This window comes from Perognathus longimembris, chromosome 2 (assembly GCF_023159225.1).
Source record: "Perognathus longimembris pacificus isolate PPM17 chromosome 2, ASM2315922v1, whole genome shotgun sequence".
NCBI classification, from domain to species: domain Eukaryota; kingdom Metazoa; phylum Chordata; class Mammalia; order Rodentia; family Heteromyidae; genus Perognathus; species Perognathus longimembris.
In genome coordinates, this window is record NC_063162.1 from 21,756,782 (window position 1) to 21,878,677 (window position 121,896).

The 121,896-nt window shown below is 45.7% G+C and overlaps 3 protein-coding genes across 8 annotated transcripts; 2 read left to right on the forward strand and 1 right to left on the reverse strand.

Moving 5' to 3' along the window:
• The first annotated feature begins 5,204 nt into the window (after positions 1-5,204).
• On the forward strand, positions 5,205-84,400 carry Fbxw4 (F-box and WD repeat domain containing 4). Its single transcript, XM_048338403.1, has 9 exons — positions 5,205-6,767; positions 25,392-25,487; positions 29,330-29,515; positions 29,913-30,045; positions 34,474-34,568; positions 72,602-72,667; positions 82,882-83,022; positions 83,445-83,586; positions 83,779-84,400. The coding sequence occupies exons 1-9, from the start codon at positions 5,977-5,979 to the stop codon at positions 83,896-83,898; spliced, it is 1,770 nt and encodes a 589-aa protein (XP_048194360.1). The 5' UTR covers positions 5,205-5,976; the 3' UTR covers positions 83,899-84,400.
• Positions 84,401-85,054: 654 nt separating this feature from the next.
• Positions 85,055-108,610, reverse strand: Dpcd (deleted in primary ciliary dyskinesia homolog (mouse)). Of its 4 annotated transcripts, XM_048338404.1 has the most exons (6): positions 108,488-108,610; positions 100,847-100,927; positions 93,798-93,922; positions 93,401-93,534; positions 85,918-86,020; positions 85,055-85,338 (listed from the first exon to the last, which is right to left on the reverse strand). In XM_048338404.1, exons 1-6 carry the CDS (start codon positions 108,549-108,551, stop codon positions 85,234-85,236), a joined length of 612 nt encoding a protein of 203 aa, XP_048194361.1. In that variant the 5' UTR covers positions 108,552-108,610; the 3' UTR covers positions 85,055-85,233. The 4 variants fall into 4 exon arrangements, with proteins under 4 accessions (XP_048194361.1, XP_048194362.1, XP_048194363.1 ...); XM_048338405.1 differs by lacking the exon at positions 100,847-100,927 and having other exon boundaries at positions 108,488-108,588; XM_048338406.1 differs by lacking the exon at positions 93,798-93,922 and having other exon boundaries at positions 93,401-93,575; positions 108,488-108,585.
• A 44-nt stretch (positions 108,611-108,654) lies between these two features.
• Poll (DNA polymerase lambda) lies at positions 108,655-119,669 on the forward strand. Of its 3 annotated transcripts, none has more exons than XM_048338408.1 (9): positions 108,655-108,693; positions 109,505-109,645; positions 111,069-111,363; positions 112,128-112,290; positions 112,638-112,955; positions 114,352-114,525; positions 115,333-115,461; positions 117,545-117,713; positions 118,064-119,669. In XM_048338408.1, the coding sequence occupies exons 2-9, from the start codon at positions 109,531-109,533 to the stop codon at positions 118,423-118,425; spliced, it is 1,725 nt and encodes a 574-aa protein (XP_048194365.1). In that variant the 5' UTR covers positions 108,655-108,693; positions 109,505-109,530; the 3' UTR covers positions 118,426-119,669. The 3 variants fall into 3 exon arrangements, with proteins under 3 accessions (XP_048194365.1, XP_048194366.1, XP_048194367.1); XM_048338409.1 differs by lacking the exon at positions 108,655-108,693 and adding an exon at positions 108,739-109,065; XM_048338410.1 differs by lacking the exon at positions 108,655-108,693 and adding an exon at positions 108,739-109,046.
• Positions 119,670-121,896: the final 2,227 nt, after the last annotated feature.

Consider the following 121,896-nt stretch of genomic DNA (forward strand, 5'->3'; position numbering starts at 1 on the left):
TCAGCAATTATACAAATTTCTAGTTTTTGTAGTTCTCTTCAAGTTTTATATCTTTTATCATTGTTGCCCAGTGACTCAGTTTTGTGATTGGTAGGGAGCAGAAAAGTCATAAAATTTGATGCCAGACAGCAATGCAAGAATTTATCTTAGAGCCTCATTCTTATTGCCCTTTATTTTATTCAAAACTTCTTTGGCCCAAAGGAGATTACTGAAGGCTGATTAGTGATAACATTATTTATCTATAAATCGGCTGGAATCTTGGCTTTTTTACTTCACAAAATTACACTTTCTATTTCCTGTCCTCTCCCTTACTTGCTTTTCTGTTCATTACAGAAAAGCTTAACTTTTGTATACATATTTACATATACAGCTATGCACTGTGTATTTGTGTAATGTATTTGTATAATACATATCTAGATATAACTAATAATTTAAAAATTAGCAATTAGAAATGTGCGCTTTCTTAGTTACAAAGTCAAGAGAGTGTCTTAGAATGAGTTTATGACCCACTGGACAAAGGATCTTTCTAGTACAACTGCTGATCCAGATGTGACTAGGCAACCCTTCTCTCTTCCTGGAGACAGAATCCAAGGACTTTGTATTCTCTAAGCAAGTGCTCCAATACTGTGCTATTCCCTTTGACCTAGATAATTAGGAAAAATATGTATATGCATGTGTATTTTTTTCTTTTTGAGAAGGGTCATGCGATGTCATATATAGTCAGCCCAAGGCTGGTCTTGAAATCCTAATCCTCCTATCCCAGCCATCTGAGGAATAACAGGCAGATGCCACTATGTCTGGCTGAAAATCTTAAGTAGAGGTTCACATTTTGATAGAGATGATTATTTTAAAATAATTTTTCTTTGTTTTTTCATCTGGGGCAGTAGGATAGGGTTTCATACCATCATGAATCTGTATGGCTTATGAGACACATCACTTCCATGGGCATGAAACTGATGTCACAAAGGGCTTAAAGAAACTTCATCAATACTTTTTTAGGGCAGTTTTAGATTTACAGAAAAATCATTAAGATAGTTATGGAGATTTCCCATAGATTCCCACTAACACAGCTTGCTGATCATGCTGACTTACGATATATTCATTACAAGTAATAAATGATCAAATGTCCTATATTGTGCCTTATAGCCTCCTCCTTTTCTCTACCACAATCCAGACTAGCGTACATTACATTTAGTGTTGTGTCCCCTTTGGCTCTTCTTGGCAGTGACAGTTCATCAGATTTTCCCTGGTTTTGATAAACTTGAAGAATACTGCTCAGATATTTTGCAGAATGTTTCTCAATTGGGATTTATGTCATTTTTTTTTTCATAATGAATTCCAGAGAGCAAGAGAACAAAGTTGAAGCATACTTTCTGTTACATTATACAAAGGGTATCTGTGTCTTATTTTATTCTTTTGCAGTGCTGGGGATAGAACCCAGGACCTCTATTACTGAGCTACATCCCAGCTGATGGTGCTTACAGATTTATCTCTGAGGATGCTCACCTGGATCACGTGGCTAAAGTAGTAGCCTTCAGGCTTCTCCACTGTCAAGCTGCCCCTCCCCCTTCCACACTGCACCCTTTGTTTTTTTTTTTGGCCAGTCCTGGGGCTTGGACTCAGGGCCTGAGCACTGTCCCTGGCTTCTTTTTGCTCAAAGCTAGCACTCTGCCACCTGAGCCACAGCGCCACTTCTGGCCTTTTTCTATATTATGTGGTGCTGGGAATCAAACCCAGGGCTTCATGTATACGAGGCAGGCACTCTTGCCACTAGGCCATATCCCCAGCCCCACTGCACCCTTTGGGAGGAAGTTACCTTGTAGTTAATCCTTCCTAAGGAGTGGGGAGTTAAGTTCTACCTGAGAGTCTAAGAGTCTTATAGACTGTTTTACCTGGGCTGGCTTGGAACCACAATCCTAAAATGTCAGCCTGCTCAGTAGCTAGGATTACAGGTGTAAGCCACTAGCCCCTGACTACATTCAGATTCCTTAAAAAAACAAAAAAAAAACAAAAAAATTCTGGGTGCCAATGGCTCATGCCTGTATTCTTAGCTATGCAGGAAGGAGGCTGAGATCTGAGGATCATGGTTTGAAGCCAGCCTAGGCAGAAAAGTCCCCGTGAGACTCTTATCTCCAACTAACTACTCAAAAACTGGGAGTGGTAGAGAGCTAGCCTTGAACACAAAGAGGCTCAGGGACAGTGCCCAGGCCCTAAGGTTAAAGCCCCAGAGGATATGGCCTAGTGGCAAGAGCGCTTGCCTTGTGTACTTGAAGTCCTGGGTTCGATTCCCCAGCACCACATACACAGAAAATGGCCAGAAGTGGTGCTGTGACTCAAGTGGCAGAGTGCTAGCCTTGAGCAAAGAGAAGCCAGGGACAGTGCTCAGGCCCTGAGTCCAAGGCCCAGGACTGGCCAAAAAAAAAAAAAAAAAAAGCCCCAGAACCAACCAAAAAAAAATAAAATAAAGATTACTGATGTTCATACATGCTTACTGCCCCAAGTTCAGAAATATAAAGCACCAGCAAATACAAGTGCCCATAAGTACCTCACACAGGCAACCATTTCTAGCATTTGTCATATTTTATTCTAGTCTTTCCTGCATAAAGTAACTATTTTAAATAAACATTTGTATGAAATTATTTCATATGAAATAAAAATGTTTTGTCTTTGAATATAGAAAATATATAGATTCATATAAAAATAGATCTTGAAGAGGGAACAGATTATACTAAGCAAAAGGAAAGAAATGTACATATCACCCGACCTGGAAGAAATTGTTTTATTGTTAATATTCATAGAGTTCATAAGCATTGTAGACTAGAATGATGATGTCCATCATTGAGGTTTAAAATGACAAAAGCGGGGGGGGGGGGTTGGCAATGAGAAGGTGGGAGAAAAATGAGGAAGGGATAACAAGTATGACAAGAAATACTATCTTAAGTATGTAACTGTAACCCTCTATAGCCCCTATGTACATCATTTTGACAATTAAAAAAAAAAGAAACTCCATCTTAATAAAATGCTGGATGTGGTAGCAAAGAAACAAAACCAAAAAACCCACACACAAAAAAATTTAGATTTTGGTGGCATTCCTAACCCAATTTCTGAAAATAACATTGTAGGCTTTATTTCTCTATTTATGTGAAGCACAAATACTTATAGTCACTGCAAGGCCTCATTTTCCCTCCTTTCTAATACTATCTTGTTCTTTATTTTACTATTATGATACACATTTTAAATATAATGAATAAGGTTTGAAGAGACTTCCATAGCTAGCTAAAAACTCTGGCAATGAAGCCATAGTTGATTGAATGAGCTGGTGGCTCATGTCTATAATCTTAGCTACTCAAGAGGCTGAGATCTGAGGATTGCTGTTTGAAGACAGCTCAAGCAGGATAGTCTGTGGGAAATTTTTTTTTTTTTTGCCCATTCTAGGGATTGAACTCAGGGTTTGTGTGTTATCCCAGAGCTTCTATTGATCAAAGCTAGTGCTCTACCACTTGAGCCACGGTTCTACTTCTGGCTTTCTGGCTTTTAGTGGAAATAAGAGTTTCACAGACTTTCCTGCCTGAGCTGGCTTTGAACTGTGATCCTCAGATTTCAGCCTCTGGAGTGGCTAGGATTACAGGCGTGAGCTACTAGCAGCCAGCTTCTATGAGATTCTTATCGACAATTAACCAGCAAAAAGCCAAAAGTGGAGCTGAGGCTCAAGTAGTGGAGCACCAACCTTGAATGGAAAAAGATAATAGATAGTACCCAGGCTCTGAGTTCAAGCCCTACCCAGTACACTGCCCCCCACCCCACACACACACACAAAGGAGGAAAAACAAAGGAGGTCAGGAACAAGAAGTTTCTCTATTAGATCAGCAAGTGCCTTTCTATCAGAGGTCAGGTCTTGGGCTACATGGAACAATGATGACAAGTTCTATCTCCTGACTGTATTTAGTTAGCCTAGTTAGGCTAGTTTTATTTTTGTTTGTTTTTTTAATTATTAAGAATTTGGAAATATACATCACCCACAAATAATACAGTATTTGCTAATTTTCTGCTTAGCTTTGTCTTTCTTCCTGATATAGAATATTTTGGCTTTGGGAGAAATCATTAAACCATAAATTCTAGCCTAAGCAGTTTCACTTGATTTGTATGTAACAGAGTGATTTGATATTTAATTTGACTTGTTAAATTTTTATCTATCTTATATTCATAGCAAGGCCTTTTTATGTAGCCTAGACTGTCCTCAAACAGGCAATTCTCCTGCCTTAGTCTTCCAACTGCTAGGATTAGATGTTACCACTGGCCTAGAATTTAATATTTTTAGGTGATGGTTTCTTATCAAGGCAATATGACACAAGCAAGTTGTACGTATTTGATTGTGGACTTTATTCCTGATTAGTTATTGGGTTAATAAAAGTTATTTTTGTGCCTTCAAGTTCCCCAACTAAACACTGTATACAAAATCAACCCAAGTTTCTATGTGTAAACAAAGGATAAAACAAAAATTAACATGTCTATACAAACAATATACTATATTCATTTCTTTCCTTCTTCCAGAGTAGCTTATAGTACAAAAATATAGGAAGATCAATGATCATTGAACTGATGACATTACTCAATAGTCTCCTAATAGTAAGATTCCTGGGAATAAAACTTCTTAATCTAAATTCCTGAGTTGTGCTGAAATATATCAACTATTTCTCTTAATAAACCATGGTCTGAAAGTAGTTTTCTGCATAAAGCCTGTGTGTGTGTGTGTGTGTGTGTGTGTGTGTGTGTGTGTGTAGTGTGTTTTCTAACAGGATTTGACCTGTAACTATTACTGAGAATTTTCTTAGAGAGTTCAAAGCATTTTACAGGGATCATCTCATTTATCCCTCGAAAGTAAGGCAAAGGCATTAGCTCCACTGCAGATTGAGAACACTAAAAGGCCAAGATAGGTAGGTGGTTTTTTTTTTTTTTGTTATTGTTTTGTTAAGATCAAAAAGTAATTCCAGGGGCTGGGGATATGGCCTAGTGGCAAGAGTGCCTGCCTCGGATACACGAGGCCCTAGGTTCGATTCCCCAGCACCACATATACAGAAAACGGCCAGAAGCGGCGCTGTGGCTCAAGTGGCAGAGTGCTAGCCTTGAGTGGGAAGAAGCCAGGGACGGTGCTCAGGCCCTGAGTCCAAGGCCCAGGACTGGCCAAAAAAAAAAAAAAAAAAAAGTAATTCCAGGGCAAAGCCAGACTCCGGTCTGACCTTGTTTCACGATGCTTCTGTAGCATCTGCACATTGTAATACAACGAGGTGGCTTCCCCTTCCTCACTCTTTGGCTCTGCTAGGCATTGTGTAATTTTCGGGATTTATTTCTCATTCATTCCTGCTCCCCGAAAATGGGTGTGAAAGGTGTCGAGTTCAGTACTCTCAAGACTGGGTACTGTGGTTCTAATGGGTGGTTTGGAAAAGCAATCCGTGGTGATCTTCAGAGAATTAACTTGCACTCGGTGGTGACTAGTGACAAGTCCTAGCTCGACCAGTTGGTTCTTGATAGGTGACTGTTGGGGGAAGAGTTACGGACTCGGGATCTAGCAGATTGAAACCTCCCAAAAGGATAGAACTTCGGATCATATTCCAAGTGAGAACACGGGCACTAGAACCTGCCAACTTCTAGGGCTGCACTTTCAAGGGACTCTACGTGGTTTGTGGAAAGCAGGCACGGCCTGGGCCAGCGGGAACAGCCGCCCGGCTAGACGCTGCCTGAGGGCAGGGGCTCCAACTCGAGGGTTCCGAAGGTGGAGGCTTCCGCGGCCTTCTGCTCGGCCTTGTGGCGAGCCTCGCACTAGGTGAAGGAAGTCATGTACTTCCGCCAAAGTGTTCCCGGAGATGAGAGGTGTCTACGCCCCGGGGCCGGGCCGTACCCAGACGTGGCTCCAGCGCCGCAGGTGTGAGGGGCGGGCCCAGGCCTCGGCCCGCTCCGCCCCATGTGACCCGGTCCGGCATGGTGTCGCCTCCTCCCGGGACGGCGGCGGCGGCAGCGGCGGCGGCGGCAGCAGCGGCGGCTCGGGCCTGGCTTCGTGTCGGGCCGGCCCCGGGGCCCCTCATGGGCAGCCAGGGCCACTCGGGTCCCCCCGGGAACCGCGGGCCCGGCGAGGGCGAGGGCGGGGAGGCGAGGAAGGTGCAGGAAGCGAGGGTCGCGCAGGGGAAGCGAAGGAAGGGAAAGGGGAAGGGCAGAGTGGGCTCAGGCGGAAGAGGAAGCGGGGCGGAAGGGAAGCCAGTGCCGCCACCCGCGAAGGAGGCTGCGGGGCCAGGGGCTGAGGCGAGAGTCGGGGCAGGCCCGGGGCAGGAGGGAGAGGGAAGCGGGAGAGTGGAGGAAGGGACGAGCAGCGTCGGAGAGCGAGCTAAGGGGAGCGCAGGGACCGGGAAGGAGGAGGAACGGAGAGTCAGGAGCCGGCGGCGGGAGGATGGCAGGCCCGGGAGAGCACCGGGACGAGGAGGTCGGGCGTGGGGCGGCATCGCAGGGACCCGGGCGGCCATGGCGGCTGCGGCCGAGGCGGCGGCTGTGGAGGCGGCGGCCGTGGAGCCGGCTGTGCGCCCCGCTGCGGGGCCAGCGCTCTGGCGCTTGCCCGAGGAGCTGCTGCTGCTCATCTGCTCCTACCTGGACATGCGGGCCCTCGGCCGCCTGGCCCAGGTGTGCCGCTGGCTGCGCCGCTTCACCAGCTGCGACCTGCTCTGGCGCCGGATAGCCCGGGCCTCGCTCAACACCGGCTTCACGCGGCTCGGCACCGACCTGTAAGCGCCCACTCCGCCGCCCGCTCTCCGCCTCGGGCCGGCCAGCATCCTGGGAAAGGGCGGGGCGCTGCGGCCTGCTTGGCCTGGGGTCCGTGTCACACCCCAAATTCCAACGTCCACACCAGACCTCGGCTGAGACACCTCCCCCGAACACCTTCGGGGTTCTCAGTGCTTCGGCTCTCCAAGAGGATCCCCCCCAGTCCGTACCCCGCCCCCACCCCCACACACCCGGGGTGTAGCCTCAAAACTAGCCATTTTAAGCACTCCCCTTCAACTTTTAATTGTGGCTTCCTCCCTCTCTCTCACCCCCGACGTTTGACTACCCCCGTTCCTCAGCCCAGAGTTGTGAGGCTCTGGCCTGTGGTCATCCGTCATGCTTGGACCAGTCTTCCAGCTCAGATCTGAGACCTAGGGCAACTAAGTGACCTAACAGTGTGCCTTTGTGGACGTTCATCCTACTCTCCTGGAAAGGTGGTTAAGCTTCAGGACTCAGATAAAATCAGATATAGAGAAAAGGGCTCAGATCCCAAAAGAAAGCCATTAGACCCAGAGTCAACATAGTTCATGCCTTGAGGTGAGGCAGGAGGACCTGAAAGAGATCCAAGCCCGAGACCTCCGTGTCTAACCTGTTACTTTGACCTGTTTTGAGATGAGACCTGTGAATAAACTTTCCCCAACTACTTAAGCCTTTAAATAAGAAGGGGGGAAATGTGTGGAATTGGGGAAATAAAAGATTTTAGATTACACCTTACTGTACCTGACTATAATAGAGTAGAATAAAAGGAAGTCTTTTTTAAAACATAAAAATTCATACAGTCACCTTTACCCAACTATTTCCATTGAGACTTTTTTTCAGTTGCAAGCCTTCCCCCCACCCCCATTGTAATCTTACCAGCCCTTACAGAATAGGTGCATAATGAATAATACAATACATTTTAGAGGAACAGAATTGATATTTAAGTCACATGCCACAATGTACACTTATCTTTTGGAATTAGTGTCTTAGGATAAAGTCTCAAGATACACATTAGATTAAAGATTATGGCTTGCAAAGCTATTGGACCACATTACAGTATATCAGCAAGGAATTATCAAACAAACTGCATGTGCAAATTTAAAATGTTTTTGTTACTTTAGTAATAGTATACTGTTTAATGTATAATGATATAATGGTATATCATAGTTGTATTCTTTTGCATCTCTTTTACCATTGGCCAGAATAAATATTTTCCCATGTGTTTATTTACACTTTTTTCAGGTTATTCTTTCCTACTCATTGTCCATTTACTATTGAGGTCTTTATGTTTTAATTAAAAATCTGAAATTTGTGAGACATAGCTACTAGACTAGTCTGCCATCTTTGCTGTATTTTTTAACATTCAATTCTTTTTAACATTCAGTTCTGTTCTTATCTATTAGAAGTTTATACTCGAGTCTGCCAGCCTTGTGATTTTTTTTGTCTCCAAAGTCAAGAAATTATGTCTTCCACAGACTTCATACATTTTCTCTTTGATTTCCAACTAGTTTTTTTTTATAGGTTGTTTATAAGTTGCTAACACTTTCATCAATATCACTTTTCATGCCAAAAAGTGAGTTTATCCTACTCTTTTTTTTAAACCTTAAATAGTTTTTTAGTTTCTACTTCAACTTTTGTTAAATAATTCTTTCCTTTTGTTTTGGAAAATGTATTTTGACATATATTAAGTTTATATATGTACACATACATGTACATGCACATATATTCGATCTATATCTGAACTCTGAATTGTGTTCTAATGATACATCTTCCCATTTCCATACTATTTTATGTAGTTTTGCTTTTTGGTAGTGTAATATGCGTTAGGCTTAGATAATGCTTGTTTGATTTAATATGTGTGTGTTGTGCCTCCAGTTCTCAGTTTCCCACTGAAAAAGTTCTGTGCCTTTTCAAGGACTTTAGTGGTTTTTAACTCTAAAGTTCTCACATGTCTTGTTATACTTATTCTTACGTATTTTAAGCATCTTATCATTTTGCTTCTATTGCAGTACAATCTCTTGTTTTAGTCTGTTTTCTGCAGAGTATGATTGATATACAGGACTACTAATATTCTTGTATGTTTTGAACCTGATTATTTGGCTTAATGCTTACTGTTTTTGTATGAGTTTGTTGATGATAATTATCGTTATGGATTTAAAAAAATCACCTGAACTTTTTTTTTGGGGGGGGAGAATGCAGTCTTTCTCCTTGCTAAATATAAATAAATAGTATTTTTTCTCTTTACTTTCTTACCAGAATAACTGAAAGAATATTATTACTGGGCCTATACAAGAAGTTAGCTAACTAAGATGACTGGAATCCAGGCTATGATGAAATTTGGCTTTCTCTGGTGCTTAAATAAATGTTTATTTGGCTTTCTCTTTCAAGTACCCTAAAAAAGATGAAATGAAAATAAGTTTATAATGTAAAGTGCTTTTCTTTAAAATTTATTTATTTATTAAACAAAATTTTTTTTGACAAGGTGTTGTGCAAAAGGGGTACAGTTACATAGTAGGGCAATATGTACATTTCTTGTGTTATCTTACACCGTGTTTTTCATTCCCTTCCCTAGGTCAGGTAGACATATATACAATACACAATGTACTAAGAACATATACAGTAGCCACGTGGCCTACGCCAAAGAAAATTCGCCTAGGTCTTTAAATGTAATGTCTACAATAGACAGTATGTCGACAATAGTCTTATATGAACGTACATACATGTGAAGTGCTTTGAGACTGCCAAATGATATTATGGCTTTACTATTATTTGAAGTGTGTTTTGGTTTCGTACCAGTGTCTTATCATGAGGTATCCCTGACCTTCCAGGGAAGTAGGTTTGCCACAGCACTTGATAAGGAACAGGGTGACTTCTCGGTTTTCACCCTCGGTTGAAGGTAGGAGTTCTGCATGTTATAGCAGGTGTAAAGAATGTTCAGCAGTATTGCCTGCTTCTGCACAGATTGAGAAACTTAATAAACCATAAAGAGATGTGGTTGTCATCCTTGGGGAGAGAAGGCATACACCCCAGTTCTCTTACGGCCTCAGGAGGTTGGGCCCAAAATGCAGCAAGTTTGGCTTCTTAGGTAATACATGGCTGTTGTCCATTCCTTGGTTTCATTTCACTGCAGAATGGGTCAGTGGGTTATGTTTTTATAAGCATGGCACAAAACTTGATTTCTTTTTTAGAAGCCTCATAACTTTCCCAGCTCTGAGTTTTATCATCTGTAAAGACTGGGCATAATATTGGCCAGTAAAATGAGGCTTAAATGTGGAGTACTAGCTAGGACAGTGTTCAGTTTTAGTAGGCATTTGATAAATTGCTGTCAAGCAGATTTTTTTTTTTTTTTTTTTTTTGCCAGTCTTGGGGCTTGAACCTCAGGGTCTGAGTACTGTCCTTGGCTTCTTTTTGCTTACTCTGCCACTTGTTTTTTGCTCACCACTTCTTTTTGCTCACTCTACCATTTGAGCCACAGAGACACTTCTGGCTTTTTCTGTTTATGTGGTGCTGAGGGATCGAACCCAAGGCCTCATGTATGCAAGCACTCTACCACTAAGCCACATTCCCAGCCCTCAAATGGAACTTTTTTTATTTCTTGGCTTCTCCTTCAGTCTATGTATGCCAAAAGTGAGGAGGATAGATAACATACACACATCTTAGTTTCTGTCACTTGTCCTGGAATGTTTTTTTTACAGATACAACAGCTGAACCTGTAGGCTTAAGGCCTGCACTTGCTGCTTAAGAGCCTCCTGATTTCTCAGAATGCAAACTGCCAAGGTTTATTGACCTTCTGGCCCAGGGCAAGCCTGTTCAGTTTGGCTCTTCCTAACTGATCATAGCTTTGTTGAGTAAGATGAACTGCTTTGATTCCTTGTGATTGGTTAATGGTCTTATACTCGTGCTTGAAGGCATTTGAGCCACTTTAAAACCACAAACAAATAATTTGCTCCCCTTTAGGCCTCTTGCCCAAACAGTGAACACTAATAGATATCCTGAGCTTTTTTTTTTTTTTTTAAAGGGGACACAAAGTTTGACTCAGTCAACTGATTAGTCAGTTTTGTTTGAAGGCTTTATGAAGCCTGCAGGAATGGAAATATCTTGAGTATAGTAACAAAGATGAAGACAGTCTTTCATTCAGAAGTCTTTTTAGTTTTTTCCTCAAGTGTGTGAGTGTGGGTGGGAGCTAACCTAGTTGAGTGAACAGAGAGAAAAATGGTAGAATTTAGCTCTGCTGATGTATAATACAGGCTGCATGAAAGAACTGAGACTGTGGAAAGAGGACCACAGACACTAATCTGCACTTTGTGATACTGAAAATTAATGAGAACAAAGAATGGAAAGAAAAATATATTTGTGCATATAAGCCTTTAAAAAAAACCATCATAAACTTCCATTTCTGTGTTAAAGAAAGCTTACTTGATCCCCCTCCTCCCTGTTTAAGTGCTACATATTTTCAAACAGGAATTTCATCTTAAAGATTCTGTGTATAGTACCTGGTTCTCTTGCATTTGCCTGTGATAGATTTGCCTGGAATTAACAATGGGGTTTTCAGGAGTGGGGATCCTGAGGTGTTTGCCCTGGCATGCACACTCATTCCTCTGGCAGGACCTGCAGCCTTAGAGCTCTTTGAGGCTGGGGGACGGGGTATCCATTTCAGTGACGATTAAAGTCCAGAGTGGTAAGATAGACACAGATAAGCAGAGTGTGTTTGTTTGTTTTAAAATGATTGCACCTAACAGCTCCCCCTACACCCCTGGCCCAGAAAGCATAAAGTTTCTTTTCCTAATTCTGAATTGAGAAGGCATTGCTAACTGGTCACATTTAAAGTCTAAACTGCCATTTTCAGAAAACAATTAGCAACCCAAAGTAGCTTAGGCATTGTCTTTCCCCTTTCTGTGTTAGCTAGCGAAGTCACTCACTTGTTGTCTAGTTCACTGAAAGATTTCAGCATAGACATGCTGTCTTCAGCCATTTTAGAAAGGCTATTTATTTTTGTGCTGGTCCTGGGGATTGAACTCAGGACTTGGATGCTGTCCCTGAATTTTTTTGCTCAAGGCTAGCTCTCTAACCACGTCAGCCACAGCTCCATTTCTCTTCTTGCTTTTTGCTTGTTAACTGGAGATCAGAATCTCATGGACCTATTTTCTCAGGCTGGCTTTGAACCACAGTCTTCAGATCTCAGCCTCCTGAGTAGCTAGGATTACAGGTGTGAGCCACTGTGCCCAGCTAATGCCTTCTTTTGCGGCTTCTGTGCGTTTATAAAAATCCGGTTCAATTTTCATGGTCATTGTAAATAAAACAATACACTTGTGGAAGCAGGAAGTAACAGTTTCATACTTCCTTCAAATGCAGAGTAGAAGGATGGAAGGTCCTAAGCTGCAGAAGTGATGGAAGGTCCTTTTAACAGTCTAGTAACATGAATGCTTGGGGATAAATTTCTTACTTTCAGGACAGAAATACAAACCCAAAGTCTTTACCAAATGGGAATTTACATCAGAATGAGATCTCTGAAAAGTCTTTCAATACTTCATACTTTCAGGTTTGTGTGTGTAGAACATTCATCTTAATTGGAGCTTATGCTTGAGTTACTGAAATCCAGGTGGCTGTGAGGTTACTGAAGACACATATAGTTGGTTTTTTTTCAGGGGGAAGGGAGGGAAGTCCTAAGGTTTTAACTCACACTTGGTACACAGGTGCTTTTCCTGCTGAGCCATGCTTCCAACCTTGTTTTTTGCTGGTTAATTTTTAGATAAAGTCCCTATGTGTATCTGTGTTTTGCTTCCTGTTGTAGCTAGGATAACGGGTATATGCTACCATGTCTAGCTTTGCACTAAAAAGGGAGCCTTTCAGACTTTTCTGGCTAGGCTCGCCTTGAATCTTGATCCTTCTAATCTCAGCCTCTGGAGTAGCTAGAATTATAGGTGTGAGTAACTAGCACCTGTCGTTTTAGAAATTAATTGATTAATTAGTTTTTGAGTGTTTGACATAGAAAAGAATTACTTTGTGTAACAACTTGAACTCTGGGTTGATCCAGAGTATTAAGGATTGAACTCTGTCTTACAAGGCAAGTTTTCTAACACTTGAGTCACACCTCCTGTACCTTCTTATATTGGTTATTTTCAATGCATGGTCTTAATTTATGCTGGAGCCATCCTAGACTGCAGTCTTCTTACTTGTGCTTTCCCTTGTCACTGGGAATGACAGGCAGATACTACTTGGCCCAGCTATGGGGATTTTTTTCCCCATAGCTGAAATAACAGATGTATCCACTGCCTAGATTGAAATGGAGTTTCATAAATTTCTTTTTTGCCCAGGCTGTGCTTGAACCACAACCCCCCAATCTCCACTACTCATGTAGCTAGAATTATAAGCTTGAGCCCCTATGCTAAAAAAGTTAACTTTTTAAAAATTAATTTTGAGTGTTTGACATAGAAAAGAATTACCGTTTTGTAATAACTTAACCTGAACTCTGTGTTGACTCTCACATTGTATTAATTTCAGATCCTCACTTCTAACCCAGGAATAGGAGAAATTTAGGTAGTTTCTTCTTGAGGCCAGGTTCTGGTTAAATGCTGTAACATTTAAGATGAAGAAAATAGGAGGAAGTTGGGTTTTGAGTTTTCAGTGAAAATTGACACACTCCTTCCTCCTCTGTCCCTCATCTATAGGAACTGATTTCGTAGGATTCTTCTCAGGTGTATCAACCATCAGACAAGGTTGAAAAACAAATATTTGGTTTACTCCTGAGGCAAGTTCTTTCTGTTCTGCAGTCTTGCTCAGATTTGAATGGTAAATCAGTTGGAACTCAATTGTAATCAACAGAAGCCAGATGATTGTGACAATTAAGTATGTGTGAATCCTACTTATAAATGAACATTCAAACTGCATGGAAAACTGAATGTGAGTCCATCTGGAGAGAGAATGAACCTCTGTTAGAGGCTAGCTGCACACTCTCAACTTGAGTCAGTTCTTCATTTTTGCCAGACTGTCCACATTGCCTTCCCTGGAAGTCTGGGCCACCCAATGGGCCCTGTGCCTGCCGCTCTTTAGCCCACAATTAATTGCCAGCACATTCTTTCTTTTTTGGTATTTGACATGAGCTCAAATTGCTGAGAAAGGTGACAACTGTGAAATGAAGTCAGGGCTTGGAGACACCTTAAAAAATACACGGAAAGGCCACTAAATGACAAGAGCAGACTGCCAGGCTCTTTCAAAACATCACCACGTCTGTTGACTTTCCATTCCTTGTCCACAGCACAAAATTGGAGGTCAAAGAATCATAGGAGTTAGAGATGGAAAAGACATTTGGGGTCAGCCAGTTCATCCCTCCACCTTCTCTTGCCCCTGATTCTGAATCATTCCTTACATTATATTTTCTCCCTGGGCTCTTGTACAGTTTTCACGGTCTTCACTCAACCCTAGCGTCACCTTTGGGGAATGATGCTGGAGGTTCTGTCCAGTTTCTCAGCAAAGAGATATTGCCTCTGTCCCCCTCCCCCATTGACATTAGTGAACTTCTTTGTTGGTGGTCTCAGCTGAGAGGCTGAAGGCCCACTGGATGTCTATCTGTTGCTTGGTGATAGAGCTTTTCTCAATGGAGTTGAAGAACATTAATGTATGTTGATAGCAGGCGAGGGGTAAAGGGTTAGGATAAAAGAAGCCAAGTCCAAGACTTTTGTTTTCCAGCCTCTCAGCTTGAAGGGGATTTGGGTGTGCAGAGATGTGTGGTATGGAGACAGGTGGACAGAGACATAGACATTACATCAAACGGGAGTTCGAAAGGAAGCCTACCTTGAATATTAGTGGATTAAATGAACCAAAAGTATTCCTTATATGAAGTAGTAGAGGACTGTTTAATCCTGAGTGGGGAAGAAATAGTGTGGTGACAAACTATAGCAGAGCTTTAAAGCTTCCAATCAAACTGAGGTGAGCAGATTGGGTTGGAGAGAGGAATTTGGGGCTAGTGACACCAGCTTTTGTGGTCCCCCTTGCTTTAAGAAAGTCAAGGAAGAGGAATCTTATGTTCACTGGCTGCGTGGTTTGGAACGAGGAACAGTTACTTTTCAAAGCAGCTTTGGAGGGATACCTCCGACTCCCCCTCTTGTTCCAGCAGCTGTTGGGAGCAGTCCGAAGGGGATATTATATTTCTTCTGGTTACTCTGCCAAGAATGAGAGGAAATCCACAATCTGTGGGGTTTGGGGGGAGGGATGAGGATGGGGTGGCAGGTGATGGGACAGGGAAATTAAATTGTTTTATAGTAAATATGTTGAGATACTTTTCCTGGAAAGCTGTTTCACTGAAAGGAATAGTATTTCTCTGCTCACTAACTATAATGAGTTTCTCTCTTGAAAAAAAAAATAGAAATAGTTGTTGGTACTTATTTTCCTTTCTTCTCTGTAGTTACAGCTTTGACCTCCCATTTCTTTGAATTTCCCATATTGAAAGGTGAATGAAGTTTCAGATGTGGTAGTAGCTCAAGGCTGGGGGGTGGGGAGGGATCCCTCCACTCCCTCCAGAAGTGAGGTGTTGGAGAAGCTCACATTCATCCCTTAGCTTGGCTGCATTTTTCCCCCCTTTTTTAATCACAGTGACCTAGAAACTACATGTGACAACTGGCTGGTGGCTTCTGGCTCATGTTCTTTCCATCCCTTCATCTAGTCTTGGAGGAGACCAGGGATTTGGGAGTCTGGCCACTTGGGCTCACTTTTTTTTTGGTGATTAATATAGAACAGCTTTAAGATTAAAAAAAGAAAAAACAAAAACCTGGGAAGCAGCGCAGCGTAATTATTCCTCACATTTCAGATGGAGAGTCCAGGGAAAAGTCATTTTGAAGGTAAGAGAATAAAGTCTACCTCTGAGTTGATTTGTACCTAATTCATGACTCAGAGGGGGGCCTGTTCTCTCTCTCTCTCTCTCTCTCACACACACACACACACACACACACACACACACACACACACACACACAAATGTAGTGGCTTCTTTCATGAGGTTGAAGTTGTAGGTCAGCCTGAAAGTTGAGATTCTTTTAAAAAATGAATTCTGTAATTAAATGAATATGTTGTGTACTCCATCCTTTCTCTTGGGGATCATACTGCCTGTTGGTAAATTAAAGGTACTGAGAAGTCCTAAAATAGAGGGAACTGTTTAATTTTGTTTCAGCTAACATTGTCTAAAATGTTGGGGTTTGAACTCAGGGCCTTAAGCTTACTTGGCTAGAATTCTGGCACTTTGCCACACCTCCCTTTTTGATAGTCAATTGGAGGTGGAGTCTTGTGTCTTGCACACTCATGCTGCCTTTGAACTACAGTCCTCTGGATCTGGGTCTCCTAAGTGGCTAGGAGTATAAGAATGAGCAACTGGTGCTCAGCTTCCAAAATGTTTTTATTTTGTTATTTTAATTTTTATTGTCAAGGTGATATATGGAGGGGTTACAATTTCCAAAATGTTTTAAGCATAATTTTTCTCAGAACATAACATTGGCCAGGTGCCTTGCAAATTACAAAACCTGACAATGGCAGGAGAAAGTAGGTGTGGACTTGGCCAGCTCTGGGTCCCAAGCTCACAAACAGAAAGGCTAGGGTTGTTACTAATGCTTCTGAAACTCCTTTGAATAGTTTTGGCAGGTGGCTGTCTTGTTGATATACTTTATCTGCCTGGATACCAGGAGGACTCTGGCGAAAGAGGCAAGAGTATTGCGAGTTGAGGCCAGAGTAAACAGTTAGTGAAGCCCTATCTCAACAACAAAAATTTTAAAAATCAAAAAGGGTAGAGGCAAGACTTAAATAGTAGAGTGCCAGCTGATTGAACAAGCCAAGGCCAAGCCAAGGCCCTGAATTCAAGCCTCAGTACTGCCAGAGGAAAAAAAGAAAAAAGGAATTTGGAGGCTCAGGTTGAATTCTTAAAAACGTGATATATTAGAGTTTGCATTTTCAGGACAAGCCTTTGGAACCACAGAAATGTGTCTGAGGACTCTTGCGTATACATTTCTTTGTGTGTAGGGGTGTGGGTGTGGGGTGTGTTTGTGTGTTAGTGCCTATGTGCCTGTCCTGGGGCTTGAACTCAGGGTCTGGGTGCTGTCCCTGAGCTTTTTTGCTAGTCTAGTGCTCTACCACTTGAGCTGTTAGCTCCATTTCTGGATATTTTGGTGGTTAATTGGAGATGGGCTTTCTTGAATGGTGATCCTCAGATTTCAGCCCTCCAGAGTACCTAGGTTTACAGGTGGCAGCCACTGGTCTGTTAGGACCGTCATTTTCACTTTTTGTATCTAAGACTTTTTCCTTTTGTCAGTCATGGGGCTTAAGCACATGGCATGGGCACTGTCCTTGAGCCTCTTTGTGCTCAAGATTAGCAATCTACCACTTGATCACTTTTGGTTTTTGAGTGGTTAATTGGAGATAAGAGTCTCATGGGGATTTTTCCTTCAAATCAAGATCCTCAGATCTCAGTCTCCTAATTACAGGCATGAGCCATGGTGCCTGGCTAAAACATACTTTTTTTGGCCAGTCCTGGGCCTTGGACTCAGGGCCTGAGCACTGTCCCTGGCTTCCTTTTGCTCAAGGCTAGCACTCTGCCACTTGAGCCATAGCGCCACTTCTGGCCGTTTTCTGTATATGTGGTGCTGGTGAATCGAACCCAGGGCCTCATGTATACGAGGCAAGCTCTCTTGCCACTAGGCCATATCCCCAGCCCCTAAAACATACTTTTTAAAAAGATTTTTTATGTTCTTTTAAGAAAATTAGCATACATTAGTTGTGTGTTTGTGGGGTCATTGTAACATTTCCATACCTGCACAGAATGTAATCCAATCAAACAACTCTTCTGTTACTTTCCCTTTCTCTAATTTCTGTTTCTTAAAACTATTTTAGCAGGTTTCATTGTTTTACTTTCCTACATGCAAATATATTACTATGACTATATTCCTCATTTACCCTCTTTGTTAGCCTGTACCCCTTCTACTAGTATCCCTACTCACCTCCCCCCACCTCCCACCTCCACTGGAGAGGGAAACTCTATTCACTTTCCTTTAAAATATACATTCTTGTTTTTGTGTGCTGGTACTGAGGCTTGAACTCTGGGCTCCTGCTTGCCTTTTTTGCTTAACAGTGGTGCACTGCTGCCATGCACTGGTGGCTTGCTATGTTATCTTAGCTATTCAGGAGGCTGAGATCTGAGGATCACAGTTCAAAGCCAGCCCAGGCAGGCAAGTCCCTGAGAGTCTCATCTCCAGTTAACCATCAAAAAACCAAAAGTGGCACTGTGGCTCCAAGAGATAGAGCACTAGCCTTGAACAAAAAGAGCTCAGGGACAGGCCCTGATTCAAACCCCATGACTGACAAAAAAAGAAAAAAGAAAGAAAACAAAAAAGAGTGATGTGCTTCCACTTTAGTCACATCTCTACTTCTGGCAGTTTACTGGTTAGTTGGAGGTAAGAGTCTTGGATTTGATTGCCCCCACCCTTCAAACTTTGATCCTCATTTCTCGGCCTCCTGTGCAGTGAGGGTTATAGGAATGAGCTAATGGCACCTGGCTGGAGAAAAGTCCTTTTTTTATAAAAAGTTTCAGAAAATTGAACATCTGTCCACAGTTAGTAATATTCTTTATTTTTTCTTCCTTTCCTATGTTTTCTGCTATCCCCTTATTTTCTTACTTTGAAGTAGTTTGTACATGCTCCTCTGAACTTGAAATATTCTTCTTTTTTGCAGCAAATTGTATCATGAGTCACACTGTGTCTTAGTGTTTGTCAGAGGTCCTTGTAAATGTGTGGATCGTTGAATGAAAAATTGATTCTATAAATTGTTTAAAAGCTGAGGCCTGGGAATACGGTAGTGGTAAAGTGCTTGCCTCATATACATGAGAAGCCCTGGGTTTGATTCCTCAGCACCACATAAACAGAAAAGCCCGAAGTGGCACTGTGGCTCAAGTGGTAGAGCCCTAGCCTTGAGCAAAAAGAAGCCAGGGACAGTGCTCAGGCTCCGAGTCCAAGCCCCAGGACTGACAAAAAAAAAAAAAAATCTGATGGCACACTTATTCTGGATTTTTGGTATACCATTAGTTTGCAAAGTGCTGATTCAGAGTCACTTTTAGAATCAGTGAGAGGCTTAAGATTTGATCAGGTAAATTTCATGACCAGATTGGATAAACAAATGCATAGCTGTGAGAAGCCTAGGTTTATGGTGGGCTCAGTCTGAGTTCAGGTATCATGGAGGAGAATGTTTGGAGAAGTCAAAATTAGAGACTTCAGCTGGATCTTGAAGAGTAAATGAGGTTTCCACTTTGTCAGGGACAGAGGTGGGTTGGTGCTGGTAAATATAGAAGGTTGGATACAGGAGTAAACGTGAAGGGGAGTTGGCTGCAGTCCAGTTGCATAGTGTAGGGCATGAAAGGTGAGGTTGTAGATAAAGTAGGTTAACATTTGTAGGCCTTTCAAGGGAGGTAAGGGTCATCCTAGTAAGCACCATACCATTCATTGTGTGGTCCTGTCTTCAGGCTTGCATGTTTCTGACAGTTTCAATTCTCCCTGTGTTTAGGACTCTTGCCTGCTCCTTAGAATAATGGCTAGAAATTTAACATGATTTTGGGTGTGTGTGTGTGTGTGTGTGTGTGTGTGTGTGTGTGTGTGTGTGTGTACCCTTCCTGGGGCTTGAACTCACTGACCCTGAACTTTCGTGCTCCCAGCTAGTACTCTACCACTCTCACAGCTAGTGTTCTACCACTCTGAGCCACAGCTCCACTTCTGGCTTTTTTTCTGGTTAATTGGAGATAAGAGTCTCATGGCTTTTCCTGTCTGGACTGGCTTTGAACTGTGATACTCAAATCTCAGCCTCCTGAGTAGGTAGTATAGCCATAAGCCACCGGCACTCAGCTTTTTCTTTGATTTTTAAAGAATCTTATTATGGACTTCTGCTCTGAGGCTGTTGGTGGCTTTAGTGTTATGAAAGTATAAATGAAGAGTAGAAGTTTCTCATCTTGGGTTGCTTAAACATTTGTACACTAAAGCCCAGTTCCTAGTGTGTTGGTAGAATTGCTGAGTACAGGGAGTAGAAGGAAAAGTCTGCTTCCTAGAGAGGGAGAAGATTTGCAAGTCTGGAGATGGTGTTAATTTTGAATCCCAAGCCTCTAAACATAGTTTTACATAGTCCTTGTTCCCTATCTTGGCCCAGTGTCCCTTGGTATGGTCGCATTCTAGACGTGTGCCCTCCTTCCCTAAGTTCCATGTTGGCATGCAGTTAGGCTTAAGGCAGTCAGGCCCAACTAGTGCCATTAGGCAGCGCTGGTGGCATTAAGGGGAGTGGAGCTTCAAGAAGGGGTAGGGAGGGAAATTGACTTGTATTCTAGTTTTCTGATCTCAGAGATTAGGTAGATTTAAGATCTCTCTGATATACCCACACTTCTCGCTTCCCCCAGCCATTATTCTTCAGACTAGGTTTATTTATTTGCTTTTTGTTTTGGGGTGTGAGTGAAGAGAGGGGAAATGAAAGGGCATTGTAGATAACTGCCTGGATTGATTTCTGTCCCTCTGGACTCACTTGCCAAGATTTTAAGGGACCTGATCGCTTACTGTGGGTGCATGTTATATTGTTTTTGTTTAAAATAGGTCATGCACCCAGGAATGCAGTCAAACTCTAATGGTGACTAAGTGCCGGAAAGCTGAGAGGGAGGGGGCCAAGTAGAAAAATGAGCCTGGGGCAAGAGGAGGAGGGCTGGGAAAATGGCAGTTCAGCCAGGCCCACGGGCCAGGTTAGAGATTCTTCTGTGCATTAACAGCAACAGGGAGATTTATTTACAGGGCACGAATCATTTTTTTAGGGGAGCACCCTCACTTTACATCAGTAACTGTGTGGGAGAATTGACTGGCCAGAGGCCATGTCAAGGTTGGGGAGTAAGGTCCTTATTGAATTATAAGGAGCACCTGATCATGTCCTCTTGTGAACTTTTGTTGCCTGGTTCTGTCAACTTCCTTTGATGGTGCAGTGACAGGTCTCTACTGGGGAGGTGATACCTGTTTCAGACAAAGCAAGTTTTGTTTTATACCTTCCATATTTCAGGTCCCGAAGCCAATAGAAGTATAGGTACAGTTTGGCTACCAGTTAGGGAAACTAACCATCAAAGGGGATTGGATGAAAGGGATGAAAAGTCTGAGTTGTTACATTGCTTTTAACAAAGTCACTTTCTCAAGTCAAAGCCAAATGGAATGATTTTTTTTTTAAGTCAAAAATTGATTTGAGGGATTGCAACCAAGTTGACTCTGGTGTTCAGCCTGAAGAGGATGCTTGCACCTGCTATTGGGTAGCAGCTTCTAAAGTTCAACTTTGGAAGTTCTTTCTGCTTGTGATCAAGCCCCCCAGGGGAGTTCTTTGACCCTTAGTAAAGTGTCACCAAATGGCCGTTAAGTGACCAAGGAGATGAGAGGAATGTTGTCCTTATCCTAATTCAGGAAATATGTCAGTTCTTGTTGTTTTTTTTCTGCTATGTTCCAGAACATTCCACTTTTACTTTCACCTCCACTTGTTAATATAGACCTAATTCAAGAAGAGAGTTATATCAATAAACTGTTTCACCTTTCATATCTGGGAAAGATTTGAAGAGAAAAGTTGGCAGGACAGTAAATGCTTTCTCAGTTTGAGGTTAGTTCATTTAATTGTCTTTTCCTGCCCATAGTTCTCTCTCCATTGGGGAGTGTAGGTTGCCCCCTGGTAATGTGAAACCAGGGCTCATATTCACCTAAAGAGATAATTCAGTAAAAGTGATTTTAACTTTAACATAAAATGTTGAATACCAGAAGAACCAATTCTAAAAGTTGTAACTAAATAAGTTAGAATAAAATATGATATAGATGATTATTAGCAGCTTTAGTGATGACACCATTGATGGAGATTAACTACTACATATATTTGTACTTTTGTAAAAAAAATCACCTTCTTGTAGTGATTTACAATTTGTACTTTGCTTTAAGGTATCATCTTTAAAACATCACAAGAAATGGACAATTAGTGAATTTCGTTACCTAGAGTTGTGGAATAGACAGGTGGAATACAGATTCCAGTTTCCTGAGTCTGCCTTTGTGCTTACTTTATTTCATCTGTTTAGTTAAAGATATAACTTCCAACAATTGTGTGATACATTAAAAGATTGCTTACTTCCAACAGCACCATCTATTTACTTACATTATCTAATTTATTTATGAAAACATAATCTTATATTGTATCCCCCACCTCTACCTTTGTAAGGATTTGACTTTGTTTAAAAATTATCAGTGCTTGCTATAAAGTAGTTATTTTCAAAATGTTTTGCGGCCCTCACGTTTTTTCGTTTCTAGTAGCAGTGTGTGCCATTGCATTAGTTTACTGTTCTCTCCACAGATAGACAGTTTGACATAAATTATATCTATATAATATGTTATATATAGTTATATAATAGAATTATATGTAAACTATATACATAATATGTATTTTTAAATTATCCTTTGTGATATAGTATTCAATATGGGGGTGATAGATTGGAACCTAATATTTAATGATTTTTGTATTGGGAGAGAATTCCTTTCTCAAAGACTGCCAAGTTAAGCATGCTACCAGCAATGTATATAAAAAGCCAACCCACACCCTTTCTAAAATTGAAAGCTAGTTGAGTTTCCCTACTAACTAGTCATGAGATGACAATAATATTTTTTTTCAGGTGCATATATGTAAACTAGTGTTGTGGGTTATTTTCCTCAGTGCTTCACTATATGAACTCTGTTCTTACCCTTTGTTGGACACAAATGGCTCCACATTGAAGACAGTGTTACCTTGATAGACTTTCATCAGCTTCCTAAAGATGAAACTTGTTTCTATATGTTTCTTTCAATACAACTGTGTGCATGCCATTTTTCCTTATTCTGTTGCTTCATTTTATTTTTCCCTTGCATTACACTTGATGTATTTTTATTGCTTGTATAATCAGGAGCTGATCTCTACTCTTCATTGGAATATGTACATATTTCCTTCTAGCTAAGCTATTTTATTTTATTTATTTATTTATTTTTTTTGGCCAGTCCTGGGCCTTGGACTCAGGGCCTGAGCACTGTCCCTGGCTTCTTCACGCTCAAGGCTAGCACTCTGCCACTTGAGCCACAGCGCCGCTTCTGGCCGTTTTCTGTATATGTGGTGCTGGGGAATCGAACCTAGGGCCTCGTGTATCCGAGGCAGGCACTCTTGCCACTAGGCTATATCCCCAGCCCCGCTAAGCTATTTTAAATTAACATTAAATAAATTATTACATTTGAATGTGTGATGGCAGTCTGTGTGTGTGTGTGTGTGTGTGTGTGTGTGTGTGTGTTCATTACTGAGGTTTGAACTTAGGATCTCTTGCTATTACTTGAGCAATATTCCCAACCTTTTTTGCTTTAGTTATTTCTGAGTTAAGAGTCTTGCTTTGGAACATGATCCTTCTACCACATTCCCTTGTATAGTTAGGACCACAGGTTTGTGGTACTATGCCCATTTTTGTTGGCTCAGATGAGGTCTTCCTAACTTCTTATCTAGCTGGCCAAAACAAAGATTTTTCCCATTTTTGCTTCCTGGCATAGCTGGGATGACAGGCATTCACCATTACACTCAGCTTTTTATTTTTTTTTTATTTTTATTTATTTATTTTGGCCAGTCCTGGGCCTTGGACTCAGGGCCTGAGCACTGTCCCTGGCTTCTTCCCGCTCAAGGCTAGCACTCTGCCACTTGAGCCACAGCGCCGCTTCTGGCCGTTTTCTGTATATGTGGTGCTGGAGAATTGAACCTAGGGCCTCGTGTATCCGAGGCAGGCACTCTTGCCACTAGGCTATATCCCCAGCCCCAGCTTTTTATTTTTGGTGGTTAATTGGAGATAGGAGTCTCACAGACCTTCCTGCCTGGACTGGTTTTGAACCACAATCCTCAAATCTCAGCCTCCTGAATAGCTAGGATTACAGGTGTATGAACCACCAGCACCTGACATTCACCCAGCCTTTTTTTGGGGGGTGAGGGGAGCGGTCTCGGGGCTTGAACTCTGGGCTTGGGCGCTGCCCCTGAGCTCTTCAGCTCAAGGCTAGCACTTACCACCTTGAACTACACTGCCACTTCTGGCTTTCTGGTGGTTAATTGGAGATAAGAGTCTCATGGATGATTTTTCCCCAGGCTGACTTTGACCCATGCTCCTCAGATCTCAGCCTCCTGAGTAGCTAGGATTATAGCTGTGAGCCACTGGTGCCAGCTTACTCAGCTTTTAAAAATTGGTTTAGGGGCTGGGGATATAGCCTAGTGGCAAGAGTGCCTGCCTCGGATACACGAGGCCCTAGGTTCGATTCCCCAGCACCACATATACAGAAAACGGCCAGAAGCGGCGCTGTGGCTCAAGTGGCAGAGTGCTAGCCTTGAGCGGGAAGAAGCCAGGGACAGTGCTCAGGCCCTGAGTCCAAGGCCCAGGACTGGCCAAAAAAAAAAAAAAATTGGTTTAAATAGGGGAGTCTCTGAAGTTTTTGCGTGGTCTGGCCTTGATTATGATCCTCCTAATTTCAACTTCCTGAGTATGTAGGATTATAGGTGTCACTCACTGTACCTGTCTGCTTTACTTACTATTAAATATTGAAAAATTAGGAAACATGCAAAAGCACAAAGATGAAACTGAAAACACCAGAAGTTGGTTTATCTATTACTATTGTAGAGTATATTCTTCAGTGTTCTTTCTAGGACACTCTGAGCCTTGAACAAAAAATAAAAGAAAGATAAAAGGGCCAGAGATCTAGTTCAAGTGGAGTCTCTAGGTTTCTCTGAAAACAAAAATTATCTGTCTATCTATCTTATCTCCCTGAGCAGAGGTTAGGCATGTCTGTAATTCCAGTACTTGGGAGGATAGAATCAATATATAGTTATATATAATATATTAATATATATTACATATGTTCATATGTGTAATACATATTATACATATACATACATACTCATATAAACATATACAGAGAAAATTTCTTCATCTGTATACAAGCCCTTTGTCCATTTTGTGTCATTAAAGAACACAGACTACAGTCCAATATCTATGACCCACATAAGTCCAAATTTCTTCCAAGCTATAGCTTGTTTATTTAAAATATTTTAGTGAGTATGAGTTTTAAATTTTGATAAATTCTAGTTTATTGTATTTTTGATGTTAATGCTTTCTGTGTCCAAATAAACTTTTATTATGCCTCTAATGTAGAGAAAGATTTTTATGTATTTCTTCTAGTAGTACTGCAGTATTAGAATTTATGCTTAGGTTATGATCTATTTTGAATTAGTTGGTGTGAGGTATGGATCAGGGTTTATTTTTTTTCCATATGGCCACGTGTTTCAGAACTCTTTGTCGTCTGTTCTCCTCTAGATTGCTTTGGCATCGCTATAGATACTTGTGGTGGTTTAAAGAACATGTTTTTCTCCTTGGCTTTCTTATTTGTCCAGGTATGGAGAGAGGAAGCTTACTCTTTACTGGTCTCTAGTCTTTTTAATTACACTTAGTTATATTCTGGATGTTTCTGAGTATTGACTCAGGAAGCCCACAGAAGTTTTTTTGTGCTGATGGTGAGTTCTAGTCACTGAGTTCTCTGTTCTTTTTGGCTATAGGATGACCAGCATCCCGGTGAAGGATCGAGTGAAAGTGTCTCAGAACTGGAGGCTCGGGCGCTGCCGAGAAGGCATTCTGCTCAAGTGGAGATGCAGGCAAGTAGCTTCGGTTTTGATTTGATGGTTTTACTCATCGATGCACCAACTGATCCACGCTTCCAACTGCAAGTAGCTTCTTGATTCAAAGATTCCTGGGGCAGAAGTACATAATGGAAAATGAGGAATTGGATCCTAGTATATAGGAACCATCTGGCTGGGGTGGCACTGGTGAACTTCCAAACACCACAAGGGTCCAGCAAAGGAAAAAAAGGGTTATGAGAAATGTACTTTGTTTTAATGACTTTCATATTTTTATTTCATTTGTTTGTTTTGGTGTTATTAGGGTTTGAACACACTTAGGGTCTTGTGCTTGCTAGGCAGGTTCTCTACTACTTGAACTATGCCCTCAGTGCAAATATGTGTGTGTGTGTGTGTGTGTGTGTGTGTGTGTGTGTTTTATTTTTTGCCAGTCCTGGGTCTTGAACTCAGGGCCTGAGCACTGTCCCTGAGCTTTTTGCTCAAGGCTGATGCTCTGCCACTTGAGCCACAGCACCTCTTCTGGCCTTTTCTGTTTATGTGGTGCTGAGGAACCCAGGGCTTCATGCATGCAAGGCAGGCACTCTACTGCTAAGCTATATTCCCACACCCAAATTCTATATTTTTATGATTACAAAAAAAGGTATTGTATAAATTTGAAACAAAATTAGAAAAACACAAAGAAGAAAACAAAACTTAGCTATAATTCTATCACTAATAGATAACCTCTCTTAATTTCCCCCCCTTTCCTTCCCTTCCCCCTCCCTCCCTCCCTCCCTCCCCCTCCCTCCCTCCCTCCTTCTCTCCTTTCTTTCTTTCTTTCTTTCTTTCTTTCTTTCTTTCTTTCTTTCTTTCTTATCTTTGTTGTAAAGGTGATGAGCTGGGGGGGGGAGTGAGGTAATGAGTACATTTCTTTTTAAACACAGTTATCCCCTACTCCCTCATTTTTCCCACTTACTCCCCTCGCCCCAAGTTGTATAGTTCATTTCCAACATAGTGTCAAGTGAGTATCATTGTTGCATTAGTTCATCCTTTGTCTTGCTTTTTAATTTATTTCAAAGGACATAGTTGAAGCCAGTATTCTAGTCTATTTGTTTTACTTTTTTTTTTCAAGTCTTCTACTCTAGGAAGTTATTTCTCCTTTTTGGTTTCTTTAGACTTGTTTTCTACCTTTTTTTGTGTGTGGTGCTGGGAATCAAACTCAGAGCCCTGCACATGCTAGGCAAATAATCTACCATTAAGCTATTACCTCCAGCTCCATCTTATTTGAAAGGAAGCCAGGCACTGGTGGCTCATGCCTGTAATCCTAGCTATTCAGGAGGCTGAGACATTAGAATCATGGTTCAAAGTCAGCCCTGGCAGAAAGATCCCATGAGATTCTTATCTCCAGCTAACTACCAAAAACTCAAATGTGGAGCCACAGCTCTTACTTTGAGCACAAAAGCTCAGGGATAGTACCCAGGCCCTGAGTTCAAACCCCAGGACAGGCACAAAAAGCAAAAGAAATGCCACAAAATTTAGATGATGGCTATGGCACTGCTAATGCCACAGATTTATTCTTTATCTGTGCTAAATTATTTTAGTTTGGAATGTAGTATATACATGTGTAGAGTTATAACAATTAATTCCCCCTTGTATAACTGATATAAGCTAATTAAAAATAAATTTATAGTTATTATTTTGACTCAGAAAAAGTGCTTCTTCTTGGTTGATTTCAGTGGATAGGGAGCTTCATGACTCCTCATTTTGGTTGACCTTCCCTGTGCTGTGTTGATAGGTATAGGCAGATCTCTGCTGACCCTTTCTCTCTTGCTTGTGTCCAATTTCTACTAGTTAACTAAAAGCACTTCTATAAACATGCTGTAGCTGTGGGAGCGGAAGATAGATTTTTATAAAATGAAGAACTTTATCTTCTGCTGCGTGTGTGTGTGTGTGTGTGTGTGTGTGTGTGTATGTGTCTGTTTTGAAACAAGGTCTTGCTATGTATTTTGGGATCCTCCTTTTGCAGCCTCTCAAGTGTTGAAAATTACAGGTGCATACTACCACACCCAGCCACTTGTGCTTTTTACACTAGACTTCTTTTTCTATCAAGGTTTTGTTTCTGATGTTGTCTTTCTGTGCACAAGTTTCAAGCAGTTTGGCAAATAAACACGTAGCAGTTACCAGGCTGCCCCGGGATTCTCCACTGTTCACCTAACATGAACCTGGTTTCATGTCCTGGGCAAATGGCTGTTTACCAGATGTCTGGAAACACATGTATTCCAACTCCCTCTGTTTGCTGCCTAGTTGAGTGTGCCAGACACTCACACATGGATGTTGGAGAAGACTGTGCACAATGACTGAGAATGCATCTATACATACTCTACACAGTACATGTAATATATGCACACACTTGTAAAAATCTCTTGAGCAGAGACTCAGTTACTACAAAGTTCAAGCTGCATTTAATGGCCCGTCAAGTCAATTTGCAGAACTTTTCCACATTCCCATGACGCTTGTTTTAAGGAGCCTGGGGAAGAAAAAGCCCAATTTGCTCAGGCAGGCTTGGCAATAGGAGATGGTGTCTGTATGTGGGGATGAGTCAGCTATCCGTGGGTTTGCTTGGGACCTGGTAGCTCCAGGACCCCTAGATAGGGTAGGTTCGGTGGGATGTCTGACTTGGGAAAGGGACGTCTTAAGGTTGACTTTGTACCATGGGACTGATTGGCCTTTGAACTTTTCTTCCTGCAGCCTGGAGAGGGAATCTTTTAAATATTTTTGGAATTCTCTTAGCAATAACTTTGAGAGCTGACTTCTCTGTAGACCCCGAACAGTAGCAGACTGCCATGGATCTATTTTTCCATTGCCACATGTATCCTGAAGTTCAGAACTATAGATACCCTCTGAAGAATGTAGGTATCTAATCTGCACATTAGTATTATTTCCTAAATGGCTTTATTTCTTTCATTTATAAATGACCCCTTTGCTCTAGTAACAGGGGACTGGGACATTCCACAGCTCAGTCTTCTCTTTTCGCCATCACACTTTAACTGATCTATTGGGAAAAGGGCATATATTGAAGCCTTCATAACGAGATTTACCAGATACATTCAACAAGGATGCAGAATCAAAGAAGGTTACTTCATTTAACTGGAAGATTTCCTTTTGATCTTCCCACTTAGCAATCATATTTTGTAAGGTCTGTCTACCCCTGAGAAAACTAGGGAACCAGTAATTGAAATATTAAGCATTTTCCAATGAAAAGAGATATTTAGCTAGGTACAGTGGTACATCCCTATAATTCCAGGACTAAAGAGAGGCACAAAGATCAGAGTTTGAGAAATTCCTGGGATATATAGTGAGATCCTGTCAGAAGAAAAAGGAAAGAAGGAGAGAGGAGGGAAAAGAGCCCATAGGGAGAGATATGGAAAGAGAAGGGAGAGAGAGGGAAAGAAAGTAAGTGAATAAGGAAAAAGAGAAGAGGAAGGTTGATTTAGTTGGTCCCGTAATATTGACTTTAGAAGTCTAAAGATTAGGGGCTGGGATTTAGCTCTGTGAAGCTCTGGGTTTGATTCTTAGTCCTAAAAAAGAAAATAAACAAAAATTTTTTTAAAAAGAAAGAAAGAAAAGTCCAAAGATTAGGCCACTAACTCTAGTTGTCTAAGGGTAGCCAAAGGATAGGCAATTTTGAAGACCCAGACTTAAGTACAGCCTGTAAGCTTTGCAGGCTATCCTTGCTATGCTGAGGTTTGGATGGCCTTTTCAAAGATGAGTGTCAGATTTTGTGTTGCATCTTCGTTTGTCAGTGTTGGTGAATAAATTTGCATCCCAGCTGTTTGTGCTGCAACTTGAAGAACTTTCCATTTCTTTTTCCATTTCTGTAGTCAGATGCCCTGGATGCAGCTAGAGGATGATTTTCTGTACATATCCCAGGCTAATTTCATTCTAGCCTACCAGTTCCGCCCAGATGGTGCCAGCTTGAACCGTCGGCCCCTGGGAGTCTTTGCTGGGCATGATGAGGATGTTTGTCACTTTGTGCTGGCCAACTCACATATTATCAGTGCAGGAGGGTAAGTATTGCAGGATTTCCCTTTCATCTCTTCCTTAGTTTTCTTCAGGGACCTGTATCTGCCTCTGACTTTCCTGTCTCAACTTCAAAATGATGAGGAGGAAGACTAGAACAGGGGATGGCATTTTCTTTTCCATTCAAAGCAAAGAGTAATAGAGTTATATAGAGTAGAAAAACAGAAAGAACCTATTCACATTAAGCAAAATGAAGCTGGTTTTGATACTCGGCTCAGTTCTACCCAGTCCTGAGTGTACTGAAGAAGTCAGCATATCTAGCACCTTTTGGTACTAACTGCCTAATGCTTCAGTTTGGATGTCACTGGGAAATTGGGAGGTTTTAGTAGATTTGTTCTCTGAGAATAATTGCCTCTTGGGATTGGGCTCCTTTTTCTCTTCTAGAGATGGGAAGATTGCCATTCATAAGACTCGTAGTACCTTCACTGTCAAGTACTCGGCTCACCAACAGGAGGTGAACTGTGTGGACTGCAAAGGGGGCATCATTGTGAGTGGCTCCAGGGACAGGACAGCCAAGGTAGGGTGGTCTCCCTCTTCCTCACTGTAATTCCCTCCTGTCTATAGGGGCTTGAGTGGGTAAAGCCTTGAGTCCCAGGTTGGCTGGGAGTATTTCATGGGGGCAGGGAAGAAATGACACAATAAAGGATTCACTTATGTGCCCCTGGCATGCAGTTTACCATGCCAGGCTGTGTCCCTGCCAGCTCTGCCAGCTGGACTCGAAAGGGGTGGATGGTGGCTGGGAAGCTTGCCACTCACTTGAAATGTGGCATGAACTCAAAAACAGAGGGCCTGGCCAGCTTTTCCTCCCTGAGCTGAGTTTCCTCAAGTTTGTGGGTTGAGATCTGACCCCAATATTTTTTTTTTTTTTTGCCAGCCCTGGGGCTTGAACTCAGGGCCTGGGCACTGTCCTTGAGCTCTTTTTGCTCCTTAAGGCTAGCGCTCTACCACTTGAGCCACAGCGCCACTTCTGGCTTTTCCTGTTTATGTGGTACGGAGGAACCGAACCCAGGGCTTTGTGCATGCTAGGCAAGCACTCTACCACTAGTCCAAACTCCTGGCCCTGATCCCAATATTTATTTTAAAGTTTCTTTCCTTTTGCTTGCTCTCTGTTTAGGGAAGTTTTTTCCTCCCTCCCTCCCTCCCTCTCTCCCTCCCTTCCTTCCTTCCTTCCCTCCTCTGCTTCCTTTTCCTCCTTCTTCCTCCTCCTCCTTTTCCTTCTCATTTAAAAGCAACCAAGCCAATAATTAAAATGTGTTTTTTTACTGCTCCTATGTGGTCAGTAAGCAAAAAGGAAAAGGAGAAAAGGATGTTGTTTGTGGCGTCATTGCCAAATTTCCCAGTCTACAGACATCCACCAAGGCATAAAGGAATGGGGCTGATAAAGAGTATGACCTTTGCTTTGTGGACTCAGCTCATCAGTGTCTGGGCCAAGAAGGCTCTCCGCCCCTAAGGCATAGAATAAATTCTTTCTTCAAACCTGTGTCCAGCATCCCTATCCAGGACACAGGGCCTGGTCCTTTGGGGCTGCTGTGGGAACTTTGCTGACAGTTCACTTGGTAGTGTAGGAGGCCATGTAGTGTCTTGCTTGTGTATTTCTCAGCATCTAGAGGCTCCATTGTGCTAACTGAGGCAAAATGCTTGTTGGTGTCAGCACATGGACCTCTATGACACATAGGGAGAGAGATCAGGAAAGGGAAGTTGCAGTCTTTACTCACTAACCTTCCTTACTCTTAATTTACCTGTAGCAGTTACTCTTGATGTTTTGCCTTGGATTATGTATTTAGCCAGAGAGAATGTACATTATCCTAGGAAGCCTAAAGGAAAAACCCAGTACATGTTTTAACCAACATGAAAGTGACTTTCTTGTCAACTTGTTTCTTCTTCCTCTGTCTTGTACTCATGGTTCTGATTGGTCACTGTTTATGTAGCATTCCTTGCAAAGGCACTGGCCTTAACCTGCCATACTTCTCAAAAACAAATTTATATAGGAACTTTTTATGCCATTTATGATCTAGGTACCCATCTTTATGGCATTTTCCTGTTTTGGCTTATGATTTTACCCATTTCATTCTTTTTTTAAGTAAAAGCTCTTTCTTCTGTCCTGTTGTCTGTGGAGGAGTAAACTAAGCTTTGTGATTATATAAAGGGTATGTACTGCTTATAGTTGAAGAACGACTTTATGTGGGATGTGGGGCTTATTTCACACACAAATACGTATTTGCCCTATTTAGTGGCTAAGGTTTTGTTTTAGGTTTAAGATAGGATTCAAAAAAATAATAAATACAGCTAGGCATAGGTGATTCAGGCATGCAATCCTAGCCACTCAGTTATGAAATATCCCTAAGCAAAGATAATAAGTAATAACTAGACTTCATATCTACATTGGTCAGATTCTAAAGCTCAGTCATGATTTTTCTACAACCACAGGATTCGGGGTATGTTTTGCCATTTAGGGAGAAATTAGAAAATCTAGAGGTTTTTTGTTTCACTTTTTGTAATTTTTTTCTTTTGTCTTGTTTTTTTCCCCTTTTGTCGCTGTTTTTGATTTCTGTATGTTTTGTCTTGTATGTAAGTTTACTGTTTGGGGGACAGTAAGGAGAAGCACAGAAATAATGGGACAAAGGGTGAACTAATTCAGCAGTGGCACTCACAAGACACAATTTTGAGATTGTATCTTTTACCAGTCCTGGGGCTTAAACTCAGAGCCTAGGCACTGTCTCTGAGCTTTTATTTCTCAAGCTAGCACTCTACCATTGCAGCCACAGCATCATTTGTGGCCTTTCTGTTTATGTGGTACTGAGGAATCGAACCTGGGGTTTCATGCATGCTGAGCAAGCACTCTACCACTGAGCCACATTCCCAGCCCCACTAGGCACTATTTTGAAAATGAATCATACAACTTGGTTCGAGGGGGTTTGGGAGGGGAAAAATTGGGAGAAAACGAGGGAAGAGGTGACACTGGTCAAAAAGAAATGTATTCATTACCTGACCTATGTAACTCTAACCCCTTTGTACATCACCTTTACAATAAAAATAGATTTTTAAAAAATTAAATAAAATGAACATCTGGAAATTTAAAGAAAGAAATTAGAAAATTGAATTCAAATTATTTTCTTAAGTAGAGTCTCAGCATTAGAATTCCTGAATCAAAGGCTTTTTTGGTCATTTCAAGGGTCTTGCTACCCACAGTCTGCTTTGTAAAAGGATTATATAAATGTCTGCTCCCACTGAGTCTTCCAGGATGGGTCTGTTTTGAATTTGACCATAGAAGTAAAGATATGGCAGCATGCTATGTCAACTCCTGTACCTCAGGAATATATTCCTGCCAGTATATTCCTTTTGCTGGGGTGGGCTGGGAGGACTACTTTCCCACTCATGCTTGGAACTGACAATGTGCTTTCAGAGCCACACTTGGAGACCAGAAACCTTGTTCCAGTTGGTTTGCAGAACCTAGAGATTTACCAGCCCTCTTCATGTGTGGGTCACTAGTGAATCCAGGCCCAGGCTATCCTGTAGAATTTTGTAAACCAGAGTCCCTAGTGTTCCATCCCCCCAAAGCAAGAGCCCATCTCCCAGGGAGTTTGGATCAGAAAAAAAGACAAAACTAGCTCTCTTCCTTGCTGGAGTAGTTTACAAAGGGAAGTCAGAAGTACTACCAAAAGGGATGACTATTAGTCCCAAAGAATAGGTCTGAATCCTGGCATTCCAAAGAAAATTGTGGTATTTACCTTTGATTTCTGTCCTTCCTCATTTAGGAGCTCCTTCTTAAATTATTTTCCTTTCCCAGAAAAGAAAAATTACTCCCTTAATCACCCCATCCCCCACCCCATCAAATACAGAACTCTAAGAAACACTTTCTCCTTTTATAGGATAGAGATACCATGTGACCCTGAGAAGGCAGGACCACCCCCACTGCATCACTTACCCCTTACACTGAAGGAATGTTTCCTTAAAGTTCTTCCATCTAAGGGCCTGCTTGTGTTTCATGTGTTCCTCTTATAGCACTGTAGGACCTTGAGAGGTCATTGATCCATCTGGCTGCCTCAGGACCCCTCTATAGCTGCTGTCTGGGGACAGTCCTGTGCATTGGAGGTTTCCTTACTGTTTGGTTAGAGGCTTATGTTCCTGTGTGTGTCATCTGAGGTAGGGTGAGGTGAGGGGAACCCTGTGCTTAATGGGAGATTTCTAAATGCACTGACTGCTGAGAGGGTTCAGGGAGTGTTGATTAGAGTTAAGCCTAGAGTGGCTGCTAATGTACATTCCTGACTGATAGGGACCAGATAGTATGCTCTGAGCAATATTTTTAACCTGTGGAGATATGGAAGCTTAAAAGAGTTAAGCTTTTCTGCTACTTTTGGTGACACTAGGTGCTAAATTCCCTGCTGACATGAATAGCATTGGGTCCTGGGCATTCTGAACAAACAAACAATAACAATACCACCTTCTTTGAGGTTTTCCCTTCATTCTCTCTTCCTCTTCGCAACTTTCTTTTTACTCTTCTGACTCTATCTATACCCTGTACTGTACTTTAATCTTCCTACCTCTCCCTACTTGCCTATAATAAACTCTTGGTGAGCAATAGAAAGGAAGATCCATAAACATGGGGAAGAGAACTTGCTGAGAGAGGCAAGCCCCATTTATTCCCCTTCTTAGTCGAATCTCAGCCAAGGAATGTGGAACTTTTGATTTCCTGGCATGAAATTGGCTAGTAAGTGAGGGCTCTCACATGGGAGTAAAAGGATGCTTAGCACTGGAAACGAGAGTCTATCTCCAAGTCAGGCAAGCTAGAAGCTGGAGAGGCCCTTCTGCTGACACCCTTAGCTCTCTGTACAGAACAGAAAGGATTCTCATTTCCTCACCTCCCTAGTCATACCCTACCTATGAACCTTTCCTCCTTCCTAATCTTAGGCAATGCCAACAAGAATGTCTCCTCTCCTGTTTCTAGGTATGGGCACTGGCCTCAGGCCGGCTGGGACAATGCTTACATACCATTCAGACAGAAGATCGGGTTTGGTCTATTGCTATCAGCCCATTACTAAGGTAAGGGAGGTACTTTTGGTTGTGATTTTTCCCATATAATATTGCTTTTATTTTATTAGGTAGGACAGAGCTAGAAAATCTTCAACCTGTGTATTTTAGATTGCTTCGAGCCATATTCTTACAGATTAAAATTTGTCCAGAGACTTGAAGTATTAGATCTTGTTACATACTCATGGGGTTAAGATTATCTTCTAGAACTAATCTCCTAAGCACCCAACCTCAGAACTGTTAAGGAAAAAAACAAACCAGATTGGAATGCAACCAAGAACTCAATTGTTGCCAGAGTATCCTTTCCAGAGCATATGCCTCTGGGGTTGTTCCAAACCAGAGGCCTGTCAGTGTCCCTAGGAAATGATTAGGTGACTAGCTTGCTGTCCTGACTCACATCTCTGCCTTGCTCCTCTGGAAAATGTCCTCTTGAAGATCTCCTGTGGGTACCATTCTTCATAAGAGGTGTAGAGCCTGTGTCCACCTGTACCCTTATCCACAGACCTGTAGAGGAACAGAAACATTGACAATTATAATGGAAGTCAAACTTTACTTATTTTTAAGACAAGGTCCCACTGTGTAGGCCTGGAACCCACTGGCCTGGAACTCACATTCCTCCTGCCTATAAATGCTGGGCATTTGCTATTATGCCTGGCTACAAGTACAACATTTTTGATGATGGCTTTACCCTATCCTTTTGTCTGACTAACATTTCTTTAGCTTTAACTAAAGAGATAAGAACACGTAATCTCTTGAGCCAATGCAAGGCCTCTTTGCTTCCCAACATGGTTTTATGGACACTTTCTCCTCTACTTGTTCCAGAGTTAGTAGAAAGCTGAATGCCAGTGGCTCACGCCTGTAATTCTAGCTACTCAGAAGGCTGAGATCTGAGGATCACAGTTTGAAGCCAGCCTAGGCAGGAAAGTTGATAAGACTCTTATCTCCAATTAACCACCAGAAAACTGGAAGTGGCATTGTGACTGAAAGTGGTAGAGTGCTAGCCTTGAGAGAAAAAACTTAGGGACAGGGCCCAGGCCCTGAGTTCAAGCCCTATGACTGGCAGAGAGAGAGAGAGAGAGAGAGAGAGAGAGAGAGAGAGAGAGAGAGAGAGCATGCAGAGGCTTCCCTTACTTTCTGTAGCCTTTACTTCCCACCTGAATGCAATGGGGAAAGCTGTAGGGTTGCCATCTTCCAACACTGGGTTAAATCAATCACTTGTTTTATGAGTGAGTTGGTGCCCTCTTTGCTCAGTCCCCTTCAGCTTCTTTCCCCTCACTGTGTGGAGCCTGTACCCCTCCTTCTACTCTCTTCTACTACTCCCTTTCAGATTTTTTTCTTCCTAAGAATTAGAGCCGATTAGCCACGTCATTAATTCTTCAATTTGACGGCTGATATAGCAGGACCTGAAACACATTGCTGACCCCAGAGAATGGAGATCCCGTTCCTTAGCATATTGACGATGGGAGAAGTTAATTAAAATTCCACAGAGCAGAGGTGTCGGCTAACCTATAAACCTGTCGCTGTTCAGAACAAATCATTCTAGCAATCCTAGGAAAGAGGAAAGGAAAGACCAGCAGGGAGTAGAGAGGCTAAGTGTGTGGGAGCAGAGGGTAGAAAATGGAGTCTTTGAGGTTTGTCTTCTCCTCAGTTTCTCCCTGATGCTGCCCTAGCTCATTAGCCAGGCTTGGGTGTCAGTGGGCTAGATATGTGTAAGGATTGAAGGGAGGTCAGAAGGGTATGGGAGGTGACAGGTGTGCTGATGACTGTCTTAGTGGTTGCCTGTGGAGTTATGCTGCTTTCAGAAGACTGGGAGTGGGATTGGTGATAAAGGGAACTTCAGGTTGAAGATGATCCACATACTTCTTTATTACAGATAGAGTTCAAAAAGCAAAGACTGGGGGCTGGGGATATGGCCTAGTGGCAAGAGTGCCTGCCTCGGATACACGAGGCCCTAGGTTCGATTCCCCAGCACCACATATAGAGAAAACCGCCAGAAGCGGTGCTGTGGCTCAAGCGGCAGAGTGCTAGCCTTGAGCGAAGAAGCCAGGGACAGTGCTCAGGCCCTGAGTCCAAGGCCCAGTACTGGCAAAAAAAAAAAAAAAAAAAAAAAAAAAAAAAAAAAAGCAAAGACTGATTTGTACCTCTAGCCTCAGAGTCCTCTACGTTAGCCACCTCCTCTGGATTGTATTAGGCTCTTCTACCAGAAGAGAGCACAGCATCTTTTGCAAATGGTGTCAGTAAGAGAGGTAGAGGACGGAATCTGCCCTCTTTATTCAGAACCACTTGAGATCTTATTTTTTGATGATAACTTGGATTGGCTGTAGAAAATTAGTTAGCTTTTTTCTTTCTTTTGTGCTGTTCCTGGGGCTTGAACTCAGAGCCTAAGTGCTGTCTCTGAGCTTTTTTGTTCAAGACTATTGTTCTACCAGTTGATTTATGGCTCCATTTCTGGCTTTTTTTTGGTAGTTAATTGGAGAGCTGGGTATCAGTGGCTCACACTTGTAATCCTAGCTACTCAAGAGGCTGAGATCTGAGGATCGCAGTTCAAAGCCTGCCCAGGCAAGAAAGTCCATGAGATTCTTATCTCCAATTAACAACTGAAAACTAGAAGAGGCACTGTAGCTCAAGTGGTAGAGCGCTAGCCTTAAGCTGAAGAGCTCAAGGACATCAGCCCAGACTTCAAGCCCCAGGACTGGTTTTGTGTGAGTGTGTGTGTGTGTGTGTGTGTGTGTGTGTGTGTGTGTGTGTGTGTGTGTGTTGTTACTACTTGCTGTTGCTATATGACTGCCATAGTTACTAGTCAGTGCTGCTCTCTGTGCAGATCCTCTGCTAAGACTTTCTTATGTGTCTTATGGTTGGTGAAGACCTCGACCTTGAGTTTTTCACATACTGCTTCAGTCTTGTCATCTTCTTGGTGTATTTTCATAGCCTAGATGATTCTTTCATTCATATTTATCTGACTATTCCGCTTCTGACAAACGGTTATATGAAATGGCTTTTTCCCTAACTCCACAGATGATGTCTTAGACTTTTAAAATAGCTTGTGTTTGGGATTTTGACTTTATACTAGGTAATCAAGGCATGAACTTATGTTGTCTCTGTCCATTTTTCTCTTATCTAAAGAATATTCTGGGCTAAGACCTTCATTCTTTATCATTGGGTCCATTTCTTTTCACTGTATCCATGACTTTGAACCTTTTAACAAACTCATCCATTTTTTTCAACCCTGGAACTTCTGCATAACCTCAGGGTATGTTTAGAACAGTATGGGAGATGATCTGTGCTTTGTCCACTACCAGCATTATGACTGAAGATGAATCATTCCCTCTTCTAGCCTTAGCTTCCTTATATGTTATATGTGAATATCCTTTTCTTTTTCTTTTTTTTGCCAGTCCTGGAGCTTGAACTCAGAGCCGGGGAAACTGTCTCTGAGCTTCTTTTGCTAAAAGTTAGCACTCTACACTTGAGCACCACTTTTGCCTTTTTCTGTTTGTGTGGTCCTGAGGAATCAAACCCAGGGCTTCGTGCATATAAGGAAAGCATGAATATCCTTTTCTTTATAGAATTACTAGATTACCATGGAGATGACTTAAAAAGATGTACATGAAGATTCTGAAAAGCTAAGAGGGGACCTGTGACTCACATCTGTAATCCTAGTTACCCAGGAATCTGAGATCTGAGGATTATAGTTCAAAGCCAACTAGGCCAGGAAAGTCTGTGATTAACCACCAGAAGAAAAAAAAAAAAATTAAGCCAGAAGTAAAACTAGCTGTTTAAGCCTCATTATCAACACACACACACACACACACACACACACACACACACACACGCTAAAAGGGGTTTATGTCATCCAGAATCTTCTCTGGTCTATTATTTATTTATTGGCTTTTGTTGTTCTCAATTCTATTTCATGGGCTGCCCTGAGCTTCAACCAGCCCCATGGAGTTACAGTGTTCTTGAGGTAGAGACTCAGTGGGTGTCTCTCTTCCTTCCCCCGCCTTCCTTCGTAATGACCCTGTGCTCAATGATTGACTTTTGTTTTCATAGCTATCCTATCACAAATGTATTGTTGCCTTGGACCCCTCATGAAGAACATGGTAGGATGTAGAGGATGTAGGCATACTTATCTTCTAGGACAGACACTCCCAGTTTCTCTGACAATTTCTAAGCCCCTTGCTGCTCCCTTGTATACTTGCAAGAGATCTGGACAGCTAGGAGAGCTAGCATAGCTCTTTCTTCTGTTGAAAATAATTCATTTAACTTATGCATCTTGTTTATTTTTTCTGATGGGCTGCTTCTGCCTTCTTCCTCTCTCTCCCTCTCCCCCCGCCCGTTCTCTCTCTCTCTCTCTCTCTCTCTCTCTCTCTCTCTCTCTCTTTTGTGGGGCTTGAACTCAGGGCCTGGGCACTGTCCCTGAGCTCTGTTGCTCAAGGCTAGCAGTCTACCACTTGGAGCCATAGCTCCACTTCTGGTTTTCAGTGGTTAATTGGAGATAAGATTCTCCTGGGGACTTTTCTTCCCAGGCTGGCTTCAAACCATGATCCTCAGATCTCAGCCTTCTGAGTAGCTAGGATTACAGGCATGAGCCACCAGCACCCACTCTGCCTTCTTTTCTTATGTGTGTACTAAGGCACTTATAACATAAAACATGGAAGCTCAAACCCCAGGCTTACTATGAGGTGCTCTTGACCAGGAGAAAGCAGAAATTCTATCCTGTGTTCATATGTCCCTTTTCCTGCCTTCTATGCTCTTGAGTTCTGATTTATAAACAGTCATTATAAATGGTCAGAGCTGTGTTAGAGCTCTTTTTTTTTTTTGCCAGTCCTGGGCCTTAAACTCAGGGCCTGAGCACTGTCCCTGGCTTCTACCACTTGAGCCACAGCACCACTTCTGGCCATTTTCTATATATGTGGTGCTGAGGAATTGAACCCAGGGTTTCATGTATACGAGGCAAGCACTCTTGCCACTAGGCCATATTCCCAGCCCCTCAGAGCTGTGTTAGATATTAAAAAAATGTTGAAGGAAAACAGTAGGCTCCATAGGAAGGTGGCACATGCCTGTGTACTAACCTTCTTGTCCTGACCTGGATAATCCTGTTTTCAAAATTCATGACATGTCCATGAAACTCTCTTCTATAGTAGAGGTCCCATCTGTCACTGTTAGATGAGAAGAGAAGGACAGGCTGGGAAGGCATGGAACATGCTTGGGGTGGAAGAGCTTGGGTCTGGTGCAGTTGCAGGGCAGGATTCAGACCAACTGGTTTCAGATACAATCTCCTGAGAGCACATTGAATTTTAAGTACTTTCCCATGAGTAACATAGAAAAACAGATGTAAAAAAACTGCATACCAGGTCTTATTACCGTTTCAAAGTCATTTCCAGCCAAATAAAGTTAGTAAATACTAAAGATCAAGAAAATTCAAAATGGTTGGAAATTTAACTGTTAAATCTCACTTCTTCCTTTCTTATTCTTTATCAGTTTGCTTTTCTAAGTGTTTTACTGAGTGCTTTCTGTGTGGCAGCTCCCCATAGCTCCCAGAGTCACGGGGATAAGATGGATATATTACTGATGGGTTTTGAGGATTGCCAGACTAGATTAAATGCCTCAGACTAGGTTGCCTCTGGTTGGGGCGAAGGGGGAATGTTATTCTTTTTTGGACAAAGGTAGAAATTGAGGCCCAGGGAAGATCAGTACAGGGCCACATGTGGGCTGGGGCACAAAGGATGCAGTCTGTGCTTGTCTCCAGTCAGTTGCTATATCCTGGGTCATTACTGTGCCTTGCTCACCAGCGTCATGCCTGGTACCATGAAAGACTGTGGAGATCTGGGAACATTCTCTCTTCTTGGAGGGGTGGGAGAAAGCAGTGTGTGAGAGGGACCATATTTCTCACCCTATAAGAAAAAGGAGGTGGTTGGTGGAGCCCTTCCCCTTTTCTGAACAGTGCTGCTGTCCTGTGGGTAAGTGTGGTCAGGAAGGCTTCCCCAAACTCTTGGGCTTAATCCCTCTCACCCGCTTCTGTCATCAGGGAAATATATGAGTGGTATAGGTGTAGAAACTTGACTTAGCTGTGTTAAATATACAATGTAATTTTGTGTAACTTTGCTCACTGTGGTGGCCTGTTTATTTTGGGGGATTAGTCCAAGTCGGCATGAAAAGTACTGATTCAAATTTGTAAAATGAGTTGTGGCCTCCGGGGAGGTGGAGAGGTCGATGGAGTAGTTGCTTCTTCTTGCTTCATTTCTCCCAGAGGTGAGGGTGAGTCTGGAAGCAAAGTCACCACTGTGCGCTGTTTGGCAAGGGGCAAGGGGGTATGGGAGAGCAGGATGTTTGTTCCAGCACTTTCAGGCTTTACTGTGTGCTGTGTGTGGTAGACGCCATCTACCAGTCTGTTGAAATGCATCTTTCTTTACTGAAAGGTAATTGCATGTGGAGTATGCTCTGACAGAGAGGTTTGAAGGTTGGAAAAAGAAGCAGCCAGCTTTGAGTGTGGGTTCTGTTAATTCCCAGTGATGCTGCAATTTTCTGGCCCTGGACTTTATAACTTTACTCAGTATTTTTAGGAGAAGAAGAATAAAAAATAAACAGCATGTCTCCTAAGTTTTTCTTTCTCTGGTTGGTGATGAATAGCTGGTGTGAAGGAGATCCCTAGCTTTGATAAGCTGAAGAACAACTCTGATAGGTAACTTACAGCAAGTTTTCCTGATGGCTTATGTGAACCTTGAGTGTCTTTGGATTTCTCATGTTGGGGCAGGGGGAAAGCCTCCTCAAAATCTCTTTGGTATAAGGAGACCCAAAGAGCTAGGCAAGGAGTGGCTTGGTATCCCCCTTTGCGACAGTAGGTAGAGCACAGGAGGGAGCATCCTGCACCTGGTATCCCGGGCTGAAAAAAATCAAAGGCACAAAGGCACTGTGGAGGAGCCAGTGTCTGGCATGGCTGAAAGAAGTACCAAGGCACCTGGAGAAAGATAGAAGCACCGAATAATGCTAGGTGGGCCTACTGGCCCAAGCCTAAAATGCACTAAAACTAGAACAGCAGCAATTTGAGGTGCCATTACATTGAAATCAAGTTCTATGAAATTTCAGTGCATTGTCTTCCACCCAAACAAATCCAAGCCTCTCAAGTGGTTGTATCCATCAGGAACAAGGACCAAATACCACAGGGGTGGGTTTCAGTTCCTCAAGACCTGGATTGTAGCCATTTCTCAGAGAGGATAGGCACAGAGAGGCTCATGAGTTGCTGGCCCAAGAAGAGCACCCTCCCAGCCCTGACTTCCACAGAACACATTTGTGGGAGCAGCGCCTTTCCTGGCTAGCGCAGTTGTCTCACTTGTAAGAGCTGCCTTAAATACTAAAAATAGAAACAGAAGCTATTATAGAGAGTTGGGTATTGTGGGTATAGAGTTGATGCATTGAGACTCTGGTCATACTAGCAGGAATCCATTTCCATCCCTCAGCCTCAGTGCTAGAGTTCTTTCTCCTCTCTCTCTCTCTCTCTCTCTCTCACTCGCTCGCTTGCTCGCTCTCGCTCTCTCTCCTCATCCTTTCTTCCTCTCCCACTTATCTTCACATTCTCTCTTCAGCTGCTGTTAAGCATTGTTCCCTATTGACACTGAACCCTAATAAATGATATAGATCATATAGTATGATGAAGAATCAAGACAAATAAAGTAGTACAGTATAGAAAGTTCTCAGATGGGGGCTCAAAAGAGCTGGAGGGACACAGAGAGATAGGAGGAATTAATCTTGTATTTTGTAGCACTGTGGGAGAACTAAGGTATACAAGGATTTATGATACATTTCAAAATAACTAGAAGTTTGAATTTTTCTAACACGTAGAAATGGTAATGATTGAGGAGGCAGAAACATTAATTACTCAGGTATGATCACTACAACATGCTATACATCAAATTATTTACTGTACCCTATGGATATGTACAATTCTGATGTGTCAATGAGAAAAATAAATAAAAGAGATGCCAGGTACCAATGGTGCACACCTGAATCCTAGCTTCTCAGGAAGCTGGAGCCTTGAGGATGGACATTTGAAGGCAGTCCAGGCAAAAAAGTCTGAGGGACTCCATTTCCAATTAACCAGCAAAATGTTGGATTGGAGACATGGTGGTAGAATACCAGCTATGAGCAAGAAAGTTGAGTGAGCGTGTGAGGCCCTGAGTTCAAGTCCCAGTAGTAACATTACACACACACACACACACACACACACATTTAAGAGAGCGTTGTAGACAGATGAGACTTCTCCCTTACTGCTGGCTGCAGTCCTCACCTGCACTGTGTGTCTACTCCACTCATCACTCATCTCCTTAGGAAGAGAAGGGGATTTTCTTTCCATAGCTGCTGCTGACTTTCCTAGATTGTATGTGCAGTGTGCCTGTGTTTTTCCACCTTTGATCACTGTTCTGCTGATAGATAATTTGGCAGTCACATCCCAAGGTGGAAGTGTGGAGTTAATGTTAAAGTTAGGGTTTTTTTTTTTTTTCTTTTCAGTTTTTACCCTTTAAACTTCAGTGGGTGATGAAGCAGATAGGGGGGCAGGACTCGTGGAGCCATAAATTCTGGGTACTGGTGTAGCTGTTCTCTCAGCAGCCGGGAAGCCTCTGAAGTTACCTCAGCACTTTCATTAACATTTAAATTAAGGGTTTGTTTTCCAGGCTGTTTTATAGGCAGGGACCTTTCATGGCCTGTCACATGCGGCACCCACCCCCTTCCCCAACTAAATGTGTAATTGTAGCCACTGCTCTGTCCTAACTCTGGGTTGTAGAGGAGGTTCAAAGGGAGTTCCTGGGGATGGAGCTGTGGAGGCACAAGCTGTGACAGTCAGGATGAGATGTCATTCCTCAGATGAAGGTGCACCCAGGGTTCCTTCTCCCCTCTCTGACCTGTGTGCTTTTCTCTGCCTTTCAAGGGACACACTTCAATCCCATTCTGACCCCTCCCACCTTTCCTACCCCCAGGCCCTGGGCAGGTGGGACTGGTGCCCTCTGTCACAGTGCTTTTTCCTGGCAGCAGAAGTCAGGGCTGGTGACCCCTCATTGTAGTCATTGTAAGATGTAGGTCTCCATTCTTACCTTCCTCCTTTTTATTTTATTTTCTTTGGAGGGAGAAGGGGATTCATGAGTATTTTTACTATATTTCCTCTTAGGGAAGTAACAAAATAAAAGTGATTACTATCTGCAAATAATTTATAATGTAATAGGTCCTTTGGTCTTAAAAGTGCCTTCTTCCTTAGATAGATGGATATACTTTCCACACTTAGTCACTAACTCCATTGGTGCTGAAAATAATTTACTGATGTTAATTGTTTGAGGAAACTACAACCCCAGATCTTGGCATTCAAAACAGGCTAATTTAGACACTCAAGGAGTGAATTTGTTTCCAAGCTTCCTCTAAATGTGGAATACCTGGCAACATTAGGATATGTTTGGAAGACACCTCTTAAATTGTCAGCATTCTGTTGATCTGTAGATGATAACGTGCACCACACACATGCAGAAGACAGCTTATGAGTCTAACTTCAGAGCCATCATTCCCTGTTGCTGGTCTCTAGACAGATTTCTTCTGTGGGTAATGATGAGAGGGATGTTGAGACTTTGAGAATTTTCTCTCTTGGAGCCTTTACTTGATTGCCTGAGTTACTAAACATTTCTTCCTTCACTAAGCTACTCAAACCATCCATGACTTTTCTGTTGGACTGAAGGTAGCTGAGTGTCTTAGCCTCCTGTCTAGGTAACCTTGTTAACAGGTGGACACCCTCATACCCTAGGGTCCTGCCCAAAGGGAGTGAGGGAGGTGCCGGGGCAGCCCCTATGCAGGTGCTGGTCAGGCTCAGATTGCAGGCTGGTGTCCAGGCCCCTCCTGCTGGTGATTAATCTGGGACACGGGCCGGCAGAGGCCCAGCCAGGGCAGCTTTGGTCCCTCACTGTGAAGACCTTTGGCTCAGAGACTGAACTGATCTCTGTAGCTTGCTTCGGCTTGGGGTTTGATCTGTCAAGGCTAAAGAGGAACCTGATGGTGGAGCGGAAGCTTCTAGCCTTGCCTGACTTATGGCACTGATCCGTTCCAGTGGCCTTGTCATGATAATACTCATATATTTAAGGAGATTTCCCCACCTGTTAGCTGTAACACTCAAATCATTCAAAAGAGGAACACAAATGAAAAGATCCATGCTTTTAGTTTTTTGAGTCAATGATGCTCACTCTTAGAAGTAAACTAGGGGATGAAGTAGGGTTTTTTTGTTTTTGCTGTGGTACCAGGGTTTGAACTCAGGACCTGGCACTCTCCTTTAATTGTTTTTGCTCAAGGCTAGTGCCCCACCACTTAAGCCATACGTCTTCACTTCCAACTGTTTTGCTGGTTAATTGGAGATAAACATCTCACAGATTTTCCTACCTGGCTTGGCTTCAAACCTTGATTCTAGATCTCAGCTTCTTGAGTAGGTAGGCATATAGGCTTGAGCCACTGGTACTATCACCTGGGGGAGGGGTTTGTAGTGAGAATGAGAGGAAAAGAAAATAACAGGACTGTGACTGGATCAGTAGAGAATGTATATTTGTGGTAGAAGTCATGTCAGAGGCAGAAAGATAACTTCCATACTGCAGTTGGGTGACTCTTGGGCCATTTGGGGGCAGATTTTAGTATTTCTATTTGGAATCAAGTCTTGGGTTTCTTATTTTCCTTTTCATTTCAAATCACATATCCTTTTGAAAAGGTACCTCTACTACCACCACCACTTTTCATCTTCAGAGCTCTAGCTCTTGGGACCACCAGATGGCAGTCCATGGTACCAGTTATATTTCTTCCCTTCTCTGAGTTCTTTTAGATAAGTATTCCTCTGCTTGGTTGAAGGCTTAAAGTCCAAGAATAGTAATTCTGCTGCCTATGACCGTGTTCATGAGCCTTCAGTTTCATTATCATGTAGTTTCATATTTGACACTTTGGCCTTGTAACCTAAGAATCTGGACATTTCTCTCACACCATCAAGAAGGAGCATGGGCACTGGGCACCAGGGGCTCACACCTGTAATCCTAGCTACTCAGGAGGCTGAGATCTGAGGATCACAGTTCAAAGCTAGCCCAGACAGGAAAGTCTATGAGACTCTTATTTACAGTGAACTGCCAGAAAACAAAAAGTGGTGCTGTGCCTCAAAGTGGTAGAGCACTAGCCTTAAGCAAAAGAGCTAAGGGACAGCACCCAGGCCCCCAGTTCAAGCCTTATGACTGACAAAATAAAAAAAGGGGGGGCATGGAGCCAGGTGCCAATGTCACACCTGTAATCCTAGCTACTCAGAGACTGAGATCTGAGGATCACTGTCTGAAGCCAGCTTGGTCAGGAAAAAAGCCAGAAGTGGAGTTGTGGCTCAAGTGATAGAGCAAAAGAAGCTTAGGAACAGGACAGTGCCTAGGCCCTGAGTTCAAGCCCCAAGACCAGCCCCCCCCCCAAAAAAAAGAGCATGGAGTCCAGGCATCAATGGCTTATCCCTGTAATCTTAGGTACTTGAGAGGATGAGAACAAGAACATCATGATTTGAGGTCAGCCCAGGCAGAAAAGCTGGGCATGACAAGCCTATCATCCAAGTTATGTCAGAAAGCCTAACTAGGCAGATTGTCCAAGAGGGTGTTTGAGCAGAAAACAAAACCCTATCTCAGAACTATTCAGTGCAATGGGGCGCCAGTGGCTCACACCATAATCCTAGCTACTCAGGAGGCTGAGATCTGAGGATCATCATTCGAAGCAGCTTGCACAGAAAAGACCCCGAGACTCTCTTATTTCCAATTAACTACCTAAAAACCTGAAGTGGAGCTGTGGCTCAAAGTGATAACCTTGGGCAAAAATCTCAGGGACAGTGTCCAGGCCCTGAGTTCAGGCTCTATGATGAACAACAACAACAACAAAAACAGCCAAAAAACAAAATTCAGTGTAAAATAGGGCTACAGGCTGGGTACTGGTGACTCATGCCTATGATCCTAGCTACTCAGGAGGCTGAGATCTGAGGATCAAAGTTCAAAGGTAGTGCAGGCAGATAAATCTGAGAGAATTTTATCTCCAATTAATCAGTAAATAGCTGACACTGGAGTTGTACAACATGTGGTAGAGTACCAGCCATGAACAAAAAGGCTTAAGACTCCAAATTCAAGCCATAGTTCTGCCACAAAAAAGAGCTGCAGGAATGGCTATAATAGAGCACCTTCCTTGCAAATGTGAGGCCCAGAATTCAAATGCCAGTTATGGGTAAAAGAAAAATAGGGAGGGAACCAGCTGTAAACATCCCATGATGTCTCAGAAGTTTGTATTGATTCTGAATTTTACAGTAGTTACTTGGATTTTCTTACAAGATGACCAAAAAGAAAACCAGTGGACATATTTGGCTCTTCCTTCAGACTCATGCTTCTAGCTTAGTGTATTGGATGTTGTAAACGAGACTTTCTAGAAGTTTCAGATTATAAGTTTTTTAGGAGGAGATGTTTTCCTTCTTTGTGAGAATTACATTCCTATATGTGGCAGATGCAGTTCCTCTGCTTTGGGGTGCCCTATTAAGACAGATTACCCAAGGACCTTGCCTCTTTTTTAAACTTGCTTTTTCTACTCTTTCTGGCCAAGAAATTTTCTTAGGCGATAAGTGTATGACCTGACTTTGGCACCCTGTCACAGAGGTCTGGCTCTGGCCTCTTTGAGAGGCTAACAAGAACAGAGGAGTAGACGGTGGAGAGATGTAAGTATGTACAAGCAGAAGCTCTGATACTTGCAAAGGGAGCCCAGAAGTTGCTGGTTCAGGAGATTGCTTTCTGTAGAAGCTTTCCTTTTTCATATTTTGCAAGGCAAATTAAAAACTCAAATTGAGCCCTGTGCTGGTGGCTCATATCTGTAATCCTAGCTATTCAGGATGCTGAGATCTGAGGATTGCTGTTCAAAGCCAACCCAGAAAAGTCCATGGGACTCTTATCTCCCGTTAACCACCACCAGAAAACTGGAAGTGATGCTGTGGCTCAAAGTGATAGAGCACTAGCCTTGAGCAAAAGAGCTCAGGGACAACATCCAGCCCCAAGTTCAAGCCCATGACTGGCCAAAAAAACACAAAAAAACCAAACAACAAAAAACATGAATTGAGTCTGCTGTGGTAGCTTATTCCTCTAGCTACTCAGGAGGCTGAGATCTGAGGATGAAGGTTTGAAGCCAACCTGGGCAGGAAAGTTTATGAGACTCTTATTTGCATAGATATGTAAATGTGATTTATGTACCACCAAAAAGCTGGAAATGGAGGTGTGGCTCAAGTGAGGCCACACCTTGAGCAGAAAAAGCTAAAGGACAAGCTGGGTACCTATGGCTCACACCTGTAATCCTAGCTACTCAGGAGGCTGAGATCTGAGGATCACAGTTTGAAGCCAGCTTGGACAGGAAAGTCTATGAGACTCTTACTTCTAATTAACCACCAAAAAACCAAAAATAGGGCTGGGAATATAGCCTACTGGTAGAGTGCTTGCCTCACATACGTGAAGCCCTGGGTTTGATTTCTCAGCACCACATACACAGAAGAAGCCAGAAGTGGCGCTGTGTCTCAAGAAGTAGAGTGGTAGCCTTAAGCAAAAAGGATCCAGGGACATTGCTCAGGCCCTATGTTCAAGCCCTAGGACTGGCAAAAACAAATAAACCAACAAACCAGAAATAGAGCTGTGACTCAAGTGGTAAGAACTCAGGGACAGCACCCAAGTCTTGAGTTCAAGTCCCAGGACCAGAACAAATAAGCAACCAAAAGTAGAATAAAGTTAGAAAATGTTCTCCTTTGTAGCATCTCTCTCAGAGAACCTCTCTTACAAATATCCTGAATGCTGCCATGCACCAGGGAACAGGGAGAATGATGCCCCCAAAGCAGTTCTCACCATCTAGGAGCTCATAGTACAATTGGGTGATAGCGCATGCACACAACATGTTCCAATGTATATATGGAACAAGTGCCACTGATGGCTGGAGAACTGACAGGAAATCAGATGAAAGCAGTAGCCCTGTTTAATTCAGGGCAATGTCATGTGTGACATGCAGTATGAAGGGGACTTGCATGGCACCTGTTTATATTGTGGAAGGAACTCCAGGCAAGGGGACTGGCATATGAAAGGCTTGGAGAGAGATGAGAAAGTTCAGAGTGGTCAAGTTTTGGAGGGTTTTGAAAAGCTGAATTTGGCTTTAGCCTGAGGAAAATAAGGAACCACGAAATGGTTTCTGATCAGATTGAAGCAGCTAAATGATTCATGTATATCCAATATATAGGATTCTTTGGAGAGAAGAGAGAATACTTTTCCAAGGTATATACTTTGCATTTAGGGACTTGACCCCTAAGGACAGTATAGCCTTGGATTCAGAGGATGACAAGTAGTCAGGCCTGATTACATGGAGAGAGAGGAGGAACCATTAAAGATTTCTTTGAATCTGGGAATGGATGAGTCCTGTTTTGAGCAAACTCAGTTCTGGTTTATAGGACTATTGGTGACAATGGCCAGAGACAGTCCAAAATGGTAGTCTGTGGCTCAGACATGAAGTGGAAATATAAAAGGCCTCAGTGGAGAGATCACAGTAAAAATAATGTGCAGAATCAACACAGATACAGACAATAAGACAAGAAGAATCAGAGGCAAAAGGAGCAACCAGAGAGCAAGAGGAAACCTGGGGCTGGGAAGTAGAGCACCTGCCAGAGGAGCTGGTTGGCAAATGAGTTATTTTTCTAGGCAATTTTCATAAATCAGTGCACCACTCCCTTGCTTGTTATGCATTAATACCAAGGGTAAAAAGGCAGAGTCATTATATGGATGCGTGGCAATAGGAAAGAATTTAATTTTCTATGTGTGATTTCAGCATTTTGTTTCCAAACTGTAATATTGCCCTTTTCTCACTTTTTCCCTCTGGCTCTTGTTCTGTTCGCTGTTCTATGATAGGCTATTTTTTTTTTTTAATCTCAAGGGTTGCCTGTCTTGCATTTAGCAGTTTTCCTTTCCACAAAGCCACTCAGTCAGGCTCAGGAGTCAGTGTTTGAGCTAGAGATGCTCATTGACAAAGTGAGGGAGTGTTGTAAGTCTTGTGCATTTCCTCTAGGTGTTCTGTTGTTGGGGCAAGCAAGGGAGGCTGTTAGGAGCCAGGAAAGTCACAGACTATTTTGCCATTTGGAGAGATTCTGGGCTTCCTTGGGCATCTATCTGAAAACCATTTTATTTTTAAGAGAATTAAATAAAAACTTCCAAGTCCTCCTTGGATTCTTTAGGGTAATAATTCCACAGGGTTTGTCATTTGTGTTGGAAGCTAGTGGTGAGGAGGGCGGAGTGAGGAGAAGTGAGAGGGTGGAGATAGGAAGCAAAGAAAGAATCAGAGAGAGAAATTTTATTGAGGGAGAGTTTGCTGGGTTTATGGGAGGGCATCTCTCCCCTCCTCCCTATTCGGATTTAAAAGAGCCGGTGAATCTTTGATTAGGTGCAGGTCAAAAGAATTTACACATTGTGACCTTAATAACTAGAGGTGATTGGCAGGCAGGCTGTGGGGAGGGGGCCGCGGGCCCCTTTCATCTCACTTAGCACTGAGGAGAGACAATGGGCCAGCCGATTTTCCTTGTTGTCCCTTGTTTGAAAAGGTCTGGTGTCTCTACTAGGTACCTGTGACATGGGGGTCTTGATTGGGGTCTCATAAAGGCCCCTGTCAGTATGTCCAAAGGCCAAGAATACAAAAGCAAGCAGTGGGTGGGGGTCTCAGCTGACCACTGAAGAAGGGAGGGGAGGGCCCGGGAGGCAGTGGAGGGAGAAGCAACCCCCGATGGGAGCCCTTACAGAGGGAGGAGAGGCGGGGGCCAAGAAGGGCCATTTTTGTCCCTAACTCATCAAGCACATCTGCAGAATTGTCCAAGCTGCTGCCTCCCAGTTTCAAAAGAAAAAAATGATCGTTTGATAAACCGTCCTGATTCACCACTTTCTCACAAGGGTGGGAGACCCAGCCCTGACCTCTGTATGATTTCACATCAGGACTGAGCTTTCTTGTCCCACCTCCAAATTGCTAGAGAAACTTTGAAATGTATCCTGTGGCTTTCTCTCTCCCTTCTTATACTCCCTCCCCACACACACATCAGTTTCCCACCCTCTCCACCCCACTGGCCTCTGTTTTTTCCCTGGGCGCTCCAGAGTATAGGCAAGTAATTAGTCCCCTCTTTCTGGGGCACAATGAAGCCAGGGTGTTTGGCATGCCCCTTCCCACCACTCACAGGGCTGGAGGCCTGGGGTTAGGACCAGGTGGCATGTGCAGTATGTTCAGGCCTGTGCAATTGCTGGGGGACAGGGGGAAGGGGGCCCAGGGACTGGTATGCTTCTTGAAGGAATGTGCAGAGGCGCATGCATTAATGGTCCCCACACAATGCCTGCATTTTTTTTCTAGGCAGAGGCATCTTCTGTGAAAGGCTACTGAACCCCCAGCCCAGGCGGGGGCTCTTACCACCACAGTGGCGTTATTTCCCACTCTGCGCTTAGTCACTTGGAGCTAACATGGGAGACCAACAGGCCGCGTCTCTTGAGAGCCCGATCTTTGTATCTGATGTGTGCTCCCCCTCTGCCCTGTCAGTTTTGTGTGTTCACGGAGTGTTGATTTTAATGCGGGCCTGTGTTGGTCTGGGAGGCCAGGCTAGGGGGGCCTCAGGTCTTTGTCTTGTAAGGCCTCTTCTTCTTGGAGGGTCTTTGGCCCTAGAGGCCTGTGGTTGATTTGAGGGGTAGGTTGGGATGCCAACTCTGGCTGGCAAAGGATCCCCCCATCCATGCATCTATCACAGACCTCTGTAGGGTGCCTAGGAAACAAGAGCCCCTTGGGATGTTCCAGAACATGCTTGCCTAGCACCCCACCACCCCTGAGGGAGACAGTTAGTTCTACCCTGTAGGCTGCCAGCTTGAAAGGAGTTAAATCCTCCATATGACTGAGTTCGGATGGAGCAGATTGTGAACTGCAGAGAGTCAGGGTAGGGTCTTGTCCACACCGGTTAAGGGAGGCAGAGACAGTCAGGAAGGTGCTGGGAGAGCACAAGGCAGCTGCAGGAACCATAGGAGTGGTACGGGGCAGGAGCCATACATAGGCCTAGGCAGGAAGGAGGCTATGTCAGGGTAGCCTCTGGAAATTACAAATGTCTGTGTCCTATAATCAAGAGGTAGAGACCCCAGAGCTGAGTAGGAAGACATTTTCTCCTATGATGAGAACTGGTCACAGTCACAGACAGAACCACTATGGAGAGACCAGGTCTGTACCCTGTGTGAGCCCCAAAGCCCACTGAGAGAAAACATGCAAATATGTGACTGGAGGCCAGTAACATTCTGGGGAGCCTCTGCATGGGTGTGACCTGCTCCTCCCCTGGAAAGAGTGAAGCCTCCAAGAAGGACCTGGGCCTCTGGGAGCAAGTGAGTGGATAGAGCCTGCCCTCCAGCAGTGACCAGCATGCTTCTCTGATCTGCTGTAGTCCTGGGACTGTGGGCCCTCTTCTGAAGGGTCAGGCTTTCAGAGCTGGGCTGTGCTTTCTTTTTTCATTGGGATCATAAGGGAGAGATGAGGTGGCTCTTGGGAGGCAGCCCTACCAGAGTTCACTGAACACAGCAGCTTTGCTATGCTGCTCTTGGCACATCTCAGACTGCCTCAGGCATTGGTGCCAGTCACAGCACCAGGCCCGTCAAAGGGGAAAGAAGCTGCAACTCCAAGGCCTTCAAAGGCCCAAGTCCCAAAGGTGATGAAGCAGCTTTTTCTTTGGGTCACTGTTTGTTTCTGGGGATATTTCTTTCGCTGAGAAATAGACACTTCCAGCAATACCCACTCCCTCATTTTCTTCATTTTACTGTTCTTTTTCCTTCATCTTTCCAAGTGTTGTTTCTCTTACCTTTCTATTCGATTTGACAGCCTAAGAGAGACAGAAAGCCTAGGTGGCAGTGTCAGAGATAGACAGCCTGGAGCTCTAAGATTAGAGGCAGCAATTATTCCCCACTAAGTTGTCTTCCCAGCTAGGAGGACACTGACATATCCCAACCTGTAAGTGCAGATTGGATGCAGAGAGAGATACAAACATGGAAGCAAATTAGATATATCTATGGGGGGTGTTCAGCTGTAGAAAACAAGCATTTCTTACTAATTGGAGTGCAGGGTATTTCATTATTAAGCTTCATTACAAGAAGAAGTGTGCAGCAGGCCTCTTTGGGAATTCCCTGAGCTTTTTTTTTTTTTCTTTTAAAAGTATAATTGTATTTAGGATGGAGAATGGAGCAAGAATTGATCTTGATAACTCTGCAGAACATGCAGGGATTTAAAAGCAGTTTGGAACAAGGTAGGAAAGGAGAGGTGGACCTGCAGGAAGATGTTTAGGGGCTCCACTCTGGGACAAGAAAAGCAGACGGGAAGGGCTCTGGTGGGATGTGTTCCTTGTTTCTGAAATCAGGATTGAGGAATTTGGAGTCTTAGTAACCCAACTTCCTAGAAGACATCATATTTGGGGAGGAGTGTGTGTGAGGTGTTGAACCCTGGGATCTGCACATACTAGGCAAGCACTCTATTGCTGAGCTATACCCCCTAGCCCATATTTGACTATTTTAACTTCTGTATTTAATAGGATAAAATGGCATGCAGATACAGCATGGTGACAAAGCCATGCTTTCTCAGCATATAAAGACCTTCTGCTTGTGGGCCAGAGGAAGGGCTGGAGTGGGATGGCATTTCCCTGCATGGACACATGTTAACCTGTGTCCTGACAGGGTAGCCCCGGCTGCCCGTGAAAGATTATCTGACTTAGATAGTGATCTCTTGCTTTACAGCGCTGATTCCTTTTACTTTGGCTGATACCAGACTGTCTAAAAATATAATGAGTCCACCTGACAAACCCTGATCCAGGGTGCTTGCTCAAAAGAGTAACTGAGGGAGGAGGTTCTTTTAGTGAGTTTGATTATCTGGTGTTCGGTTTCGTTAGGCAAGCTGAGGAAAGATAGTATCCTGGCAGAGTTTGTACTCTTGAGCAGGGGTCAGGGGTACACAATCTCAAGGATTTCATCTTAGCTTGTGACTTTCAAAGGCCTATAGTCTTGGCTTTCCCCCCACCCAAATCATCCTTTTTACATTTATCTCCAATCTATATTTAGTTCAACTGCCTTGAGATTATTGGGACTTTAAACACACAAGGCATCTATAATAGTGGTGGGCCTTTTCTCTAAAGGAAGTCCAATCCCTTTTTTCATGGACAGGACCCTACCAAATGAACCTAGAATCTAAGACTCACTGCAGGAGGTAGCTTGTTTCTGTCTTCCTCTTTCTCATCCTCCCATGGACAGGGCAAGTTATCCCCTGTACAGCTTCTACTTCCTCATAGCAAAGGGCAAAGATCAGAGGAAGCACTTAGCACCTCATGAGAGTTAACTGAGTGCTGCCATTTCACTTGCCGGCATAGGTCCTATACCATTCTCCTACCAGCTCTATGAGCATGCGTCTGTCACTGGTCTCTTAGCCTGTTTGCCTGTGTGTTATGGTGGTTGGTAGTCCCTTGTCTCTAATGCCCCCTATCAAACTAGAAGAGCCTCATGCCATCTTTGGCTTTCACCTTTTATCCGGATCAGTGGTTCTTCCAGAAGATACCATGAAGTGAGTTGTTTCTATACGTGTATCTCATTATTTCATTTTCTATGGGACTGCGTGAGAAGTTAGGAACCTCCTCAATCCGTTTTGGGCAATTGCTTCATTTCCATAGGGATTTTTACCACTAGGTTTCCTATTGCCCATTATTCCTCTTGTGCCCCTTCCTTACACATTTTCATCAGATTGGAAGATGTGTTGCTCAAGTCAGTCATGTTAGGCATGTGAGTGGACAGAAAAATGTAGAACAAGTGCTAGGGAACTGGCAGAGGGCCCGGGCTCTGGTGGCAGCCTATCTACAGATTTCAAGCAGCATCTAAACGCTGAAAAAGCTTAAGTGTAAAATGAAAAGGCTTGGCTTTTTCAGATAGGGCTAGCTGAATATTGTACAGAGATGGGAAGTTCATAGAAATCTTAGATTCAATCTTATCTCAAGCCAGAAGTCAGCAGTATTCATGTGCAGTACAGAAATGAAAGCCTGAAGTGAGGGGGGTCACTCAGGTAGTAAATCAGGAACCCACTTGCTACCAACTATGCTTGCAAATTTGTGTCATTTCATTCTTCTGAAAAGTTGATACCCTGTCTAAGAGGCTTACTAGTGAAGAAGAAGCTTCCGATCAAATGATCTTTTTGGTTTCTTGATGTTTTTTCAAATATAAAAACCCATAGTTTTATAGTTTGTAATTTTAGAAGATGAACAACAAAAAAGAGATCTATTTCAAGGCAAATGTTGGTGTGTTGTGAGTGGGTTTAGTTAAACTGGAGTTGTGTGGGATGGCAGGTAGCTGCTTGGTTCCCAGGCCTAGCAACTCCTGAAACTGCCAAGTGAAAACCATTCCTTCTTCAGAGACCCAGTGAGGATGGTCCTTCTCTCATCCTTCAAGGCAATTGTCACCTAAAGAGGGCATGCTGCCTGCACTCTGGGGCCTAGTGGAGTGGAGAAAGGCAGAAATGAGGGGAGAATATACTCAAGGTCCCCACTGGAATGTCTTCCTTACACTGTAGGAGTCCTACCCAGGTGGTGGGACAGGAAGACAGGATTCTGGGAATAAGTGGGCTTTGGCAACCCTGCCTCCATGTGAAAAGCCATACATGGCTGTGCCTTGTGATGCTGTACGAGTATGTGTGGGCTTGGGAAGCTTGAGGTTCCAGGGTTTGTGGTGAAGTAGACTGAAGCTATTCTTGAGACACACTTAAGCATTAACCCTATTCCTGCCAGAAGAGAGAACCTCCCTTCAGTCCTCTTGGCATCATGCAACTCTGGCCAGAATGGCACTCTGAACCTCCCAAGAGAGATAACAAATACTAGTTGCTGTGTGATCACTGTTGACTGTTTATGATCTAAATCCTAGGTTTTAAATTAATTTGATTACAGAAACAACTTCCTTTAATTATTTTTTTCAAACCAACTAAATACTCCCAAACTGAATTTTAAAACCCCCAAACCTTTCATCTGTCTCCTTCTCCCTGTGGCTGTATTTGCTAGGTAGTGAAAAGTACTTTCCCAAACCTCCTTGGGGTTGCATGCTGAACAAAGTGAGAAACCCAGAGGAGGAGGAAGCAGGTGCCAAGAGGCTGACTGCAGCTCCTCCCAGCTCTGCGTGTCTCCCTGCCCGGCTGCCTGCCGCACTCTGGGCTAAAGCCTGAGCAAGCAAAGGCATCGTGACTAGCAACAAGCCCCAGCTTTGTTATGCCTGTGGGGGAGATGCTTTCTGGAGCCCAGGGATCTCCTCTGAGAACCACCTGTACCTCAAGGCCTCCTGCTGGCCAGGGCTTTTTGGCACTTGAGCCCTGCCTTCTAGCCAGCAGTCTGGTAGTCAGGAGCATGGGACAGGAGAAGGCTAAAGGGGCTGTGGTCAGCTTGAGGGGGCTCAAATGTCAGCCTTTTCCTTAAGGCCCTTACTTGGCTCCGAAGGCCCTGGCCAGGCTAAATTGGTCCTGTCTGTCACCAGCATCTACAGTGGCTTTGTGAAGTAGCCTACAGGATCCCTATCCAGGGTTTCACTTCTCACCCTGTTATTGTTGCTTCAAGATGGGTACAGTGTAGGTTCTCTCTACTAATTCCTTGATCAGGAATTCTGAAGCGACACTCTATTGCTTAGGCAACGATGATGGTAATGATGAGAATGACTGAGCACTTAGGGAGCACCAACTAAATGCCAAGCATATAGGTAAAGCATTTAAAAGTAAGGAAATTGAGGCCTGAGAGGAGTTAATGTGTCCATAATCACATCTCTTAAAACTAGTATACCCAGAATTTGAGCCCTGACATCTGACTCTGGGGTACGTGATGTGCTATGCCACGCTGAACTTTCTCCTTTGGGATTAGAATTTGTTGATTGCCTTGAATTGTTTACAAGTTCATGCTTTAAAAAAAATGAATTCAACACTTGCTTTTCTGGCTGCATGTTGCGCAACTAAAGGCAAGCCTATGTAAATTTTGTTTTTCTTGAATATCCCAGCACTCCCACCAGACTGGCATAGAGAGCTTTCAGGTCCTTGCTGAAGCAATGAAGGTCCTGTGTGCTTGCCTCCAGTTCAGGAACTGCTCAGGCAAGGCCTTGTTCGGGGAGAAGAGCTCCTGAGTAGGATGTTCTGTTGTTCTGGGCAGGTGCCTGCATGTAGCTGAGAAAGAGAAAGAGGCTATACGGGCAGAACATAGAACATGCAAGGGCAGCAGGGAGAATGGAAGGCAAAGTCCAGGCCAGATGTGACTGGGTCCAGCTACTTGTTCTGAGCAGCCACTTCATGACTGTTGATGGTCCTGCCAAGCCTGCTTGTATCCAGCAGGTTGTTGGATTAGACTATTTTCACTTCTCCAGACTGTGAGTGCTAGGGCCAGCCATCCTTCCCTTTGTAGATTCTTCTATAGAAAAACCCATTTGACAGGATGTGTGGAGGGGTGAGTGTAGGAACTATATTTCCTACCAGCTGGCCCAGGGAAGGATCAGAGCAGGGGTACCTCACCTCGTAGTGCAGCTGTTTTCATGACTGGGGCTTTTTTTTTCTTCTTTTTTTTCCTGGTCCTGGGGCTTGAACTTGGCATGAGTGCTGTACCTGAGCCTCGTTGTGCTCAATACTAGCTCTCTACCACTTGAGCCACAACACCACTTGGGCTTTTTCTGAGTAGTTTATTGGAGATAATACATGGACTTTTCTGCCTGAACTGGCTTCAAATCCTCAGATCTCAGCCTCCTAAGTAGCTAGAATTACATGCATGAGCCATCAGCACCCAGCTAGGGTCTTCTTTATCTTGGCTAAACAGGCCAACAATGGGCTTAGTGGTTCACTCCTCTAATCACAGGCTAATGGGAGGCTAAACTAGAAGGATTGTGAGTTCCAAGCTAGTCTGGGCTACACAGAGCCCCAGTCATAAAACCAAGCAAATACCCCCAAACGCAACCAGACAAAATGACTTTATCATCACCTATGAACCATGTATCAAACTGTTCCAGCTGCCTGCAGCTATTGCTACCTTGAGTAGAACTTACTACCCTAGTTCTCAGAGACTCCACGTGTGTGGTGGTTTTCTTAATGGCAAATGCAGAGAAAGAGAGAAAGAGAGAGAGAGAGAGAGAGAGAGAGAGAGAGAGAGAGAGAGAGAGAGAGAGAGAGAGAGAATATGAGTATTTGTTCTTGGGATTTCCAACTGTCATTGAAGGGTTGGGGGTCACAAGGCCAAGGCCTGTCCCACTCACCTCCAATCTCGATGTTGAAAAACATTATTCTCATGTAATTGGTTTCCATTTTATAGACAAGAAATGCCCTAGGAGATTAAGACAGGCCAGAGCTGGCCCAGCTCAGCCTTGCCAGTGTGCCACAATCCTGCTTGCCCAAGTTGTTCTGTCCCTGTCTCTTCTCTGTCTGTCTCTTTCTGTCTCCCCTCCCTTCCCTTTCTTCCTCTCTCTCTATCTCTTTCTTTCTCTCTCTCTCTATCACACACACACACACACACACACACACACACACACACACACACACACACACAGAGCTTAATGTTAACCAGGCCTTCCATTGGTGTTTTGCAGTTTTTGCAGTTTTGCAGTTTGGGAAGAACTACTTCTCTCCCCTGGTCTGGGCCAGGGCTCCTCAGGGCTAGTTATGAGCTGGCAACTTGCATTGCATGCTATGGCCTCTGGAGCCTGCAATCCAGTCTTTGCACAAACCACAGCTCTGACCCCAGATAAGCTCCATGCAGCTGTACCTTGTGCATCCCTTGACCTTGCCTCCCCTGCTCAGCAGAGGGCTGTTTCCTCATCTCATTGCTGGGCAGGGGCACTGTGATGGCAACAACAGGAAAGTTTGGGGTCACAGAGTCCCTGGATTTATATGCCTATGACAGGCTCCTTCTGAAGCTTCCCAACTCAGGGGTGCTTATGAAGAGTGCATTCTAGCCCCAGGCCTGCTGGGAGAGCCAAGCAAACTCAGCCCCGTGACCGCCTTGCCACACGGCCACCTTCCCCTTCTCAGCCTGGCCCAGCCTCAATGGCTATCATTTTTGTCTGCCTCCCAGAGAGCCATCTGGGATCCTAACTCTGACCGAAGACAAAGCACATGGGTGACCATGGAGGTAGTGGATGGCAGCACCTTTCTTCCCTCGTCTAGAACACAGACCCACTGCCCCCACCAGCCCTGGTCCGGCTCACCACGGGGCCCAATTCAGAGACTTCTTTTGTTTGGCCTGCACAGAGCAGTCCCCAGCTCACCGTTCCCACATGCCGCAGTCTCCCTACCATTCACTGGAAAGGCTGAAAAGCCCTGGGCTAATTGCGTTGGGCTGAAAATTACCACTTCCCTGGGTTCCCCTGCTGCTGAGGACATTTGTGTCACTGCTGTATTTAGAGGGAACAAAGGCCCCCTGCAGGGAGAGCCCAGGTACGAATATGGGATGGGGGGAATAATTGCCATCTCTCCAGGTGAAAGCCCCTGTTAAACTTCAGTAAGTCAATTAGGCTTGGAGGGGGAGGGCACAGACCCCCACAATAAACTGTTCCCACTAAGCAATTAAAGAAAATCATTTTAGCTTTGAGGACAGAAACTGCTTATTAGAAATTTTGTGGGCCCCCCTCCATCCCCCCCCCTTAGGGATGAAACAACAAAACACCTTCCTCAATAGAAATGTTTCTCCTCCTTCACTCATTGTGTGGCCTGAAAGCATTTGCTGTGGGAGGGCAGATGGAGGGACAGAGACAGGCCAGAGGGGCAGAAGGAGCGAGGGGCTTAACACCTGGGCTGGTGCAAGATCACAACTGTCCGGTGAATTGGGTGGACTCCCATGGGCTCAGATCGTATGTGGATTATGCTTGTGTGGGACAGAGGTGGCCCACAGACAACTGTCCCCTGCTCAGCACAGAGGGCACTAGGTAGCACCTGCATCTGGGTGCCTCCTCCTTACTGAGGGAGTAAACAACAGGTTCTGTGTGCAAGCATGCATGCTTACATGTGCGTTCTCAGCAAAGGGTGACAAGGTCAAGACAACCCAGCTTGCCAGGCAGCTCTTCCCAAGCCTGTGACTGAGCCCATGTTCTGTCTCTCTCCTCGCAGTCGCCAAATACCAGTGCCTGGGAGTTGAGCCACAGAATAGCTTTCCACCTCAGACAGTTGACAACCATCGGCTGAATGCCAGCAGCCACCTACGGGGGCCCAGCCCCAGCTAGCTAGAAATGGTTTGTGGGGAGTGAAGGGTGGGGGTGCTAATCTCCAGAGTGTTGTTCCCCCATTGCTGGGGTGGAAGTAAGTCATAGGGACTCAGCAGCCGAGTCAGAGGCCTGGCTGGCAAATTTTCTTGGTACCTAGCTTGGCTGATAGAACTTATGGAAAGCTTGTTTGTAGAACCCTGCCCTCCACAAATTCTGGGAATTCAGACTAGGAAGATTAGGGGGGTCTTTATCTTCTCTGGGTAGGATAGCAGGAGGGACTATAGTACCTTGTGCATATGTATGTGTGCACCACAGATCACAGGTGGTAAAAGCCCACACCCTACCTTGCCCTACATCTTGACGCTTTCAGGGAGGGCTGGTGGCGCTGATGGTGGCATGGCATTGAGTCAGGCCTCAGTGCTTCCCTGGGGTTCATGATGTGCTTGGCCTCCATTCCAATGTTCCAAAGAGGTGAAATTAAACATCGAGGGGGTAGAACTTTCCCAGAAACCAAATATGCCAAGCTATTAACCTACCAAGGGGCTGTAGGCAGTAGGATTTGGTGCCTCCAAGCTGGCGGTAGGAACGCAAGGCTGTTGGCAAAGTCTTAGCAGGAGTGTGAAGGTGAGGCTTTATGAAGAGCAACGGGATTTGGAAGTCTTTAGAGGTGTGGCCTAAATAGGGAGGAACAAGTGGGCTGGCCACTTATGAGGAGATGCGTCTCCCAAACAACCTGAATCTCAAATACTTGTCATGGTTAACTTTAACATTTTTAGTATATCTACGCACATAATACATACATGTACTTAAACACATATATGTTTATTTTTATGCCTCATAATGATATATTTCTAGAGCTTTTATATGATATTTGACTTATATCATTAATTGTTTTTATATTCTAGAGTGGGACTTTTCATGGATAGGGTTTGGTTTCCTTTTATCTAACTTCTGACTTTTTTGTGTGTGCTAGTCCTGGGGCTTGAACTCAAGGCCTAGGCTCTGTCCCTGAGCTTTTTGACTCAAGACTAACTCTACCACTTGAGCCGCAGCTCCACTTTTAGCTTTTTTGTGGTTAATTGGAGATAAGAGTCTCACAGACTTTCTTGCCCAAGCTGGTTTTGAACTGCTATTCTTTGATCTCAGCCTCCTGAGTAGCTACGATTAAAAATGTGAGCCACTGGCACCCACCAAGAGAAGTTTTTGTTTTTTTAAGAAAAACTAGGTAGTGGAGCACCATTTGCTCCTGCCTGTAATCCCAGCTATTCAGGAGGATAAGATGTGAGGATTGCCGTTTAAAGCCAGCCTGGGCAGGAAAGTCTTCAATAAACTACACAGAAAAAGCCATAAGTGGCACTGTGGCTCAAGTGGTAGAGTGCTAGCCTTGAGCACAGTGAGGCTCATGGACAACACTGAGGCCCTGAATTTAAGCCCCAGTCCTGGCAGAAAACAAAAACAAAACAAAAAACCCTATGTAACACAAAGGTGTAATTTGAAATACTGTCCATTAAAACAAACTCCAGAAAACTTTTTTTTTTCCAGTCCTAGGGCTTGAACTCGGCCTGAGCACTGCCCCTGGCTTCTTTTTGCTCAAGACTAACACTCTACCTCTTGAGCCGCAGAACCACTTCTGATTTTCTGGTAATTAATTGGAAATAAGAATCTCATGGTCTGGAAGTGTAGAACCCTTTCCTAGCAAGCAGGAGGCCTTGAGTTCAAACCTTAGTATTGAAAAAAAAAAAAAGTTGGAAAGCATTTGGAAATAGTGTGTGGCTCAAAGTGAAAGAGCACTAGCCTTGAGCTAAAAGAGCTCAGGAACAGCACCCAGGCTCTGAGTTTAATAAGCCCCAAAACTGACAAAAAAAAAAAAAAAGAGTCTCATGGACTTTTCTACCTGGGCTGACTTTGAACTGTGATCCTCGGATCACAGCCTCCTGAGTAGCTAAGATTACAAGTGCGAGCCACAATGCCTGGCTAATAATACAATTTGGCTTTTAAAAAGAAAGTGAGATTTTGGTACACTGGGTATTGTATATATGCCTACCTGATCTAGGGAAGGGAAAGAAAAACAAGGGTGTAAGATATCACAAGAAATGTACTCACTGCCCTATTATGTAACCGTACCCCTTTTGCACAACACCTTGTCAACAAAATTTAATTAATAAAAAACAAACAGAGTGAGAAAGTTTGGGGAGCCTGCGTAGGCAAGTGTATGTTTGCTTTTTAGGGAAGGAATTGTATATGTTGCATGAGCTTCTTACTTGGTCCTCTTGTACTGTGTGAAAGAGAAAGAGAGACAGAGACAAAAAGACATGCAGATTTGGGGATTCAGAAGTAGAATATTTGAGTTTGCTTGTTTAGTTAGGTTTACTTTTCCCTTGGGAAGTAACAAGGGAGTTGCTTAGGATTACCAACAGAAATTACAGTCAACTGCCTTCAGTTGTATACATGTTTTAATAAACTTTTAATGCCAAAAAAATTCAAACATGCAAAGAGAAAAACAGCAAAATCAACCCATGCTTCCTCTCACCATCTTAATTATTTTGTGTATGGCTTTCATTTAAGTCAAAAGAATACCTGGGAGGTATTTATCTTTTAGATGCCTGGCCCAGTAGTGAGAGTGGAAACTAAATTATTCCATCGTTGAGCCTTGTGATTTCCAACACTTTCAGTCTAATCAATCCATTAAAATAATGGGTCCAGAGAAGGGACCAAATCTTTGACCAGAGCTTTGTCACTGGAAAACTATGCTTCTATTCCTCAAGCATCACCCTTGATGTCTGCCACTATTTAGAGTGGAAGAGAGATTCCGCCCCCCTCCACCCCTGATTTTGGCAACTCTGCGTTTAAGTCATAGAGATTGTCTTGTTTCCAAAATTCCCAGGCAAAGATTGTGACTCAGCACAGGCCAGCTGACTGCTCCTTGATCAATTAAGAGTAATCGGGGAGGCTGGGAATATGGCTTAGTGGCAGAGTGCTTGCCTACTATATATGAACCCTGGGTTTGATTCCTCAGCACCACATAAACAGAAAAAGCCAGAAGTGGTGCTGTGGCTCCAGGGGTAGAGTGCTAGCCTTGAGCAAAAAGAAGCCAAGGACAGTGCTCAGACCCTGAATCCCAAGCTCCGGGACTGGCCAAAAATTAAAACAAAAGAGTAATCATGGAAGAACAATGAAGAAGCATGGTAGATCTCTCAGAAGTCACATGTATAGAGGGAGAAAGTAAGTCAAAATAGTAGGTGTCTACAGTTTTCATGAAGGCCACATTAATCCCTGACATCCAATCCTATCTGTGTGATTGAGTGGCTGAGCACAGAGACTTTGGCTAACTAGCTCTCAAAGCCAGAGTCTGGAAGGAATGAACACACGACAGACTTTAGCCTCTTTCTCCTAATCAGCTGATTGGGGATTCCTCCTTTGTATGCTGTTGATGGTGTCCTTAGGAAGAATGCCCTTCCACCTTCCTAATGTGATGTGCACAAACATGGTTGGATGAATGAGCAATAGCCTAGCACCATCCAGGATTGGGTACACAGAAATGGGGGCCAAAGCCTGGGATGGCAAGGACCTAACCTGGCCTAGTAGGGTTGGAATTAGCTGCCAGAAATACAGTTTACCACCCAGAACAAGGTGCAAGGCAGAATCTTGCCTCTTCCTTTTTAGTGCCATTCAGGAATTAGGAATATCTTTGGGAGGAACAAAATTTAAGGTAAAAAGCTGGGCACCTGTGGCTTATGTCTAAAGCAAGCCCAGGCAGAAAAGTCTTCATGAGACTCTTATCTCCAACTAATCCCTCCAAAACTGTAAGTGGAACTGGGACTCAGAATGGTAGTGCTAGCCTTTAACAAATATTGCTCAGGGACAGAGCCCAGGCCCCAATTCAAGCCAAGAAAAAAAAAATCAAGATTCCTGGTGCTACTAATCAGGAAAGGAGGAGGTTCTTAGAGCTTTACTTCTGCTATCTTCAGCCTGGTGAGTTTTCTCACCAGCCTCAGTTGATATAGTCAACACAGTGTCCCTGGGAGCCTTTTGGTCTCCCAGACCCGAGGAGCTAACACATGCATACTGCTTCATTCTACAAATGGAGCACTCCCCTACAAATGAAGACTGCTAAAAACACACACTCCTCTACAAATGAAACACCTACAGGTGAACTCTGCCTCACAAAAGAACACTCCTCTACAAATAGGCCTTCTCCTACAAATGAATATTCCCCTACACTGGAGTCCTCCTCTACAAATGAGATCCCTACAGAGGAAGTGCTGCCCTACAAATGAGAACTCTACAAATTAGCACACTCCTACAACCGAGCCCTCAACTAGAAATGGAGCATTCCTATACATGGCATTCCACTGCAAATGGAGCACTTCCCTACAAATGAACATTCCCTTACAGGGTATTTCCTTATGAGTATTTTTTTTTCTTTTCATAGCCTAGGCTAGCTCCAAATTTATGGTGCTCCTGCCTCAATGTGAAAGTGGTAGGATTCTATATGGGTGCTACCACACCTGTCTCCAATGAGCATTTCTTGCACATGGTACTCTTCGTCATATAGAGGAATAGGCTTTTACCTACTGTGTACATGGATAAGTAGGGCTTGCTGTCATGGATCCTACTTCTATATCCTTACTCAGAACAGGGTTATGAACATACTAAGGCCCTGCTGGCCTACTGACCTCCATGATAACTCCCACCCCCACCAAAGCCTTCTGAGTAATGGGGGGAAATGCTGAAGCAATCAGACCAACTGACTGTGTTTCAGAGCCATGCAAAATGGAAAATATAGTTCAAAACTTCAATTTCTGGCACATTACATTAAATTTAGTAGATTGAATGAACACATGCCATTCCACTGTACTACATTTTATTTTATTTTTATTTTTATTTTTTTGGCCAGTCCTAGGCCGTGAACTCAGGGCTTGAGCACTGTCCCTGGCTTCTTTTTTGCTCAAGGCTAGTACTCTGCCACTTGAGCCACAGCACCACTTCTGGCCATTTTCTGTATATGTGGTGCTGAGGAATCGAACCCAGGGCCTCATGTATACGAGGCAAGCACTCTTGCCACTAGGCCATATTCCCAGCCCCACTACATTTGATTTTTAATTCTTTATTGTTTCTCTGTCCATTAATTCTTCTCTTCGGTTGGTCAAGTTTCTTATTATTGAGTAGAATGACCTCATTTGGGCCAGGATCTTACATTCTTTTACCATTGGTTAAATTGAGAGTCATTTTATGTTTCTTTGTAGACAGTTCCCAGCTGTAGGACTACACTCCTTTGTGGGGCCTTTGTTGGACTTGCCCTGTTGTCAGGGGGTAAAGCAGGAGCAGGATCTCTAGCTCCTAGCCACTCTATTCAGGCCTTGAATCCTGAGAGAGGTTCAGGAGAGAGAGAGAGAGAGAGAGAGAGAGAGAGAGAGAGAGAGAGAGAGAGAGAGAGAATAAGTAAATTGAACAGGTGTTCCAGACCTCTGCAGCTATGGGAGTCAAGAGTCAGTCTTGCTAGGCCCTGGTGGCATATGCCTGTAACCATAGCTACTCAGGAGACTGAGATCTGACTGAGGATCATTAAGCTTTGAAGCCAGCCCAGGCAGGAAAGTCTGTGAGACTCTTCATTTAATCACACACACACAAAAAAAGCCAGAAGTGCAACTGTGGCTTAAATGATATGAGCACTAGCCTTAAGTGGAAAAAGCTAAAGACAGTGCCCAGGCCCAGAGTTCAAACCCCATTACTGCTCCCTCGCCCCCCCCGCCCAAAAAAAAAATCAGTCTTGTCTCCTAGTATATGGTGCCAAGTCAGGAGAAGAGTCTAGTGAAGCACCTCCCTTCTGATCTGGGACTTCCTGGCCTTATCTTGTGTACCGATTAATTCTAGTACTTCAGCCCAAGGTGTGCAGAGGCCCCTATTGTTGACACTGGCTTTAACAGGCAAATCATTGTCTGGTTTACCTAATCTTCACCATGAATCATGGACAGAAGTGTCTAGTCATCTCATGGTTTATCATATAAAATATAAATAATGTGTTTTTCTTTTTAAAAAGTAGCACTTGGGCTGGGAATATGGCCTAGTGGTAGAGTACTCGCCTTGTATACATGAAGCCTTGGGTTCAATTCCTCAGTACCACATATATAGAAAAAGCCGGAAATGGGCACTGTGGTTCAAGTGGTAGAGTGCTAGCCTTGAGCAAGAAGAAGCCAGGGACCGTGCTCAGGCCCTGAGTTCAAGCCCCAGGACTGGGAAAAAAAAAAAAAAGTAGCACTCATAGGCACATGCCAGTGGCTCACACCTATAAGTCCTAGCTATTCAGGAGGCTGAGATCTGCCAGCTTAGGCAGACAAATCCTTGGCTCTTATCTCTGATTAACTAGCAAAAAAAAAACTGTAAACAACAGAAGTGGAGGTATGGCTCAGTGGTAGAGTGCCAGTCACAAGGGAAAAAGGCCCATTCAAGAGTGTGTGGCCCTGTATTCAAGCCCCAGTACCAACAACAAAAATACACTTTTCATTAAAGGAGATTGGAAAAATTTTAAAAAGACATTGTTATTACTTTATTGGCCAGACACAAGCACTTTTAGCATCTTAGTATGTTTTTTTCTCATATTAATTTTTGTGTGTGTGTATGCTGGTCATAGGGCTTGAACTCAGGGCCTGAGCACTGTCCCTAAGCTTTCTTGCTCAAAGCTAGTGCTCTGCCACTTGAGCCACAGCTCCACTTCTGGAGTTTTGGTAGTTAATTAAAGATAAGAGCCTCACTGCTGGGTGCCCATGGCTCACGCCTGTAATCTTTTTTTTTTTTTTGGCCAGTCCTGGGCCTTGGACTCAGGGCCTGAGCACTGTCCCTGGCTTCTTCCCGCTCAAGGCTAGCACTCTGCCACTTGAGCCACAGCGCCGCTTCTGGCCGTTTTCTGTATATGTGGTGCTGGGGAATTGAACCTAGGGCCTCGTGTATCCGAGGCAGGCACTCTTGCCACTAGGCTATATCCCCAGCCCCAAATGTAATCTTGCTACTCAACAGTCTGAGATCTGAGGATCAGGGTTCAAAGCCAGCATGGGCAGGAAAGTCTGTGAGACTCTTATCTCCAGTTAATCACCAGAAAACTGGAAGTGGTGCTGTGGCTCAAAGTGGTAGAATGCTAGACTTGAGCTGAAAAGCTCAGGGACAGCGCCCAGGCCCAGACTTTAGGCCCCATAACTGACAAAAAGGAAAAAACAAAACATGAACTACAACTAGTACCTGGCTCATACTAAATTTTTTTATACACGTTATTAAAAATTGCAATAGTGATGTTTATACCTGCTTTTGTGACAATATATCATAAGCATCCTGCTTTTATTCTTTGGAAACATCATTTTGAATGACCACAAACTATGAGTAACAGACTATTGATTGTCCCATGTATTTGATCTTGAGTCCTTAAAGACAAGGCATATTGTTCTTGACCAATCAATGCACTGTGGTCTAGTCATCTATGAAGTTTGCTGAACTTAATAATGTGTATTTTCTGTGTACTCTCTTATAAGTAGTGTTATATGCTAGTTTCTATATTTATTTGCCTTAGACTTTAGTCATTCAAACTTCCAATAGGCTTTTTGGTCTTATTATGTCTTACTTTGGTGAAAAGAGCTGTATTTAGTACTTAGTTCTTGGAACTCACCACCCCTGACCTTCTTCCTAGACATGCTGTGCTTAGCAGGCCCTATGAACACACTCCCATCCCTCATGGACTGACTCAGAAACCCTGTTGTCTCTACATACAGTATTTGGGGTGGAGGCTTCCCCAACTATAAGTTGTGTGTTTTCTGTTTTCTTTGTCTCTGTTTTGTCCTTTTCCAAGAATACCTGTTTCCTCACCTCTCTGGTGATCAGGGTGCCGTTAGCTGGATGAGGCACTAGCAGCCTTACACATTTCCACCAGCCTGTCTTCCCCTTGCTGACTTCTGTTGACCTCCTGAGCCCACTCTCCTGGTCCCTCCCTCGTGGTGTTGTCACTGCACTACTATTCCTGGCTTCTTCTCACCGAGTGAGTTTGTGTGACCTTCGCACTGTATTCATGCTTCGGGACTTAGCTGCTATAATGATGTCAGTGGCAGAGGCTAGCAGATGGCAGTGGTAGCAATGAGACCTGACATGTTCTAATGACTCCCTCCTTCCCACCCTTGCTGGCCAAGCCAATGGAGGGGCAGGAGTTTTCCTTGAGGTATTTAAGGAGGGGGCCAAGGGAAATAGGGGAGCCCCAGGTGCCGATGAGGCCTGTGACCTTTGCTGCTATAATATCAGTGTTTCACAAGCAGGGCGGGTTGGGAGCCCACTTGCAGCCCATCAAAAATTGATTTAATTGCAATTTTTCCTCCAATTAGGAGCACTGGAGCCTGACTAATTGGAGTAATAGAGAGTAATAAGGCTCAGATAAAAAGCCTTCCTCGGCTGCCTTTGTATCTCGTGTCAGTGCCTGTCAGAGGTCAGAGAGCTTGCATATTCTATTAGGCAGCCTGGCCTTCATTTGTACAAATTAGTTTACCCAACAGTAATTAAAATGCCAATGCGGGTTGAAGAGAACTGAATACACTTGATGGGCATGTTGGTGAATGATGTGACAGCTCTGGTGGCCTCCATTGCCAAAGTGTGTCAGTCCAGGCTCAGAGGCTGCTGGGGCCTTGGCCAGCTGGGCGGCTCTGGACCAGCCACGGGGCACAGCTGCTACGCCCACCACTTCTGTCACCCGTCTCAGAGCCAGGCTCTTCTTTCTCCTTCCGGGTAGAGTCATTTGTTCACTTGTTGATTCATTCCTTCATTCAAGAAGCATTTGAGTTTTCAGAATGACCAGGCAGTATACTAGGTGCTAGGGACCCAAACATTTGGGCTATCCAAATGTAGCTCAGATAAGAGTTTACAGTGTGAGGGATAATATTGATAACTTGAGCTCTGGAGTCAAAAGTGACTAGCATCCAATTCCAGTCTGACTAATTGCTACTTGTGTGGTCTTCAGCAAGTTAGTTACCCTCTGGGCCTCAGTTTTCTCATCTATAGATTAGGGCAGATGATACCTACTGTAGAGGGTTATAAGAAATAAGTGGGATCATGCTGTTGAAATACTTGCTTGACACCTGATGCATAGAAAGTACTTAGTACAGATGCCAAGCATAGTGTCTTATACCAATTCTAGCACTCAGGATAATGAAGCAGGAGGATAGAGAATCTAAGGCCAGCCTGGGCTACATAGTGAGACCCTTTAAATCAATAAGAACAGTCATCCCTCCATATCTATGGTTTTGTTCTGGGATTTCCCCAACTCCTAATCAATACCAAAATCTGCAGATTCTCAAGTTCCTTATAAAAAGTGACATAGAGCCAGGTGCTAGTGGCTCATGCCTATAATCCTGACTGCTCAGGAGGCGGAGATATGAGGAAGCTGAGGGATGGTATCAGGCCCAGAGTTCAAGCTCCAGAACTTGCGCCAAAACAAACAAACAAACAAAAAAGACATAGAATTTGCCTGTAACCTACAAGTGCTTCCAAACCATATTCTTTAAATTGGCTCTAGATAACTTCCTAATACAAGGTAAGTGTTGTGCAAGTCATTGTGAGGTCTGGTAGAGCAAAGTAAAGTTATATTTGGTACAGGTGCAGGTGTCGACATAATGAAACACTGGTCATCAGTCAGAGTCTCACTATGTAGCCCAGGTTGAGTTTGAATTTGTGATCCTCCTGCCTCTAATTCCCTCAGGAACTTGGATTATAGATATGGGTCACCAATACCTGGTGGATGCAATGTGTTTTTATTTTCCACATTTTTTTTTTTATCTATGTGTGGTTGAATCTACAAAGGTAGAACCCACAGATACAGAAAGATGACTGTGGATTCTACATGCTTTGGGCAATGGAGGAGTCGCTCAGGTCAGTTTCATTGGTCTGTGTTTACTGATCTCTATTGGGCCAGGTTTGGTGCTGGCACTGGGGGTTGCACAAGCAGGTCCTTAGGAATAGCCTGAGAAGGAATGAAACATGTTTCCATGTAATTGAGCTCTTGAGAACCTTTGGTTTGCTTAGCACAGTGAGGACTTTGTATCATGTAGATGCTAGACTAATGCCAAAGGGGTAAGGAGACCAAAGCAGACATTATGTTCCATGCAAGAGCCTTGGAGCTTGGAGAGTTGGAGGTGAGGCTGCCTGTGAGATATAGCTCTCACCCCATCCCACTTTCCCTTCCAAGGGTACCAAGTATGGGCAGCAGACCTTACATGCAGCCCCAGAATCTATACACTTAGTGAGGCTGAACTTCTATTGCTCCTTTTCATGTGATAGGAATAGGAATAGGGACTTCTATCTCATGGACTTGCTGTGGGATAGGAAGCATCCTTTAGAGGTGCTACAGTCATGGATTTCTACCTTCGTTTGCCCTGCCCACTCTGGGAGACTGTACTTGGGTTCATCCTCCCATCTGTCTTCAAATACCTTTCTTTGGATTTAATAAAAGAAAGAAATAAAAGATTTTCTTTGGTTTTTGCCCCATTCTTCCTAATGACCAAGGAAATTGTGGCATGGGGCAGGGGGCAAATATGGCCATAAGCAATGGGGAAAAGTTCAACATATGCAAAAGTGCGTCAGCTACTCTCCGGTATCTCAGACAGGCCCCCTATTTTGGGTGTTCCTCAGTAGGATCCAGCTCAAAGTGTACCTGTTGCTCAGATGACTTCTTGCTGAGTGTTAAAGTTTCATTAAACTCATAGGTGCCGGAAGACTGTTTCCTTTGCCTCCTTCTCTACCTTTTTGTTTCATAGTGCTAAGACAGGGGAAAGGGCAGCTTTTGGAAAGGAACACTCATGGGTGTCATGTCCAAGCAATGAAGAACATCTTTAATAGGATGTGAAGATGAGGGCTTGGGGATGGTTGGGCCAAGTCGAGGAAGATAGGAATGAGTTCCTAAAAGGAGTATTTACATATATCTTCCCACTTTACCACCCCCCACCCCACCTATTGAGATGTCAGAGCTTTGGCAGTGACAGGAATTAAAAGTTTCAGGTTCCTCCCCTCTCTCCATTGACCCACCTTGATATGAATTCAGGCCTGTGGCCAGTCAGGGGCTTGCCATCAACCTCCCTAAGAAATGTCTCTGGCCTACCTACACCCTTCATCTAGCCCAGATTCCTCAAAAGTCTGGACAGTCCAGTTGCCTGCTCCAGTGATTTCCAAGTGGTTATTATGTTTCCAATCCAAGGTAATTGGCTTTACCAGTTATTAATGGATTACCCTAAAGAGAAAAATGTTGGGAGGAGGGAGGTGAGAGCAATACCTCCTGACTTTGTAGTTTGATTCTTCAGTGTTCAGTGGCTGCTTCTAAGGTTGGAAGTCTCTGCAGTGGAATGGCTGGTGGCAGTCCTGTGGGGGAAGGAAGATACAGGTACCTATACCTGGAAGAAGTCTTGGCTTTATGCATAGGGGCCCCAAGGTGTCTCATATGGCCTTGGTATCAACTTGAGGATGACACTAGCCCTACAGTTTTGATGGTAAACCAGCAGCTTGGCCCTAACATCTTGCTCATTGGCCACCGGCTTCTTCAGAGCCTGTCCTGTGGGAGTTTTATCTCACTTGGGGAGCACAGGTGCTGGGCAAAGCAGGTAGACAGCTGTATTCACATTGCTAACATGTCATTAGTATGTCCAGTCTCTCTTCCGCCAGGCCAGACATGTAGGAACAATACCCATTGCTGCCCCAGGGCTCCTGAATGACAACTGCTTTCAAAGTTCCTGCTTGCCATTAGGTTTCCCAAAGGCTTCCCCTCCCAGCCCTGCCAAATCCTTTAACAAAGGACTGGTCTGGCTCAGAGGTTCAAGTTCTAGTCCTAGTACTCTGGCTAAGCTGCTTCATTGTACTGATCCTTCATAACAGTAGTGCCTCCTCTTAATATGGACTTGCAGATTGTCTTATTTTGAATGTTTAGGGTGTGTAAGAGACACTAGAAAACACTGCTGGCAACGGTCTTCTCACTTGCCTCTTGGTGGAATTTGGCAGTGTCTTTGGATTCTTCCTAACGCCTATCACCCAGAAGTTACTCACCTTTCCTATTCATCCTGTTCTCACCTTGGAGCATTTACACTTGCCCTGTGCTGGCACCACAGTTCCAGATTCTCCTAGCTCTTAAGCCTTTCAGGAATAGCCTCAGTCACCCCTGTCACTGAGGGGAGTCACATCTATCAAATTCCAAGTGATTATTCCCAAGAGGCCTTGCATTTTACCCTCAGGGTTTATACAACCACAGCCTGACAGGCTTATGACCATACTGGGCTTGAACTCAGCTTTTCTGACAAGTCCAAGGGGGCACTCTACCACTTGAGTCACATCTTCACTTCTGGCTTTTTGTTGGTTAATTGAAGAGTCTCAGACTTTTCTGCTCAGGCTGGCTTCAAACCAAGATCCTCAGACCTCATCCTTCTTGACTTGTTAGGATTGTAAGCACAAGCCACCAGAGCCCAACTGACAGGCTCACTCTTTTGGCCTCAGAGGTACCATCCAAAGGTCTTTTTAAAATTTTTTAAGAAGAGGCTGCACCACCCAATTTGCTTAGCTATCACTGAACTGAAGGTTTTCTGGTAGGCCACAGCCCATACAGCATGTCAGGTTGTCTTCCCAAAACTGCTTCACAGCTAGAGCACTCTCTCAGCCGCTTTCCTTGCTCAGGCTTAGTCCCATGATTCCCAAGGAAAGAGTTCTGTGTTTCTAATTGTGTAGCCATTTCCACCACAAGTGCCGACAAGCCTGGTCTAACTCTGCTCTCCTTTTGTTTGGCAGCTCTTTTGTGACAGGGACAGCTTGTTGTGGGCACTTCTCACCGCTAAGAATCTGGGACCTCAACAGGTAAGAGATTCCTGAGCCTACCATGGCAAACCGTAGGCATGGGGCTAGTGTAGTCAGGGAGGTAAAGAATTCGTTGACCAGCTCTTGCCTTCATTGTCCCAGAGGTGCAGGAGGAGACTGAGGAGGACCTCTGGCCTGGAAGCTCTCTGATAGCTGTGATGCCTTTGGGGTTAGCTTGTTGACCCTGTTGAAATATTTTGTTGATTTTTGAAGCACTAGCAATAGAACTCAACACTTCTGAAGTCATTTAGAATAGTTGAATAATTTCATGTAGAATTTATGACAACTATTTGGATTTACGATACCCTTTCTCTGAAGAATATCTGGCTATGTGGCTCCATAAAATCCCCTCTAGCCAGTCACTACTGGCTCACGCCTGTAATCCTAGCTTCTCAGGAGACTGAGATCTGAGGATTGTGGTTTAAAGACAGCCTGGGCCTGAAAGTCCACTCTAACCTCCAGCTAAACACCCAAAAGCCAGAAATGTAGCCACAGCTCACGGGGTAGAGCCCCAGCCTTGAGCAAAAAAGCTCAGGGACAGTGCCCAGGCCCCTAAGTTCAAGCCCAGTAACAGCACAAAAAAAAAAAAAAAAAGATAAAAATCCCCTCTGTCCTTAGAGATGACTTTTATAAAATAATGACATTTATAAAAACCTATTAAAATTACACAGAATAATTAAAACACATCCAAGTTATATTCATAGTTCTCTGACCTGGCAGGTTTGATACAATCCCATCTGATTATTTGCCATTCTGTTAAAAACTTTATTTGTCAATTTTTTTTTTACTTTCAAGTAATTGTTGATTCATAGGAAGTTACAAAATAGTATAGAAGAGTATTTGTGTAACATCTTATGTAGTATGTAATATCAAAACCAGGAAATTAACATCAGTACAATCCTCAGACCTTTATTCAGATCATGTTTATTTTATGTACATCTTATTCTATGTAATTTTACCATGTGTAGAATCCTGTTCCAGCCATGATTGGGAACTATTCATTTCATGCTTAGCATAAAGATCCCTTTATGTGCCTCTTTATAGTTACACTCACCCTCTACTCCCCTCTTCTACTTACTCTTTATTCCTAACTCCTGGCAATCATTTATGAATACTCTTAATTTTATCATTTTGAAGATTTCATATATGTGTTGCCATAGAGCATATCACCTTTGTGTGTGTGTGTGTGTGTGTGTGTGAGAGAGAGAGAGAGAGAGAGAGAGAGAGAGACAGAGAGACAGAGAGAGAGAGACAGAGAGAGAAAGATTTAAACTCTGGGCCTTGCACTTGCAAAGCAGGTACTTTTCTACCTTGAGCCATAATCATAGCCCTTCTTTGCTTTAGTTATTTTTCAGTAGGGACTCATATTTTGGCCTGGGGTAGCCTTGAACAACAATCCTCCTAATCTCTGCCTCTTGGTAGCTGAGATTACAGGCGTGAGCCACATTTCCAAGCTCTAGTCTATCATCTTTTGAAACTGGCTGTTTCAAAAACTCAGCTTTGGGCTGGGAATATGGCCTAGTGGTAAAGTGCTTGCCTTGTATACATGAGAAGCCCTGGGTTCGATTCCTTAGCACCACATATACAGAAAAAGCCAGAAGTGGCGCTATGGCTCAAGTGGAAGAGTGCTAGCCTTGAGCAAAAAGAAGCCAGGGACAGTGTTCAGGCCTTGAGTTCAAGCCCCAGGACTGGCAGAAAAAACAAACAAACAAAACCTCAGCTTTAAAAACAATTTGTAGTAGCAGGGAAAGTATCCTTCCTGCCTGTCTCCTCTCTTAAATTGCTTTAGTTTTGTCTTCTCTTTCCTCTCTAGGGAAGTGTTCATCATATCTTCTTTCTGAAAAGTCCATTCTAGATTCAGTCTCTACAAAGGAAGCAAACACAACCTCTCCCTGCAAGACAGGCTCTTTCATGTCTGAAAACTACTTCTGTACCTCCAGGCCTCTCTTTGCCAGGCACAAAGTTCTAGGTTCTTCCATTGTTTCTTATAAACAGATCAGTTAGCCACAGCTTTCCATTATAAGTAATGAAGACCTAATTCATAATGGCTCAAATAGTAATAGAATTTCTTGGATTTTAGATGACAAGGAGCCCAGAAGTTGGATCAAGACCCAGAAGTCTGGGTCAATGGGTTTAGTAACTAAAGACCACAAGGGCCCCATATTCACTCAGCTCTGCTTTGCTACCCTAGCCACAGTTCCTTTTACTCCAGCTTTCGTGCTTGTTTAGAGCAGTGCTACCAACTTGTAGGGCAAGACAGATAGGAAAGGAGAGGGGAGGGGAGGGGAGGGGAGGAGAGGAGAGGAGAGGAGAGAGAGAGAGGGAGAGGAGGGAAGGGGAGGGGAGAAACAGGTCCCCTGCCTTAGACCTATTTTAAGATGAAGACACCTTTCCTAGGAGCCCTGAGCAGAGCAGACTTCTCACCCTCCTAGCTAAAACCAGGTCTCCATCCTTAAGCCTCTAGAATGCTGGCTAGCATTCTGCAGACCATGAAACTTGTTCCCATGAGTTCATCTTTCCAAACTTCTTCCATGGGTCCTTCTCCCTTCTGAAAGGGGCTGAAGCTGGAGGAGCCTTCTCTGGTGAAGAACCATGTGGGGCTGTGTGTGGGGAAGCAGCACTGGCCGTGTAGCTGTGTAACTGACAGGCGTCCAGAACTACTCTACCATGCACTAGCATGATCTGGGGATTTTCTGGACTTGTTTCCACAGTGAGAACTAAACATTGGAAAACCGTCAGCCTCCTTCAGAGTTAGTGAGAATGAATTATGAAAAAGTGCCCTGCTCATTGCCTGTTGCCTTGGGGGCATTTAGACAGCACAGGCTGTGTCCTTATGCTGCCTCCTGCTCTCACCACAATTGTTTTCACACTAGTCCCTGGAAGTTGGTGGAGGCCTAGCCTTTCAGTCCTTAATGTACCTGTGACCTCTGGCCAATGGAGGGAAGAGGCAGCTGCTGACCTCATAGAACAGAGAAGCCTCTTGACAGTAAGGTTGTGGGTCACAAGTGAGGATTTCTGCTCATGTAGCATAATCTTGTGCTTGACATCATACCCGACCTGGGCAGGGTGGCATATATCTGGCTGTACCATCAGAGCCAGCATCACCTTGAAGGCTGGGTGATCTTTGTTAGAGCTGCATGTGGTTGCAACTTCTTGAGTGATATTCTCTTATGAAATCCCAAGACTTCATTGACCTCCAAACTCTTGTTACTGAACTCAAAATAAACTCAAATGAGAGTGGACACAAAATAGTTGTGCCCTGGATTTTTAATGGGGCCAGAGGAGACATAGTCATGGTTTCCACTAACCAGCCTGTGGGCTCTGTGTGTGGCAGGGCCACCCCGGGCATCCCTTGGCACTACCTCCTCTCTAGCCCCCAGATTCCCCTCTTCACCCATGGGAGGAGTAGGGTCTTGTGCAAACATCTGACCTGCCCCCAAGGCTGTTCATAGCCTGGAGGACTGACGGGCAGGGAGTGAGGGGAGAGCCCACAGTGGAGGCACCTGCTCGGGATGGGAGGAAATGGATGGACAGGATGACTTCTCTGGAGCTGTCTTTCCCAGAGAAGCCCGAGCAGATAATAAAGCCATGTAGAAAACAGGATTAAGGTAATGAACAGGCAGGACCAAGTTTGATCTTTCAATAACACCAAAGCCTGACTGACAGGCAATCTGCAAGGTGGAGCAGCTTCGCCAGCAGGACTCTGGCTGGGCGGCGTTTGGTGCTGGCTAGATTCTTTGCTTTTAACCTGTCACTGCTGAAACCTGAGCAGTGCCTGGATTTTCTTTCATGTGTGTGCTGTGACTTGGATTGGGGGAGGGCTAAGGAGGGCAGTTAGGCTCTGAGTTTCTGGGCTGCCCTCAGGTGATGTGGGGGTTGGGACAAGGTAAAGGCACCGCACTGGGCACCAGCACCCACATCAGATGCCCATTCCTAGGCAGCCTATGCTACTCTCAAAATGCCTAGAGACTGCTTTCAGGGTGTCCCTGGCTCTCTCCACCCCTCAGCACAACCTCTGGGGACTAATATGCAGGGCGGAGAGGAGAGTGAGGTGCTAGCTGGAGCACATAGGCCAGAAGAAGCCTTCAACTCCCAGCTGTTGTCTTGGTGGCTACCTCCCCCACACTTTTTCTTTCCCTTGGAACTAGGAGTTTTGCCTTTTCTGCCAAAGGGCATTTGAAAAATATCTGGCATTGGTGTTCTAAGACCAGAACACAGTTGGCTTCTCTGTGGCTCTGGGCAAGTGGGCTTCGAGATGGAGAAGCTTCAAGATGGAGACTTGAGGTTGTCACCATGGGTCTAGCCATAGCTTTAAGCCATCCTGGGAACCTGTGATGTGGGGAAGGGGGACAGGGAACCTTTGGTGATCTGGATGCTTCTAGGGTAGCCTCCTTGGCATTGAGTCCTAGGGCACTGCCTGCCTCCCCGTGGGTGACAGTGTGCCTGCCTGCAGGCTCCCCCATCTGAAAGCTGTAGTCATTCTTCTTTCACCCTTGGCTGTCATTTCCATCTTAAATCTCTTCTCAGCAAGGGCAGGAGTAGCACAGGCTTCCCACCCATTCTGACAGGTCCCTTATATTTCCCTTTGAGTCCAGTCTTGGAGCCCCCTTCTCTGCCTAAGGAAACCTGCTCCCATGTCAGCATGGAGCCCTCTCTGATCTGACTCCAGGCTGGCGTGGCCAGCCTTTTCCACGGAGCAAGGGTAAGGACCACCTGGTCAGCCACAGGTGTGGCCTGGTTTAGTTTGCCCTGAGCTGAGGATCCAGCTTGCACCAGATCCTCCACACTGTACTCCTTGCTACACTGAGCCCGGGCTGAGTTAGGCTTCTAAGGGCATTTGGAATGGCAGAGGGCATGCAGCTGGAGATGGAAACAGTGGTCTTAGCATAGGCTGGCTGCTCTGAGGGCACCATTGGTGCCCATCCTGCCCAGCTATGGCTTTGGCTCTGCCTCTGGTCCCCTGTCCCCCTGCCCCCACCCTGCGTAGGGGCCTGGCCTTCAGTCAGGGTGATTATGGGAATTGCCCCTCTTTAAAGTACCTGCCTTCTCCTTTGAAAGTATTACTGACAGCTTTTTTTTCCTTCTCTTTTTTCTTTATCTCTTTAAGGAACCCTGTAATTTCTTTCTCTTTTCTCTCCCCCCTTTCCTTTTTCTTTCTTGTCCCTTGTCCCCCTGAACTCTTTGAAATTGGCTCTCTGCCTGCTGACACCAAACTGATACTTTGCGTTTCACTTCTCCTTATCCCTTTATGGCAACAGATGTTGAAATTTTGTATCCTTTTATCTGCCCGGCTTGCCCCTTCCTGTAATTATGGTCCCCTTGTTAGCAGTACAAAGTGGGCTGCCGGGCTGCCTGGCCTTTGAGCCATTGTGTCTGAACACGTGTGCGCAGGTGGGTGCTAGGGGTGCGCACGCGCGCGCACACACACACATACACACACGCATGTGAGCAGCCGTGTGCTTCTTTCTCACCTGATGGCATTTTCAGGACATTCTCATCTCTACTCTTCCCCATACATTTGAGGTCTGTCCCCAGGCTTCCTTCCCTCTGCACCTGGGCCAGCACAGGCAAGGGCTGGCAGGTGCCCTGGCTTTCTACAGGGGCAAGTCAGATTGTGGAAATGGACTGGTGTCCAAGGGGCTGTGGCCAGGTGCTTGCATGTGTGTGATGGTTGGGGGTGCAAGAGGAGCACACAGGCCTGACTTTACTGCTTGCTTTTTTTTTTTTTTACTTTTGTATCTTAGTTTGTGCATCTAGAAAATGGGGTTAAGGCATTTCATAGACCTCTTGTAAGGATCACATAATCCCGCAGGACCTCTAAGAGAACAGGCCTTCTGACTTCCCCTGTTCCTGTCACCCGGCTGCCAGATGGAGGTCCCAAGAGCTCTGCCCTTTCTTGCTGGATGACTTGAAGAGACATCTCTTCTGTGGCCTCTGGCTTCCACGTCTGCAGTCACAGTGGCTTCTGCCAGGTGGAGGTGAGGCCAGATCCTGTGGCATGTCCCTCACACTATTGAGGGACTGCTGGCTTCTGCCAAAACAGCCAGGTGCCCTTGCAATTACTTATGCTGGGGCCATTTGCCCGTCACTGCCTGCCACGGTCCCATCACTCCCTAAAGAATGGATGTTCCTTTCGACCGGACTTTTTTTAAGGGCTGGAACTCAGGGCATAGGCGCTGTCCTTGAGCTCTTCTGCTCAAGGCTAGCATTGCACCACTTTGAACCACAGCTCCACTTCTGGTTTTCTGGTAGTTAACTGGAGATAAGAGTCTCACAGACTTTTCTGCCCAGCTGGCTTTGAACTGCAATCTTCAGAGCTCAGCCTCCCGAGTAGCTAGGATTACAGGTGTGAACCACCAGTGCCTGGCTCATTCTCCTTTTCAGTCTCTCTTCAAAGGACTTCCTTTACTTTCTTAGCATTACCTACCAAGTCATATCTTGTATTAGCAGGTCAATACCTGTTTTAAACTTCTCTTCTTCACTGGACTGAAATGCCCCAAAGACAGACAATGACACCTTCAGAGGCACAACTCACATTTTTACCTTTCTGTTGCTGGCACTGGGGCAAGAACTCAGGGCCTCACCCTCTCACTTGACTTTTTCACCCAAGGTTGGCACTCTGCCACGTGAGCCACACCTCTGCTTCTGACTGTCTGTTGATTAACTGGAAATAAGAGTCTCTTGGAGTGGGCTGGGGATATGGCCTAGTGGCAAGAGTGCTTGCCTCCTATACATGAAGCCCTGGGTTCGATTCCCTAGTACCACATATACAGAAAACGGCCAGAAGTGGCGCTGTGGCTCAAGTGGCAGAGTGCTAGGCTTGAGCAAAAAGAAGCCAGGGACAGTGCTCAGGCTCCAAGGCCCAGGACTGGCAAAAAAAAAATAATAAAAGTGTCTCTTGGACTTTTCTGCCTAGGCTGGCTTTGAACCACGACCCTCAGATCTTAGCCTCCTAAGTAGCTCACATTACAGGCATAAGCCACTGGGGTATGGCATAGCTAACATCTTATAAACAGTGCTTAATTAATGGTTGTTAAAAGAGTGAGGGAAAGAAGAAGATAGAAAGAAGGTAGAATAAAATCTCCTATCCCCTCAGTGATGGAAAAATCTACAGCATGCCCATCTCCAAAACATGCAGCAAAAAGCCAGCCTGGAGTAGCTCAAGTGGTAGATGGTGAGCCTAGTAAGCAAGGACATGGCCCTGGTACCAGAATGAGGCAGACTAGAGGGGGAGTGGGCTCCCTCTTTCCCTGACTCTGACATGCCACTCAGTATCTCTTCCTGAGAAGTTTCAGTGCTGCATTTTCGTTTCCTTCCTCTCCTCTCCAACTGAGGGCAGCAGGTTTTTCTCTCTCTCCCTCCAGTTGAATATCACTGCCTGGGCGGCAGGGGGAGTAGAACCAGGGACACAGTTCTTTTCAAGATCCCCTCGGAGATGCTACTGCATATGGCTTGCAGGTACTGGACTCCAGAATCCATGCACCCCAGGCCTGGAACAGCTCTCCAACAGGTTCCTCTCACCATTCCCCTTACCCCATTCTCTGGGCACACCAGGAAGGCTGTCTTTATCTTTCTCTGAGTACAGAGAAATGTTGGAGTCAGGCTGAGGAGGCTGGGGTGTAGAGGCCCCCAGCCCACAGCAGCTCCTGGAGGCCTGGGCTTTGTCTGCAAGAGTTAGAAGGGAAAGGACTTTTTGTCTGGGCCTCTATAGCGACAGGCCTGGCTCTTGCTCCCATCTTAGCCGGGGCTTGGAGCAACAGCCCCCGTTCCCACACAAGTTGTGCAACAGCCAAGGCTCTGCCCCCCTTCTCGCCCCCCACAGTGAGAGGCCGAGAAGCATTCTTAACATTCTTTCCAGAGAAAAGGGGTGAAATGTCTGAATTTGGGGGTCACTACGTAATACAAATTGCAATCTAATCGTTTTTACAAGAACACACTTGCAGTGAGAAAAGCAACCCAGGAGGAGGGGATGAGGAGACAGACAGCTTGTTTTGTTCCTCTTCCCCCCAAAGTTTGGGGCTATTGTTGGCCAGTCCCCCCTTTCACCACAGCAGTTGGACTGGAGTTTTCTAGTTAAATTGGGCCTGAGGTGGGGGCTCACAATGCCATTTCTGTTTGTTTTCCCAAATCAAAGCCCCAGCAGGGCTCCTATGGCACTGCTGAGCCACTATTAGAAGAGCCAGGCCATTCCCAGACCTGGTGTGTCAGTTTATGCTCTGAACTTAACCTCACCAGCGCTGCACAACAGAGCCTTGAGGGTCCTGTGTCCAGAGGCAAAAGAAATTGTATCTTTTTATTGGGGTTTAAAGTGTGTGTGGCCATTTGAGAAAGGCAGAGAAGGCACGACAGAGACTCCTCAGCCCCTGGCCAGGCCTGGCTGGCAGACACTGGGCTGCTGGGAATGGTTCTGTCCCCCCACCCCCACCCCCAGGGACTGCTGCTCACTGGGCCCTTGGGCTTTCCCAGAGAGGCCCTTGGGCTAATCTGATTCCATAACAGGTGGCTGAGATGCTGGGCAGGGCCCAGGCTGGGAGTTGAATATGGGTATGCAATGCCTCATAAAACTGCTGACCCTGCCAGCCCCATGGGTACCCCTCTCTCAGAACCCCAGGACTGGGCAGGTAGGGCCATGCTGGGCTCTACTCCCCATCCCCAATGCCTTTCATCTTCTATTTCAAACAAACATGAAATTACTTCTACAGATTAAAGGGGAGAGCTCCTCAGTCATTCCTTACGGCCTCACTAATGGAGGGGGCAGGGCCCCCAAATCTGGACGGAGAGGGAGAATTGTGAAGTGCAGCATCCCCCGTCCAGTGCTCAGCTGTGTGTGTACCCGTGTCCACAAGAAGAGGGGGCGCAGTCCCATGAGTGGTCCTGACTGGAAGGGCTTCTTGGGGAGCAATGTCAGTGACCTCCAGGGGACATGGATCTGGGGAGGCCTTTGCCCTCTTCGCTCAGGAGCTCCCAGCATAGAACTACTGAGGAAGAGAACTTTCTTGGGGAGTTCCCTTCCATCCTGTGGAGGCGGCGAGGCACAGGAATGCCAACCTGGGGTCTAACCCTGCACCAGACAGCTGCTGTGCTCACTGCGCCCGTTAGCGCCTCTAGAGAAGATGGCAGCTTACCTGGGGGGAGGGAGGTTGGAGGTCAGTCTGAGTGTGAGGCCAGTGGCCTTGTCTGCCTCAAGCCTCAAGCTAGGCCCAGCTTGTGCCATGGAGTCCTCCATCCCATGCCAGGCCGCTTACCTGAGCGTCCCTGGGAAGTCCATGGCCTGTTTCTCCTGTCATGCCATGGAAGAGGACCCAGCATCTCATGGGTGAAGACAGCTGAGGCACTGCCCTTTCTCCTTCATTTCCCCTGAACATTCTGTAGAAACTCACTAAGTCCACCCATCCCCTAGCCATAGGGATTAGCGGGTGCACTTGATGTTGAGGGGCAGTTGCTAGGGCCAAGAGGCCCCCCTACATGGTTGCTAGGGGACTGGCATGGGGCAAGGGGTCTGCCCACTGCCGCGGTCACGGAGGGAATTACACAGTCACAAAGAAATTGTTCTTCTCAGTAATCTGCTCTTGGCCACCGGGTGGGGTACGGGTGGGGGTGCAGGCTGGAGCACAGCGGGCTGGGGGCTGTGATCACAGAGGCGTGCTAGCCCCGGGCTGGAGGCCAGAGGCCAGGAACACCAGGGACCAGCTTGTTAAGCTGCTTTCTCAGCAATTTCTCTCCCTGGACACAAAGGTGTTTACTTGCTTTAACATCTCCTGGGACTCCCCTTCTCCCTTTGTGTGGTCTTTATCCCCAACGAGGTTTGAGCCCCAGATTACAGGCACGAATTAAGGCATTGGACTAAGGCAGCTCAGAACTGCATGACCTGCAGGATCAAGTAGTTTAAAGTAACTTAGTATGTATATGTGAGGGCGCCAACACCTTTCAGCAAGGCCCATCCACTATCCTCATGCGGCTGGTGTGCCCAGCTAAGGCTTTGCTAGGGTGACGAGGGAGGAGTTAGGGGTAAGCCTTGGTGCCAGGTGGAGACTGGGTAGAGGCCTCTTCTGGGGTGAGGATGGGACACTGGCCTCTCCCTTGGGCTCCCTTCCTCAGGAGTCTTCCAGCTAAGGAAGTAGAGCTGCCTGTCCCCAAGGCCTGCTGCCATCTGCAGAGTGAAAGTGTGCGTGGCCGACGTGGGCGGCCTCTCACCCACAGCCCTTCCTCCTCAGTGGGCAGCTGATGACACACCTGGGCAGTGACTTTCCTCCAGGGGCCGGGGTGCTGGATGTCATGTATGAGTCCCCATCTACACTGCTTTCCTGTGGTTATGACACCTATGTGCGCTACTGGGACCTCCGCACCAGTGTCCGGTGAGTGTGCTGGGTGGAGGGCAGGTGGGCAGAGCTTGGTGCCCGTCCCGGTCCTCTTTCCAGCTCTAGGGTGGCCCATGGGGCAGCACAGAGATGCAGCATTGGAGGCCAGCAAAGAAGGGGCCAGACTGGCCAAGCAGGCTTGGACCCTGTGCAGCCTCATGGGTCCTATGCCAAGTAACCCAGCATTGGAAAGCACAAAGGAGGGCGCATCTGCTCCATGGCCCAGGGGTTGGGAAGGTCCTTCACAGAAGAATCCTTCTCCTGTAACATTTGGCTATTAAAACAGTATGGAAGTTCAGGTTTCTCTGCCCAGCCAAGAACAGCTCACTAGCCCCCTCCCTCCAGCGCCTCTAGACCAGGGGAGGCTGGGCTGGAAACAGGGTACCGGATCTTCCCCTTGACTTTCTTTTCCTGGACAGGAAATGTGTCATGGAATGGGAGGAGCCTCATGACAGCACCCTATACTGCCTGCAGACAGATGGCAACCACCTCCTGGCTACAGGTTCCTCTTACTATGGGGTTGTGCGGCTATGGGACCGGCGCCAGAGGGCCTGCCTGCACGTAAGTGCCCTGCCTGCTTCATTCCTCCTGGGGACCAGGACTCATGGCTCCATCTGAGAGGGAACACCATGGCCAAGGATAAACTTGAAGCCGGCTAGAGGCCTATAATGGCACGCAGTCCTGTTTCCTGGGTGAAGGCACTGCCATCTTCCATTTGGAAAGCTCTTACCAGCTCTGTGCCTTCCCTTTCAGGCTTTCCCGCTGACGTCAACCCCTCTCAGCAGTCCTGTATACTGCCTGCGCTTCACCACCAAGCATCTCTACGCAGCACTGTCTTACAACCTCCACGTCCTGGACTTTCAAAACCCGTGACAAGCAACCCCTTCCTGCAGGCCAGGGGAGCCAGCTACTCAGGGACCTCTCTTTCCACCCCTGCCCTGTACCTAGACCTGTGACCTCAGTGCTCAGACATTAAAGGCACTGGTGCTCACCCAGCAATGCAGGCCCTCCCAGGATGTACGGAAATGGGACCTGCTACCTTGGGCAAATGCAGCTGAACTCAGGCCTAAGTCTGTCACCCTTATTTAGCCAGAGGAAAGGCCTGGCCTGGAAAAGCTAATCCTGCCCCTGCGGCTCTGCAGAGCCATGGTGTCCTACAGAGCGGGGTGGGCCTCTGGTCTGACGTTACCTTTCACCAGCCTCTTGGAATTGGGGGCTCATTCCTGGAGCACCGACCTGGTTTCACTTTGAAACAGTAAAGGATGAAGGAACCTAGCAGTTGTGGTGAGCTCTGAGCTAGCCTTACTTTGGGTTAGCTCTGTGAAGACATACTACAATTTTCATTTTTGTAAAAATAAACTTTGATTTGTTCACAGATCTGGTTCTTTACTGGCTAGGCTGCTCTAGAAGGCCTTGGGGGAGATGGGATATCAAATTAAAACTCAGGGTACTCATGCCAAGGTCGGGACAAAACCAGCATCAAGGCTCTGAGCCCCAAAGAACAAAGGTTTCGTTAGGAAGTCCTATAATGACCCGCCACCCTTTTTAGCTCTTCTTTTTTTTTTTTTTGAGACAGGAGTGTCACCTGTGGCATGGTATGGAATGGGGACTACAGTAGAGCTCCAAGCTGCTAGGGTGCTAAGCTTCTGTGGGTGATGCTTATTCACTTGCCCTTGGCAACACTGTAACCCTTATTCTGGCTTATTACAGTGCTTTAAAGTGCTCCATGCAGTTTCTAAAGTGCTTGTCTTTTTTTTACTTCCCCTAACCCACACCTACCTTAAGGAGTTTCTCCTTAGGCACCCACAAAAGCCCAGTAGCATAGGGCACCTCCACCCCAGATTTCCTGAGGATAGGTTGGTACCCTGCCTTGCTCTCTTCCTTTTAGGTAGAAGGTTTTGTGTTGAAGGTCCCCAGGATGGGAGAGAAAGCACCATACCAGCAGCCTCCTGAAGAAAGCCAGCAAGGCCCAGGCCCAGGCCCAGGGCCAGGTGAAACATACCCAGGTGAAACAAAAAAGCAGTCCATCTGCAATGACTTAGAATGACTTTACTCAGGAAGTGTGCCCACAAGCAGGGGCTAGGAGTGTCCCATGCCACTGTGATGTATTCTGCTTAGCTCCTAGGAGGCAGCTGCCCTGTTTCAGAAAGGCGCAAGCCTAGAGGTTTTACAACATCCTCCACACTAGAGGCACAAGTTCAGGGCCAGCTACTGGGTCTTACAGTCCCCTTCACTGCTGTGGGCAGTCTTTACCTTCTTCAGCTCCTTGTGTAGCTCTGATTCGGCCACCATGACCTCCTTTGGCTTCTGATACTGTGGACGGAACCAGGAAGAAGATATAATTCAGTACTCCCCCGCCCCCACCTCTTCCATGCACCCTAGAGTTCCTTCTTTTCCCGTATTACATATTGGGAAACTGGCTGAATGATTTACTTAGGTGATAGGGCAGGATAGGACCAGAACCCAAATCCTGGGATTCCTACCACTCGTCTGTCTTCTTTTTTCTTTTTTTGCCAGTCCTGGGGCTTGGACTCAGGGCCTGAGCACTGTCCCTGGCTTCTTTTTGCTCAAGGATAGCACTCTACCACTTGAGCCACAGCGCCATTTACGGCTGTTTTCTGTATATGTGGTGCTGAGGAACTGAACCTGGGGCTTCATGTATAGGAGGCAAGCACTCTTGCCACTAGGCCATATGCCCAGCCCTCCTCTCTTCTTGCAGCTTTGACTTGTGTAACTTGGCTCTTCCCTGACCCACCCTGTTCTTCCTCAGCAGACTGGGAGATTGTTCTCCAGCACGTACTCCAGGGGATGGGGATGTCTGGGAGATGTTGTGGATGGAGAAAGAAGAACCTCTCCCCAGGGCAGAGGCCAGGAAGTCTGTGTAAATCTTACAGAGATGATCAGGGTGCAGTTGGCATGAGCAAAGCTCAGCAAGGAATCATCCAGAGGTAGCTGGAATCTGTCTAAGTCAGGAATGGAGAACTTCTTGTAGTACCTGTGGGGATACCAAAGGGCTACTGGGGCACCCGGCAAGCTGACCCAGGTGACCCCAACAGTTGGTTGGCTGCTAGGCTCTTGGCCAACAAGCTTTTACGGAGTCCCACACTCACACTTTTCACATGGACAGAAACTAGTTAAAACAGCAGTGTTTTATTAAAATACCAATTTTAGAGCTCAGTGGCCCTGGAAAAAGAAGGCCAGCCTTTCAGCCAGTTTAACAGAAGGAAAGCAGAGCCAGGTATAATTCTGTGATACAGCAGGGGCACAAGGGCTCACACTGCAAGGCTGGGGATTCCCTAGGCAGGGAGACTTCCTGGAACACACAAAGAACTCAGGTAGCTTGGGCCTCCTCTGTACCTCAAGCCTCATTAAGGTCACTGGGAAATGAAATAGGTGCCTAAAGAGGGACAGGACAAAAAGACCTTTGTTTGGCCTTGCCCAAAGCTGGGGATGAGACTTCCTCCGAAGGCTGTATCTACCTTTTCCTTTCAAGGCTCTGTTAGTATGACTCTGCTTTCTAAGCTAGAGAAAAACACACCCACAAGGAAAAATATCCCTGGGAGAAGAAAGCATGTGATTTGTCACAGAAGCTGGGTTTCAGGCTCCAGACCCCCTTCACTGGCCTGGGGGACCCACCACTCCACTTTCACACACCTGCACTCGCTTCTTGTAATGTAGGGTTTTTTTTTGGAGGGGCGGGGGGTTCTCTTTAACTAAAAACCAGATAGTAATACCAAGCCCATAATATACATAACTGGATTTTTCAGCGAATCTGACCCTTTGCCAAGAGGGAACACAGGCTCAGAGGGGCAAAATGTCCTATATGTTTTCTCTGAAGTTGTCAGTGAGGTGTGAGGAAGGGTCAGAGCACACAAAGGAAGCCCCCTCTCTGCTCTAACAATAGGCCCATTTGGCATTGTCCTAGGTGGAAGTGTGGCCCGGGCCCTGGCCAGGGCCTGCCAGACCTGTCACTTGGGCAAAGCCATCACTTTCTGCTCCAGAGGTTGTGTGGGCTGCAAAGGGAAACGCCTCCGGCAGGTACAAACAAACTCAAGTGAGGGCCCTGGAGAGGATGGGCTTTTAATACTTCAGAGGGGCCTGGCCCTTGTGGTGACAGCTACCTCAAGTCCACTTCAAAAGCCCCTGATGCCCTGGGGACTCAGAGATGACATCAATGCAGTACTTCTGCCCCAGTCCTCCCAGCCCAAATCCCTAGGTTCAGCAGAGACTCTGGGGCCCCTCTCCTCCCAGGTTCCCCACTCCCCACCAAGGTGTTGGGACCCTAGGCAGGAAAAGAATGTTTACTTAAAGGCTGACAGTTCAAAAGGAGTGGGGGCTGGGAGAACCTAATGGCATCGCAAGTTGCTTTCTTTTCCAAAGCTCTGCCCCAGGGAAAGGCGATCCATCTGCCTGCAACCCAGAGGAATGCCTGCCACATCCTCTTCCTAGCCAGCCACTGAGGGCTCTTCCTGGGGCCCTTGGTCTAGCTAGCAAAGGTGGCAGACACTGATAATAGGGGGAGTCAAAGGTTAAACAGCAGAGATTAGGTGAACACAAAGGCTTGTTAGGAAGTGTTAACATCTTCCTGGCAAATATACACAAAAAGCAAAACCAGGAGAGGAACACTCCACCCACTCCCCTGGCTGGGCCAGTTCAGGAGGAGGGGGAAAAAAAAAATCTCAAGGCTTGGCCTCAAAGGCAACATCAGGATCTGAGAAAGAAAGCCTGAGGTGCCTGCTTGCTAGACTCCACATCCTCCACCTACCACCAGCCTAGGGAACCCCAGCATCAAAAAAAACAGAGGGTCAGCTTTGTTTGGACTCTATTGTGATGGATTTAGTTTATTGGGTGAGGTTAAACAACCTCTCCTTAGAGGCTTCTGACAGCGAAGGCTCAAAGGAGGCAAGGGGCAGCCAACCCACTCCTCAGCTCTATTCCCCCAGCCTAGGGGGTTACCACCACCACAATCTGCACTTGACTTTCTCACCGACACATGCACAAGGGAAGAACCTGTTTCCTGAAAAATTGGAATGCTCAATGTTAGTCCTTAATGATGTCCTAGGGCTTGAAATGGGTGTACTTTGTTGGTTTTTGTTTTTGAGAAAGGGTCTCACTAGGTAACCCAGGCTGGTCTCAAAACTCCCAATCCTCCAGCCTCAGCCTCCTCAGTACTGGGATTGTAAGCACCTCCATGTCCAGATGTGTGAGTTGGGAATCTAAAGATGAAGAAACAAAAACTTACCCTTGTCTACACAGGCACTGTTTTGGTTAATGCTAAAAGATAAACCTTACAGCAGAGTAATTCCCAGGCTTTTGCAGGTGTTCAAGGGAGGGAAGATCTGACTTTCTCCATCCTGTTAGTTGCAGCCACACATTGAAAGATGACTTTTTTTTCCTGATGCTGAAGATTGAAACCCAGGACCTCACACATGTTAAACACATGCTTTACCACTTAGCTACATCCCAGTTCTCAGTTGGCCTTGACCTCAATATCCTCCTGCCTTTCTTCCCAAATACTGGCATTATAGACATGGACCACATCCATCTGACCTTTCTTTTGTAATGCTTGTTTGGTGCAAAGTACTACTCTAGACACATTTAACCATCAAAATAACCTTCTCATGCTGCTACTTGCATTATACCTTTACAGAAGAAGAAACTGAGGCAAAGGAGAGATGATAGGTTGCCCCAGCCACAAAACTAGTACATGGAGAAGCCTTACTAAAAAGGAAGTTCCTCAAATCTCCTCACTTGTCCACTTCTGTGTTCTTGGTTTAGACTTCCTGCATCTGTCCATGTAGGGGCAGATACCAATGAGGGGAGGTTGGATCCCTAGGGTCTTACCACTCAGCAGCTCCCCGGGACACTATCTAACAAGCACTAGAGCCATGTTTTTTTGAATGGCCAAAGTCCTCAAAAGGCTCACACCTATAATCCTAGCTACTCAGGATGCTGAGCTCTGAGGATCAAGGTTCAAACAAGGGACATCTGCAAGATTTTTATCTCCAATTAACTACCAAAAAACCCAAGTTTTTCTGTGGCTCAAGTGTCAAAGTGCTAGTCTTGAGCAGAGAAAAAGCTCAAGGACAGCACCCAGGCCCTGAGCTCAAGCCCCGGTACTGGCATACACACAGAGACACAAAAGTGAATGCCTGCAAGGACTCCTGGCCCTGCCCCTCTGTGGTCCCAGGGCAGGCTGTTTAACTTCTGGGCCTCAGTTTCTCCAAATTCTCTTCTCTTATGGAAGGCAGTGGAAGGGCTGCTGTGGACAGTCATATGGGCCCCACCCTACAACTCTACCTTGCTTATCCAGAGAAGTTTCTAGCTTTGAGATCAGCAGGAGGAAAATCTTAATGCTCAAGCTCTGGGCAAACAAGTCACTTTTACCCCCATAGCCCTTGACAGAGTCACAGTGTACATATACATACTCAGGGCTCTCAGTTTAATAAAGGGAATCAATCCTGTGAAGTCCAACTATCCTAAACTTATCTAGCCACAGAATCCTTTTTTCTAGTGATTCCTATTAACACCTGCCATGGTGACAGTATCATCCATGTCAAAATCAGCCAAGCTCTTCAGATTCCATTTTCTAAAGAAACATTAAAGACCTGGGAATATGGCCTAGTAGTTGCCTCGAATAAATGAAACCCTGGGTTCGATTCCTCAGCACCACATATATAGAAAAAGCCAGAAGTGGCGCTGTGGCTCAAGTGGTTACAGTGCTAGCCTTGAGCAAAAAGAAGCCAGGGACAGTGCTCAGGCCCTGAGTTCAAGCCCCAGGACTGGCAAAAACAAAACAAAACAAAACAAAACAAAAACATTGAAGATCTGCTTTCAGCTGGCTATTTCATGGGATGAGTGTATCTACCTGATGTCACCAAACAATCTGTGAGGTAGCTATAAGCATGTTCCCAACATAGATGAGGAAATCCAAGTACTACAGATGATACATGGAGGAGGCCAGACTTAAGCCAACATCTCCCCACTCCCTTCTTCCTACATATTCTTTGTCAGAACCAGATGGTGCCACAACAGAATCCTGGAAAGTACATTCTTCCTTCCCTAATATCTGAGGACATATCACACTAGAATCAATTCCTTCAAGCAAAGTGGCCAACCCAGTTCTTCGGTGACAAGACCAGCTTGGAAAAAGCAACTTGGTTTGGCTTTGGTCAGGACCCTTCAGGTGAGGAAAAGTTGGTCATGGACCCTTCAGGTGAGGAAAAGTTGAAACCAGAGAAAAGTGCAACAGTACAGCAAACACTGCAGATATCTGAGTGTTGAGAGAGAAGGTACTTATCTCCTTTAGAGAGGTCAGTTCACCATGCTTACTTTCTTCATACAGTTATACAACCATTAATATATAACACCAAAATAAAAACATAGAGCCCAGTGCCAGTGGCTCATGCCTGTAATCCTAGCTACTCAAAAGGTTTACAAGTGGGCTGGGAATATGGCTGAGCGGTAGAGTGCTTGCCTTGCATGCACAAAGCCCTGCGTTTGATTCCACAGCCCCACATAGAAAAACCTCGAGTGGCGCTGTGACTCAAGAGGGTAGTGTGCTAGCCTTGAGCAAAAAGAAGCCAGGGATTATGCTCAGGCCCTGAGTCCAAACTGGGGGGGGGGGGGGGGGGGAGAAGAGGCTTAGAAGTAAAGTTTGAAGCCAGCTGAGGCAGTTAAATATAAAAGACTCCTATATCCAACCAACCAGCAAAAGGCCTGAACTGGAGTATGGCTCTAGTGGTAGGGTCAGCCATGAGTGAAAAAGCCAAGCAGGGTCTGGGAATGTGGCTGAGCAGTAGAGTGCTTGCCTAGCATGCATGAAGCCCTGGTCTATTCTGCAGCACCACATACATAGAAAAATCCGGAAGTGGCACTGTGAGTGGTAGAGTGCTAGCCTTGAGCAAAAGCAGCTCAGGGACAGTGCCCAGGCCCCTGAGTTCAAGCTCTAGGACTGAGGGGGGAAAAAAAAGCCAAGCAGGAACTCAAGGCTCTAAGTTCAAGTCCCAGTACCAACACAAGTGTATGCGTGTGCACACACACATACACACACAAAAGAATAAAAATATGGATCCTTCCCACCTCTGGATGATGTGGTAATCAGGAAACAAATTTTTTAAGGTATTCTGAAAAAGCTAACCACTGCCCAAAAGAATAGTAGTCAAAGGCAGAAGGTGAAAATGCCACCAGACTCAGGAAAGAGCTTCTCAAAGGTCTTGGTTGGCCTCTCAGGCTTACCTCTTAACAGAGGGACCTGCAGGGGCAGAAATAAGCCAGGCTGGGACACTAGAACAGAGATTGGCTCAGTGTAGGTTCCAATGTGGGTACTAAAATATTCCCTTTAGGGCTGGGGACATGGCCTAGTGGCAAGAGTGCTTGCCTTGTATACATGAAGCCCTGGGTTCGATTCCCCAGCACCACGTATACAGAAAATGGCCAGAAGTGGCACTGTGGCTCAAGTGATAGAGTGCTAGCCTTGGGGCACTAAGAGGTGCGGGGGCAGGGATAGCAAAAAGAAGCCAGGGACAGTGCTTAGGCCCTGAGTTTAAGCCCCAGGACTGGCAACAAAACAAAACAAAACAAAACAAAACAAACTCCCTTCATAGCTGGGTGCCAGTGGCTCATGCCTACCTACTCAGGAGGCTAAGATATGAGGTTCGTAGTTCAAAGCCAGCCTGGGGAAGCAAAGTCCCTGGGAGACTCGTATCTCCAATTAACCACTGAAAAGCTGAAGTGGTGCTATGGTTCAAGTGGTAGAGTGCTAGCCTTGGGGCACTAAGAGGTGCGGGGGCAGGGATAGCGCCCAGGCCTTGCGTTCAAGCCCCATAACCAACAAATAAATAGATTAAATATTCCTTTTCCCTCTGGAAAACTTTGTCCTCCAGGGCATCACTCCCATCTTGGCATTAAAAAGAAAAAGAAAAGACACCTCCCCCTCTCCCTTGGGTATGGGAACGGGCTTCTAGACATGGAGCCTCAGGCTAACAGCGCCACCTATGGCTGGTAGCATCCAGGAGATGGGGCCCAGAGGATCTGCCCGCAGATGAATTTTTTGGTGAGCTAGCTAGCCTTTCTTTTTTCAGTCCCTGGTAATCACATTTCTGCCTGATATCTGTATTCCACAGTGACCTCTGGGGGACAAACAGTAGGCAGCAGCCAGATCCACAAAGTGCTAAGCTGCAGATTCAAGTGCTATCAGAAGCACTTTTGTTCCCAGTTTGGACCCAGGGCCTCTTCCGCCAGGGAATGCTTGCTGAAGTATGGAGTTTGTTTTCCTACAGGCAATTTCTCTGTTGTCTGAAATTGCTAAATTCCACTTTAGGCACTGACTCCTGTTAATGATGAGAACAATAACAGGGATAAACTGCCTTTTATCTGAGGGCTTCAATGTGCTTTACAAACGCAAACTCTTATTATTATGACTTTATATTTATAGACAAGGCACACTGCAGGGGCTGCTGGTTGTATGTACAGCAATAACCCTGAAATTAATTCATTCATCTCCGCCCTTTTCCCTGTCCCCTAAACCCTGCCAAAGTGATGGGGTATGGGGGTCATGAAAGGAGGGCAGAACCCAGGGCTGCACTGAAGAGGCTAGGAGTGGCCCTGATTCCCTGTGAGCCTCATGGACCTGAGAAAAGAGGGGAGGGGGGACTAGAACACACAGACTGAGGAGGACAGGAACTGGGTCCTTCTGTCTCCTATCTCCAACCAATGGGCTTAGTACCCCATGAGACAGGCTGGGTAAGCTTCACAGCTGTGACTGGGTAACTTGGAAAAACCCATCTCAATGCCCCAATCTGGAGTTGACTTGATCTGTAATCCTTCTGGCCTAGGCTGAAATGGACTCATTTCTTCTCAGCCCCCACAAGCTGCCATTCCACTAGCAGACAGAAAAGAGTAGTTGAGTGGCCCTTCTGAAATAGACTGCAAAGACTTCCATAGCACCTGCCCACTTTCCTTTAGTCCAGGCAGGGATCAGAGTTACTGCTGCCCACCCAGTGCTGTAAAACCCCCTAACTCCCACCTCCAGTAGGTGTGCTTCCACGCCAGCTCTGACAGTGCTGTCAACAGGCCAAGAGGAAGCCACAGTCTCAATTCCCTTAGGACAGAATATCTGAGGTCAAAGTTAATGTCCACGTGATTCCCTCATGCCCTCATTCATTCTACCAAGTTGTGAAGCTGACTGCTTTATGCAAAGGACTGCAGCACGGAGGAAGCGCTTCCACTCTCAGGTGCCCCTGGGGTTTAGGTCAGCTGGCCTTCCTTGCTCACACTAGGGGAAGGAGGCGGCTCTGACTTCTGGGGTAAGGAGCAATCTAGAACCTGACCCCCCCCCACCATTCATGCACAAGCAGACTACAGTGCTACTCACTTTTTGTTGGTGGTTTTGACAATGATGCAGCGCTCCTTGGGGGCCACGCAGACACTATACACATCTTTCGGGTAGGGGAGATTGCGAATCCGCCACTGAAAACTCATCTTGGTATCCTTGCGCATGAAGATAGGCTGCAGAAGGCAACTCCAACTCATGACTGGTCCTGAGGAAGTTGTGGGAAGGGATGACTCCCACCCTCAAAGTTCCACCTCAGGCCAGATGGTGACCCTGAGCTCTTCTCCGAAACTCCCCTCTGAGGCTCACCCTTAAGGCATTCCAACAGAGTGTGGCCAGGTGGGCACTCTGGAGGAGGAAGGAACAAGTAATCCTCCCTGCCCTGAGAGGCCAGACATCTCTCCCAGCCCCCACAAGACACCAGGACAGATGGACATACATTGGCATTGCTTTCCTTGATAAGCTCGGGCCCCAGGCTTCCTGCTCCTGGAGGCGCTGGCTCTCCCACTTCAAGCTGCCACTGGCCCAAGGCTCCCAGGGTACTTTTCATACGCCACTTTCTCACTGGGGAGAGAAGCAAGCAATGGGATTATGGTGAAGAAAGGATCTCTGCTGTTTTCTGCTGAGGCTCCAGCATGCCATCAGGTCATTGAAATGGGATACAGAGCTTTGGTCTGTGCCCTGAGCCTGTTCATTTGCAGGAACCATACAACCTGTGAAATCCTCCTAGAGCATTTCAGTATCTGACAACCTGCAAAGCCCATCTCATGGATGTCCAGACAAAAGGAATCGAAAGGAAGCTTTCAGAGGAGTGAAGGGGAACCCAAAACCTCTAAGGTATGGCAGGAAACGATGATGGGTTGACAAATACAATTTCACATAATGGGAAAGTCTGGATTCCCAAAATGAAATTTAGATGCATTTTCCCCTCTAAAAATGTGTAAAAAATGAAGTATGAAAGCTGTTCAGCAGTTTTGTGTCATGATTTAGAAATTTGAAATATAAAATTCAAGCCAGGTGCCAGTGGCTCACATCTGTAATCCTAAACTACTCAAGAGGCTGAGATACAAGGATCACAGTTCAAAGCCAGCCCAGATAGGAAAGCCATGAAACTCTTATCTCCAATTAACCACCAGAAAACCAGAAGTGGTACTATGGCTCAAAGTGGTAGAGAATTAGCCTTGAGAGAAAAAGCTCAAAGACAGTGTCAAGCCCCATAACCAACCAGAAGAAGAAAGAAAGAAATATAAACTTCACTCATTTCAGGTATACTTGGCTTAAAAAAAATACCTGAAAAGATTATTTATATGAAATCATGGCCTAGAGGTATAGTTAAATAGCAGAGTTCTTGTCTAGCATGCATAAGACCAGGGATCAATCTCCAGCACTGACACAAAGAAAGCAAACAAATCTCAGGTGATATATATATATATATATATATATATATATATATATATATATATGTATATATACATACATATATATGTACATATATATTTGTTTATTTATCTTTTTGCCAGTCCTGGGGCTTGGACTTAGGGCCTGAGCACTGTCCCTGGCTTCTTTTTGCTCAAGGCTAGCACTCTGCCACTTGAGCCACAGCACCACTTCCAGCTTTTTTCCATATATGTGGTGCTGAGGAATCAAAAACAGGGCTTCATGCATGCTAGGCAAGCACTCTACCACTAAGCCACATTCCCATCCCCTAAAGATTGTATTTTAAATTCACTATTTATGGAACATCCAATGTTTTGTAAAATGGAAATCATTTGCATTTGCAACTTTATAATGCAAGTAACTAGTGGCTCATCCAAGGAATCCCCACAGGATTTTCCTCAGCGTGGCTCAGCCCTATCCAAATGACAGCTGTCATGCAGTCCATCAGGGCGGAGGACCTCTCGAGGCACCTTCAGTCCTTCCTGTCCTGATGCATCTGGAACCCCTGAAACTGACATCTTAGGGTATCCTTCAGCAAACACCAACCTTGCTGAAGACCACTAGCCTCCAGGAGCCATCTCAAGAAGCTGACCAGCTCAGGAAGTTCCTCATGTGCTATAGTGGGTGCTCCCAAGTGTGTCCTCATTTTAGGGGGGATGGGGTAGGCATGGTGGCTCCAGTGAGATATTCAGTGGCAGGCCAGCAGACCGTCTGCTTCTAGCCCTGAGCGCATGTGCCAACCCTGCACACCCTCACTGCTGTATGGAAAGCATACAAGCCAAGCACAAAGTGTGCAGTAAAATTAGAATTTTCCCTTGAATATGTGCTTTTATAAGGTCTGCTGCATTCTGCAGTGTGATTTTATTACATCTTAGGGCCAAAAATTCTCCTGAGAAACACATTTCCAAGTTTATAATGAAAATTAATAAGGAAGAGTAAAACTTGGAAATGTGCTTTATAGGCAACTTTCACCCCCACAAATACTTTCTTAAGCGAATGATCTGTGACCAGAAGTACATTCAAGTCTTTTTACTATAATACCTCACTTAACTAGAAGACAGTCTTCTGGGGGCCTGTCATAGTCACAAACTTAGAAGTGACAAATATCTCTGAGCAGCAGCTTACTGCAACAAGATCATGTACTCAGCTCCCGTACTGTAAGAACAGCTCTCTTCCCTGTTCCTCATCAATCCATACATAAAATGCTGTATGTACCGAGGATGTAGCTCAGTGGTAGAGCCCATATCTAGCATTGTGAGGCCCTGGTTAGATACCAGGTCCCACAGGGGAGAAAAAAAAAGTTATGTGTTCAATAAATAAGGCAGGAAATTACTGTTTCCCTGGGCATACTGACAATAGGATCCGGACCGTCCACATGGAAGGGCAGAACTACAAAAGCACTTGGGACCACTTAGTGCAAGGGCAAGCAAATACCCCTCATCCCATGTCACTGCTATAATTAAAGCACACATTTTAAGGGTGGAGTTCGTTTAGAAAATGTCTAGTCCAATGCCTATATCTTAAAATAAAAGACAGCATTTTCCTCCTGTGTTTTTGTCATTAACCATTACTAATACTTACTAGGGGACAGAAATTAATTTGCAAAAGCCACAGTTAAAATCCAGGTCTCTTTTGCCAAGTACTGGGCATGCCCAACACTTGGGAGGCAGAGGCAGGAGGATCACTGAGTTCAAGGCCAGACTGGCCTATACAGTAAGACTCTGTCTCAAAACAAACAAGCCAGAAGCTAGTAGCTCATGCCTGTCTGTAATCATAGCTAATCAGGAGGATAAAATCTGAGGATTGTGATTTGAAGCCAGCCAAGTCAAAAATGTCTGCGTGACTCTTACCTCCAATTAACCAGAAAAGGCCAGTATACAGGTATACCTTAAGTAGAGTGCCTTCAATGAAAAGGCTAGGGGAGAGTGTGAGGCCCTGAGTTCAAGTCCCAGTACTGATACCAAAAAAAGGAAAAGAAAAAATAGACAATAAAATTAAAGTATTCTAACCCCAAATCCAGTCAGTGAATCAGCGATAAAAGGCTAAACTATAATCTAAAGTAGCAATTAAGTATATATAATATTTAGAAAGGCTGGGCACCAACGGATGCCTGTAATCCTAGCTATTCAGGAGGCTGAAATCTGAGGATTGTGGTTCAATGCCAGCCTGGGCAGGAAAGTCCATGAGACTCTTATTTCTAACTAACCACCAGAAAAAATTGGAAGTGGCACTGTGGCTCAAGTGGTAGAGCACTAGCCTTGAGCTGAAGAGCTCGGGGACAGCGCCCAGGCCCAGAGTTCAAGACCAACAACAAAATCTGAAAGGTTTCTTTCAGTAGGCTGTCTCCTTTCAGCCTCTAAATGATAAGCTTTGGTTGTCAAAAAAAAAAAAAAAAGTAACTGAGGAATACCTAGCTAGTTGGGGCTAGAGAAGTGAGAGACCTCTGTAATCGTTGGCTGTGTGAAGCTGGTATGGCCAGGCACATTACCAATAGCCACCCCAGGATTTCCTACCCACTCTTCTACTCCAAGGAATGCTGGGCTCTCCACACTAAGGTTCCCAAGGACTCAGAACCCCCCTTGCTGCTGGCTTCCTCACTTCTCACCTTGAAAGCCACATGGGTCAAAGGAGACTGGCGCTCTTGGCTGCCTGGCTTTATGATCACTTTTAACCCCTTGGGAATTTAGTTCTTTGTTGGCAGCGGTCAGGCAATAATACCCAACTTGGGTGACCGTTCCTGACTTTTCCCATGCATGTGGGTAGGAGCGCACAAGTGCAAAGATACACTTTGTCTTGTCTTTCTTGTCCCTGTCTTTGTTCCTGTACTCAAGGACAGCTCCCGAGGCAACAGAAGACTGCTTCCACCTGCTGTCATTCTGATTTGATTAGATGGTAAATCCAAACTGGTGTATGTAAGGCAGCTCCCCAGGAGCCTGCCATCTCTCCCTGCCGGAGCCAGGGCCAGACCTTGGAAAGGAGACTTTCAACGACACTGTAAAGGGTCTGACTGGGAATATATGAAGGAAGCAGCGCCTGGGGGCTTTTTCCTAAGTCAGCAGGAAGCAAGCTGATGTCCCAGACTGTTGAAAGAGGCCCCATCTTTCAGGTGGGCTAGAAAGTAGAGGTCCTAAAGGCCTCTTTCCCCAAAGCTCTAAGGTCTGGCCCACTTCCAATGTGGATAATTACATTCCCCTTTCCTAAATACTCCCTGCAGCTTAAACTGGATGCAGGATTCTTCTTTTCTGCCCTAAAACACTGCAACATTGCTATGTGGCTATTAAACAGCTGCCGTGGCCCATCCCTGAGGAGGCTGAAGGGAATCGAGTGGGTCATTTATAAAGCCGCTCAAGTGCCTGGGGATGAAAGTGCTCAATATCCTCCAAATGCGGTCTGTGGTGGTTAGGCTGGCGGTCAAATACCAAAGCAGATTAAGCGGTAATCCGAATGTAATCGCTGGGGGATGGCCTGCCCTTCAGCCTCTGCCCCCCTGGACATGCTGTGTTCTTCTGGGGCCGGTTTGATGTTCCGATCATTGTTACAGGCCCTTCAGTTTTTTCCTCTATGAATACATACAGCATTCGTTGTGGGGGGTGGGAATGAATAGCCCCTCAGAGGGTAGAAAAAAGATGACACTAACATGCTTATTAACACTGACTGGAAAACTCTGTCCCAGACAGATGCACACCTATTATTAGCAATTCTTCCTCAGTAAATTACTTGGAGCTTTTCTAACACAAAACTAGTTTGATCAATTATCAAATTTGGATATTAGCTGGAAAAATGGAAACTTTTTGTATTTACTGCCACAAAACCCATGTCCTTATTTTACTTCATAATATGCACAGGCAAAAGCCACCTCCCCTCAGGTCCTTGGGATTCTTTATGCTCAAAAATTAACAGCCCAAAATTGAAAGAATTTCATTTTTTTAATTGTTACATGTATCTTGCTTAAATTTCTGTTCATTTATTTATATTCATCCAATTATATAAAGCAAATTTGGAGGAAAAAAATTAATAGCCCAGCACAGAGGCAAGCACCTGAGGTCTTAGCTTCTTGGGAAACTAAAGCAGAAGGGCTCCTTGGGCCCAGGACTTTGAAGGCAGCTTGAGCAACATAGCAAGACTCTGTTTCAAAAAAGAATTTATAATGAGCAATATTTTTGCAAGGACAGCTGGGGCGGGGTAGAGTGGGGTATTCCTTGTTGCCCATCAATCCCCACAAAGCGATCATTCTGAAGAAAGAAAAATTTAGTAAGAAATAAAGACGGTTGGGCTAGAGTATTCTCAACCCTCAACACTATATTCTTGTATGATAAAGCACAGGCTCTTAATAGGACAGAACTAAACGTTCAGATACAAATCAGCCGTGTAACTCTGAACAAGGTACCTAACTTCCTTGAGTTTCTGTTTATTCAATTACAAAATGGGGCAACAATACTGAAGGCTTTTTAATGGAGACAACTATATAAGATAATTCATGCCCAACATTTGGCATGGTGCCCAGTCAGAGAAGGGTGCTAATGTCATTGTTAGGTAAATTTTAGCCAACTGGTACTCCCTTACCAACATTGTCTTCCATTCCTGCTGTTAAAAAAATGGAGTTTGGAAGCCATGGTTTATCCTCTGCTACCACTGGAAGAAGTGACAGGTTAGTGTGGGATACTACTACAAATGCGAAAACCTGGACTTACTTTTCATATTAATTTCACATCCAAGCACAACAAAGAGGCTTGGTTTTGTGTGTGTGTGTGTGTGTGTGTGTGTGTGTGTGTGTGTGTGCGCGCACCCTGGCAGCTATAGCTGCTTTCTTTGCTCTGCGTGGAGAGGAGAGGAGACACCCAAGGCTGGGCCTAGGAGCTGCAACCCCACTAGCTGGGCTACGATGGTGGTTAGCCCACGTGACCTCTGCTTTCATAAGTTCTCCCCTGTTAGGCATTCCAAGGCTGTCACCCCCTGGGAACACTATAAATTACAAAGCATTGTGAGGATATTACTACTGTATTGGTTTCCACCAAATCAGTGTCATATGCTAAACACATCAAGATTTTTAATAGCACCAGACTAAACCAATTGGGACCAGAGCCCAAGCAGCTCATAATAAGAAGGGATCAACACTTCACTCTGCAACTGAACATGCGCAGGACACACATTTTGAGACTGGAGACTAAGAGAATGCAAACCAGTATAATCCATGTTGTCGGTTCTAGACATTTATGAGCTGTCAGAAAGAAGGAAAAAGAAATTCCCTCACCAATACTACCTGTCGATCAGGCCCAGGAAGAAATTAAAGTCAAGAATAATGGCAAGAAAATACCCAAGCCCAGAATTCCATCATTGAACTTAGCATTTCAGATGGAACTTAATAAAGAGACCAACTCCCACTGCTGACAGCCTTAGGCCCCAGGTCACTCAGCCAGTCACCCAGCTCTAGGAAGTCTGATGGCCACCATACCTGGGAACAGAGAATGGACAAATCAAAGAATTCCCAGAAATCTGAGCTGGAACCCCTATTCATGAGCCTTTTCTTCAAGGAAAAACCGGGAGGAATAAAAATGGCACTGCTGCAAAGTCACCATTTTTATTCCCTTTGATTCATTCACTTAAAATGAGGGTCTTATTTAAGTGTTGCCTTGGAGGCAAGATCAGAAGCCGCTGCCTGTGATGCTTGTTTGACTCAGCTGTGGCTTCAGAAAGCAAAGCAACAAAGTAAAAAGCCCGCAGTGAAAGCCAGCCCTTGCCCTACTCAGATACAAGGCCCACTTCAATACCACCTTCTCCAGGAAGGTTTTTTCCAACAGTCTCTACATCCCCACTCCCAGGTTAGAAGAATCACTCATCCCCTCATTTATCTGAGAGCCGGTCAAAAGGACTCCAACTCTACTTCCAGTGTCCAGACAATGCTCGGGGAACAATAATGTCCATGAACCTAAAGTCTCCTCTGGTTAGCACGTAGGTGCTGGGCTCCTCCCCCAAGCCTAAGACTAGGAACTTTCAACTGGGCTTAGATCAGCCCCTGCGTTTCTAGGTCCTCAATGGGAGCCTGTGACTTACCAAGTAGTTCACTTGTCTTCTCATCATATTCTTCAGCCATTTCCTTCCCGTCTGGGAACAAATAGTGCACCTTCCGTCTCCCTATGCACAAAGCAGAGAGCGCTTTACCTCAAAGTCCCTCCTCCCCCCACCTGCTTTCTTCCTTGCAGGTCAAGGAGCAGACCCAGAAAACACCAGCAGCCCTGGGAGAACTGAGAAACCCTGCCAATCCTCCACTGAACTCTTTGCCAATTATCACCCACCATTGCTTTAAAGCACCTCCTGGGGCTCGCTTCTTTTCTTTGAAAGGCCTTTGCTAGACTGTTTCCTCCACAACCCTATACTTCTTCCTAACTGTGGAACTCTTCCTCACCCTCCAAAATCCAGCTTGACTGTCACTTCCACTAGGAAGTCTTCCTTAACTACATCTTTAGCCACCTGGGCAGAAATAATCACTTCCTAATCTGCACCTCTCTTATTTGCATATCACAGTAGCAGACTTGCCAAATACCACCAAGGCACTTCAAAGCATCTGAAATAAGTAATATGCGTATCTTAGAAACAAGCTCCTGAAAACAAGCCTATGGTGCTCAGGATGTGGAGCTGAACTTCCCAACTGCAGCCTCCCTCCAGCTATGCTATCACTGTCTTCTTCCACTCATCCCTAAGCCATTCCTGTCACTGAACCACAGGATGGTATCCTCGTGCAGTCTCTTCCAGACATGCACGTTCACTATGACTTTGCATCTACTTATGTGATTCTTTGATAACTGCTATCTTTTATACTGGATAGAAAGGGTTTTACCCCTGGACCTGTTTTGTTTCCCTAAAACCATGAAGAGTACCTTGCAGATAATTGGGAGTTTAATCAAATACTGACTGAAAGAATAAACAAACACTGATGCATGCAGTGAAAAAAAAGAACTCAAGGGAATCACCTAGCCCAGTTTCTCTACCCATAAGGCACAGTCATGAACATTTGCTTAGGAGTGATTATGTAATTTCTTCTATTTACAGACCGGTAAGTAGGTAGAAGTGGATTCCTCAGACTAATAAAGGGGTGCTTACACACCGTGGACACATTCTACTACATGAGCTTCAAGAATAAGGGGACCAAGTAGTACAGCTCTTGCCTATGAAGTGTAGAGCCCAGGGTTTGCTTCAGTACCACCAAAAATAAAGAGTCATAACATAGCCAATCCCTGTCTAATTCACCCTTCTAAGGCAGTCCTCTTGAATCATTCCTAATTTGTATTTCAGTGAAACTTGTCCTCAAATTTGCATGGCCTTTCAGCAGACACTTGATTCTACCGCCCTTAATCATTTGGCGCCACAGGGGTCTGAGAGGTTCTCCTGTCAGGAGAGGGGTACAAGTTGTTGCTTGTGAAGAGCTGCAGGTGTCTGTCCTTACTATCTTGAGTCCAGGAAGGATGCAGCACTTACTAACAACCAGAAACTTTACAAATCTTACTGAATTTAATTTTCACAATAATCTGTCTCATTGCTTATACTTCACAGATGAGGAAAAAGGCTTAAAGATCATTCAATCTGCCCAAGCTTGTAAAGCTAGTAATAACAGATGGGGCTTAAATTCATCTGAGGCCAGAGTCCATTCTTTTTTTTTTTTTTGGCCAGTCCTGGGCCTTGGACTCAGGGCCTGAGCACTGTCCCTGGCTTCTTCCCGCTCAAGGCTAGCACTCTGCCACTTGAGCCACAGCGCCGCTTCTGGCCGTTTTCTGTATATGTGGTGCTGGGGAATCGAACCTAGGGCCTCATGTATCCGAGGCAGGCACTCTTGCCACTAGGCTATATCCCCAGCCCCAGAGTCCATTCTTGAAGCTCAAGCTCCAATAACTAAAGGAAGATAATTTGTATGGCTTTAAACATTCGTAAGAACTTGGCACTGGTGGTTCACACCTGTAATCCCAGCTGTTCAGGAGGCTGAGATCTGAGGATCGTGGTTCAAAGCCAGCCCAGGCAGGAAAGTCTGTGAGGCTTTCCAATCAACCATCAGAATTAACCATTAAGTTTCTAATTAACCATCAGAAAACTGGAAGTCGTGCTGCAGCTCAAAGGGAAGAGCACTAGCCTTGAGTGAAAGGAGTTCAGGGACAGCACTCAGGTCCTGAGTTCAAGCCCCATAATTGAAAAAAAAAATTTTTTTTTTGTAAGGTAGAACATTGTTCTAAGGGTTTACAGGACATGTTTCTAGTCAGTGATTACCATTTTATGCTTTATATCCTCCAGAGGCAAATCTACAGGTGGTTTTGACAAGGCATACCCACATGATTGTTAATGTATTCATTTTAGGTTTGGAAAAAAAAACAAAACAGGGCAAACAAACCAGGGGCTGGGAATGTGGCTTAGTGGTAGAGTGCTTGTCAGCATGCACGAAGCCTTGGGTTCGATTCCTCAGCACCACATACACAGAAAAAGCTGTAAGTAGCGGTGTGGCTCAAGAGGTAGAGTGCTAGCCTTGAGCAAAAAGCAGCCAGGGACAGTGCTCAGGCCCTGAGTCCAGGCCCCAGTGCTGGCAAAAACAAACAACAAAAAAAAACCTAACATGATTTTGTGATGCTCCTATCAAAGAACTTAACATAACCTTGGCTGATGAGCTATTTGTTTAAATATTGTCCTGTGACTAAAGGGAGTGAGCAAGTATTTATATGCTCATATTCAAAGCTCGTTATTCAATAGTCAACCCAAGTGTCCATCAACAAATGAATAATCAAAATTGGGGGGGGAGGGTATTGGTAAACAAACATACATAATGAGATATTATTCAACTTTATAAGAAGGAAATTCTGACACAATGCAGCATGGCTGAATTTTGAAGACATTATGCTATATGAACTAAGCCAGTCCCAAAAGTCAAATACTGAGGGCCTAGCATATTCAGAAGAATACAATTCAAAGCCACTCTGAACAAAAAAATATAGCAAGATTCTCATCTCAACAAAAAGTTGGGCATGGTGGTGTATACCTATGATACAACCACATAGATAGGAATAAGTATAATAATCATAACCTGAGGGAAAAAACTTCAAGAACCTATCTGGAAAAAAAAAATGAGTAAAGCAAAAAGGGCTGGTGGTGTGCCTCAAGTGATAAAGTGCTTCCTAGCAAGGGTGAAGCCTTTTACCCTAGTATCAACGTTTTTTTTTTCTAGATTAAATTCATAAGAAAAAGCCAGGTCGAGGATGTGGAAAAAGATGAGCCCTGGCTGGGGATATGGCCTAGTGGCAAGAGTGCTTGCCTCTTATACATGAAGCCCTGGGTTCAATTCCCCAGCATCATATATCCAGAAAATGGCCAGAAGTGGCTCTGTGGCTCAAGTGGCAGAGTGGCAGAGTGCCTTGAGCAAAAAGAAGCCAGGGACAGTGCTCAGGCCCTGAGTCCAAGGCCCAGGACTGGCTGAAAAAAAAAAAAAAAAAAAGAGGGGCCCTACTATGCTACTGGTGGGAATATAAACTAGTACAGCAACTCTGGAGCCTGGAGGTTCCTCAAAAAATTAAACATAGACATACCCTACGACCCAGCCATACCACTCCTAGACATCTACCCTAGGCAACAGGAACCAGGATACACCTGCACTTCCATGTTCATTGCTGCACCATTCACAATAGCCAAGATATGGAAACAACCCAGATGCCCCACTACAGAGGACTGCATCCAAAAAATGTGGTACCTATATACAATGGAATTCTACACTGCCATTAGAAAGAATAAAGTAATGGCATTCGCTGGGAAATGGATGGAGCTAGAACAAATCATGTGGAGTGAGACAAGCCAAGAACAGAGAGACAAAAGGCATATAGTCTCCTTGATATGTGGGTATTAGATTTAAAATGCAACAAGATATAATAAAGTAAACAGGTCTCAAGATGCCAAAAATACAGTGAGAACAAAAGAGGATAGCCTTGGGAGAAAAGCACCAAATAGTAAGACCCAAGCACCTCTTAGAACACCAAAGATAAGGAAACAAAGGAATTCTTCTGAAATTGTCCTATTATTTTTTGATGACTCTCTCTATTACCTACCTCATATACAGGGTATACACAAGCACATCTGAGGGAAGCTGGGAGGAGGGCACAAATGAGTGGAAAGGAGGTTAAAAAAAATACATATAGCAGAGGGGCCCATCAGCAACATGGGACATTGATGAAAGTGAACTAAGCAACTCAGGGGCAATGATGGGAAGGAGGGAATGAGAGAGAAAGAGGGAGCTGATGAAAGAAATGTACATATCACCTGAATTGGAAGAAATGGCTTTATTTTTAAAGTTCATAGAGTTTGTAAGCTGTGTAGAGTAGAAGGACTTTCATTATTATGAAGGTTAAAATGTGTACTGTGAAATATATGTAGTAACTTAAACTCAATTTAAAAAAATGCAATGTGAGAAAAGAAAGAAAAAGAAAAAGCCAGGCACCGTTGGCTCATGCCGGTAATCCTAGCTACTCAGGAGGCTGAGATCTGAGGATTACAGTTCAAAGCCAGCTTGGGCAAGAAAGTCTGTGAGACTCTTATCTCCAATTAATCACCAGAAAACCAAAAGTGCCACTGTGGCTCAAAGTGGCAGAGTGCTAGCCTTGAGCAAAAAAGCTGCCCAAGCCCTGAGTTCAAGACCCACACTAACCAAAAAAAAAAAAAATCCTAAGAGACAGAAAATAGAATGGTGGTTGCCAGAGGCTGGGGAGACATGAGAATGGTGTGTCAGTAATTAATGGGCCTAGAGTGTCAGTTGAAGAAGGTGAAAAGATTCTGGAGATGGATGGTGGTAATGACTGTAAACCAATGTGAATGTACTTAATTCTACTGAAGTACATAGCTGAAAATAGTAAAAATGAGATCTGCCAACCCAGATAGAAAAGTTTCAGAGACTCTTAGCTCCAATTAACCAGCAAAAGGCTGGAGGCACCAATGCCTCAAGCCAGTAACCCTAGTTATTTATTCAGGCAGCTAAAATCTGAGGATCAAGGTTCAAAGCCAGCTGGGGCAGAAAAGTCTATGAGATTTTTATCTCCAATTAACCACCAAAAATCCAAAAATGGAGTTGTGTCTCAAGTGGTAGAGTACTAGTCTTGAGCATAAATGCTCAGAAACAGCACCCAGGCCCCAAGTACAAGCCCTAGGACTAGCACAACAAACAAACAAGGCTAGATTAGAAGTATGAAGTGTGATCAAGTAGTAGAGAGACACTGTGAGCAAAAATGACAAACAGGAGGGGCTGGGAATGTGGCTTAGCAGTAGAGTGCTTGCCTAGCATGCATGAAGTCCTGGCTTCAATTCCTCAGCACCACATAAACAGAAAAAGCCAGAATGGTGCCATGGCTCAAGTGGTAGAGTGCTAGCCTTGAGAAAAAAAAATTGCCAGGGACAGTGCTCAGCCCCTGAGTCCCAAGCCCCAGGACTGGCAAAAAAAAAAAAAAAAAAAAAAGAAGGGGTTGGGGATATGGCCTAATGGCAAGAGTGCTTGCCTCGTATACATGAGGCCCTGGGTTCAATTCCCCAGCACCACATATACAGAAAATGGCCAGAAGTGGCGCTGTGGCTCAAGTGGCAGAGTGCTAGCCTTGAGCGGGAAGAAGCCAGGGACAGTGCTCAGGCCCTGAGTCCAAGGCCCAGGACTGGCCAAAAAAAAAAAATTTTTTTTATTAAAATATGGTATGTATTTTTTGTGTGTGTGGTTTGTGGGGCTTGAACTTGGGGGCCTGGGTGCTATCCCTGAGCTCTTTAGCTCAAGGCTAGTGCTCTACCACTTGAGCCACAGTGCCACTTCCAGTTTTCTGGTGGTTATTAGAGATTAGAGTGTCATGGACTTTCCTGCCTGGGCTGGCTTTGAACCATGATCCTCAGATCTAAGCCTCCTGAGTAGTTAGGATTACAGGCATAAACCTGGTATGTAATTTTTAGCCACAACAGAAACAAAATTCCTCTGTCCTATGAGATAATATCCAAAATCCTCTGAACAACATAAAGAAATCAAAGTATGCAGCAAATTATCTGCATTTTCCCTTCTTTTTCCACCACTTCCTCTTTTTTTTTTAAAAGGGATTTTTTTTTGTCCAGTCCTGGGCCTTGAACTCAGGGCCTGAGCACTGTCCCTGGCTTCTTTTTGCTCAAGGCTAGCACTCTGCCACTTGAGCCACAGCGCCACTTCTGGCCATTTTCTGTATATGTGGTGCTGGGGAATCGAAACCCAGGGCTTCATGTATACAAGGCAAGCACTCTTGCCACTAGGCCATATCCCCAGCCCCCCACCACTTCCTCTTATTGCTCCTTGAGAAAGGGGACCCTTTTATTCATTCTTGTATCCTACCATCTACTGACACAATGTAGGTGGTTTGTTACCACTAACTGGAGGAATACTTTCACACCATTGGTTTTGTTACCACTGGAGTAGCCAGACATATACTTTCACATCTCCATGCCTTTATCCTTTCCTCAAATAGCTTTTATTTTTTCTGTGTAGCAAACACTTACTAACTCCTTAGCATCTAGAAATATCACCTCTTCTATTGGGTCTTCCTTCAAAGAGACAGTCATTTCCATTTTCATGCTCTCATGCTTTTATACAAGAGTCCAAACTCATTGGACACATTCTATTATATATTTACATGTCTTTTTCTTGAATACTTTGAACTCTAGAGAAAACAAGTATTTTCTCAACTGTTCTAAAACAGAGCTTGGCACCTGGAAGCCTCCTTAAATGTTGTATTTAAGAACAAATGAGCAGCTAACTTTAATTTCCACAAACCCCAGGATTTCCTGCTGACCTCTACTCGTGGATATGATTCCCACAGTTTACTTTTAAAGCCTCAGAAATTCAGACCTAATTCACACTGGCTGCCAAGAGAGTCCAGGAAAGGATCTAGAAGCACAGGAGGCCTATACTGAACAATTCTAGTATGGAACAATGCTAGGATTGCATACCCCTGTGCTCACACTTCCAGAAGCAACCTTTGCCCCTTGTTCTATTTTCCATAAAGACAGCGAGTACATGTAGCGATTCACTTTACAAAAAACAAGGCTGGAAAGGACCTCAGAGATAATAGTGGTAGCCAACCCACTCATGTTACAATGAGGAAAACGAGACCCAAACAAGTAAAGGGAGTAACTGGAGAGTCCATGGTGAATTAATAGCAGAATGGGACTAGAACCCAGTTGTCCCATAACACCAGGCTGCCACGGGCAACAGAACTCCCAGATTAAGAACTCCCAGGTCAAGATTCAATTGTATCACTGAGACGCGGTATCTTTGCCAGAGGTGCCAATGAGAACCGAGTGGGGAAGAGGTGTGGTCTTCCCAAACTGGGCTACAAGTTAAGTCAGTAAGATGGGGTGGGAAATTAACCAGCCTCTCAGGACATCAATGAGAAGCAAATGTTATCACAAATGCGAGAGCAATATTTATTAGCAACAAAACTCAGAGCGGAGCGAGATAGTGTAGGGAACACAAGTGGGTGTCCAGAGACACCCCGTCAACTCTCTGGGCCTCAGTTTCCTCATCTGCAAAAGCAGAAGCTGGACTGGCTGATAGCTGAGGTCCTTCCAGCTCTGCTGACCTAGACTCGGAGGTTCTTCCCAGGGCCAGGGGGCCGGACCCTGGAGAGAAGGGACGGGGGAGCTCGCGCGGGGCTGGGAGGGGTGGCCCTCAATTACCGTCCTGCAGCAGCGCAGTCTTCTCCGCCGCCCGCAGACTCTCCAACCAGCCGGTCACCGCCATCTTCCTTCCACCCAACAGCGTGCCTGGCCGCTGCCATGGCAACGCCTCCGCCGAGGATCACTTCCGGTTGACCCGGAAGGTGTTCTGGGTATTTGCCTTTTCCCTCCCTGTGCTTCGTCCATTCTCATTGGCTCCCCCCTCGGTAAGTGATTTGTCTCTCGTCGCTGGGTTCCGGCCTTAGGTTGACCCACCCAGTCCAGTACTGACCCTGCCGTCCCTTCCCAGGGTGCGAACCCTGGGATGGGAAGGGGTCCCGACGCTGGTCCCCAGCTGGCAGTCCTTGGCCCACGCTGCTGGCAGGTGCACCACACCTGCCCGCGTCTTCACCCCAGCTGGGAGGCTGCGACTCTCGAGTCGCCCCACACCTGCGGCGGCCGCGCCCCGTCTCCCCGCAGCTGTAGTGCTCAGCACCCCATGCTAAGAGCAGGTGCAGGGCGCTCCCACAGCCCCGCCAAGACACCCCTTCTAAGGTTTCCTCTGCCAGAGTTGGTTACGGTGGGTAAAGAAAGATGATGTGAGTTTCTATGCCGATACCCTCCACTCTCCTCTCCTTTGGAGAGATGAAGCCCTTCCTAGGGATGTAGTTGTAAATGTAGCTCCGTTTCCTAGCTTGCCATCTTTCTGGCAAAGCACTTTGGAAGTGGAACACAGCAAGGGCAGAAGCTGCTCAGACTCTTCCAAGTAACTCACTGAAAGAATACTATCTCCTGCCCCTCAGAAGAGTCCCCAACCTAACCTATCCCTCATTTCCTTAAATATTCTTTGAAAGGTTGCTGAGTGTACAGCTAGCCTTAAACCACCAGTGTAATTAAGTTTCCAGCGGACACCCCCTCCCCCGCACCTCCCCTAATTGGCCTGCTTCACTTAGGGCCCGTATCTACATAGGCAAGAGGGTCCAGCAGCCTCACTTTGGGATTTTTGCATGACATCTGTCCTAACCATCCCTTAAACAGAAAGGCAAGGATCCACCCATACTTCGATGGATCCCAGAGGCATCTTGAAAGCATTTCCCAAGCGGAAGAAGATTCAAGCTAATCCATCATCAAAAGAACTTGCAAAGATTCCCAAGAGGGAAGAGGGAAAAGAAGCTGGAGGTAGGCTGGCATACCCTCAGAACTCTGACATACTTGAACCCTCAACCTTCTATCGTTCAGCCTTTAATTGTTCCTGTCAAAAATCCAGAAATGGGGCTGGGGATATGGCCTAGTGGCAAGAGCGCTTGCCTCTTACACATGAAGCCCTGGGTTCAGTTCCCCAGCACCACATATATAGAAAATGGCCAGAAGCGGCGCTGTGGCTCAAGTGGCAGAGTGCTAGCCTTGAGCAAAAAGAAGCCAGGGACAGTGCTCAGGCCCTGAGTCCAAGCCCCAGGACTGGCAAAAAAAAAAAAAAAAAAATCCAGAAATGTCCAAGGCCTGCAGATCTCTTTGTACCTGCTTTTTTGTTTGTTTTTGCCAGTCCTGGGGCTTGACTTCAGGCCCTAGCTGCTGTCCCTGAGCTTCTTTTGCTCAAGGCTAGTGCTCTACCACTTAAGCCACAGCATCATTTTCAGCTTTTTTGAGTAGTTTATTGAGATAAGAGTGTCATAGCCTTTACTGCCTGGGCTGGCTTTGAACCATGATCCTCAGATCTCAGACTCCTCAGTAGCTAGGATTGCAGGCCAAAGCCACAGGAAGCATCTTCCTGTCTAGTCCAGGCTACTTGCTGTGTTATCTTCTGAAGATCTCTTCAATCAGAAAACAGTCCTTGGCCCCACACCTAGTCAGAAATACCAGTAAAATTGTTTTCTCTTCTGGAGACTTTCCCCAGGGGCAAATTCCCCTTGAGTACTCAGACCTGTTATCAGTTGTTTCACCGCTAATTTGCTAAATAGATTGCCAAGGCTTTGTGAGGTGGGAGGTTGGGGTAGGGGAGGGAGGTAGAGTCAGATCTGCTAGACAGTGAGGGTGAGAATTGTGTGTTTTGTTGGAAGAGTAAATGAAAAAAGAGTTCTGAACTGTAATCTACAGCAAGAAGGCATTCATTTACTCAGTCAACAAAAATGTATAGGTTATCTATAATATGCCAGACACATTATAGGTAATTTATACCAGGGAATAGGACATATGGAAATCCTACTCCTGCTAGGTGTTGGTGGCTTCTACCTGTCTTCCAGCTACTCAGAGGGCAGAGATCTGAGGATCACAAGTCAAAGCCAGCCCCGGCAGGAAAGTTTGTGAGACTCTTACCTCCAGTAAACTACTCAAAAAAGCCAGAAGTGGTACTGTGGCTTCAGTGGTAGAGTGCTAGCCTTGAGCAAAAGAAGCTCAGGGACAGTGCCCAGGCCCACAGTTCAAGCCCCAGGACTGGCAAAACAACAGCAACAAAAAAGTCCTAACATTCAAGTGATGGCCTATAAGTTATTGTATTGTATATTTGTGTTAAAATTTCCCAAAGTCAGCCTGTCTCAAAGACAGGAAAGTTTCTTTTGACCATATATCAGTTATGACAATAGACCTCTGGATATCCCTTCCACAGAGTGGTTAAGTTCTGTACGGGCCCATGTTTTGCCCTCTGGCATTGGTCGAGCCCGGGCAGAACTCTTTGAGAAGCAGATTGTTCAGCATGGTGGCCAGATATGTCCTGCCCAGACCCCTGGGATCACTCACATTGTGGTGGATGAAGGCATGGACTGTGAGCGGGCCCTTCGCCTACTCAGGCTACCCTTGCTGCCCACGGGTGCCCAGCTGGTGAAGTCAGCCTGGCTGAGCTTGTGCCTGCAAGAGAAGAGGCTGGTGGATACTGCTGGATTCAGCATCCTCATCCCCCACAGGTGGGTTACTCTGAGTCTCTTCTCAAATGTTTTCTGGTAACATCTTAAAAAAAACAGGGCTGGGGATATAGCCTAGCAGCAAGAGTGCCTGCCTCGGATACACGAGGCCCTAGGTTCGATTCCCCAGCACCACATATACAGAAAACGGCCAGAAGCGGCGTTGTGGCTCAAGTGGCAGAGTGCTAGCCTTGAGCGGGAAGAAGCCAGGGACAGTGCTCAGGCCCTGAGTCCAAGGCCCAGGACTGGCAAAAAAAAACAAACAAACAAACAAGTTTTTGTTATTATAAAGGTGATATACAGGGGCTGGGAATATGGCCTAGTGGTAGAGTGCTTGCCTCGCACACATGAAGCTCTGGGTCCGATTCCTAAGCACCACATATATGGAAAAAGCCAGAAGTGGCACTGTGGCTCAAGTGGTAGAGTGCTAGCCTTGAGCAAAAAGAAGCCAGGGACAGTGCTCAGGCCCTGAGTTCAAGTTCCATGACTGACAAAAAACAAACAAACAAAGGTGATATACAGAGGGGTTACAGTTACCTAAGTGAGGTAAGAAGACTTTTCTCTTTTGGACAATATAACTCCTTCCCTCACTCTCTCCCAATTTTTCCCTCTCTGGTAGCATCTTGGGTCTCTACCTGAGTTATTCAAAATAACTCTTACATTTTTTAACTTTGACACATTGGGAAGTGAGGTTTCAGAAGAGAGAAGGATTGAGGTCAGAGATAGGATGAGATTCCTGGTGTCTTAATCTCCTGTCATTCCCCTAGGTTCTTGGACCAGTCACAGCCTAGCAAGGCAGACCAAGACACTTCTGCTCCTCCTCGGACCCATGCCATTCTGCCTAGGACGTCTCTCTCTCCTCCCCCTCCTCCCACCAGAGCTGTCTCTCCTACCCAAAAGGCAGAAGAAGTATCAAGAATCCAAGTCCAGGTCAGGAGCCTCCAAATCTGCGAAGTTGATAACAGAAATGGGGAGGAGATATTACTCCCAGGGCCCTGACACAGAAGGGCTCTCTTGATTATGAAGCCATTTAGCTCTTCCCAACACTTAGCCCTCCTAAGCCATGCCCACCTCCCACCACTGGGGATCCTATGGCTGGGCACTGGGGAAGCCAAATTGAACATGGCCCTATACTTAAGAAGACCCAAGTCCAATGCAGAGGCCCAATCTCAACCTTGAATCTGAGTAGGAGACACCCCCATAAGCCCAACCCCCACTTCTGAGGTGTCCTCACAGAGAACAAGAAGTTTTTGCCTTTTTTCCTTCCCTATGTCAAGCCTAGCTCAGATGATGAAGGCGGTGATAGGGAAGGGCCCCAGGTCACTGCTGCCGATCTGGAAGCCCTGATCAGCGGGCACTACCCTACGACCCCTGAGGAAGATGCCAGTCCTGGCCCAGCCCTGGAGTCCCTGGAGAAGTGGGTGTGTGCGCATCCCTCAAGCCAGAAGGCCACTAACCATAACCTGCACATCACAGAGAAGCTGGAAGTGCTGGCCAAAGCCTACAGTGTCCAGGGGGACACATGGAGGGCTCTGGGCTACGCCAAGGCCATCAATGCCCTCAAGAGCTTCCACAAGCCAGTTAGCTCCTACCAGGTACTTGGGGAATCAGGGGGACGCTTCTCTGTACCAGGTAGGGGTTAGTGGAGGCACGGGTCACCAGTGGGCATCAGATTTAGTGGTTAATATCTTAGGACTGGGTTTTGCATAAACGAAAGAAAATGGGAGACTGCTGAAAGCAGATCAGCAACATCGAGGTAATTGAAGCTAGATGACGAGAGCTTAGGGGTCCATAATACTGTTCTTTCTATTTCAGAGTTTTTTTTTACATAATGAAAAGTTTAAAGCCTGCTGTGGTAACACACAGCAGTAATCCTAGCACTCAGGAGGACGAGGCAGGAGGATCATAAATTCCCGGCCAGCCCTAGCTACCCAGTGAAACCGTGTCTGAAAAAAACACAGGCTGAAGATGTAGCTCAGTAGGAGAGCTCTTTCCTGGCCTGTATGAGACCGTGGGTTCCATCCTCAGCACTGTAAAACAAGCAAATACTTTCTAAAAAGTTTAGATCCAGGTGCAGGCGGCTCAGACCTGTAATCTTAGCTTCTAGCCACTCAGGAGGCAGAGATCGGAAGGATTAAGATTTGAGACCAGCCTGAGCAGAAAAATCCATGGACTCTGTATCCAAAATTACCAGCAAAAAGCAAGTTGGGAGGTGTGGTTCAAATGGTAGAGTACCAGCTTAACAAACTGAGCAAGCGCGAGACCCTGAGTTCAAATCCCTGTACTGACAAAAAAACGTTTCAACAATAATGTAGACTCTGGAGCCCAAGTTACTTAAACTCTGAACATCAGTTTCCCATAAATGAAAAGGAATCAATAAGATCCCATTTGTGTGCTCCTGTGAAGATGAAATGAACAGGGTCCCTGTTGCACAGAACCTACCTACAGTAAACTGTCAGTAAATGTTGGCTCTCTCTGGTGCAGTGATGAGGATGGTGGTGGTGGTAAAAATTACCATCATTATTCCCTACTTCTTTCTTGGTGTCAGTCCTGGGACTTGAACTCAGAGTCTAGGCACACTATCCCTGAGCTTTTTGCTCAAGGCTAGCACTCTACCACTTGAGCCACAGCTCTATTTCTGGGGTTTTTTGGTAGTTGATTGGAGATAAGAGTCTCGAGGACTTTTCTGCCCAGGCTGGTATCAAACCACAGTCCTCACATCTCAACCTCCTGAGTAGCTAGGATTACAGGAGTGAGCCATCAGTGCCTGGCTACTCCCTATTTCTTATTGCTGGTCTCTGCCCCTCCAGGAATCCACAGATAGGTTACCTAGTATGTATTCTATCTAAACTTCCCTTTATCTATGCCTGAGTTCTACACAGATACACAGTTGCTAGGCGCTTTTAGACAGACGTTTGCTGAAGGAGTCAGCTTCCCTTCTCTTCCTAACCTCTCCCTTTTCTTCCTTGCCTCTGCTGCCTCTTCCCTTAGGAGGCCTGCAGCATTCCTGGAGTTGGCAAGCGCATGGCTGAGAAGATTATAGAGATCCTGGAAAGTGGGCATCTGCGAAAGCTGGACCATATCAGCGAGAGTGTGCCAGTCTTAGAGCTCTTCTCCAACATCTGGGGAGCTGGGACCAAGACTGCCCAGATGTGGTACCAACAGGTTCCTAGTCCAGCTACTGTTTTAGTATTGTTGTGTCTCAGAGCCTCTGCTCCTTCCTCTGGGTTCTAGGCTGTCTTAAGTACCATTCCACCTTATACTCTGATGAAAATGAACCCAGACTTTTCACTGTGGCTCATTTACAGACCCCTCTCCTAACTCCTAGAACAGCCCTATGACTTAGTATCCTTGAAGAATAGTCAGTGACAAGCTGGCGCTATTGCTCACACTTGTAATCCTAGCTACTCAAGAGGCTGAGATCTGAAGATTATGATTCAGAGCCAGCCCCGGCAAGAAAGTCTGTGAGATTCTTTATCTCAACTTAATAACCACAAAAAAAGCCAGAAGTGGAGCTGTGACTCAAGTGGTAGAGCACTTGTGAGTGAGAAAGCTAAGAGACAGTGCCCAGGCCCTGAGTTCAAGCCTCAGGTACCTCTTCTGCCCCCCACAGGAAGAATAGTCAGGAACAAGAAGTATGTTTCTCTGTGTACAAGACCAACAAGTGCCTTCTATCAGAACCCAGGTCTTGGGATATATGTCTTTCTAGCAGTGGTCTCAAAGCTGGCAGTGCCCAGATTCACATGGGAAGCTCAATGACAGTAAAGAAGCCAGGCCTACTAGCAGTCCAGAGTCAGGAGCCAGTGTTCCTGGATTCTGGCTTGTCCTCCATAACCCCACCTTTCCCAAGTCCCTTTCTGGGGTTAGCTGTTTAGAACTTCTGCAGAGTCTGTGGACAGATGTCAGCTCATTCAGGCCACCTCATCACTCCTGGACCCTCATAGCCTCCTTTCTGGCTGCTTTGTTTTCCAGGGCTTCCGGAGTCTGGAAGACATCCGCAGCCTGGCCTCCTTGACTGCCCAGCAAGCCATTGGCCTGAAGCATTATGATGATTTCCTGGAGCGCATGCCCAGGGAGGAGGCTGCAGAGATTGAGCAGATGGTAAGCAGGTATCCCAGAGAAGTAAAGAGACCCAGGCCCTGATATAAGGTTCTGGATAGAAGCCAAAAATCCCTTGTCCCTCAGCTGGGGAGCCTCACAGGTAGAGGAAACTGTGGGTCACCAGAAGCTGGAGAAAGAACAAGTTGCAACTGAACTTACATGGATTTTCCTGCCCTGGATGTCTATGAACTGTGATCCTCAGCTCTTAGCTTCCAATTAGCTAGGATTACAGGCATCAGCCACCAGCACCCAGCTTGTAGGACTCATTAACTGCTAGACTCTACTTAGCCACCAGAAAACCATAGTGAAGCCATGGCTTAAAGTGGTAGAGCACTGATCTTGAGCAAAAAGAGCTCAGAGACAGCACCTATGCCCCGAGTTCAAGCCCCATAACAACCACCACCAACAACAAAAGATTTGTAATTGTAAATGGCTGGGGATGTAGCTCAGTAATAGAGTACTTGTTTAGCATGCCCAAAGCTCTGGGTCTGATGTCCAGCATTGCAGAAATAATAAACTTTGTAAGCCAGGCATTGGTGTCTGTCATCCTAGCTACTCAGGAGGCTACAAGCTAAGGATTGTGGTTCAAAGCCAGCTCAGGCAGTAAAGTCTGTGAGACGCTTATCTCCACTTAACCACCATCAAGCAGCAGGAAGCAGAGGAGCTATGGCTTAAGTGGTAGAACACTAGCCTTGAGCAAAAAGAGCTCAGGGACAGTGCCTAGGCCCTGGGTTCCAGCCCCAGGACTGGCACCAAAAAAAATAATAATAATAATTTACAAAAAAAATAAAATTTATAGCTGGCCAAGATAAGGTTTGGAGTAGAGCTGGGTTAGAGATTGTTTATATAAAGTCCACAGTAGAGGGAGTCAGGGTACATAGGACGAGATGTGTCATTTGTTCAGCTAGAATCTCTTAAGGGCTGGTGCTCTGGCAAGGTTCCTTCACTGTGGCCGAAAAGGACTTAATGGGAGCACCTTAGAGACACTGGCCCAATTTAGCTGAAGCCCCAGCCCCATTTCAGGTCTTGAGACTATGAAACCAGCGCTGGATGGACAGCCAGGCCCCTTTGTCCTCCCGTCACTGGGCCAAGGTGCAAGTGATGACACCGTCACTCAGCCACGGTCTCCAGGCACAGAGAATGCCTGGGCCAGCCTCTAGCTCTCAGCCATCAGAACAGAAGAGACTCCCCACCTGCCACCCCCCTTCATGCTCCCATAGAGGGCTCCAGCTTTAGGGGGGTTGATGGGATTACTCATCTGGACCTCCTCCTCCCATTCTCCTTAGAGGCCCCAAGAAGGGCTTGAGGGGATTAGCAGAGCCTTCTGCCTGTCAGGGGAATTGAGGTGTCCTGGTGGTGGGTATCCAGGGCCCTAGAAATCTGGTTGTCCTGGGGTGGAGGCGGGGAGATATATGCATATGAAAGGCCTCAGTGTCTGGGTGCAAGCTAATGGGCTTATTTCTCCTCAGTGAGAGAGAATCCCTGAGCTGACAGTCTCCCTGCTCCATTCCCCCTGCAGGAGGGATATGATGGGCCTAGGCTCAGATCTGCCCCTCTACTTCCTTTCTTGATTCTTTCACAGATGCAGTTAGATTTCTGTGCTCCCATTTCTCCCAGGCCTAGACCCAGGGCTTACTGCCAGCCATCTGCTCGGGCCTCAAGCCCCATCCCATGTGCTCTGCCTTTAGCTCTAAATCCATAGACAAGTGCAGCTGCCAGGACCTGGCCCTTTGTCTTTAGTGGCATTTCACAGACCTGGGCACATGAGTATAGTTTGGGGCGAGGCCAAGAGGAAATGTCCCAGCTGTTCTGAAAGCAGCACAAAGATAAGTGCCTACCCACAGAGGCAAAACCCATGTCTTCGGTCTCTCCTTCCTCTTGCCTCTGCAGTTGAGGCTGCTGCTTCTCTGATCCTGTGGGGCTAAGAGAGCAGTGGCCCCTGAGGTGGCTGTTAGAATGGCCGCAGACATGGAGGCTGTCTTGTAACGAAGTGAGGGTGCCATGACCAGGGAAGGCACTGCCTTAGGGAAGAACTGTCTAGTGGGCTTGAACCCCACAGCCCCTCACCCCTGTCCTTTCCCAGGTCCGGCTCTCAGCTCAGGCTTTCAACTCTGGGCTGCTGTGTGTGGCTTGTGGCTCATACCGACGGGGGAAAGGGACCTGTGGCGATGTGGATGTGCTCATCACTCACCCAGATGGCCGGTCCCACCAGGGCATCTTCAGCCCTCTCCTCGACAGCCTTCGGCAGCAAGGTATGTGCTCCATCACTGCGTGAGTGAGTAGACAGGGGTGGAGGGGGTTGCCCCAGGGAGGCACATTCAAGCCCTGTGTTCAAGGCCCAAGAATTCCATTTCACCAGGGGACCATTCCTCAAGGACATGACACTGAAGCCTCACAGCACCTCCCTGCTGAAGGTGTCATTCCTGGGACACTAGCAGAGATAGGCAAAATTATTATCCACATAGGAGATGGGCTGAGAGGGGACAGAGTCTCCACTCAGACACAAAAATAGTTAAGAATGCAGGAGATCAGGAGACCCAGGAGGGCAGGCAATTCAGAGCCTGGCTCCTTGCCCTCCCAGCCATCCCCTGTGTTGGGCCAGGGTTCCTTACAGATGACTTGGTGAGCCGGGAGGAGAACGGCCAGCAGCAGAAGTACTTGGGCGTGTGCCGGCTCCCAGGGCCAGGGCGGCGGCACCGACGACTGGACATCATCGTTGTGCCCCACAGCGAGTTCGCCTGTGCCCTGCTGTACTTCACTGGCTCCGCCCACTTCAACCGTTCTATGAGGGCTCTGGCCAAGACCAAGGGCATGAGTCTATCAGAGCACGCCCTCAGCACGGCTGTGGTTCGGAACACTCAAGGCTCCAAGGTGTGTGGCCGAGTGCTGCCCACGCCCACTGAGAAGGAGGTCTTCCGACTCTTAGGCCTACCCTATAGAGAACCAGCTGAGCGGGACTGGTGACCCATGAGGGCTGGAGGTCAGAGGAACCCAGCCGACCTGACCATGCAGGACCCCTCTAGCTTCCACTGGCTGAACCCATTTACCTCAGCCACCTGCTGTCCTCTGTGAACCCAAGCCCAGGGCACTGAGCCTGGGCCCCTTCAGCCTGCCTAGTACGCTCCCAGACAGAGACAGGCTGCTGCGCTCCACAGGGCCCCCTACCCCATGGAAGCAGGAGCAGATGGCTGGTGGGAAGCCAGCTTCCGGTGCTGAGGGCTCAGGAATCCCCATTCCTGTCCTGAGAAAGATCTAGCTACTAGGAGTGGGATGGAGGCTGGGGGTGGCGGCGGAGGGGGAAGCAGCTGCAGGCCCAGTATCATCTATGACCCTTCTGAGGAGAATGAGCCATCCCACATGGAGTCCCACCACCACACCACTTCCTGACAGCTGGAACTGCTGGGAGGTGCCCCAGGCCCCCGAGGACGCCTTCTGAAGTCTCAGGGGCCCAGTAAAGTGCATTTGATACCCAGCCTACCCTGTGTCTGTGAGCTCTCCAGCCCCGCTGCCTGCCTCTGCCCACGCAGTTAAGAGAGGAGAGGTGGACACGGAGCCCAGAAGAGCTGTGCTGACTGCCCTCTAGCCAGGCCTAGCTTGGGCAGCTCCTGACTCAGAATGGGCACGGGGGTAGTTGGTTGGTAAGAGGAAAATCAGTCAGGCCTAAGGGGCTTCAATGCCTCCCTGTTAGCATCTCCTGTGGGCCCTGCCCAAGACTGGGTAATTGTACGTTGTAAACAAAGGTGACGAGATTTGAAGGAAATGATGGTGGGTGTCCCATTGGTGGGGGTGGAGTGGTCATGGAGGCTGCCAAGAACAGAGGAAGGGTATGGTAAGAGGAAATGGCCTACTTGAAAGGTGTTAGATGCTCTGTTTGGGGACAGTTAAGCACCAATGTTAGAAGAATGTTGGGAATTAGGAATGCTAGCCAAGTAGAGACTTGACGATCAAACCGCAGGATTGGGTTTGGTGGAATGAATGGGAGCAAGTCTACAAGTAGGCCGAGCAGGGGTTCTGAGTTTGGGCCCTGTAAGATGGAGGGTTGATGAGGCTGGCGGGCTGGAAGGAAATAATGGAGAGTTGTGATCTCAGAGGCAGAAGGCTGTCTGGGAGGATCTTGGCAAGGTCCTGTGTCATGGGTGATTTTGAGGTGGAGTGGGGAACTTAAGCCCAAAGATGGGATCCAACCTCCAAGGTGGCAGGTGTGGGGTGAGGGTGTGTGTGAGTGTGTGTGGAGCTCTGTGATCTTGCTACCTGCAGAGTCCCTGAGCTGGCCTTTGCCTCCCTTGTGTCCTTGTGTCAAGTCTTGGGACCCAGCTGGGCACAGTAGGCCACACTGTTAAACCCAAATACTTAGGAGGCTGGAGCAGAAGATCACAAGCCAAGGCCAGCCTGGGCTACATAGCTAGATCCTGTCTCAGAAAATAAAATAAAATCCTAGGGCACTAGGCACCTGAGAGCAGGCCTCTAACTCAATCCTAGATCCTCTGACATATGCCCCTGGGGTATGGAGCACCTCTCTATAGCTCGGTAACTACCTGAAAGGTGTCCTTGCCCAAGGCCCTAAGCCCTCGTAAGGAGCAGGCCTCTCTGCAGTCCTGTCCCCACGGAGGCGTCGCAGCCTGGGTTGGACAGCTGCCGGTGACTCCCCAAGCTCCACAGCTGTTAGGGCTGCCCTGGGGCTTCATAGCTGAGGAGAGTCATGGATGACTACTTACACACAGGAATTCCCAGAACACGGGGAGTGATCGAGCTAACTCCTTTGAAACCAAGTGGTGTCTAACCCATGTTGACACTCTTCCCATATGCATTAACCCCTTGCTCCAGAAGATGCAGAACTTGAGGTGTGCCCTCAAACCATACAGACTGCTGACCCACCTCCACCAGGGTGACGGGACATCCTTGCTGGAGAGGGAGAGCGCCTCCACCCTCCAGGAATCGGGGGGGGGGGGGGGGTCCCGGCTGTGCAGTGTTGCAGTGTTACTAGGAGCTGGGAGAGCCACAGGGTGGATGAGCTCAGAGTCTCAGGAAAAGCTATAGTGTGAGCAGAAGGGAAATTCTTGGAGTCCAAACTAAGCAAGTGCTGTGTCAAGCATCTCCATCCGCCTTAGAACCTGAGCCTGGCTCTAGCCAGCCCAGCCAGAAAGGAAGACAACTTTCAGAGCCCTGGGAGGAAGCTGGTGCTGTCTAGCAACCCAGCTTCCCACAAACCAACTTGGCTGTTACCTGTGGTTGCAGTGGGGAAGAAAGGACCCTACAAGTCTGCCTCCAGCTTGATTAGCCCACACCCGTGCACGTGGTGGGCAGTAATGGTCCTCCAAGAGGTCCATAACCATATTCCTGGGTGCTTTCTTACTTGGCTAAAAAAGTAGCAGAGGAGATTAAGCTTCCTGAGATGGGGAGATCCTGTGGGCCCCAAGTAAAAAGCCCTTAGGAGTGGAGAACCTGTTCCCACGAAGAGAGATGTACCCATGGCAGAAGGGTCAAAAAATGCCTTGTTCCAAGTTTCACTGGAGAATGGAAGCCACCAGCCTAGAATGCGGGTGATCTAGAGAAGCTGGGGAAGGCTTCAGAATTCTTCCACTTTCTATTCTAGATCCTCCAGAAGGGATGCCCCTTGCCAACAGCCATACTTCCCAGCAAAACCCGCATGTGCTTTCCAAGCAGTAGAAGGTGACATAACCACTTTGCATTTGTGGCATTTGTTCCCGTGGGCCAGCGTGAGGATGGAGTGGCCGAGGGTGGGGGTGTGCAGCCATAGATGGAAGTCCTCTGATGCGTCCACCGCAGAGTAGGGGAAAGGACCCTCTTGGCCCTGAGCCTCAGCCCTTAGGACTTCCTGCATGGGCTGCCTCAGTTTTCCTCTGACTCTTTGTGCCCAGGACTCAAGTCCTTTCTGGGCTGCTCTGCCCCAACCCTGCCAAGCTTGGCAGCTTTGTCTTTACCCAGGGCCTGAGATGATGACGTGGGTCATGTCCATGCCTTGCTATGCAAGGGAAACAAGATGGACCAAACTTGGCCCATTGGGTTCTAGATGCTTATGGGGAACAGCCAGGGGGCACAGGGATAGGGGCCTCCCTGCAGCACCCAGACTGGGCATAGCAGTGTGGGCCAGTCTAGCCATGTCCCATTCCATAGTTCCAGGGGCTGGAAATGGAAAACCCAGGCCTTTTGTCTTCTCCCAATGTATAGCATTCCTGTCCCTTTAAATGAATAGGATTGCTCTTGCCGGGACTAAGGGCTGCAGCCTCACTCCCTAGCAGCTCAGAGCTGGCCCTCACAAGGAAGCTGTGGACACTTGGGAGCTGCCTCCACCTAGGCTAAGCTCCAATGCTCAAGACCTTCAGTCTGAGCACGAGGCAGGTAGACTTCCAGAGTCCTTGAGCCACTAGGAAGCCCTGCTTCCAAAGACCCCTGGACCCAGAGATGAGGACAGGA

Bases quoted from the DNA above. Each gene is read 5' to 3' on its own strand.
- Fbxw4 (XM_048338403.1), top strand. From the start codon at position 5,977: ATGGTGTCGCCTCCTCCCGGGACGGCGGCGGCGGCAGCGGCGGCGGCG. The intron at 29,516-29,912 runs GTAAGTATTGCA...TTTCTCTTCTAG, and splicing joins CATATTATCAGTGCAGGAGG to AGATGGGAAGATTGCCATTC. The intron at 34,569-72,601 runs GTAAGGGAGGTA...TTTGTTTGGCAG, and splicing joins GCTATCAGCCCATTACTAAG to CTCTTTTGTGACAGGGACAG.
- Dpcd (XM_048338404.1), bottom strand. From the start codon at position 108,551: ATGGCGGTGACCGGCTGGTTGGAGAGTCTGCGGGCGGCGGAGAAGACT. The intron at 93,923-100,846 runs GTAAGTCACAGG...TTCTCTCCCCAG, and splicing joins GAAGACAAGTGAACTACTTG to TGAGAAAGTGGCGTATGAAA. The intron at 86,021-93,400 runs GTGAGTAGCACT...GTATCCCCACAG, and splicing joins GTCAAAACCACCAACAAAAA to GTACTACAAGAAGTTCTCCA.
- Poll (XM_048338408.1), top strand. From the start codon at position 109,531: ATGGATCCCAGAGGCATCTTGAAAGCATTTCCCAAGCGGAAGAAGATT. The intron at 111,364-112,127 runs GTGGGTTACTCT...TCATTCCCCTAG, and splicing joins AGCATCCTCATCCCCCACAG to GTTCTTGGACCAGTCACAGC. The intron at 112,291-112,637 runs GTCAGGAGCCTC...CCCTATGTCAAG, and splicing joins TATCAAGAATCCAAGTCCAG to CCTAGCTCAGATGATGAAGG.